At 46.9% G+C, this 144,179-nt stretch overlaps 2 protein-coding genes and 1 long non-coding RNA gene across 3 annotated transcripts; all 3 read left to right on the top strand.

The window, feature by feature from the left end:
• The first annotated feature begins 7,746 nt into the window (after positions 1-7,746).
• On the top strand, positions 7,747-41,127 carry plpp4 (phospholipid phosphatase 4). The gene is made up of 7 exons (XM_084709838.1): positions 7,747-7,909; positions 25,551-25,659; positions 29,362-29,452; positions 31,391-31,454; positions 31,910-32,034; positions 35,281-35,451; positions 37,293-41,127. Exons 1-7 carry the CDS (start codon positions 7,821-7,823, stop codon positions 37,496-37,498), a joined length of 855 nt encoding a protein of 284 aa, XP_084565964.1. The 5' UTR covers positions 7,747-7,820; the 3' UTR covers positions 37,499-41,127.
• A 2,927-nt stretch (positions 41,128-44,054) lies between these two features.
• LOC146268694 (uncharacterized) lies at positions 44,055-47,383 on the top strand. Its single transcript, XR_014724657.1, has 2 exons — positions 44,055-44,287; positions 46,568-47,383. It is a non-coding gene; the product is annotated as an uncharacterized LOC146268694 (long non-coding RNA).
• A 9,853-nt stretch (positions 47,384-57,236) lies between these two features.
• wdr11 (WD repeat domain 11) lies at positions 57,237-102,723 on the top strand. The gene is made up of 29 exons (XM_084709061.1): positions 57,237-57,439; positions 58,249-58,360; positions 61,739-61,892; positions 64,118-64,291; positions 67,070-67,271; positions 68,189-68,354; positions 68,988-69,090; positions 69,455-69,653; positions 70,147-70,247; positions 71,271-71,444; positions 74,216-74,300; positions 75,945-76,051; positions 79,088-79,163; positions 79,705-79,813; positions 80,307-80,425; positions 80,522-80,669; positions 82,634-82,740; positions 84,888-85,002; positions 85,547-85,718; positions 90,548-90,656; positions 91,186-91,248; positions 92,218-92,283; positions 94,190-94,370; positions 97,614-97,709; positions 99,110-99,275; positions 99,742-99,839; positions 100,041-100,186; positions 100,603-100,685; positions 100,837-102,723. Exons 1-29 carry the CDS (start codon positions 57,354-57,356, stop codon positions 101,034-101,036), a joined length of 3,717 nt encoding a protein of 1,238 aa, XP_084565187.1. The 5' UTR covers positions 57,237-57,353; the 3' UTR covers positions 101,037-102,723.
• Positions 102,724-144,179: the final 41,456 nt, after the last annotated feature.

The raw sequence follows: 144,179 nt of genomic DNA, 5'->3' as shown, positions 1-144,179 counted from the left end.
TTTTTTTGACCATATTCACCCTCCCCTTTTGTCGGGCTCATAACTCTGCCTAGGAAGGCCCCAGATGCCCCAAACTTGGCCTGCCCTGTTCATCAGAGTCCCCTCTACGGGCATGTTTTGGACTTTATTTTGAGATTTTTTGGACCATATTCACCCTCCCCTTTTGTCGGGCTCATAACTCTGCCTAGGAAGGCCTCAGAGGCCCCAAACTTGGCCTGGCCTGTTCATCAAGGTCCCCTATAAGAGAATGTTTTGGATTGGATTTTGAGATTTTGGGGACCAAATTCGCCCTCCCCTTTTGTCGGGCTCATAACTCTGCCTAGGAAGGCCCCAGAGGCCCCAAACTTGGCCTGGCCTGTTCATCAAGGTCCCCTATAAGAGAATGTTTTGGATTGGATTTTGAGATTTTGGGGACCAAATTCGCCCTCCCCTTTTGTCGGGCTCATAACTCTGCCTAGGAAGGCCCCAGAGGCCCCAAACTTGGCCTGCCCTGTTCATCAGAGTCCCCTCTAAGAGCATGTTTTGGATTGGATTTGGAGATTTTTGGGACCAAATTCGCCCTGCCCTTTTGTCGGGCCCATAACTCTGCTTAGGAAGCCCCCAGAGGCCCCAAACTTGGCCTGGCCTGTTCACCAGAGTCCCCTCTACAGGCGTGTTTTGGACTGGATTTTGAGATTTTTTGGACCATATTCACCCTCCCCTTTTGTCGGGCTCATAACTCTGCCTAGGAAGGCCCCAGATGCCCCAAACTTGGCCTGGCCTGTTCATCAAGGTCCCCTCTACGGGCGTGTTTTGGATTGGATTTTGAGATTTTTTGGACCATATTCCCTCTCCCCTTTTGTCGGGCCCATAACTCTGCCTAGGAAGGCCCCAGAGGCCCCAAACTTGGCCTGCCCTGTTCATCAGAGTCCCCTCTAAGAGCATGTTTTGGATTGGATTTGGAGATTTTTGGGACCAAATTCGCCCTGCCCTTTTGTCGGGCCCATAACTCTGCTTAGGAAGCCCCCAGAGGCCCCAAACTTGGCCTGGCCTGTTCATCAGAGTCCCCTTTACGGGCATGTTTTGGACTGGATTTTGAGATTTTTTGGACCATATTCGCCCTCCCCTTTTGTCGGGCTCATAACTCTGCCTAGGAAGGCCTCAGAGGCCCCAAACTTGGCCTGGCCTGTTCATCAAGGTCCCCTATAAGAGCATGTTTTGGATTGGATTTTGAGATTTTGGGGACCAAATTCGCCCTCCCCTTTTGTCGGGCTCATAACTCTGCCTAGGAAGGCCCCAGATGCCCCAAACTTGGCCTGGCCTGTTCATCAAGGTCCCCTCTACGGGCGTGTTTTGGACTGGATTTTGAGATTTTTTGGACCATATTCACCCTCCCCTTTTGTCGGGCCCATAACTCTGCCTAGGAAGGCCCCAGATGCCCCAAACTTGGCCTGCCCTGTTCACCAGAGTCCCCTCTACGGGCATGTTTTGGATTGGATTTTGAGATTTTTTGGACCATATTCCCTCTCCCCTTTTGTCGGGCCCATAACTCTGCCTAGGAAGGCCCCAGAGGCCCCAAACTTGGCCTGCCCTGTTCATCAGAGTCCCCTCTAAGAGCATGTTTTGGATTGGATTTGGAGATTTTTGGGACCAAATTCGCCCTGCCCTTTTGTCGGGCCCATAACTCTGCTTAGGAAGCCCCCAGAGGCCCCAAACTTGGCCTGGCCTGTTCATCAGAGTCCCCTTTACGGGCATGTTTTGGATTGGATTTTGAGATTTTTGGGACCAAATTCGCCCTGCCCTTTTGTCGGGCCCATAACTCTGCTTAGGAAGCCCCCAGAGGCCCCAAACTTGGCCTGGCCTGTTCATCAGAGTCCCCTTTACGGGCATGTTTTGGACTGGATTTTGAGATTTTTTGGACCATATTCGCCCTCCCCTTTTGTCGGGCTCATAACTCTGCCTAGGAAGGCCTCAGAGGCCCCAAACTTGGCCTGGCCTATTCATCAAGGTCCCCTATAAGAGCATGTTTTGGATTGGATTTTGAGATTTTGGGGACCAAATTCGCCCTCCCCTTTTGTCGGGCTCATAACTCTGCCTAGGAAGGCCCCAGAGGCCCCAAACTTGGCCTGCCCTGTTCATCAGAGTCCCCTCTAAGAGCATGTTTTGGATTGGATTTGGAGATTTTTGGGACCAAATTCGCCCTGCCCTTTTGTCGGGCCCATAACTCTGCTTGGGAAGCCTCCAGAGGCCCCAAACTTGGCCTGGCCTGTTCACCAGAGTCCCCTCTACGGGCATGTTTTGGATTGGATTTCGAGATTTTTGGACGAATTTGGTCCCAAAAATTATTATTTTGAGGTTTTTTGACCATATTCGCCCTCCCCTTTTGTCGGGCTCATAACTCTGCCTAGGAAGGCCTCAGAGGCCCCAAACTTGGCCTGGCCTGTTCATCAAGGTCCCCTATAAGAGCATGTTTTGGATTGGATTTTGAGATTTTGAGGACCAAATTCGCCCTCCCCTTTTGTCGGGCTCATAACTCTGCCTAGGAAGGCCCCAGAGGCCCCAAACTTGGCCTGCCCTGTTCATCAGAGTCCCCTCTAAGAGCATGTTTTGGATTGGATTTGGAGATTTTTGGGACCAAATTCGCCCTGCCCTTTTGTCGGGCCCATAACTCTGCTTGGGAAGCCCCCAGAGGCCCCAAACTTGGCCTGGCCTGTTCACCAGAGTCCCCTCTACGGGCATGTTTTGGATTGGATTTCGAGATTTTTGGACGAATTTGGTCCCAAAAATTATTATTTTGAGGTTTTTTGACCATATTCGCCCTCCCCTTTTGTCGGGCTCATAACTCTGCCTAGGAAGGCCTCAGAGGCCCCAAACTTGGCCTGGCCTGTTCATCAAGGTCCCCTCTACGGGCGTGTTGTGGACTGGAATTTGAGATTTTTTGGACCATATTCACCCTCCCCTTTTGTCGGGCCCATAACTCTGCCTAGGAAGGCCCCAGATGCCCCAAACTTGGCCTGCCCTGTTCATCAGAGTCCCCTCTACGGGCATGTTTTGACTTTATTTTGAGATTTTTTGGACCATATTCGCCCTCCCCTTTTGTCGGGCTCATAACTCTGCCTAGGAAGGCCTCAGAGGCCCCAAACTTGGCCTGGCCTGTTCATCAAGGTCCCCTATAAGAGCATGTTTTGGATTGGATTTTGAGATTTTGGGGACCAAATTCGCCCTCCCCTTTTGTCGGGCTCATAACTCTGCCTAGGAAGGCCTCAGAGGCCCCAAACTTGGCCTGGCCTGTTCATCAAGGTCCCCTCTACGGGCGTGTTTTGGACTGGATTTTGAGATTTTTTGGACCATATTCACCCTCCCCTTTTGTCGGGCTCATAACTCTGCCTAGGAAGGCCTCAGAGGCCCCAAACTTGGCCTGGCCTGTTCATCAAGGTCCCCTCTACGGGCGTGTTTTGGACTGGATTTTGAGATTTTTTGGACCATATTCACCCTCCCCTTTTGTCGGGCCCATAACTCTGCCTAGGAAGCCCCCAGAGGCCCCAAACTTGGCCTGGTCTGATCATCAGTGTCCCCTCTACGGGCGTGTTTTGGACTGGATTTTGAGATTTTTTGGACCAAATTCGCCCTCCCCTTTTGTCGGGCCCATAACTCTGCTATCCTGCTTCCTATGTGTCAACCAAAAATGATTTGTTTGTCTGTTGGATGATTAGTAAATATCTGCAAAATAACTGTTAAAATGGCTAGTTTTGATAAAGTGAACGTTTTAACAGAACATTTTCGTGAAAATTATTTTATAATTTTTTATTAAAAAACTTGGATTTTAATGTATTTTGAAGTAACAACACTTGGCTGTAATTATTATGAAAATTATACACTTACATCTTGCCATTGTCCTTCTATCTGTATTTTCTGTAATTCAGAAATACAGAAAAAACACCTATAATTTACAGAAAAAGTTCAGTAATTATTAGTTTATATTACATTCCTGATAGGGCGTGAAGTCAATTTCATTCATTCTTACTAGGCTCATTTTACAGAAATTGATTCATGGATTCAGCTACTACAGGAAAAACTGAAGATAGTTTTCTTTCTCCTCATGTACATGTGATTGTGCAGTACTGTGTCTACAGAATTGTCACACAAGTGCAAAAGCATACAAAGTAGCCCTCTTTAAACACAGCTTTCTCTTCATGTTCCTTCACCATACTGGTTTATGCTTGGCTATATATAATACTGGGAGAGTTTGTTAGAGGTATTGTATCCTCCTCCATAAGATAATGAGTCACCCAGTCTCTAAGGATGAATCAGGGTGTTCGTGCTGGACGTACAGATAATTGGGACCATTGTTCAGATTGTCCACATTGATTTATTTTTGTACAAAACCTATTTTAGAGCATGTTGTGCTACCTGTCATGGAAGAAAAAAACCTGGAGGATCTTGAATCCCAGTTTTACAATGTGGAGGGGGAAGTCAGGGAACTGACTGATAGTTGTATAAAAGAGAAAAAGCAAATGTGGAGTTTAGCTATGATTACAGAAATATTAACTTTGTCAGCGTGATGGACACCCATGAACAGGTTCACAGGCAATCAAAAACTACCACACCTTTTTAGGATCATCAAAGACTGTGTCAAAATGTCACTCAAATATCTTTAGTATGCATTGGTGAATGCATGGTATGTATTGCACATGGCTGCCTTTGTTTTACTGCAGTTATTGCTATTCCATGGTGTCAATCATTTTGCTTGGGAGAGTGAGAGCTCCAAACAGGGCTGCCTGAGAGCTTTGAAGTATAGCTCTTTTCCTGCAAAACCATTTGATGTTTATTTTCTGTTTTGTTCTTATTAGTGGGCTGGCAGAGATAACTGGCAGATCAGACACTGTCTCTGAAACAAGGTGATGGATCAAAACCCTACACAGTATGAGTGTGCCTGTTTGTTTGTGTGTGCATATGTGTGCACTCAGTTTAGAGAACTCACTTTTATCTAGCTTGACATCTTGTCAAGCCAAACATCAGCTAATACAATAACAATAAAACAAAATGGAAAACATGTAGCTTGAATTTACAAATTAATGTATCTCTCTTCTCCTACAAGCAAAAAGGCTGCACACAAAAAAGTAATTTCGTTTTTCTTCCCCCACTCCCCTCCTGGGCTAGATTGGATTGGTAGTGCATGTGTAGCCGGTGTAAATCGGTGAAACTCACTCCTCAGGTATGTAATGGGCCACCCGCGTCAACGAATAGCTAGCTTTTCTTTGGCGTAGCTGGTAGTGATGGCGCTTGGGAAGTCAGAGATGGCGTGTTCGACCCTCGGTGAAGGGTGGACACGGTCCGGAAAAGCGTGACGGAACTCGCAAGACCACGTCCGTTACATACCCGTCACATGGGTGCCGTGACCCGGATCTCGCTAGGTTAGCCTTAGCTAGCTGCCGGAGTGAGTTTCAGAGGGGTGAATGTAGCCGGTGTGAATCGGTGAAACTCACTCCTCAGGTATGTAATGGGCCACCCGCGTCAACGAATAGCTAGCTTTTCTTTGCCATAGCTGGTAGTGGTGGCGCTTGGGAAGTCAGAGATGGCGTGTACGACCCTCGGTGAAGGGTGGACACGGTCCGGAAAATCCTGACGGAACTCGCAAGACCACGTCCGTTACATACCTGTCACACATGGAAAGCCGCTTTAGAGGTCATCAAATATGAATGTGCTTCTTTTAAGTTGTAGGCAGCCTTGTCTATTGACTGAAAGTTCCCTCCAGACCGGCATCTCTGTCACTCCCTGAAATGAGCGTGACAGCCACTGGAGATTGGGCCTATTAGTTGAAAGAATGTGTCTGTGTTCTGCCATTTTCTGCTACCTTATCAGATTGTGCTACCATGATCCAAAAATATAGTAACTTGAACCTTGCTGTGCACAAGCACAATGCCTGCTGGTTGCACATTATAATAGGTAGAAAAAAAAGTGATAAGACTCCGGTCAGAAGGTTACCCCTGCAGGCGTTGTTGACATGCTGCCTCCTGCTTTGGTGTCATCTGGCCAGTAGAGAGCTCTAGGGCACACCCCACCACTCCCAACATCTTACAGTTTTTTACAATCGTTATGACAGTTTTTTCAACACCTTAAACAAGTTTCCAAAACTCTTAACACAGTTAGCACAACATCCGTCTGTGTTGGCTATACAATTAACACATTTCTTGTTGCTTGGACACAAAATGCATAGAGTGAACATACATTTTAAATGCTTGAACTTCTTTTACACACAAGCTCAACCAAGATCAAAACAATCGATTTTTACGGACCATTTACCAATGCTTTAACACTGTATGTCAAAAAAGATAACACTATGTTCAAAACCTAATTTATTGGCTAAAGTCAAAGTGAACAGCTGTTCATATTGTGAATTGAAACACAAATATATCCCCTGTATTTTTATTCCATTGCTACTGAGAAAAAGCTGGTTGAAGTTATGCAAATACTATAAATTACAGTTGATTCCCAACTAAGAAACACTATGGTGTTGAGGTTCTTTCAATCGCATGACTATATGGTATATATACTGCAAAGTGGAGCTCTTTGTGCTGATTTTGTGTGGAAAAAAAACATGGAGCAACACAAAGAAAGTAAGAATACAGTAATACCTGCACGAAGGAGAGGAAGACAAGTACCAGGACAAGGGAGAGGAGTGGAACAAAGGCAAGGAAAAGGAGTTAGAATGTGTGGTGGCGCTCAGAGAAGTGCCAGAGCTACCATAATAATGTAAATGGCAGCTAAATTGCATATTTCTTGCAGTAATGTCCTGTTGCAAATGAAGCCTTTACCGCAGCAATTATGTTTCTGTCTTCTTTTTTTCAATACAGTAACCGTACATTCTATTAAGCTACTCTGAGATGGGTCATTCATTTTTTGTTCTGAATTTCTGCAGCAAAAGAAACAAAATGGATGCATTTAACAAACCCAACAAAATAAAAATGTAGAGGCTTCAAAAGAAACTGCATTGCAAACACAATCTATAATCTATAAAATGTGAGACCGGACACATAAGAGAATGCAGTTTCTGTAATTCCATCTGATGTTTGTGTTTTTTATGACATTGTGCTATTATTGATTAAATGTTCCTGTTGAAAGAGTGTTTTGGTAGATATGGTGTATTGTTTAGCGTAATTTTGTGTTATGAAAATGAGTGTTTGAGTTTAGTTTACAATGTGGGATTTTGAGCATGAAATTAACTGTTTTGCCAATTGTGTGTGGTAGGTGTGTTGGTGTGTTAAGAGTTTAGAAAACGTGTTACGTAAAGGTATTGAAAAAACTGTCATAGTGATTGTAATATTATTTTTCCATCTCGAGTCAGCTGTGCAGAGAGATCAATTTGGCGGGTTCTCTCAACTTCAAACACTCGCGCTGCTTTCTCTGCTGACAATCTACAAGCTTTTTGCTTTTCTGGTCTCAGTCGCATCCCATCTCACAACCGTCTCCTGGGTGCTTCCGTAGATGTAACCCTCTTAAAAGGTCTCGCCTATGAGTAATTGATGAAAAGAAGAGGGGGAGACCTTCTTGCAATAGAAAAGGAGCCGCCTGTTGAGAGCATTACGGAAACCCCTAGCAAGGGTTCTGTGGAGTTACAGCAGAGTGGACAGGAGGAGGCGGAGAGGGAAGAACCATTTTCGGATGACAGAATAGCGATAGATGCGCACGGGATGTGTTAGTGATAGGGGCACCGCTTCTTGGGGCACCACTTCTTGTGGTACCTGACGCACTGGTGTTTAAGCCCAGTAAACCTAGATTATAAAGGGGACGTCAGTCAGAATTGTCGAGTTTATTCTACTTGTCAGATTGTCCCAAGAACCATGAACATGTCGCCTCCAGACCGTAGGAAAAACGTGCGAGATTTGGCGTTGGAAATTGGCATTCGATTTTTGCTTTTTGGAGTTTTTGTGTAAGTATAACCTACTGTGCTTGATTCTTGCATTTAGCAACTATGACATATTTTGTTGTAGTCTGTGCTGCATTCCCAAAATGTAAAGTACATATCAGGACTTGATATAATTCTGTAGATATAAATATGCAGACTTGCCCTCCTTGCAATGTATTTGTGATGTCTCCATTTGGTGACGTTATAGTGAGCTACCATTAAGGGCTCCGCGGTGTCTATATTTCACAAGCAGTCCATAGTATTTATGAATACATTTATACTTAATTCCTTTCTCGAGGTCCTCCTAGTTTACATTAGGCAAGTGATGGAACAACAATTACGTATCTTTAGCACATTTTACCTATTTATAACAGAATCTGTACATTTTCATGGATTATCCGTCGTTCATATCATAAGTCTTTAACGTCTCCGTTCATAAGCAGCCTAAAGATTTTACACATGGGTCGACTGGAGCCCGCGAGGTAACCAAACAGGTTGTTTGAGATGTAACCGTTTTTCGTAGTTTTGCAAGGCAATTGGAGGCCATGCTTCTAAATGTCGTGTAGGCAGGTATGTTTTTGCGTGCACTAGAGACAAAGAGATAGAATCCAAATATATTTACGTTACCTCTTCTCTCAGGGTAACATTAACACTAGTTCTCTAAAGCCATTAATGCATCAAATTGCATTACCAGAAATAATATGAAGCGTATTTATATAACAGAAGGTGCATTCAACCACACAATCATTGTTCACTATTTTCTAGATACAATTCATGGAGAGAAATAACCATACTCCAAGGTCTCCTGCTACAATATAACCTGAATGATGATGACTTGCAACTTTGCTTCGTTTTATTTGGTGATTTGACTCATAGGCATTTTTTTTCCAGCAACTAATGCAACCATCTCACCTCTGGCTTAGTCAGCATTACCATGTCTGTCAGTGTTTACCCATGCATCACTGTCCATATCCCAGCTTGGCTCCATGCATAATGACATCCTTCAAGTTCAACCTGGAGGAACGCTCCAGTCAGCCTAAGTCCAGGGTAGGAGATATGACATCTAGAGATATGATGATATGAGCAGTATAGTGGAGGGTGTGTTGGCCATTATAAAGTGCACCAAGGGGGAACAACTGATTAATATTGATGGGTTCTTAAGATAATCTGTGACATGAAATTGTATGATTATGTTGCAATGCAGATTAAGTATTGAATAGGATGTGAATGTGTGTTAGTGTAAAAAACAATATTGTGTGTGCAGGCATGAGCTTTGTCCGTGTTTTTTTCTTGGTACATTAGTGAATGATGGCAGCTTGTCAGTGCAGGCGCCATCACAGTCACAGGTGACTTGTTGATCCAAATAATTTGATTGCCGGTTTACAAAAATCTAGGCCTAATACAGGACCCTCTGGGACCAGTTGTAGTATGTTTCTCTGCTTTACTATCGTCTTCCACAGTTTCAAGTAAATAACATTGGATTTCAGTAACCAAAGCATCTCATCTTTGGCATTTTAATTGAGAATAACTGTGTGTTTCAAATATACGTCAGTTACAGTACCCCCCCCCCCACACACACACACACACACATACACACACACACAGACAGACAAACCAATGATTGATTATCTCATTTATCAGCTCCCAGCAATTAAGCATTGTAGGTCTAATGCCCTCTGTCTGATGCATGGTTATGGTTCAGGAAGTCACAGAAAAGCCCCCCACACACACACTAATATGCCAGGGGGATGGATTGCACTCTCAATGAGTCAACAGGCACAAAAATGGAACAATTTAGTTGATCATTTATTTACCAGAGACGAGCGGAAAGTTGACAAGAGCATCGCTTGCATTACATTTCACAAATAGTTGAAAAGATGGAAAGAGACACTCCTGGCTTAGTTGGAGCAGTCAGATTGAAAGCTGTAGCATTGACATAATCTGAAAAAGAAACAAATTAGACCAGGCAGGTGTTTATCTGTGGTGGCAGGATGGAGTGTGATTTGTATCTCCCTTAAGCTGTGGTCTAATGCAATTTCTTGAAGCTGGCTGTAATTGCTGTATATAAAAATCTATAGACAGCCATCAGATTAGGGCTTGAACACCCTGGCTTGTGGTGCAGCACTGTCTGGCTGCTGAGGAACTATGAACTGCAGGGTTAAGTCAACATAATTGGGGTCAAGAGATCCTGATTACCTTGTGGAAAGGGTAAGGGGGGTACATGTTCTTCAGGGCTGTGAAGAGCTCTCCCTGGTCTTTGTATCCAGCAATGGTGATTATGGATCCAATTAGGGGCGGATCTAAAGAAATATTCATGGGGTGGCAAGAGGGTGGCAGGAGATTTTGAGGGGTGGCACCCTGTGGCAGAAGTGTGTGATATCAAATGAAAAAACTAAAGGCTGTGCAACAACTTTGTAATTCCACACCCACATTCCAATTTTGGGACCCAGAGTTTCTGTGTTTGAATTACAAATAAATGTCTCATCTTTGATTTGATACGCCTTTGATCTGAATAAGAGTGATTCATTACAACATGGTACTTAAATATTTGTCAGATTTTGTTTTATCGATGATTCATGATTTGTTTTATTGATAATATTTGCTTCCCCAACACTAAACAGAGTTAGCACTTCTTTTCTTCACTTTTCTAGTTAGAAAAGTGAAGCAGCTCAGCCTTTCTGCTGTAGCAACTTTTCAAAACCAGTTTAGAGGTGTATGCATTATTCATGTGTAGTGCACCCAAAAACAGTTGTCAAATTGTCAAACACGAACCATTGTGTCTGTACTGTTAATGTGAGTGTGTTTATTGTGCTGCCTGTGGGACAGTTAGGGAGTCTAACTTGACCAGTGTGTGTGAGGTTAGGGAGGCAGGCTCGGTCCAGAGCTTTCTCTGACACTGGTACAGCTGGAAGAGCTGCTACAATGACATACCTGCTACAGATGACAGAGCTGCTACAAATGACAGACCTGCTACAATGACAGACCTGCTACAAATGACAGACCTGCTACAATGACAGACCTGCTACAAATGACAGACCTGCTACAGATGACAGACCTGCTACAAATCCAGTCCAGTGGTGCTCTGAAGAGATAACAAGAACTGAATCAGACTCAACCCAGAGAGCAACACTTCTCCACCTCTCTTTGACCTTCCCTTCTCTCACAGTTTGCCTCCTTTGTTCTCTATTTTGTCTCTTGGACTAACCCACCCTTCATTGAAAGAAAGAGAGAGAGAATGAGCAAGAGAGAGAGATGCTGTTTCCTTCTCCTGTCCCATCATTCCAAACTACTATTTCTGATAGTGCAACCAGTAGCTGAAAGTGACAGTGTGTAAAGTAACTAGTAAGAAGTGAATCCATGACCATGTCAATGTCCATTCAGGTGCCTGATGGCCCTTGCATAGAAACTAGTGTCCAGTCTGCGTGTGCATGACCGAATGCTGCGGTAATGCCTGCCATTAGGCAACGGGGTGAATAGACTGAAGGATGGGTGGTAACAGTCTCTTAGAATCCTGCCAGTGTAACAGACGTAGTCTTGCAAGCTCCATCAGAGGCATACGAGCCACTGTTCGCTCCGACCAGGAGTTGAACCTACCACCTCTGACTTACCAAGCGCCACCACTACCAACTACGCCAACAAAAAGCTAGCAATTAGTTGACGCGGGTGGCATTTTACATACTTTAGCAGTGAGTACCACCACACAGCGGCTACACCATCTTTCCTGAGTCAACGTGTGTGGTAGGTGTCCTGTCTGGGAGCTTCCTGCCGATGATGAACTCAGGGTTCTGTCTCTCCTGTAATTGTGATTGTTGTGTAGTCTTTCATCTAGAATGACTGTAATCAGAAGAATTTACAACAATATGCCGGATCAACCCACATGTTTACTGTTCTTGTAGGGAATCCCAGTTCTGCTATGTTTGTTTGTCAATGGCCATATGATAATGCATCTGTTTGACTATGTACTGCAGTGGGCTCAGCGAAAGAGTAAGAAGGTGTGTATGTCGGAGCTTGTGTGGGTGTGCATGCGTATGTGCGTGTGTTTGCGTGTGAGAGGATGCGCGTGTGTGAGCTCAGATGCCAGTGAGGGTTTGCTAATGACCTCGTCCAACTCTCTGTAGGTTTGCCCAGCGGAGACGTGTGATCTGTGTCTGGAACCACGCAGTACTGCACACTCTCATTCCACGTTTTATGCTGTCATTTCTGACATTTGGCATGGTGAATAATGAATGTGCCAACAGTGATAAATGTCAGTTTGGGTGCCTGCGCCCCAAGATCTTATCAGAGTGAGTGATGGTGTCTGATTCTTCAGTGGTGCTCTCTGCATGTTTACCTTGCTTCTCAAAGGAGATGGCCTCTTACATCTACCTTCACCCCAGCTGTCACCACCGCCGCACATACCTGGAGTACACACTTTGAAGATGACTGCAGATGCCAGATGTTAGGTCTGAAGCCTGAATATCTTTGTGTTAACAAAAGATTTAATAGTTATTTGCCCTCTAAAGGGAAGGTTTTTGTAGAAGTGTTCTACAGTTGTCAACATCTGTGTAAAATACCTATTGACTTGGTCTGAATTCATTGATGAGACAGGAAGTTCCAGGGCAGGTAAAAGACACTAGTGTGTATTGAGGATGATGGCATGATGGAACCAATGGTGCAGTGGATAGTTACCCAGCCTCTGTGGCATCAGCTGGGGTTTATGGAGCGTGAACTCAGCCAGCTGGGAAAGCATCTGAGCACAGCGGTGTGCCTCTGTCTCTGAGGTTCTCTAACATTCCCTCTAAAACTGGACCCTCCACCAGCTCTTCTGCATCCCAATCCTACCCTTGGTGGTGGCTGAATGGTCTCAGCCCAGCGCTGATGTCTGTCCCCGAGGTGGGGCCCCCTCCGGCTTCTCAGAATGCTTGTTTCAACTCTATTCACCTCAAATTTGCCCCCGTTGCTGTTCTCATTCTGTTGTCTAAGTACTCCTGGTAATATTGAAATATGATGGAAATTGATATTGCATTTTATCTTCCTCTTCTTTGGCAATTTGAGTGACAGGCGGAGGGTGCCAGGTTTTTTCTCTTTTTCTCCCCACATCTGTCTTAGGACAGGCGTTCTCTGGGGACGCCGCTGAGCCAAAAAGTCACTCAGTGTCAGATCCAGCCTCCCGATGTGACAAGCCTGCTGCTGAGCATCATGGATGCTTGGGCTCACTGTACCTCTTGCAAAGGAAGAGGGAGAGAGAAACTGAGACCAAAATATACGAGGAAGACATGCAGACACAGTAGAAACAGACAGAGAGGGGTAAAGAGAGAGTGGAAGAAGGCTACTTGTCTGTGAAGCTCCTTCAGGACTGGCTAGAACATGCTGTTGCCATTGGGAACCCTTTTAATGAGCCAATCAATAAAGCCTTGAGAGAGAATTACTGGGCAGGCTGGTGTTCCTTCTTCATTCAATGGCTTTAATTAACTAAGGTAGTTAATAGTGTCCGGCAGGGGGTGGATCCTCTGAGAGCAGAAGAGAAGGACAGTGTTAACTGTAAATCACTCCCATGACCATTAAGGAAGGGGGAAACTAAAGGTACCAAAGCAAAAAGTAATACTTACAAGAAGTTTAGTCAGGACACTCACGTGATTGATTTCACCATTTATTCTTACACATGACAAATGGTTTTACATTGGCGGAATGGATGTACATGGGGAAGCGCTCCCCGCCTTCACTACATATGCAAGACATGAGGCAGGGAGCAACGAGTCAAATCCCCCACGGGGAGGACAGACAGACCACACGGGGGTGAAGGGGATGGTGGTGGGTGGCAGCAACGCAGACAGCAGGTTCGACAATGCGTGTGCATGCATGGAGCGACTTTATAGCGCCGCCTATCGAGCTACGCCTATGGCCTGAGGGCACGGCGATGGGTGATATGACGCGTGCTGCCCGAATGCCTTGCCTGAACCTGCTTCGCTCATTACAAACATGATCAGAATCATAAAGGTTTTAATCGCCATGAAAGTTCGCACAGACAAGGAATTGACTTTGGCAGGAAGGTGTATACATTCAACATATAGTAATATTATCTTTTGAATGTATACAGCTTCCTGCCAAAGTCAATTCCTTGTCTGTTATATACTGTTATGTATATACTGTTTGTATTTTGTATTAGTTGTCAATAAGCAGAGACAAAATCTGTATACTGTAAGTACACTTCCAATTGTGTAGAAAAAGACAAATATAACTAAAATGTATAAGTTCTCCTTTAATACATTTAAATGAGATAAAAAGTCTTGTGTAAGTATACTCCACCCTAGATTCAAGTCTTTTATAGGTATACTTCACCCCAGGCCCCACCTACTGGACCAGTTAGTAGGCCCAGCTCTGGCACCAGGTCCAGGCCAACAGTCCCCAAGCCCTCCAATCCTCCTGTCATCCAGTCCTCAAGACCCCCAGCCCTCCGGTCAACCAGTCCTCAAGACCCCCAGTCCTCAAGACCCCCAGCCCTCTGGTCAACCAGTCCTCAAGACCCCCAGCCCTCCAGTCCCACAGTCCTCAAGTCCCCCAGCCCTCTGGTCAGCCAGTCCTCCAGTCCCCAGTCCTCCAGTCCCCAGTCCTCCTCAAGTCTCCTAGCCCTCCGGTCCTCAAGTCCCCCAGCCCTCTGGTCAGCCAGTCTTCCAGTCCACAGTCCTCCTCAAGTCCCCCTAGCCCTCCGGTCGTCCAGTCCCCCAGTCCTCCAGTCCTACAATCCTACAATCCTCGTCCCCCAGCCCTCCAGTCATCCAGTCCTCCAGTCCCCCAGTCATCTAGTCTAGGCCCTCTACTGTCAGGCTCTTCGCTGGTGCTACTCACATGTCTATTAATTGGCTCTGGTTGCGCCAAGAAGGCCCCTGGGAGGCCCCAGGCAGCCTGTAAAGCTGGAGACATCTTACTTGCTCCAGCCCTCACAGCCCTGGTCTCCCCTGCCCTTCAAAATCAACAGCTCTCATATAAATACACACTGATCTCCCTCAGGACAGCCCAGACGCTCTGGGATGCAGGTTAAATATAAGAGGAAATAAAACAATCCAATTAAAACAGGCACCTCTTGGCCTGCATCAGGCCCTCTCCCCCCTGACCCCATCGGATCCCTAATCTCATTGTAGCATCTTGCATAATTGAATCAATGACACATGGCAGTCTTTATTGTGTTTCAGACACACCAGGGAGTCGTGGAGCTGACCTGACTTTTACTGTTAAGGTAGAAATAGCAATAGCAAAGCAGAAGCGTTTTAGCTGCCTTATATGGTCTTATCTTCATGGTAATGAAACTCATGTTTGTTGTTATGGGTGCATGCTCTTGTGTTTATTTGTGTATCTGTAGACACCACCGTGAAGGCATCACTGTCAAAGATAAGATCCCAATGCAAGTTTTTTCTGTTTCTCCCACCATACTTCTTTTGATTTGTTTCCTCTTGCCCATCACTCTCACTCACTTGACAGGGTTTAGTTTCCGGTCGTCTAACTCATACGTGCTCCTCTTGAGGTGTCTCCATTCTCAGTTTGTCTCAACAAGGTTAAAATCAGACTACAGTGCCATGAATAGACATCGTGGGCCCTATCTTTCACCCAGCACAAATGAATTAACCGACACATGTATCATTCCTATTTTTCACTCAACGCACAGTGGACTTTTGCCTCCACAGACGCACGTCGGTAAATTAGGGAATGAACTTGCGCTCCCGGGGGTGGTTCAAAGAAAAGAGGAGGCGTGTTCCAGCGCAAACGTTCCCTGGTCCTATTTTACAATTTCAGAAAACAATTCCGCCAAAGACCAGGAATAACGCATTATTTAGATGCTATTTTAACCCGTTAAGGAGTAGCGTCGCACATATGTGATTGTTCAAAAGCGGGCCCCACAGCGTAGTGTTGCACATGTGGGATTCTGGACATTCCAACCAACTATTTCTCGATAGACAAAAACTATATGACAAACGCTATACTGCCGTGCAAAGGCAAAAGACCGTAACTAACCCAATTTTGTCGAAAATGAATTTTTTTCGTTTTCGGAACAGTTAAGGTCTGCTTTATCATGTGGCCAAATATCTTAAATGAACTTAAATGAAAATAAGGTTGTTGTCTTCACCGCACCTTCCAAAAGCCTGCTTTGGCTTTAGAAATCCAATGCAGAATGCCGTAACATCAATTACGGTTCTTTGCCTTTGTTTTGCAGCACTCAAAAACGTTCAAATGAGTTACGGTTTCAATTGAACTAATACGTAACCTAGCAACAATAAACACATCTAGCATTAGCTTAGCCTACTCGCTGGCATTCAACACCAAACATCCCAAACATGAGTCGTTTGTAAGTATCTTGGTACCCTGGCAGTTAAATCAAAAACACTCTTGTCTTGTGAGTCTTGTGACAGGTATCCACGTGTATGTTACATTGGCTTATAAAATACAGAGTTTATATCGTGATGAGCAACTAAGTGAGCGAAGAAACAGAAGTTACTGTATTTTGCCTTGGCATGACCACTTACGATAGACTATGGTATACTACTGTAACTTCAAAATATGGGTCAAAAGTGCAGTTTAAGATCAACAATTTCTAAAATGTCTAGTTTAGATAATTTGTAATCACTAAAACATCAAACTGCTAGATTTCCAGTGTCCTACCTAAAATGCATTTGGCAGGACAACTACTTTGAAAGTGCAAAAACTTTGAAGTTGTTTTTCTCAGTTCTACACTTCGGCGAGTTATGGTCTTTTGGCTTTGAAGGGCAGTATAGTATGGCTCCAAAATGTACAATTAGGAGGCTAACAAGGAACACTAGCAGGTAGTTGCATTGCTACGAGTATTATGCTAGGTTGCTTGGTAATGGAAGCTAACTAAAGCTAGCTAGCTTCCGTTTTGGAAAAATAACTCACTCTGGTGGAAGCGTCAGAAATATTTAGAACTCAACGCATCTAAAGGTTAAGGTCACATGCTTGGCCCGTGCGCACTGCTGGTGAGGCCAGGGTCTTCTTCCGGCGAAGCTGCGTTACATTGTTTAGATTTATTGTATGGCTGTGTTACATCTCTTTTCATGTCAATGATGGCGTAGGATGCTGGGGAGTCCAGGTGCTGTAGGGTGAAGTGAAGGGCCATGTTAACAGCGTCATCCACCGACCTGTTGGCTCTGTAGGCAAACTGCAGGGGGACCAGGAAAGGGTCTCTGTGATGGCTCTGAGGTGTGCCAGCACAAGGTGCTCAAAATACTTAATTACCACAGAGGTCAGGGCAACGGGTCTGTAGTCATTAACTCCTGTTGGCCTTGGCTTTTTGGGCACAGGGATGATGGTGGAGGACTTGAGACAGGCTAGCACATGGCATGTCTCTAGGGAGGTGTTAAAGATGTTGGTAAACACCGGAGACAGCTGGTCAGCGCAGTGCTTGAGGGTGGCAAGAGAGACAGACTCCGGCCCAGTTGCTTTGCGGGGGTTCTGCCTCTTGAGAAGTCTGTTAACTTCACCCTCCTGAATGGAAAAGTCGTCCCTGTAGAGGGGGGGGGGTGGACATGGGTGGGAGGGGGTAGATCAGGACAGTCCAATTGTCTTTCAAATCTACAGTAGAACTTGTTCAGGGCTTGTAGTTGGTGATCTGCCTTAGCCCTCTCCAGACAGAAGCCGAGTCGTTAGCAGAGAACTGGCGCTTCAAGCTCTCTGAGTACTGTCGTTTAGCCTCTCTCACCGCCTTGCTAAACCTGTTCTTTGACCCTGTTTTTCAACTGCTAAACCTGTTCTTCGACCCTGAGATTCAGGGCTTGTCATTGTTGAAGTTCACCCTGGTGCATGTTGGAATACAGCAGTCCTCACAGAAGCTGATGTATGATGGGGAGTCAGGCGGCTGAGGTAGAGCATCGGGCTAGTAATCTGAAGGTTGCCAGTTTTATTCCTGGCCGGTGCACATGATGTTGTGTCCTTGGGCAAGACTCTTCACCCTACTTGCCTCGGGAAAATGTCCCTGTACTTACTGTAAGTTGCTCTGGATAAGCGAGTCTGCTAAATGACTAAAATGTAAATGTTACAGCCTCTGTGAGTTCATCCAGACTATTGGTAGCAGTCGTGAACATATCCCAGTCAGTACAGTCCAAGCATGCCCGCAGATCCTCTATGGCCTCACTGGTCCACTGTTGGTCGATGTCCTCACAGCAGGTTTACAGAGCTTTAATTTCTTTCTGTATGCAGGAATCAGGTGGACCATGGTGTGGTCAGAGTGATCCAGTGCTGCACGAGGGACGGCGTGGTAGGCTCTACTGACTATAGTGTAACAGTGATCCAGAGTGTTCTCTTCTCTGGTTGGGCATTTGATGAATTGTCTGTATTTAGGGAGTTTGTGGCTGAGATTACCTTTGTTAAAATCGCCAAATACGATAACAATCTCCACACTCAGAATCTGGTCTGCAAGCGTGCGTTCAGCATCTTTAACCTGTGGACCCGGCGCCATGTAAACTCCGACTAAAATGAGGGACGCAAATTCCCGTGGCGAGTAAAAAGGTTTACAGTTTATAAAAAATTAGAACAATGTTGCAGAATCACTGTCACCTCTACACACCAGCCACTGTTGATGGAGAAACAAATACCACCGCCTTTGGTTTTGCCGGAGAGTGCACTGTCCCGGTCAGCTCTCACAAGTTGGAAGCCTGCCAGATGTAATGCAGCGTCCGGGATCAAATAGCACAGCCATGTCTCCGTGAAGCACAAAACCGAAGATGAAAGAAAGTCTCTGTTTTTCATCATCCGTAGCTGAAGTTCGTCCATTTTATTGCACAGTGAACCTACGTTGGAGAGGAAAAACTTGGAAGCACTGTTCGGATTCCACGTCTGCGAAGCTGAACTAGCGCTCACGCTCGCTTTCCTCTTCTTCGGCATTTCACTGCATAGGCAAAGCCTAGCACGGCACTGGCTAGAATTCCCACTCAATCTGCCGCTGGAAGCAGAAAAGTGGGAAATAAATCCACAGGAGTTGTAGTCCTGATACTTAGAAGCACTTCTCTTGTTAGAGAACCCTGGAAATCTTGGTAGAACACTGAATTAACAGACAAACCCTAACCCTAAGCCAAGACAAAACAGAGCGTACCTAGCAACTGAGGCAGCCATAATCGGCGCCATCTATGTATGTGAACTTGATTTGTAACAATTGTGGCAATTTCCTCCCACCCCTGTTTAACCAAGCTAATTTGGGTGGGTTTCTTCTCCCATTCCCATACAATATCACTTCTCTATCTTTTACGACCCTGACGAGAAAGTCAATCTCCTCGGCTGTGAACCGCTCCTGGCGTGCGCCTGGCAAATCCGCCATTATAATAGCAATACACCATGGACCAAGTGCACCTGCTCTTAAAGGAAATGTGAGATAACGCTCTGATTGGTTTATTGCACGTTTATTTTTTATTTATTTATTTATTCATTTAGCAGACACTTTTATCCAAAGCGACTTCCAAGAGAGAGCTTTACAAAGTGCATAGGTCACTGATAATAACAAAAAGATAGCCCCAAAGCATTGCAGGTAGCCAAAACAAGAAGCACACATTGTGAACAACCAAAAAATGAGTGCCAAAGGGAAGAACCATGAGCATGTCGTTAAGCAAGTTACAATTAAACAACATGAATCTATAAGTGCAAGTGTACCTGTAGAAAAAGAGTAAAGAGTAAAATAAAAATAAGATGAACTAAAATAGAATATTTCGCAGCGAATAAATCAGTTACCACTAACCAACAAGAGCAACAAGTCTAAGCAAGAGTCATTGTGATCCTTGAGGAAAATTGTATTGGGTTCAGCAAACCATTCCTAAGTACTGTTGTACTCCCGGAACAAGTGTGTCTTGACGTTACGTCCAGACCACACCTATGAGTAATGTAGCTGCTTTAAACCAACCCATTTTAGATTTGCATTGGGCGCAAGAGACAATTATCCCGCCGGTATAATAGCAACAGCGCCGGATTCCCGCCCACAAAGTGACTTGCGTTTCGCGTTTGATACTTACGTTTCAGATCGTTAAAATAGGGCCCCATAGCTGCTTTAGACCATTCACAGGGTGCTGTTAGAGACTGAGGAAGCAAGGGATTGGCTCAAGAGAACAGGAAGTGTGATTTAACTTCAAGCCTGAACACCTCTGCTCCACATAATATATACGTAATATCCCAATAAGAACCCAGACATTATACTGGTCCACACTGGGTGGAGATGAATATCCGACACTTTTTGCTGCACTGGTTATTTCCTGGCTGCAACTATGACATTTTAAAGCTATCTCAATCTATGTAAAGGTCAAGGTTGTATGACACTCTGAGGAGTGAGTGAAGTGTGATTTCTGACGGATGGTCATCATGCAGCTACTGTGGTAGATACTCCTGTCTGGTTTAACAAGGGCCCTCCTACCTAGCCCACCCTGTCACACAGCAATCAATACTTATGAAATATGGTTGCCCCTGTGTGGATCTGTCTGCTTTAGCCCTGGGATCCAGTTACAATATTACTTTTGGTCTGGGTTTGGGAAGATAGAGACTAGCTTACAAGATAATACATTCATACCAACAGAGCACTGGAGCCTTCATGGCCCGTGTCTCAGGGATACGAGGAGGTGTGTGTTCCATGGTGTAGGGAAAAATGATGGGGCTGAAGACGAATAACTCTAGTAAATCCAGCGGTTTGTAAACACTTACATTACATTGACCATGGTTAGTACATTTATTTTCCGCACGTGTGGCATCCGTGAGGATAGGAGTTGTTGAGGGATAATGTGGTCCTCATACTGCTCTGTAAGATGTTGACTTCAGACTCAAATGTTGAAATATATCAGAAATTGTAGATTTACAATCTAATTATATATTTAGTTTTGCATTGGAAGAGTCTACCCTGAGAGTTTTATGGGACAATGAGTCTGATTCAGATAAGCAGCCTGATGTGATTATTATTTATTTGCATTTAAACTCTGAAGCAACTCACCAAACCTTTAAATAGATTAGAACTGGGCGATAAAATAACTTTACTTTTCAAAGTATCAGAACCCGGATTCGTTTAACTATTCAAAACACTTTATAGTCTACAATTCTTCTCACTTTCTGCACTGGAAAGCACTTCCCGATGCCCTGTGGCCCTTGACCATGTTCCCTGTGGCCATTGACCAAGTTCTGGCCACTTTAGCAAAAGGTTGCTGTGAGAAACAGGGACACAGAGAGAAAATGAAGACAAATCAAACTGCACACCGTCCACCTGTGTTGCTGGGGCCTGTGGCTTGAATTCCCAGCTGACTGCTACACTCATCTATCTGGACGAAGTCTGTGTCAGAGGGCCTGGGGTCCTTCTCTAGCTTTGATGAAAGACTGTAACCATGGCTGTTTGCTGGAAAATCAATTAGCTGTCTGTGGTCTGTGTATAGAGAGGCTCAAGTCTCCCTGCTTTCTCCTCCTTTGTTCTCTCTTCCCTTCACAATGCTTCTGTCTGATCCAGCTTGGCATACAATACAGGCATTTACTTTCAGATGTTTCCATTCCTCAGGTTTTGTTGGCCTGCTCTCTCTCTCTCTCAGCACAACCTCTTGTTGATGGATGTGCTAAACATGCTTTCCAGGGCTCCGGTGTTCACCAACATCTTCAACACCTCCCTGGAGACATGCCATGTGCCAGCCTGTCTCAAGTCCTCCACCATCATCACTGTGCCCAAAAAAAAGGCCAACAGGACATAATGACTACAGACCCGTCGCCCTGACCTCTGTGGTAATGAAGTCTTTCGACTACCTGGTGCTGGCACACCTCAAATCCATCACAGACTCTTTCCTGGACCCCCTGCAGTTTGTCTACAGAGCCAACAGGTCTGTGGATGACACAGGTAACATGGCCCTCCACTTCACCCTACAGCACCTGGACTCCCCAGCATCCTACACCAGGATCCTGTTTGTGGAATTCAACTCTGCCTTCAACACCATCATCCCCGCCCTGCTTCAGGACAAGCTCTCCCAGCTGAACTTGCCCGACTCCACCTGCAGATGGATAACAGACTTTCTGTCTGACAGAAAGCAGTACTTTAAGCTGGGAACACTAGTCTCTGACTCCCGGTCCATCAGCACTGGATCTCCTGAAGTTTGCGGATGACACCACCCTCATTGGGCTCATCTCTGGTGGGCATGAGTCTGACTATAGGTGGGAATCTGACAACCTGGTGCCTGGTGCTGCCAGAACAACTTAGAGCTCAATGCTCTCAAGACAGTGGAGTTGGTTGTGGACTTTAGAGAGAACACAGCCCCACTCACCCCCATCCCCCCACTCACTCCCCAGTCAACACTGTGGGGTCCTTCCGCTTCCTGGGTACTATCCTCTCCTAGGACCTCAAGTGGGAACTGAACATCAGCTCCCTCACCAAGAAAGCACAACAGAGGATGTACTTCCCAAGGCAGCTGAAGAAATTCAACCTACCAAGGACAATGATGGTGCACTTCTACACAGCCATCATTGAGTCCATCCTCACCTCCTCCATCACCAACTGGTACGCTGCTGCCACTGCCAAGGACAAGAGCAGACTGCAGCCAATCATCTGCACTGCTGTGAAAGTGATCTGCAATCTGCCTACTGTCAAGGACCTGCACACCTCGAAGACCCTGAGGCGAGCAAGGAAGATTGTGGCCGACTCCTCCCACCCTGGACACACTCTGTTTCAGCCACTCCCTTCTGGCAGAAGGCTGCAGTCCATAAGGACCAAAACCTCACTTCATAAGAACAGTTTTTTTCCTTCCGCAACCAGCCTTATCAACAAGGCCCCAAACTGACACTGTTACTTTACCTCATACACTCTGTCACTTGACCACATTCAGTATTATTTTTATTCTATATTATTTAATTCTCTATTATATTATGTTATCGTATTTTATATTATATTGTATAGCTCTGTCAGTATTTTGCTGTACATTTTCTACATTTTATTTTGTTCATTATGTTTACCTGCCCACCAAAGTAAATTCCTTGTTTGTGACCACTTACTTGGCGATTAAACAGTATTCTGATTCAGATTTATTTCTCTGTCTTTCTTCCATCACACACACAACCTATGAGCATCCCCTCCTCAAGGGTCTGAGTTGGGCACCATGTTGCGAGTCTCAGCTTCAGCTGAGCTCCTCTAATATGATTAGTGAGGAGCATCAGTGACAAACAGCCCCCCTGCACTGACCTCTAATGAACGTGCTCATGATTGCTCTTGTATTGGCCTGTGAATTAAAATGGAGTAATGTAATTTGTTTTACAGCCTTTGGATCCTGAGTGAGTGGATGGAATCTCTGCTTCCTGTTGAATTGGTTGAAGGACTGCCTCAGCTGGAGCGGTACTCTGATCCTGTGTTATAATATTATGACAATTTAATATGCAAGGGAAAAAGATGTGGTAGAAACTCAATAGAGACGCCAAGCGTAGGGAAATATGTTAGAGAACTGTTTCCCTTGCCAGAGGAAAAAATATGACCCTATGCGTTGATTAGAGATCAAAACTGTAATAATTTTCATCTCATGAAAAAGGTAAAGGTTTTCACATTGTCCTATACAGTGCTGACTTTGACTGACATGTCAAAGGAGAGATTACTGCCACAGTGCATACTGGGATTTGAGTTTAGGAATGCAAGAGTAACATGAACTATGTTTGTGACTGCTGTCAGGGTGACTGAGCCTTTACGATTCCAAATCAATTATCCTGATTTATCTTCTCAATCTGTATGTTTATGTTTTGGGGTGTGTGTACGTTTATGCTTTTGTATGCTGTATGCAAAATGTGTGCATATTTATTGAAAAAGCTTTTTTTGTAAGTAGTAAGTACAGCAGATAATTAAGGACTAGAGGTGCACAGTTGAAACACAATTACAGTGGTGGTTGCCAATTAATATTTATGTGTGTGAAAATATGATTTTTAAATGTAATGAGAGTGAGTATGGCGGTTATCTGTATGTGAGTGTATGTTCCTGCAGGAGCTCATTAAGGTCCTTGGTTAGTGTGTGTAGATAAGCCCTGCAGAGAGCAGGTATAGATCCTACTGGGTTAATGAGTGAGATGACAGAAGGATGCTGACTGATGTTATCTGTGTATGATGGGGCTCATGGTCTCTCCCTGGGAAAACTTTAATAACATTCTCTCTGCACTGTGTGTGTGTGTGACTGTGTGTGAGGGGTAAGGATGCAACGATTATAGATCTTGTAGATCAAATAGATGTAGAATACAGGAGAAACAGATCGGGATTTCAGATAGACAAGAGCAGGGACAAGGTGCGATGTACGTAGGATTCTACGTTTCTGCCCTTCAAGCAAGAGCGAAAAGGGGTTCAAATTGTAAGTTTCGAACTACATCAACAATTAAGATGGTAAGATTTATCAAACTCTCAGGCTCTCATGTACGTACATTTGCAAACTTAGCGTTATCAGCACCATGGCCAACCCGCGGAAAGCGCACGCTGCGATACTTCAGTTTACGTCATGACTTGCTTAGACTGTTGCTCTTATTGGTTAGTGGTAGCTGATTTAAACTGTTGTATTCTATTTTAGTTAATCCTATTTTTATTGCTTTCCTACAGGTACACTTGCACTTAGAGATTCATGTTGTTTAATTGTAACTTGCTTAACTACATGCTCTTATGGTTTCTTCCCTTTAGCATTTATTTTTTGGTTGCTCACAATATGTACTTCTTGTTTTTGGCTACCCGCAATGCTATGGGGCTTGTTGTTATTATCAGTGACCTATGCACTTTGTAAAGCTCTCTCTTGGGAGTCGCTTTGGATAAAAGCGTCTGCTAAATGAATAAATGTAAATGTAATGTCATATTTACCATACCCGCAGTTCATCGGGTAATCAGCACCTTTCTCCGTCCACTATACCGTAAAACTACATTATAATGTACTCAATTATCTGATTGTCAGCGTGCTTGCTAGTCGTTAATGTTAACAATCATATTAACTGTCATGTATGTTCCCTATGGATAACGTAATGTAAAATGTTTTTCTCAATTTCTAACAAAAATCTGAAACAGGAGAGATCTCGTGAGGGCGACCTGTTTTTGGTCGATGAAAAAAAGCAAGAAGCCGCACACTCAATAGCTAACTGTTAACATAACCTGTTCTGGTTATTAAAAGTCATGTTTCTAACTTCACTGGAAGTTCTAGACCTTGTCTATTTCCCCCGGAAATTCGTATCACTGTCATGTACATATAGCCAATTGGGATACATTTGAGAACAAGGTCGGATTTGACAGATCTACAGGTGTCCTGGGATAGCTGAAGGTGCAGGGGCATGCTAATTTGGAGCCTCTCAATATGAATCTCTGGAAGTAGGCAGAGGGTTGTATTGAAGCTAGTCTGGGGCAAAGCCAAGCTAAAGCTGTCTGGGTCAGACTTGTTTCCTGCATATCACTGGTCAGTCAAGAAGACTTTTCCTTTAAGGACTAAAATATGGCAAGTGTCCACTGTCAACAAACCTTTACGAAATTACCATCCGGAACTACACTCATCCATCTTCCATCCAGTGCTGGGTGTTAATTACAATGAAATATGGTGTGATGTTTGGTCATGGAGGGTAGACTATGGATAACTCAGTCCTTTGTGTCTAATTTCCCCTGAGGGGATTGAAACAGAGACTGGGATGTAAAACAAGCTGGTTTATGTACATTTTGCACCAATCCTGACACACTCTGCCTCTCTGCTCAGGTTCACAGAGTTCCTGGAGCCATTCGAGAGGGTGATCCATCCGGAAGAGCTGTGGCTTTACAAGAACCCTCTGGTTGAGTCTGACCACATCCCCAAGAGAGTCATGTTTGTAAGTTGAAAAAAAAGATCCAGATGTCCACGCTCTCTCAATCTCTGTATATCTTCTCTCACTCTCTCTTCTTTTTTCATGCTCTCATCTCTTTTTCTCCCTCCAAATACGTTAACACTGCATCAGTAGCTTAACTGGCTTTTAAGGAATGTGCATAATATAATCTCATTTAGATGAATGGTTTTAACCCTCAAATTCTTCCATTGAGGACTAAATAATTTCTTGATAAAAATTATCCTTGGGATCAATAGTCCTTGGATAAATATATTGTCTCTATGGAGATTATTTCTAAGGTAGGCAAAGGGCATTGGAGGGGGATGAAGGTTATTAATAAACACACACACTTAGGTTCCCTACAGGCAAACACACAAACCATACAGTAAGGAATCTAACTCTCAATTGCAATCTGTATATTTATAACAGGCACTAAAGGCAGATTTAACAACAGAGATTAAAGTTTGAAGAGGCATTAACAACTAGTTACTAGTGGTTTAGTAAAACCCATAATAATAATCTGTTAAACAGGAATTATCTGTGCCTGTTTCCTAGGGAAGAGAATAGGTCTTGATTTTGATGTCAATTACCCTCACTGTTGCTATCCCTGAATTAATTTACATACATAATTCCAATGTAATTGTAGTACATTTCCTCAGAATTGTTTGTATAAAACATGCCTGTTGCCAATTAAGTTAGGGTTAGGGTGGGGGGTGCCCACCCCGGCACTGGCCCCACCCCGGCACTGGCCTCAATAGGTCCAATTACTTTCTTTTGTCAATCAGTTGTAGTGCGAGGAGGCAATACATTTAAATGTATTCATTTAGCAGACGCTTTTGTCCAAAGCGACTTCCAAGAGAGAGCTTTACAAAGTGCATAGGTCACTGATAATAACAACAAGATAGCCCCAAAGCATTGCGGGTAGCCAAAACAAGAAGCATACATTGTGAACAACCAAAAAATAAGTGCCAAAGGGAAGTACCATAAGAGCATGTAGTTAAGCAAGTTACAATTAATCAACATGAATCTCTAAGTGCAAGTGTACCTGTAGAAAAAGCAGCAACAGTAAAAATTAAAATAAGATGAAATAAAATAGAATATTTTGCAGCGAATACAACAGTTTAAATCAGTTGCCACTAACCAACAACAGCAAACCATTCCTAAGTACCGTTGTACTCCCGGAACAAGTGCGTCTTGAGCCTTTTCACACCTGCAATGGCACGCTGCGGCTGTTACGGACGCATGCGTACACGTGTTCAGACTAGCATGTGTACATGTGTTCAGACTAGCGTGTGTACACATGTTCAGACTAGCATGTGTACACGTGTTCAGACACGGAAGCTCCACGCACGGCATTGTTTACATACTCCACTGTGTTCGTTAGGGTTAGCGTTCACTCCCTGACCCATCCACTGCGTTCTTTAGGGTTAGCGTTCACTCCCTGACCCATCCACTGCGTTCTTTAGGGTTAGCGTTCACTCCCTTACCCATCCACTGCGTTCTTTAGGGTTAGCGTTCACTCCCTTACCCATCCACTGTGTTCTTTATGTTCAACATTGATTTTTAAAAGCTATGTCCACTCGAAAGCGGTTCAGCAACAAAACATTTTGTGATGAAATACTTCTGAATTTGTACAACAGCAGTAACCAAGGCAACATAAGAGGAGGTATTGCTAATGTATGTCTTTATGTCTAATTACGAGCCACCTCACATATTTACGATATTTGTATATTCTACTTCTTCACTGTTTCCTATTTTAATCGCACAGCATGTCAGAGTATCTATTATATACTGCTTCACAATTTGCTGTTGGTATTGCACCTTGCGTATGTGTTAAGGGACAGGGAGATGTGCACAAAGTATGCACCACTACATTTACTGTGAAGTATATTCGGCCTTTAGGCCATTAAACTAACATCCCCAGCCTCTATGTCCCAATAACTGTAACCCTAAACCTCTATGTCCCAATAAAGGGACAGCTGTCAGAAACTGCGTTCCTTTCAGTCAATAACAGGATAGTAAAACCAGATAGAGACCCTTCAGAGCAGACTAGAGCACCAGTAGAAGCTTGCAGTCACAGTAAAGGTTTCAGCATCAGTGTCTCGATCTGAAAACATCCTTGAGGGTAGAATTTATCTGTAAATGAAAAAAAGACGGAAATGACTTTCTCTGCTTGGATTACGTTTTGGTGCCTTTTGCCAAAGTGTAACACGAGACTCAGCTTGTATCTAGAGTACACACACAATCACAAACAAACACATACTGTCAATACACACACCCACACATACCCTCACACTAATACAGTACTGACCCAAAATATTGGAAAACTGGAAATTGTATTTATGTACAAAACCTGATATCAAAGTCACACTGAATGATGACCTTATATTCAGATCCAGCCTTTGGCTGGAATCCCTTTGGGATGGCAATGTCTCCCATATCCTTTGAGGTACTCATTATTAGTTCATACAAATAATAGTATTTTAATTTATACTTTATTGTATTGATAGACCTGGTGATGGTCGGAGGGGCCGTAGGCGCTGATTGGCAGCCACGCTCCTGTCAGTCTACCCCAGGGCAGCTGTCGCTACAGGTGTAGCTTACCATCACCGGTTTGACTGTGTCTGAATGAATACTGGACTCTGTAAAGCAACCTTGAATACTTTGAGTAGTAGAAAGCGCTATATAAGATCAATGATAATAGACCTAATAATTGACCATCCTTCCTCTGGGCAAAAGTGAGGTAATTTCTCCCTGGATCACCAGATTCCAGAAGATGTTATCTACACCTTTTGTGCTTCTTCCTTGAAGACTGTAGTGTGTTTCTATGACAACTCAAATTGAATTGAGGATGTTAGCGGGGAAAGCTCCAGCATGATCAAGAGAACAGAATCCATCCACCAGTTATCTGTAAAACTCCAGACTTCCACACCTGCAATTATGTTTCAGCCAAAGGGATGTTATTATTCACTGATTATGAATCATGTTGTTCTCATCTCCATGGATTACAAAGACACTCTTAAAAGTGTCCTGTTTGAACTGTGACAGTTCCTATTTCTCACAGTGTGGTGATGTATGCACTTTGGTGGAGAAAGAGAACCAACTTAGAAAGGATGACAGAGAGCAGAGAAACTCTGTAACCTAAGCAGCTGTAACCTATCTGGCACATCTGAATGGTACAGAAACAGCTACAGTCAGGTCAAAAGTCAATCAATTCACAATTTATTTCACCAGGGATGACATATGCATGTGTAGATATATTTCATTTAAGCAACAGAAACAAACATTCAGAAACTATTCTCCCCATCAACCCAGAGCCCCAGCATATATGCCCCCCCCCCCCCCCCCGCCTGAATATATACACTGCTATAGCACTCCTTTAATTTTAACTACGAAGGATGAAAACGTTCCTAAACTTGTTGTTAATTGATAGACTTCCTCCTGTAGTTATTCGGTAATGAGTTTTTCAGAGTTAGGGTAAATGATCCAAGGATCTCTATCTCATAAGAATTTAATGACAGAGCGTATTGTTTCAAGGGGTTTGCTCACTTCAAATCAGCACAGATAAGGAAAACATTTTACTGTAGATTTCATGTGCATATTTCCCATCAACAAGGAATAGTGACAAACCAGGCAACCCTTCATGTCAAGCCTTGAATACAAAGATCGACTCAACCTTTGTCTTTTTCTCTCTTCTTTTCCTCACAGGCAATTTCATTCCTAACTCCCCTGGCGGTGATTTTTGTTGTGAAGATCATCAGAAGGACAGACAAGACAGAAATTAAGGAGGCGTGTCTAGGTGTGTACAGGTCTGACTATGTACAGAGAAATGTACTGGGTAGGTCTGGCTGTTTACAGAAGTCTAGGTGTGTACAGGTGTGGATGTGTACAGGTGTGGATGTGTACAGGTCTAGGTGTGTACAGGTGTGGATGTGAACAGGTCTAGGTGTGTACAGGTCTAGGTGTGTACAGGTCTAGGTGTGTACAGGTGTGGATGTGAACAGGTCTAGGTGTGTACAGGTCTAGGTGTGTACAGGTCTAGGTGTGTACAGGTGTGGATGTGTACAGGTGTAGGTGAGTACAGAAGTGCTTGTCACAGGCATTGGATTAACTTTTTGATAATATTTCTTTCAATTTGATGTGATCTTAATTACATCTGTCGCAGTCTTGTTCTACTATAAACCTGAACTATTTTACACCTCACATTATATGCATAATGTTACACCCAGCAGTTCTACACATCTGCAAGCACTTTCTATAGTTAAATAAATGTGTTTTATTTCACAGATTTTAATATGTCTGCTCTGCTCCATGTCTAGTAGCTGCTTTGCTGAAGGAGCGGGACGAATCCTGGCAGAGCAGACATGAACGCTTGCATCCATTTAAATGTCATGCTATTAGTTTAACTCTGCACAAGCTGTCTGGGTGTTGTGTTGGTTCTCTCTGTTCCTTCTGAGTGTGGGGTTAGGGTTAGAGCCTGCAGGGATGGAGGCTACAGAGCATTAAGCATTAAGAGTTGAACACAAACAAACACAAACCCAATCAAACAGACACACAGAAAGAATGAAGAAAAAAGACACTTCTGATTATATAATTAAATTAGAGTCTTCTATCCAGTGCAGTACTTCATCAGATGCATTACACACTACAGAGGAGCAGCAGCCAGGATTAACACCACACATCAAAGGAAAGACGACCCTCCACAGTAGAGACAGGGTCATTATTAATGTAAGACATAATTTAGCCAAGAGCGGGAGTTGGAAAATGATAGCAAGTAGCAGCGAGTGTTAGGGTTCAGAAAGTCTTTCCATCTGCCCTTCATGCAGGACTACTTAATACTTCATCAAAGCCTCAAATGTCTCACAGGAAACTGTAATGATCATATAAATGTACGAATGATTACAGCCTGTTAACATGCATTTCTCCGATAAATCAGCGCCACGTGCTTGGAGAAAATCATGTAATCCAGTATTACAGAGTCACATTAGTCAGAGACATTTACCGTCTTGAGTTCAGTTCTGTTGTTGGCCAGAGGAGACCACTCTGAGGCTGAGCTGAACAATCTGTCCTGCATAATCATCTCATCTCAACCTCGCTCACTAAAACAATATGTACAAATGAATAACAATATGAAACACACAATGTCAACACATTTTGACTGTATATACAGTTCTCTACAATATAATATACTGTATTATTGAACGATCATTACGAACATAGCTGATTTTGCAGGATTTATTTATGGTTGTAAATTAGCCTCAGGGCACTCATTTTCAAAGTAGAGAGAGAGAGAGAGAGAAGCACCAGTAAAGACATCTCAAATGTACCTTCCAAACTATGGCTAAAACATATGCAAAAGAAAAAGTTAAGAGGAAAAAACCTGAATCATATCTCGCCCCCTACTCCTTGTTTGAGTCCTCACTCTTGGTACAATCCCATTTTTGAAGGAACTCACAAGCCTAAGAACCATAGTACAGGCGATTAAGATTAGATCACAGCACCTATCAGGCGATTAAGATGAGATAATTTGCACCTATCCAGCAGCTTCACCAAGCCTCTTGAAACTGTTGTTAAACACACATGGACACCTCACAGCTCTCACTGTAAAAACATCAACTTTTATCTACACAGGACATGCTACACTGACTACATGTTTGGTCTCCAAGAGAAATATCAGTGCTTCCTGTTGCTCACCCTGACAAAAATGTGGTGATATTGATGCTTTTCTATTCTACAGCGGTGTCCCTGGCTTTGGCTTTGAATGGAGTCTTCACAAACACCATCAAGCTGATAGTGGGCAGGTAACGAGCGATTCAGAGGATGCAGAATGTTCAAATGTCTGATTATGTTTGCAGGCACAACATTTGTCTTCTTTGTGAGGCTTGTGATATTTAATTAGACAAACAGCCCTAGAACCGTATTGCTCCTTGCAGCCAGTTAATTAATGTGTGTGTAGCCAGTGTTGATCGGTTAAACTCATTCCTCAGGTATGTAACAGGCCACCCGCGCCAGAAAAGAGCTAGCTTTTCGTTGGCGTAGCTGGTAGTGGTCACGCTTGGGATGTCAGAGGTGGTGGGTTAGATCCCAGTGATCTCAGCCAAGTGTACCTCTGATGGAGCAAGGCCACGTCTATTACATGTGCAATGTTTTTGTTGTAGTTTGTGTTTGTGAGGTTTCTTTTCTTGGCACATACAGAGTGTTATATTGTTGGTGTTAGGGATTAGTTGTCTGTATAACTGTAGTTACCCCCACCCAGACCGAGGCCGGACTATTTCCAGCGCTGCTTCCCAGACGGGCAGTTAAACACTAAGATGCTGTGTACTGGGGAGCCAGACCTGGTGTCAGAGGGCCGCAAGAGCTTCCCTAGCAGTCACTCCTCCTGTGAGTCACAGCCATCAGCTACACGTACACACACACACACACACTTCCTCACACACACACACACACACACACACACACAGACTTCCTCACACACAACTCCTCACACACACACACACTGTATCCTCCTGTGAGGTACACCTAGAGCCAAACTCCTAACACACACAGACACACACACTTCCTCACACACACACACACAAATCCTCCTGAGAGTCACAGCCGGCATCCACACACACTCACATAAAAGCGCACACACACACGGACACTCACACACGTGAACGCGTGCATGCACATACGAACACTCATCTACACTTGTGAATGCATGCATTCACGTACACACATGCATCATTGCTATGAAGACATCTGTGAAAACAATTTAATAAGATAAAGGCTTCCTCTCTATTTAGAGCACTTTATCTTCCTGTAAAAACATCTCTTCAAACAAAACTTTCTCTTCTTCTTCACTGTGTCTGGCTACATTCTGTCTGTGGAATCAAGGAAGTGAAAGGTCTGTTATAGGCCATACTGCTCTGCAAGTAATTGTATTTACAGTAGTAGGTTAAAAAATTCAAAACTTTTACTGTAGTGGTCAACAACTACTGCATGTTGTTTGTTAAGGTGTGGCTGCAAAGACCCAGTTATACCTGTAAACTAAACTAAAGCTTTTTGCTTTAAAGGCCATGTACTGTAGTAGTACATGCTTGCTTGTTTTTGTCTCCATCAAAATGACTGTGACCTATTTAGCATAATTACTCTGCACAGCAGTAAACAAGACAATTATGAAGAAATAATGAAGTGAGGTTATGTTACAAAAATTATTTAATCAAGAATATTATGTCCTATTAATATTATATAATATTAAGTCATTTTCCTTCTTCCAACTAGTCTGATAATTTCTGAGAACTACTAAATATGACTTACTTTTACTTTTAATAATACATCCAATCAGCTATTAGTATGTCTGTGCATCTGAACTCCTATGAGCACTGATATGGGAGTGGGTGCAGAATTGAATTCCACCTCATTGACAGTTTTGTGACTTTTGTGTAAACACAGAATTACTGTGAGCAAGTAGGTGATACTATCAAGGAACTTCTCCATCGTCAAGAGAAAGATGTACCTTTTATTGATGTTCAAGGAGGATGCAATTTCATACTTGCATCCCAAGTCGAATTGATGTGGGAGCATGTAAAGTTACGCTACATTCTTAATAACCCAGCTGGTTGATGTGCAGGGCTGGTCTCATTAGACGAGACAGGGAGGGAGATGGATTTCCCGTCCTGACACACACGCCATGCATTGATCTGAACTCCGGTGCAAATAGCTGCCTGGTGCATGCCTTCTGCATGGCAGGATGTGAGGCAGAGAGAGGGGACAAAGGAGGCCCCCATATCCCAGCAGCTTCAGAGTGGAGAGGAAATTACGTTTCCTGTGTGTGTGTCCCCACTCTGGCCTTAGCAGCCCTGGAGCTGAGAGTGTCACTGTGGCTCCGTTCATAAGAACCGCTTTAGGAAGGAGAGATGAGGTGGACAGATGGCCGTGGCCAGTGGAGAGGACAGATGGAGGCTCCAGTTATGCTGATGTTAGATGAAGACAGTCTTCACGGATAGTGAACAGTACCGCTGGGATTGCTGACACTTTTATCTCTCTGAGAATGATAAATGCTGATTGGGATAATAATCTTGTTTCGTTGCCAAGCATGCAAGACCAGTGGAGCACAAGGCACTCCTCTATGAACACACTATGAAATGATGTTAACTAACCTAACCCCCTGACCTGATCCCTAACCCTAGCCCTGACTGATCATGTAAACTAACTCTCTGGACTGATGAATTTGTTGAGGAGTTTTCTCTCCACTTTATCTTCTGTAACACACTCTACCCTAAAGTACTAAATTGTTTTCTACCAGTTCTGAAGTTAAGACTTTGACAGGCATTAGATATGGGACTTAAACCATATTAAAATCAGGAATAGTTGTGTCAGAACCATTACTGTAGTATCAGTGTCTTGAGAGTATGCTGCTATAATCACAAGCCAGATGTTCCTGCCTGTAATAAATCCTGAAAGACACCTTTCCATGTTATTCTCCTTCTTCATCAACACCCAACAAGGTGTCTGCTAATGTCGATGCAACATGCAGAACCTTGATGTTGTAACATGCAGAACTGATGTTTTATTTTTTGTGGTCTTGTGCTGGCTTTTTAAAATCTGCCTAGTCTTACCTTATCCCTCATCATTGAAGGCAATATAGTTTTTAATATATTTTAAACATAACTTATATGAACATGAAACCCTTAATTCAGAGCCAAGCCTTTTCCTGTTCTTTTCATTGTCTTCTGTTCCCATGTTTCCGTAATTGCTTAGGGTTAGGGTCTCATTGGCGTGGCGCATTCAATAGAAAACTATGGAATCTGCGCAAACGCTCCTAAGGTAGCGTGTAAAATATAATACCTTAGACACCTTAGATTAGAATAGCGGGAGGGTGGGAGCAAAATATAACCAAATAAAACTGAAAAGCTTTACATTTACATTTTTTACATTAAACTGCTGAGTGGAGAGATGACTGACATGTTTGACGCATAAATGAGCCAACTCTGCCTACCCTACCTTCCCTGGAGCCTCCCTCCCTCCCTCCCTCCCTCCCTCCCTCCCTCCCTCCCTCCCTCCCTCCCTCCCTCCCTCCCTCCCTCCCTCCCTCCCTCCCTCCCTCCCTCCCTCCCTCCCTCCCTCCCTCCCTCCCTCCCTCCCTCCCTCCCTCCCTCCCTCCCTCCCTCCCTCCCCTGAGGGCTGCATGTGTATGCTTAGTATTCTCCTGTGGTTTTTGGGCCTGGTGACAAATGGGCAGCTAAAGGAGGCTATTTGGCCAGAGCGCTCAACTAATGACCCTGTCCTTCCGTAGCGTCTTGCAACTCCATCATACGCCTTTAATTCACACAATCAGGTGGCGGTCGTTCTCGTCCTCATGGCCATCAAGCTCACGGCAACCTCCACTGGGCTGCTGGAAGGGAACAAGGGAGTGCAGACAGGGTATCTCACATCTCACCATCACAGACGTATCAGACATATGGTAGGCCCATGCTAACATGTTGAAGTAGTTAATAATTGTAAGAGAGTGCAGGTAAAGGAATAGGTGTGTAGACAGATATGAGTCACCTGTTTTTGCCAACTGTAACATGTGCTTGTAAGACGTCCTTCACATATTCTTTGTCTCTCTATCTGTCTCTCTTTCTGTCTCTCCATATCTATCAGTTGCGTTCTCTGGCCTCGGCTTCACCTCCTTCTACCTGGCAGGGAAGCTGCAGTGCTTCACGGTGGCGGGTCGCGGGCGCAGCTGGCGTCTGTGTGCCATGGTGCTGCCCCTCTACAGCGCCATGATGATAGCCCTGTCCCGCACCTGCGACTACAAACACCACTGGCAAGGTCCGTCTCCTGTCTCCTTAGTCCAGACAGTGCACCCTGCAAAGCTCAGATGGTGTGTGTGTGATTCACTAGATACTTCCCTACTCACAACCATTTATCAACTTCGCAGGTTTGTGAATGGTTCCACTTGTGCTCAATTCTAACATGGTGTAAGTGTATAATCACCACCTAGACTCAATACAAAGGATGTGAAGACCACCCAGCAGCCAGGCGATACAGGCCTCATAGTGTTCCAGTGAGAGTCTGTCATGTTTTCCTCCTGTTGATGAGCATCCCTGAATCTGCATAAGCGGGAGTCAGATGGCTGAGCGGTGAGGGAGTCGGGCTAGTAATCAGAAGGTTACTGGATCGATTCCCCACGTGCCAAATGACGTTGTGTCCTTGGGCAAGGCACTTCACCCTACTTGCCTCGGGGGGAATGTCCCTGTACTTGATGTAAGTCGCTCTGGATAAGAGCGTCTGCTAAATGACTCATTGTAAATAAGATAGACATTGAGTCTCCTCGAACAACGCTTCTGGTAACAGGGCTTCACTTAGCATGGATCTAAAAACTGGGAGAAACAATGCAATGAAACTCTCCAGCTCCACTGTAACATCAGCATGAACAGGAAGAGGGACAAATACAGACAGGGTTCGGGTTAGACAGAGAGACAGACAGAGAGACAGACAGAATGTGACAGGCGACAGTACAGTTTGATGACACTGCTGTCACAAGCGTTAATTACTTTTACAGGACACCATATGTCCCTGGGATTTTTCTTCATTAACTCAAGTATTAGTAAACCTAATTAACATCACATTTTATTCATAATGGCCGGGTTTCCCAGATTCGTTAAGAAGCTCTTAGCGTTAAGTAGCTTCTTAACGAATCTGGGAAACCTGGCCAATGTCTGAAGGCCTATAAGAACTTCTGGACTGTGAAGAAACACAGATGACCTTAACAAACACAAGGCTGTTTACATATTCCTGGTGTCCAGCCTTTGTAATAGACCTCCTCCATCCCCCTAAATCCTAGCTGGGGGAGACAGTGAAGCAACAGAGGTGAGCTGTGCTCCATTAAACTTGTGGGCCTCAATTTGGAGCTATGGTAAACGGTGTCTGTAGATATTAGCTGAACTGGGGGATGGGAGGATACCAGGAGGCTATCACTACTCCATCACGTTGGAGGAAATTAGTCTATGGTCCTGAGGTGAAGGTATGGGGTCAGTCTCAGGTACAATCAGTGGAACTGGAGCAACTGAACTTTTTTACCAATCAAACTAAGCTTGTCAGAGGTGCAGCCTGTGGTGCAGATGGTGATTTTAAGTCTCACAGATGGTGGTTTGTTGTGAAGCGTAGAATGCTTGCTCATAATTCAATGTCTCTGCCAGGTACCTTGACAGCACCATATTTTATACATTCACAGTGACTAGGAAATGTTTCAGGCTGTTGCTAATAGTTGAGAGGTTAATGATCATCTCTCTTGACAGAGCGACCACTCCTGGGGCTTTAGTGATTCAGGGAATGTACAGGTCGTAAATTGGTCATTATTTTTCACTGACTTCCCTGTATCAATATATGTGGATGATTATGGACATATGGTATAGCTCTCCATCAGTCCCAAGATCCACCAGAGCCCAAAAAACTGTCTCCATAAAGATATGTTACATTTCATACTATACAACCACAGAGCCTTACACCCCCTTACCCCTAGCAGCCAGGCAGAAAGAATGATTCACACTTTCTTATACCAGAATAAGTGTTATGCATGTAGATATTACATTTAAATGTAATCCACAAGGATGAATCTGCTTGTACATTGTAAATTCCCAATACCAGTGATTGTCTTGTGCCTGTTGCAGATGCGTTTGTTGGGGGAGTGATTGGTATCGTCTTCGCTTACATCTGCTACCGGCAGCACTACCCTTCTTTCCTGCACACAGACTGCCACCTGCCATACGCCAGTCTCACCAGCTCCACCCAGATGCCCTCTGCCCAGGACGATGCCCAGCCCAGCGACAACGCCACCTCGCTGCCCCTGGAGGGGATGACTGAGGGGCCTGTATGACTTACGGCTAGCCGGACCCCCATCGCCACCCTCACCCGGTCCCATGCCCCACTCACTCACACAGACAGACTGATTTAACACTTCCAGTGGACAGTACTGGACTCTCTCAGTGACGCCCCATCCCCCCTTTCTCTCTTTATTTAAGTTGTTTCTGAATCAGCACAGGAGCCTGGTTGTGTACACGTGTGTGTGCCTGTGTGTGCGTCTGTGTTCCTATGGGACAACGCTGTAGAGCAAAGACCGGTGAAAAGTATTTGAAGAACATTTTGATTAAGGCCGTGTTCACACTTGACTCGTTTTTCAGAAAAAAGCGCTCCCTTCAGCGTCTTTTTACATGCAACCCTATGGGAAAAGCGGGCGCCTTTTAAAAAACTTCTAAAATAGCGCAGCACCCGACGCCTTTTTTAGTCACATTTTCTAAACTTTTTAGAAAAGCGCTGGGTGACGTCAAGCGCCTTTCTGACAGCTGACCAATCAGGACGAGGAGAGTAGGTACGCGTGTACTTTCTCTAGTAACCTTCTACCTTAGTTACCAGGCTATGGGTCCTCAACCGCCAAAGCTAAAGCAAGTAATTGCATTTTATTCACCATAGCAGCTTGCTGTCAATAAGTAACCAACGGATAATAATGTATCGCTAGAATGTATGATTTCATACATTACAGAATTCTCGTCAGAAAGGCGTTTCTTTCTACGTCACCCAGCGCTTTTCTGAAAAGGCAAAAGGCTCTCAAAAGACTCTCAAAAGGCTCTCAAAAGGTTCTCAAAAGGCGTTGAAGGCAGCTGAAGGCAGCACTTTTTTCTAAAAAAAGAAGTCAAGTGTGAACACGGCCTAATACGATGTGAATAATGTCCTTCAAATCACCAGGGATGAATACATGATCACTCCTGATATCCAGTGTTCATGTAGGATAGCACACTGGAAGCAGCAAGTGAAACATTAAGGAAAGACCTGCACACTGAAATAATGCTTCTCCTATTATAAAACTTCAACCATGAACTGTACTGCACTGTATGCCTGAGAAACAGCAGCTCTTGCAGAGCAGAATGGGACCATCAACCACAGCCTGATTCCAGTGGGCTTCTCAATTGTTCTGACTGGCTTCACATTAGCTGCTGTAGTTGGTCTGATTTCATCACTAGTGTAGTTGGTGTTCAGACTGCACAGCTGTCTGAAATGTCACCGCAAAAGGCAAGCTGACGTGAGATGTCACAACTCTGAATGATTCATTAGACACAAGTCACCACATCAATAAATATGGAGGGAGCTCAGACAACCATATCTAAATTGAATACAAGAACGTATCAGAAACCATTTTAATTCAGAAACGCATCTATGATCCTTTCGGACAGTGGCCCTTCAATTTTCCCCACCACTCTTCTTGAGAGCTGCTGGTTGTCCATGGCAACATAACTATAAATGAAACCCATTATTTGGTAGAAGCAGAAAAGAGAACCCCCATCTGTCTTTTCATCCATTCCTCTAGTTATTTACCTCTGTCTCCATACTAGCTGTGTATCTCTGTCTCCATACTAGTTCTTTATCTCTGTCTCTGTACTACTTCACCCCCTAACCCTAACCCCCTAACCATGGCTCTCCTGCACTGTGACTGAAACACCTTCTGCTCCTGACTTCATCCCCCAATTTGGATTCAGATTAAAGCTCAATGTGGGCAATCATCAGCGGCAAGTGTAACAAACGCAGAGGAAGACGATCATAAGTCCAATCTTATTCAGCATTAATCATCATTATGGGAGTGAGGCGGCATTGGGTTAGGGTTAGGACTTTAAAGCCTAAATAATATGAATCTTCCCAATAATCGGCCTTGCATCTCCACCACACCTCAGCCCACACTGGCCTTCCAGACTAACTAGCAGTCTAGAAGCTGGGCTAACGAGGGTAACTATGGGGTAACTATGGGGTGCCATCAGTCGTACTTGGGGCTGAATTGGAACACACTCAATTTGAGAAACAATTTTGCGAGTTGCAGATTGCCAAAGATTTTTTAAGATGTTTTGCAGCAACAAAGAATGCACGGTATGTAATTCTTCATTCTGATAGCGAGAGAAGCACACAAGGTCATAATAAAACATCGTCTTTCTGAAGCACAGATTGTTGTGCCCTGTGGTGGCTGAACCTTGCGGTTGCTGTAACATTAGATGGATATGCACTTTGACCTCTGTCCTCAACCATCCAAAACACAGGGAGGAATGTTCATGTGTATGTAGTAAAAATCTGGCATGTGTTGCCTTGGCTCTGCAAACTCAGTAAATGCACCCAAGACGTTCATATATTTATAAAAGCTACAGTATACTCCTGTATAGGTTGTTGGACAAGACTGTGTGCCTGTATGTTTGGGTGTGTGTGTCTATGGGTCTGTTAGTCCCCAAGCCTTTACGGACTGTGCAATAACACAACAAACACATTAGAAATTAGCTCTTCCTGTCTTGGGTGGTCTGTGCATTGGTGCTAAACATCATATACTATACACTGGGGTAGCTAACCCTAAACCTGACCCTAACCATGACCCTAACCCTACTTTCTGGGGTCTGGAGGCTGTCCCACAGACACAGAGAGCTACCCAGTTGATGCACAAAGATCTACAAATACCTTTTTGAAATATCAATAGCAATCCTGCTTGCTATGGAAGCAGAGTGCCAAGGCTGAAACCTGTACTACAGGATTCAAGGCATCCTTGCCCAATTGTACAGTACAATACCTTAGAACAACAGATGTCTTGCAAAAAAAGTACAAGAAATTGAACTTTCTTGTTGTTTATTTTCCCATGTAATATACTGTTGTTGATCAGTTATTTTTGTCTGCAAAAGCCTATTTTTCTCATGCAACATACTATTGTTGATCAGTTATTGTTGTCTGCAAAAATCTTACCGTGTTTAAAAGTATAAAGTGAAAAAATATACCAGTATCTTCCTAGAAGAGATAGTGGATGCAATTTTATTCATCTGATATTCAAAAGCAAAAATTGCTTTTAGTCTTGAACATATACAATACATCCTTGTATTGCATCATCTTATCAGTATTCTGTCAGTATATACGATTTATATTGCACAAAATCAAACTCTCTTCAGTGTTGCTCTCAAACAAACATGTTTTCATATTGAAAAAGGTAAACAAGCTTATGTTTAGTGTGTGACCTTAAAGGAGGCAAGAAGAAAGTATAGCAGCTTGTAACCATGGCATGCCAACACCATTTGTGAAAAGAGACTTTTGTATGGATACGCATGTCTGGCCTTGAAAACTCTTTTGGACTGTAATTTGCTATTTATTCACTTAATGTGCAACAATGAACTGCAGCTGTAATAAAAAGCTCTGTGTAGACAGCATCGTGCCCTGGGGATTACTGGGAAATTGAGATTTCATCTGTGGCCAGAAAGATATTATTTTACCAAACACTAGAAAATACCTTTGAAGAAAGGATGTTCATTACAATAACTATTACTGTGGGATTTGAAGAGAAATGTTATAGTATTCTACCTGATTCTTTTATGTTTCATGAGGTCCTGGGTTAGTTAGCAGTTTTGTGTTTTCATGGTTGGTGTCCCAGAGGAGACAGTGTCTGTGCTCTGTGTTTCCAGTGAAGATGTACTACTTTGATCCAGCTGTTTCCAATAAACATGTTATGAGTAAGATAGCAGCCTCAGTGCAGAAATGTGACTTTGATCAGGTGCTTGGTCTCATGTGGGTGTGCATTACATTTACATTTAGTCATTTAGAAGACGCTCTTATCCAGAGCGACTTACAGTAAGTACAGGGACATTCTCCCTGAGGCAAGTAGGGTGAAGTGCCTTGCCGAAGGACACAACGTCATGTTCCCCGGCCTGGAATCGAACTGGCAACCTTTCAGATTACTAGCCCGATGCCCTAACCGCTCAGCCACCTGACTCCCGCATTAGTGTTAGTAAGGTTGGTGTGTTGGTGTGGCCCGGCCCTCCTTCCCCGGGGCTGCTGGATTGTGATGACTAACCCGTTAAGGAGTAGCGTTGCACGTATGTGATCGTTCGTAACGTATCTGCGATTTTGAACATTCCAATTGAATATTTTTCGATAAACAAATCTATACGACCAACGCTTTAGTATGGCTTCCAAATGTAGGTAACAGCCTGGAAGCTAACTAAAGCTAGCTAGCTACCGTTTCGGAAAAATAACTTACGCTGAAATATTTAGAGCTCACGCATCTAAAGGCTAAGGAAGTAGTAGATGATAAACCATTTGTATTAATATAATGACCCTCTGAAATAGGTACTAGAATAAACAGTACATTTCCAGATAAGTTATTTTAATCTCCATGAGGATGTTGAATCATGGTTTCTGACCTGAAGAGTTATATATTCTGGTATTAATCATTATCACAGAAGTGTATACCTCAGTGTTATATATCAAGTAATTGCATTTTTACAAATTATTTGCATATTGAATTGGCATAAACATATTGTACTGTGCACAGAAAAACGATAGGCTACGTAGGCTAAGGTTCTTTTTTAGACCTTTACTTCGTCGATTAAAAAAATAGACACCTTATATCACATCTAAATGTACTTTTTTGACCTTGTTTTAAATAAATAGACTACTATGAATCATACATTATCCAGTAGGCTAACTTTTTAACATGGTTTTTGTGTCTGACTGCAATCAACAGTACTGTTCCAGCTCAAAGGGACCTATCTCTGACCTAGATTGTACCAAATCAGTAGGATTCAACAGAGTGCTTTCAAGTCATCAGAGAGTCATGTGGAGATTCAGCGTTTGGTGTTTCATCAAAATGACTTCCACTGGAAGGCACAGACAGTTGTAGATTCATACATTCAAAAGTCGTTATCCATATGGTTTTTAATACATTCCTATCTATGATGTTTTATGAGATCATATTTCTTGTTTGTACATGAATTTCTGCAGGCTACAGTATCTTGCTGAATTGGTAAAGTCGGCCGGGGAAGATTTTGCATGTCACTTCTTTTTCACCCATAAAGCTTGCCTCGGGTTTGAGAGTAGAGACACAAAGACTCAAGCAGAGTTTAAGAACCCTTGAACAAAGTTGATAAAAGTATAATTCAACCGGCATAGTCTTATGTCTTTTTCCTTTCTTTCTATAGCCTCACATTGGCCATTGAGGTCTGAAATCATCTCAAGTCATGTTTTTCATTTTTTTTTTAAAGTAAAGGGTTTACTGGAACAAATTGTTATTGTGTTTGTGTTCTCCTTTAACATCTAGTTTGTTGGACCAGGCTGACAGGTGCGGATGCAGGATAAGGTACAGGATACTTTGGAGAGTTGGACAGTTTCCAGGTGGCAGGAATGCATCAAGTTTATTTGTGTCTGCCCTCTTTCTTGAAACGTAGATATATAATTCATGTAGAAACTAATTGCCTGAGTAGACTAATTGTAATGCAGTGACACACTAAAAAACACACACAAACTTATTAAAAACTCTTTGATGTGGGTATGATGTTGGAATCTGGGCCACTTAGTGACTGGATAGTTCCTACAGTCTGATGAGGGGTACTGGTGGGTATTGGCACAGCCACCCTGCTTGGATTCTGGGAGAGCTACAGCTGGCACACCCTGCCTGGGCTGCCCCCTCCTGGAAGAGATGCCCCCTCCCTCGAGACAGGAGCATGGCAGTGGGTCCTGCTGGATGCAGGAGGAGCTACGAATAGCCTCCTTGGGGATCCGGGTGGAGATCAAGCACAGAGTGGCATCTCTGACAGACACAGGCTGTTCCGTACTCAGTCCCTGCCCACTTGGTAGCCTAAGGAGCTAGTGAAGCTGGATGGGGGGGTTCATGCCACATGAAACAGTCTAAATTTTAGGGTGACTAATTAATTAATTTGCTCCTCGTATTCACAAGGATAGAATTTCATACATCTTTTGATACTGTGCGCGTGTTTAGCAGACACAGGAATCCCATTTTTATAAGGTAATACCTATCAGAACCTCCCATAGCTGGGAGCCCCTAGCCGTCTTGACGTGTGATGAGATACAAGGGTGCAGCTATCAGTTTGTGGAATGTCTGGTGCAGGGGCGTAATTGTAGGGGGTGCAGCAGCTGTGGCTACACCTGGGCCCGTGGAGTCTCAGAGCCCGCACCCAAAGACGTACGCGTGTCACTCAAGGGTGTTCGTCTCTACGTATCGTCACTCAACAGGTCCTCCCTTAGTATAGCGCTGTACTCTCTCTTGTATATGCTTATGTTTGAATACACGCTGCTAACGATGAAGTTGGAGTATCAAATGTAAATTATACACGTAAAAAGGCAAACTTATCTCAGTCATGGTTGTTATTATTTTTTGGGGAAAAGTAGCAATTTAAACCAAAATCATATGTTTATCCTATATATACTATAGAAACTATCAAAAAACTATTCAATTAAATGAATAAATTCTTATATTCTTTGGTATTTTTGTGATTAGCAATGATGATTGCTGGGTAATATGAATGTTGTTGTCCAATGTCCAAAGTCTCTATTTGATCATGTGACGATACAATACGCTATATTACACCGACGAAGGTCATGACAACGCAGTTCATTGAGCACAGCACAACTGAAGGTGTAGCAATGCCTTTTAAGCATAAGAGTGGAAGCAGAAAAGGCAAGATAAAAAATACCAAGACGAGAAGGCGGCAAAGCTGCCGAAATTAGATTATTTTTTTACTAGCCCATCAACTAGTCACCAGCCCACAAAGTCCGCCACGGACGACCCCGACACGGACGTCCCCCCTGCTAGCAGCAGTGCAGCAGTTCAGATGGGATTAGTATCGCTGCCCTCAGACAGGTAACCTACGGCTATTGTGATAGATATACATTTCAAGCCAAGTTATTGCCTACATACATTATGGTCGGGCAGGATAACTAGGATACAAGTTGGGTAAATAGTAGTCACTACTAGGTGGATAGCAAATGATTATGTTAAGATAACCAGCAGGGTGCTAGGGAGGTTATTCCTAGGAGGGGGAGGGGAGCCAAATGTAATGAAGTGTTTCCTCATTTATTACAATGTCAATATTTTTTCTTGCGGCCACTAGGGGGGGGGGGGGGGGGGTGTCATAATATCTTGCACCTGGGCCCATCGTTACGCTACTGGTCTGGTGAAACACCTTAAGGGCCCTATTTTTCATATTATTATTATTAATTATCTGAAAGCAAGTTTCAAAACGCAAACCGCAAGTAACTTTGTGGGCGTGACTGTGGCACGGTTGCTATTTTGCGGCAGGATAAATGACCTTGCGCCTGGCGCAAATCTAAAAAAGGTTGGTCTCAAGTAACTACATTCCTAATGGGTGTGGTTTGTGTGTAACGTGCAATAGACCAATCAGAGCGTCATCTCACATTGCCTTTAAGAGCAGCGCTTGTTTCATGGCGGATTGCTATTATAACGGCGGATTTGCCAGGCGCACGCCAGGAGCGGTTCACAGCCGAGGAGACCGACGTTCTCGTCAGGGCCATAATAGATAGAGAAGTGACATTGTATGGGAAAGGCAGAGCAGTTTTCTCACTGCACTAAATTGCCCGCTCATGCTGCTCATTCAAATTCTTATTCTTATATATATATATATTTTTTAATTGTTGTGTTTTTAAATAGTTTAGTTCTTAAAATTAGTATGACTATTGTACTTGTTTACTTAATTTACATAGATTTCTCATGAAAATATTTTAATAATCATTGAAGAAATGTAACACGCCATAAATCAAAACAATGTAACATAACTTTGCAGAAAGAATACCCTGGCCTCTCCAGCAGTGCGCACGCACCAAGCTTGCGCCCTTAAAATAGCATCTAAATAACGCGCCATTGACTTTAGACTACGTTTTTCCTGTTCAGTGGCGGAATTGTTTTTCTGAACTGCAAAATAGCACCAGGGAACGTTTGCGCCGGAACACGCCTCCTTTTCGCTGAACCGCCCACAGGAGCGCAAAGTCATTCCCTAATTAACCAACGTGCGTCTGTGGAGGGAAAAGTCCGCTTTGCGTCGAGTGCAAACTAGCAATGATACTTGCGTCGTTGACAAACTCAATTGCACTGGGTGCAAGATAGGGCCCTAAGTCTTATTATCATTCAAAGCGACGAGTATTTGGTATCTGTTCATTTCCCTGGCAGAACCTTGGTTTTACTGCTTAGGGTGCCTCTTTAAATATGCATGAATCATAACAGTGATTTACAGATGGTTTCCTGACAATTAATATTGAATGATTCCCTTGTTGCCGTCTGCCTGGTGAAATACCTTTGCAGGTTTCAGATGCCCACAGCACAGACCATGCACTTCCTACTACGAGATCAATCAGAATCACTCAAATACATGATCTCTGCTGTCCACATGCACTCACAGTAGTGATATGTTCATTCTCACTCAGAGCTCAAACACTACTCCTGTTGGCTGAGTTAATAATACCTATAGTAGCAACACAGTAGGTACATTGGAACTGCTGTTTACTGAAATTGTATTAAGTTTTAGCAGTATCTGTTATTAAAAAAGTGTAAAAAGACAGTGTAGGGGAGGGGTGTGAGGGGTAACTGGATGTTGTAAATGGGCAGTTGAAGGTTGTGTCACCAAAACAAGATCAGGACATCCACTTACCCCTGGACAGCCCATCCTCAATCATACCAAGTTTCACTTATGGAATAACTGCTAAACTGTAATGAAGTGTAACGAAGTAGCAATTCCAATGTGAATACAATGTAGGTGGTAGGATTAGTACAATGTAATAGTCAATAAATATTTCTATTTAGTTACATGGTAGTTCATGTAACCTTCATGAAAAGTGTTGCTATGTTGATATATGGTAGTTACTGTAACCTTAGTGTAAAGTGTTGCTGTGTAGATACATGGTAGTGTATCTAGTGTGTATCAGGAATGCCATGCAGTAGAGGGGCCCTCCCCCACTAACGGGGAGTGGAGGCCTTCCCTGTAAGAAATACTGGTCAAGATCACTACGTCAAATCAGAACAGGCAGGGGGCATCCCTAGGAGAGCCTTCTGGATACTCATCATGGCTGATTCTTCTTCTCTCCCCTCCCTCCTCTTCCTTCTCCTCCTTTCACACTCACTGTCCAACAGGCTCACGGCCCCCTGTAGTATCTCTGATGGATTTCCAGAGCTTACAACAGTCCAGGTGCAGAAGGAAGCAAAAATCAATTTCCCTGCTGCACTCATGTCCCAGGCCTCACTATGGAACACTAATCTCCTTATTCTCCATTGGATTACCTAACTGTTGATATGTTAAATGAATCTACATGTTTCCTCTCTCTGTGTCTCTTCCTCTCCAACTCTCTTTCTCTCTCCATCTCCTTGAGTGCTTCAGTGGAAGTGTGTCCACCCGGCGTTCAGGAATTCTATCTCATCCCCACTCTGAATATTATCAGAAGACCTTCTCTGACACATGCAGTTCTCTCTACTGAGCTTTGCTTGCCTAACCATTGAGAGAAACACCCTCTGCAAAAACCGATAATATTTTGAGGATTTTACAATTAAGCTTGGTTGGCATAATCTTTTGAATCAAACACACTGTTCATTTTTCTTTTAACTTGAACAGGCATTCATAGTTGAGGGGTGTGAAGTAAAATATTTAAATAAGGATTTAACCTTGCAATGTAGATTGTCTGTAATAGGATTGATTTAGGCCTTCCTCCTCACTGTGGCTGAGGTTCTCATGCTGCTCTGTCCTGGCTTGATCCGAAAACAGTAGAACTAGCTTGCTCAGAACAAACAAACAGCCACGTACAGGGTCAATGTACTATCATGGAATGTCGGAATCAACTGTATAAAATGTGTACTGAATCTCATGTCAAGTCAGATTGTCTCTGGGAGCTCAGAGAAATCTCAGCAAAATTTTTCTTGTCTGCTGCAATAAAGAGCCTTTGCATTTGAACTGAACCGAACCTCCCCTGAGCCTTTTCTTCTTAAGAAGCAACCTGTGGGAGCCCCAAACCAGCCTCCAACAACCCGAAGATAACACAAGGGTTAAGAAAGTTATCATTCATCCATTTATTTTTCGCCTTTTGTTGCCGAGTGGTAACATATAAAGAGAAAACAGTAATGGACCTAAGCAGCTTCCTTGAGCAACCCCGAAGCAGTTCTCATGTTTCCCTAGACATATGGTCTTCTAAACTAACATAAAACTTCCTTCCTCTGACATATTTTCATCCAGTTCAATACACTATCTGAGAACCCAATAAGCTTTTCCAGTCTATTGATTAGGATGTCGTGATCAATCGTATCAAATGCTGCACTGAGATCTAACAGGATAAGGATAGAGACTTTATTTGCATTTATTTGCATTAGTGAGTGCAGTATTTTTATTTTTTTTATTAGTAGATTAGTAAGTGTGGATATTATTATGTATGGATGTGTGGAGTTGTGGATGTGTGGCATAATAGATGTGTGGCGTAATGGATGTGTGGCATTGTAGATGTAAGCCTGATGGTTAAATATTTCTGAACCTCCATGTGTGGTTATCTATTACTGTGACATTATGTATGTTCTGTGTTTATGTAAATTCATTTCATGGGGTCCCCAAACTACGACCCACGGGCCAAATACTGCGCGCCCACACATTTGGACCGGCCCTCTGAACAATGCCAGACAATTTTTATTAATTTAATTTAAATATAAAAAATTAAAAATTAAAAAACAGTTTACACTGATTAATACAGGGCTCCCAACTCTCAAGCATTAGCCGTGAGACACACACATTTCAACCAGTTCACACACTCTAACGCCGCACCTTGTATTTCTCACGCTGAGAAGACAACACCAACCAAGTAGTCCTGCTAACGTTGTAAACAGTAATGGATGAGGCGCAGGCACAGGGTGTGAAGCAACATAGACACGCAAACACCCATGAAAGGTTGTCATTGTTGCTTTGTACTCAGCAAGATTTTGGCACCAAGTCTCACTCCTAGGTTCTTTGTTGGCAGCCCTGTCAATATGCATAAGTAAGTAAATGGGGAGTCAGGTGGCTGAGCGGTTAGGCAATTGGGCTAGTAATCTGAAGGTTGCCAGTTTGATTCCCGGCCGAGCCAAATAGCGTTGTGTCCTTGGGCAAGGCACTTCACCCTACTTGTCTTGAGGGAATGTCCATGTACTTACTGTAAGTTGCTCTGGATAAGAGCGTCTGCTAAATGTTTTGATTTCAGTAGCAATAAATATAAAAAAAGGCCATTACGATAGTAATAATGCTCTTTTAATAGGCTACATATCCCTTGATATGTACTGATATACGGTGCAAAACAAAATAATAAACTAATCTAGCATAATAAATATTATAAATCATGATAAAATCTCCACAATAATACTGGTAGTCACTCCAGCCCATGTAATTTTCTGTTACAGACCGACCCAGCCCCACATTAAAGAAAGGAAAAATGATCTGGCCCTTGGGACCCCTGCACTAGGCCATGTCCTCCACCAGTCCTCGTCATGGTGGCAGTGACCTCAGGGGAGGCAAGGTCATATTCCAGTGCCTTTTGACACTCAGCACTGACACCAGCAATACTTAGCTGCTTCCGCTAGCAACACTTAGCTGCATCCGCTAGCAACACTTAGCTGCATCCGCTAGCAACACTTAGCTGCATCAGCTGGCTGCAGGTGAGGGGTGGGTGGGGGGGTTGGGAAAATATTAAATTTTTCTGTCTCTCACTGTCCTAATACATTGCATGGCTCAACAGAAGAAATTGGACGCCTTGTATAGGCACTTAATGTGGCTGTACAGCAGAACTGATAATTAGTTTTAAATTCATCACACCACATAAGAATGTGTTGTTAACTGCCCATCCAAGTTCAAATGAAAAAACATGTTCAATTAGGCTTTGAAATCGTAAGAAAATCAGCAGTCTTCTCTGCTTGATACTGGGGGGGTGTGTCGCCTGAAGGTGCTGAAGCCCTGCCCCCTCGAATTTATTGAATTTAGCGACAGAAAAAACTAGCTAAATCAATTGCAGATATCGGAACAGACCTACCTGCAGTCTCTGTGTTTTAGCAGTGTTTTATGTGTTCATTACTTTGTCTTTGCATCGTACCAGCTGAGTAACAGCATATAGGTTATATAAACCGTCTGTGGTCTGACGTAGATAGGTGGCTGTGATGTTGATTTGTTGGGTTTTGCCGTGCCTAAACAAAACCTGAACTGAAAACGTGAGAAACTGTTCAACGGTCTAACTCCACATTTCAGTGCGACAAAGTTTAAGAGCTTTGCACATGCTTTCAGCAACTCGTTTCACACATATATAATGTACTGAGAAGCAAATCATGGAATTTGCTTTACAGCATCTTTAATAGAAATGGAAAATTGGATTCAAAATGTGTTTTTCTGTCTCTTCAGGGACAAATTTGGATGCATCTGACAGATGGCACAGTTACACACACACTTAAACACACACACACAAAAGCCCCTAATTGGCAAGGGGCCGAGGTTACAGAAGGGAGAAGTTTAGAGGGAAGCACAGGGTTCCTGTTTCCAAGGTCCATTACTCATTCTTGGTAATCACCTCATCTCCCTGGCCTCCAGGGCTCCACAGCCTGGGTAGGCAGGATCAAGACTTCTCTCTGTCTGTTCTGCTCTGAAGCTTTGCCAGTCTATGCAGTCCCTCGCTCCTTCCTACCTCCTTAATAACCCTGTCTCCTCCTTTTCACTCCCGCTCTCAGGATCACTGCAGTGGAACCTGTTCTACCCTGCCACCGCAGTGTGGGTGATTGATTACCCATCAACCCCCTGACAGGTACTCATAACACTGCTCCTGCACTACCTTTTACAGCCACGGTCTTACATCTCTCATTGGTTGTTTCTCAGATGAGGTCATAGCTGGAATGGCAACCCATGACTCCTACCAATAATGGGTTTTTGGATCTTGCCCGTGTTGACCACCTACTTTATGTTGGCTCCACTGAAACACACATACTGGAACACTGAGGGGTACTGAATGTTTCAGGAGCTACAGACTGGCTTCTCTCTGTGTCTTCAAGTCACAGTTGACAGCATCTTAGATCCACAGGGAACTCACACACTAGATGAGATGAAGTAGAGTGGAAATAAAAAACGTGTGTGAGGAAAACAAAATATATAATATTAAGAGTAATTGTTCTTCCGACATTGACTTTCTGCAGTCTGACTACACTACGGTCATCTGCGTCGCCAATTCCAACTGTTTCCAAAACGTGCGTAGGCCACGGGAGGGTCAGAGTTTGCGCGGAGGACTGCACATTCTCCCGTCAAGTTAGTTTTTTATAAATCACAACCTTTGCGTGGAAAGTGGCGTACGCATATTTTCAGCCCCGTTTTGTGCGTACGCAAGCTTTATAAATGAGACCCCAGAACACTCCTGCCAAGCTTTTAATAATCTTTACAGCATCATGTGTGGTAATGTATGACTTCCAATGTTTATCCTCTGCTCTCTACTTAGTTCAACACCTACACATAACACCTTAGGTACTTAGGTTTCAACGTATTGTTTATCTGGAGATGCCATTAATTAAAAGTGTTAGTAACCTATACAGTAAGGTTAAGGCTAGGCTACAATAACCATAGTAAACTGTAGGGTTAGGGCTAGGCTACTATAACCATAGTAGACTGTAGGGTTAGGGCTAGGCTACGATAACCATAGTAAACTGTAGGCCCACCCTGTCTTTCCTAATCCATCACTTGCTCCGGCAGCAGACCAGTGAGTTTCTCCTGAAGATGGAGTGTGTCTGCAGTCAAGAAGAGACTGAGGCTTAGAGTGGCCTAATAACAGACATTAAGGGGCTAAGAAGGTGATTAAGCCCACCCATGTGTCTGTACACACACACACACCCACATGCAATCACATACCCTTGCAGCACAGACACAAATGACCACTGGTTAATTACTATTGAACTGTCATGCATCCTTGCATCTGAAAAGAGGTATCCTATGGTCCATTATAGAACTAAATAGCACATAGCTTGTACCTGGCTATTTTCTCCGCACTATACATATTACATACATGCGTACACACACACGCACACTGAAAGCTGTAAATTTTCAATGGACAAAGAACACAAACAAGGTTTAAAAAGGATTTATGAGCTGTGGTGCCATAATGACGCTTCCCTTGAATATTTATAAATTATTTACTAATATTTAAATTAATCTTAAATTGTATTTTTGTCTATCATATTGGCAGAGTTTATCAAAATGTCTTTCTAAGCAGGGAAAAGATAAACATCCCAACTCAATTTTCAACAAGCAATATAGGATCTGCAAAGGGTTAGGGTTAGTTAGGGTTAGGGTCTGCAAAGCAATCTTAATAAATGAACCAGATACTTCTTATGCAGTATATAGCTGTATGATATAGCTGTTGGAAAATTCAATTGAACTATTTGCATTAATATGTCAATTCTGCAACACTTAGCTTGAGATTGCCTTTCAATTGAGTCATCTGTATCCTAGATGCACACCTGTCTGTCAAAGTAATTCATTGGGTATTCACACTGTGTCTCACATTCACCTATATGAAGGTGTCTGCCATCTCGTTCATCATAATACAGGACTGTCTTTCAAGGGGCTGCTGACATTGTAACACTTTCAGTCTTTACTACCAGCAGGCAAAACTACAGAGTCAAAATATTAAATTACCACGTCATGGATAATAGTCCCATGCCAATGAGTGAAGATTTTGGACGGACTGCAATTAAAGATGGGTTTGCTAGCATACATGGCTCTTCCTTCTGCAAAAGACTAACTTGAGGGTTGTTTGTTTTTGGTACGTAAAAAAAAATAATCTACCTTCAACTATGTGTGAAAGGCACTTGGGTTTTGGCTTCTCTGTCTATGTGACCTCCCATCTTAGAACTTTGCACAGTTACACCACAGCATTAAAGTTCTGAAGCACTCTTCAGTGAGAGCTGATGTTTGCAGGAGTGTCACACAATAAGAGGGGATCACCATTGCAATAAGTTGATTTATTCAAATTGTCATGGCAATTGAACATCTATGGTATGAATATTAATGAGGGTAGACCGGTAATGAGTCGCATAGTAAATTCAGGCATTGTTGTTTGTTTAATTGGTTGCTCTGCCTAGATGAAATGAAAAATTGTAAATAATTTTTTAAGCCATGCATAGGCTGTGTAATTCATACTGGAAACAAAAACGTGTTTCATGTCCTTTAAGTGCCAGATTATTGAACAACTGCAATGTAAATTCCTGAACTCAGTTGAGTAGAGAGATGTTACTAGTGAGTGTGAGAGAAGCACACATGGAAAGTGCAAATACACGTGACTGTCAGATGTCATGCATAACTCAAATTATTACTTGCAATCTCAGAAACCCCCAACCGTAACTCTAACCCAACAATTAAAAGTGTTGGAGTGTTCTGTTACTCTCAGATGGCAATAATGTGATTCAAATAATGAATTGTTTTTATTCTCATTCTGACTTCTGGACCTATGAAACTGTTTTATTATTATGCCCCAATAAGGATAAATTATGATCTCAATCTTCCATCTCCACTACTTTCGTCTGTTCTTCAAGAGATTCTGTTTTGCTTTTTAAATCAAACATTTACTCACAATACCAAATCATGATGTTCTGTCATGAAGTTCTGAAATGTTCTTAATGTTTGTTTTCTGAGGGGGAAATGTCTACTTTGTGAGGAGAAACAATTTTCAAGTGCATTGCCCAAGAACATACTCAGTAGTGTTTGATGCCAATGCGGTGCTTGTTAACAAGCTGACCATTACAGACCGTGGCTTGGTCTTGTGTAGTGTCTAGTGTAGACTGTGCACAAATGTATCGTACTTACTGTGGACAAGCCCATTGCAGTATAGTTAATTTAGGCACACACTGTTCATCTCTCTTGTCACCCACGCATGTGTATCTTCAACCTCCATATGGTCGACAGGGTAGAGAGAACATTATCATCATAAAATGAAGAGTTCCCAAAGGCCACTTACTCACCTCTACCATGTTTCCATGGAGCAATGAAACATGGCAAAGGCCAATGGAGGGTATGTGTTATCATAAGTGCTCTAAATTAACCACATTTTAAAAAAAAATGTGCATGTGCTAGAAATGTCGATCTCTTAAAATAGTTTTTTTACATCTGAAACTGGGGTTCAGACTTTCTGTTTCTTCAGTTAACCTACGACCTAACAACATGTGCTCATAGGACCAGAAATACATGTATTACTTAGTGAGAGGAAATGGGCAATGTGAATGATGTCATATAAAGAATAAGTAGAGCTGTCATGTTATATGCCAACAGTACCTTTACTATTTTGTAAATAGTTACATGATTGCTCATAAAGCCTATGCAGAATCCTTCTATGCACCACAAGGCTTTCCATAGTTGAGACTGCATGAGCCCTTAATACTCACAGGGGAGTCTTGTGGAAAAAAAACATACATTTTACAATATAGTAACTCCATGCAAATATAGGAAACAAGAGTGTGATATCTGAACCACAAACAACTACACAAGACGGCAATCAAGGCAACTCAAGCCCAGCTTTGTTGTTCCTGTAATAAACAACCCTGTCAGTATGCATGAGGTGTTACTTCAGAAGGCACGCAGAATTAAATAACAACTATGAGGAAGAAACAGATTATTACTTGCTATGGAGTCTACTATGTATTTCAAATAAGGCACACAGATAGTATAGTAGCTTAGTTAGCATTGTCATCATAAGCAAATGTATTTATCATATGGATGCCAACTGATTTATCAAAAGGCTGCGAAAATGTTAGTGGACATCCATGGTGATGATGATGATAATGGTAATGATGATGGTGATGATGATGATGTCCCTGGAGCCTGCAGACAGTCTTTACATATTTGTAATAATTATGATTATATGCTGTTTGTTCATAACAATATATAATGAAGCCTCAGATCTGCCAGTTTCCGATTCACTCTCTGCCTTCATTTCCAGGTATAACAGACAACACATTCTTATGTGAGAGTCCATCGGATCAATCCCACCCCCCAGCAATGCTGTCACAGGTGATGTTTCACTAATAAATGACCAATTGAACTGACAGACAGTAGGACATGATGCGGAACCCCCCCCCCCCCCCCTCACACACACACACACAATGACACATAGAGAATAAATACACTTGTTTTAACCTTAAATACTTGATGCTTCACTGACAATAAGATCAATCATCATCCATGGGATATCTGCACACTTGGTTGGTGAGAGGCACAACTTATCTACTAGACCGAGAGTTAGACCTGGGTTTGTTACATTCCGTTGGGTTAGGGTTGGTTACAGGATTGGAGGAGGAGGGGCAGTAGGAGGAAAGAGGAGGAGGAAGGAGGAGGAGGGAGGAGGAAGAAGAAAGAGCAGGATACCTGATGTTTAAAGTGATGTCTTTATAGGAGACAATAATGACTAGAATGTGTCCTTACATATTTGACTTTTCAGTTCACGCCTTAGTTCCTGACTTCCATATATACACATTAGGCCCTGGATTATGTCCATGGTGCTACAACCCTGTATGTTCATTATGCTACAACACTGTGTATTACCGGTGTGCTGCAACACCGTGAGATTGTGAGTCTGAACCTGTATTATTAATCACCGTCAACGTGTGCACCACTAGCCTGGCTCTATTCTCTAGAATCAATACTCCAACCCAAACACAATATATCTTACTGAAGGTGATAGAATAAAGGAAAATATATATAATTTCAACCTCACAATCCTTTGTAAGACAGCAAAGAAAACTGAGAGGGCTTGCACTTATTATATGTATGTCAATGTAATTTATTACAAGTCAACATAACACACATCTAATAAATCTAAGTAGTAAACTGGAACACGCCTGCTTGTGTGTGAAGGAGATGTGAACTGTTGTCACAACCAATAGGACAGAAACCAAAACATCTTGCTGAGAGATGTTGAGTGTTCCATATAATGTTATGTTAAATTATTGCCCAGTTCATTGCAAATAACTTTGACTGGAAAAGAGGTTGAGTTCATGCCACGCGCATGTAGCTTATTTGTCTCCACAAAAATCTTTGCACCTTGTACAGGTGTAACCGGTGTGAAACAGTGAAACTCACTCCTCAGGTATGTAACAGGCCACCCGCATCAACAGATAGCTAGCTTTTCTTTGGTGTAGGTGGTAGTGGTTGCGCTTGGCAGTCAGAGGTGGCGTGTTCGAGACCACTCAGGGACGAACAAATGGTCCATAAAGCCTTCAGGACAGAGGAAGATCACGTCTGTCACACCCCCGTTCCACAGGCAGCTTGGACTGCTATTATATTGCTATGCATCATTCTTCATAACCCTTCATGTGAGAGGGCCTATATTACCAGGAACAAAGAACAATTTTGATATGACACATTGGAATGAGTATATTTACATTTAGCAGACACTCTTATCCAGAGCGACTTACAAGAGGTACAGGGGAAGCTTTGCCCAAACACACAGCGTCAAACTGCACGGCCTGGAATCGAACCGGCAACTTTCTGACTGTAACCCCGATTCCATAACAACTCAGCCATCTAACTTTGACTGTATCTGGTATATGATTCATTCAAATTGCTGACGATAAAGACACGTTTCTGCAATTAAAACATTTAGTCATAAACACTTCGTGATAATGATGTCGGGGTTCCTGAATTTTTGGGGTGTGCTTGCCTTCGGCGAGCACAAACCATTGTTATCTCGCATGTATATTTGTGAGAATGCTGTTAAGCTACACTACCTCTAGCAGAACATTACTTTAGCAGCTTGTTCCTCTGGGAGATAGCTCGGCTAACTGCTTACTGCAAGGGAGCTGCAGAAACGCCACAAGCAAAGAGGCCAGGGTGATAACTATTTACCCATTTTACTTTGTGATATGAAACACAATTGTGAAGTGTAATGTACAATATAAGCTGATATAAGGAAGTAGTTACATCTACTTTCCGAAACAGTAGTCTACTATTTCACTGAAGCATTAGCATCATGTAATTTGCCTCTGTTGCTCGGGCAACACATACTACAGCAGTCTATGATGCATCTGTTTTCAATCGTTAAAATAAACATTCCTCCTATGTAGCCTATGTAGGAAGTTAAACGGCGGCACATGTTAGTGACTACTAACCTGAACTCCATTGCCACTGCCTAAACTTCAATCTGTTCATGAAAATAATTCATTTCAGCCTAGACCGTACAACGGAAGTAACGTTAAATCGAATTCAACCAACGCAATCGCTACCAAGACAGTCTAGTAGTAGTTGTAGCCTACAATTTACAGGGGCAGCTTCTCCACACAGCAGGGCTATATCGCATTTTGCCTTGTTACTGACAATGATCGCTACCGCTGACATTCTTATGAATGAGTGATTTTCCCCTAAATAAATGTCAAGCTTATTTACGTTTTTGGGGGCATATTTTCAGTTAGCAGATGATACTATTTGAACACCGGTCTGCCAAATGTATACGTTTTGATTCAACTATGAGGTTGCTGATCATTATTCCCTCTTGCAGGGGAAATGAGAAGACAACTATTTCATTCTACTCTTCACTCTTAGTATTTTGAGTTGTAAATGAGCAGAAAAAATATGCTTTTAAATCTATGTAATCTTTATAAACAATAAGTAGGCTATGCATTTTAATATAAAATATACAAAAATTTAATTTAAATACGGACCCCTGCAACCAACGCAAGTAAGCAAGCACACCCTACAATTTCCCCAGAAATTGTACCCTCTCTAGTTGGAACTGTTTTCCATGGGAAGGAACTATTCGAACCTCGGAACTAACATTTCATTCTCATACTACTTTTTACACTTCCTGTTTGCCCATGTCAACAATATCCAGCAACCTGAACACCGTATTCTGTGCAAAATCTGGGGATTATATTAATTTATATTGTATAATTTACAGTAATTATGATTCCTTATACTGTCAATATCAAACTCGCCGCTCGGACTTTGACTGGCACGCTCAATTTGCAGAATAAAACCGCTGTAGACTGGTGAGTAGAGGACAAGCCTGCTAGCAAGCTAAGCTCCGCTGTAGAATGGTGAGTAGAGGACTAGCCTGCTAGCAAGCTAAGCTCCGCTGTAGAATGGTGAGTAGAGGACTAGCCTGCTAACAAGCTAAGCTCGGCTGTAGACTGGTGAGTAGGGGACTAGCCTGCTAGCAAGCTAACGCTAACTAATGCGACATGACAGCTATGACCCAGCCAGACAGTCAGTAGCCTATCAGGGACAGTACATTTATCACATGAAGCATTCAGCTACGTACCGATCTTTTATGTTCCTACATTTATTACTGTCATCGATTTAAGTGATTATGCTGCAAATGTTCGACTGTGTTTATAGCTAGCTGCCTAAGCTGGCCTAGTATGTTCATTATACGTGTGACTGTTTGATTATCAGCTGAGGTTTTCTTAGTAATGTGACTAATGTAGGGTGACCAGACGTCCTCTTTTACCCGGACATGTACTCTTTTCGAGACCTAAAAAATGTGTCCTGCAGGAATTCTAAAATTTTCCGGGATTTCGTAAAGGGTATCTCCTTTACGTTTCACCTTCTTGCGCAAGCATTGACTGTAGAGAGACTGTCATTTTTATCAGAGACTAAGTTCGGGATACAATACATGTCCAGTATATTGCATATTGGATAACAGCTCCTTCATGAAGCTTGTTCTGTGCCTCATAACAGCTGGTCTCCCTCGTCCTTCAACTTTATATTTTATTTGCGATGCTGTCTCATGCACACTGTACCATCTAGAGATCAGTCAGCCCATCCCTGTGTTCATGTCTCCTCCTGTCCTCTGCAGGGGCTGGCAGGGGCTGATCGCTCAGGGGTGCCACTCCAGCATCCTCATCATCGACCCCAACACCTCCCAGACCATCCAGGTCCTGGAGAGGCACAAAGCCAATGTTGTGAAGGTAAATGTTGTACATGTCCTCCCACAAGCTTGCCATACCTGGGATGTCAAAGACTTTTACTAGAATAATAGTACAGGCCTGCACAGAGCAAAAACAGGTTCACCAAGTGATATTAATACTGTGTGCCTTGGACCAAGGAGGAACTGCTTCTCTACCCTGTTTCACTGTGTAGGCCAAAGACTCACAACAATAAAAGCCTCCTTCTACCTCTGGTAGAAAACCTCTCCGATAAAAAGCCTTGCCCTGTCCCTATATAGCCTCCCCACAGAGCGCCCTCGCAAGCGCCCTCGCAAGCGCCCTCGCAAGCGCCCTCGCAAGCGCCCTCGCAAGCGCCCTCGCAAGCGCCCTCGCAAGCGTGTGTTTCTTTGGGTTTGTGTGTGTTCAAGGGTGATTTACAGCCAATAAAGTCCTCAGCCATTATCAGTGTTGGGGCCCACTCACAGCCTCCCATTCCTCACACCCGAGCACACGTTCATCTTGTAAATCTTGACCCTGCTCATTCCTCACAAGCCTGCCTGACCCAAACAAGCAGAGCAAGGGATCTGACGGCCACAGCAAAGAGCATGCCAATGCAGTAACAGAGATATAAGCCCTGTTCAATCATTTAAACACCCACTTGCCATTAGATTCAACCATCTTGCCACAGGGGTAGCATCATGCAAATGTCTTGGTTTCAGGGTTTGTACTCAGAGTCTCTTCTAGTATTGACCCCTGTCAGTTTCAGTAAGTCCTTTTCAAAACTCAAATAACAGTCTAGGCTAATGTAATGACTGGATGCTGTAGTGTGCCATGGCTGGGTGCTGTGTGTCAGGGCTGGATGCTGTGTGTCAGGGCTGGGTGCTGTGTGTCAGGGCTGGGTGCTGTGTGTCAGGGCTGGGTGCTGTGTGTCAGGGCTGGGTGCTGTGTGTCAGGGCTGGGTGCTGTGTGTCAGGGCTGGGTGCTGTGTGTCAGGGCTGGATGCTGTGTGTCAGGGCTGGGTGCTGTGTGTCAGGGCTGGGTGCTGTGTGTCAGGGCTGGGTGCTGTGTGTCAGGGCTGGATGCTGTGTGTCAGGGCTGGGTGCTGTGTGTCAGGGCTGGGTGCTGTGTGTCAGGGCTGGGTGCTGTGTGTCAGGGCTGGATGCTGTGTGTCAGGGCTGGGTGCTGTGTGTCAGGGCTGGGTGCTGTGTGTCAGGGCTGGGTGCTGTGTGTGTAATGACTGGATGCTGTAGTGTGTCAGGGCTGGATGCTGTGTGTCAGGGCTGGGTGCTGTGTGTCAGGGCTGGGTGCTGTGTGTCAGGGCTGGGTGCTGTGTGTCAGGGCTGGATGCTGTGTGTCAGGGCTGGATGCTGTGTGTCAGGGCTGGGTGCTGTGTGTCAGGGCTGGATGCTGTGTGTCAGGGCTGGGTGCTGTGTGTCAGGGCTGGGTGCTGTGTGTCAGGGCTGGGTGCTGTGTGTCAGGGCTGGATGCTGTGTGTCAGGGCTGGGTGCTGTGTGTCAGGGCTGGGTGCTGTGTGTCAGGGCTGGGTGCTGTGTGTGTAATGACTGGATGCTGTAGTGTGTCAGGGCTGGATGCTGTGTGTCAGGGCTGGGTGCTGTGTGTCAGGGCTGGGTGCTGTGTGTCAGGGCTGGGTGCTGTGTGTCAGGGCTGGATGCTGTGTGTCAGGGCTGGATGCTGTGTGTCAGGGCTGGATGCTGTGTGTCAGGGCTGGGTGCTGTGTGTCAGGGCTGGGTGCTGTGTGTCAGGGCTGGATGCTGTGTGTCAGGGCTGGGTGCTGTGTGTCAGGGCTGGGTGCTGTGTGTCAGGGCTGGGTGCTGTGTGTCAGGGCTGGATGCTGTGTGTCAGGGCTGGGTGCTGTGTGTCAGGGCTGGGTGCTGTGTGTCAGGGCTGGGTGCTGTGTGTGTAATGACTGGATGCTGTAGTGTGTCAGGGCTGGATGCTGTGTGTCAGGGCTGGGTGCTGTGTGTCAGGGCTGGGTGCTGTGTGTCAGGGCTGGGTGCTGTGTGTCAGGGCTGGATGCTGTGTGTCAGGGCTGGATGCTGTGTGTCAGGGCTGGATGCTGTGTGTCAGGGCTGGGTGCTGTGTGTCAGGGCTGGATGCTGTGTGTCAGGGCTGGGTGCTGTGTGTCAGGGCTGGGTGCTGTGTGTCAGGGCTGGGTGCTGTGTGTCAGGGCTGGATGCTGTGTGTCAGGGCTGGGTGCTGTGTGTCAGGGCTGGGTGCTGTGTGTCAGGGCTGGGTGCTGTGTGTCAGGGCTGGATGCTGTGTGTCAGGGCTGGATGCTGTGTGTCAGGGCTGGATGCTGTGTGTGTCAGGGCTGGATGCTGTGTGTCAGGGCTGGGTGCTGTGTGTCAGGGCTGGGTGCTGTGTGTCAGGGCTGGGTGCTGTGTGTGTAATGACTGGATGCTGTAGTGTGTCAGGGCTGGATGCTGTGTGTCAGGGCTGGGTGCTGTGTGTCAGGGCTGGATGCTGTGTGTCAGGGCTGGGTGCTGTGTGTCAGGGCTGGATGCTGTGTGTCAGGGCTGGATGCTGTGTGTCAGGGCTGGATGCTGTGTGTCAGGGCTGGGTGCTGTGTGTCAGGGCTGGATGCTGTGTGTCAGGGCTGGGTGCTGTGTGTCAGGGCTGGGTGCTGTGTGTCAGGGCTGGGTGCTGTGTGTCAGGGCTGGATGCTGTGTGTCAGGGCTGGGTGCTGTGTGTCAGGGCTGGGTGCTGTGTGTCAGGGCTGGGTGCTGTGTGTCAGGGCTGGGTGCTGTGTGTCAGGGCTGGGTGCTGTGTGTGTAATGACTGGATGCTGTAGTGTGTCAGGGCTGGATGCTGTGTGTCAGGGCTGGGTGCTGTGTGTCAGGGCTGGGTGCTGTGTGTCAGGGCTGGGTGCTGTGTGTCAGGGCTGGATGCTGTGTGTCAGGGCTGGATGCTGTGTGTCAGGGCTGGATGCTGTGTGTCAGGGCTGGGTGCTGTGTGTCAGGGCTGGATGCTGTGTGTCAGGGCTGGGTGCTGTGTGTCAGGGCTGGGTGCTGTGTGTCAGGGCTGGGTGCTGTGTGTCAGGGCTGGATGCTGTGTGTCAGGGCTGGGTGCTGTGTGTCAGGGCTGGGTGCTGTGTGTCAGGGCTGGGTGCTGTGTGTCAGGGCTGGATGCTGTGTGTCAGGGCTGGATGCTGTGTGTCAGGGCTGGATGCTGTGTGTGTCAGGGCTGGATGCTGTGTGTCAGGGCTGGGTGCTGTGTGTCAGGGCTGGGTGCTGTGTGTCAGGGCTGGATGCTGTGTGTCAGGGCTGGGTGCTGTGTGTCAGGGCTGGATGCTGTGTGTCAGGGCTGGATGCTGTGTGTCAGGGCTGGGTGCTGTGTGTCAGGGCTGGGTGCTGTGTGTCAGGGCTGGGTGCTGTGTGTGTAATCGCTGTGTGTGTGCAGGTGAAGTGGTCCAGGGAGAACTACCACCACAGCCTGAGCTCTCCCTACTCTCTGCGCCTGGCGTCCGGAGACGCGTCGGGGAAGATCATCGTGTGGGATGTGGTGAGTGGGACAGCCCACTGTGAGATCCAGGAACACTCCAAACCCATCCAGGGTGAGTCCTGCTCTCTGGCAACTATGCTACAGCTTTAAGGAGTGTCCCCTTTTTGTGTCAAATATGTGTTTCTTCTATATCAGTCGTTCTCAAAGTGTGGTCCGCGGACCACTGGTGGTCTGGCCCTGCCCCCGTAGTGGTCCGCAACGGCCACAAGTAAATTATTGCAACATTTCTAACATACAACTCAGAACTAAAAAAACACAGTCAGTAGTAGCTTAATAAAATGGGCTACACACGTTCCGCATTCTGACATTGCAGCCTCTGCATGGGTTGTACCAGAGCCTCTCTGGTTGTACCATGTGAGGGAGTTCTCCCCTCCCAAATAGAGTTGGTTGGATCCATAGCCCGTCTTTTATAAAAAGTTTTCTCAGGCTACCTATACGCCGTAACGATACGCGTCAGGGAGGATGGATGGGAGCAGGGCCGGAGTGATGGCATCACTAGACAAGGTTTTACCAATTGAAAAACGGCTGTTTATTTTACATAAATCTCCAAAAACTATTTTGCGCTCAAATAATGGCCAAACATTTTGTCTGGAAATCCCTATCTGCATCACATCAAACCCATATGTCCTAGGTTTGGGCTAGAATATTTACAACGTCTGGCTCCGTGCTTGATTAACACTCGGATCGTTAAGCAGATCCGGGGATCTCAGCTAGGATTGAGGCCTGCCTCGCAGACCTCTCCGCCTGGATGACCGAGCACCACCTCCAGCTGAACCTCGCCAAAACAGAACTTCTCATCATTCCGGCCAAACCTTCCACCTCCTACGACCTCTCAATCACCCTGGGATCTGCGACGGTGACCCCCTCATCCTCTGCCAGGAACCTTGGGGTTACCATGGATGACAAGCTCTCCCACACGGCCCTCATTGCTGCGGTCTCCCGGTCGTGCAGATTCACCCTCTACAACATCCGGAAGATCAGGAGATACCTGTCTGAGCACTCCACCCAGCTGCTTGTCCAAGCACTTGTCCTCTCCAAGTTGGACTACTGCAACTCGCTGCTCGCCGGTCTCCCAGCATGCGCAACCCGCCCTCTTCAGAGGATTCAGAACGCAGCGGCCCGCCTGGTCTACAATCTACCCAAACGCTCCCACGTTACCCCGCTCCTCATCTCCCTCCACTGGCTACCCATCACGGCCCGCATCAGATTCAAGACCCTGGTACTGACCTTCCGAGCAGTGAACGGGACTGCACCCGACCACATCAAGTCTCTCCTGCAGCCTTACACCCCCACCCACCACCTACGATCTTTTTCAAACAACCGCCTGGTGGTCCCACCGCTCAAGACCGCCCGGTCCCAACATAAGCTCTTCTCTTGCCTGGCCCCCCAGTGGTGGAATCAACTCCCCACCTCCATCAGAGACACAGACTGTCTCTCCACCTTCAAGAGAAGGATCAAGACGCACTTGTTCCGAGAGTACAACGGTACTTAGGAATGGTTTGCTGAACCCAATGCTAGTTTCCTCAAGGAACACAATGACTCTTGCTTAGAGACTTGTTGCTCTTGTTGGTTAGTGGCAACTGATTTAAACAGTTGTATTCGCTGCAAAATATTCTATTTTAGTTCATCTTATTTATTTTTTTACTGTTGCTGCTTTTACTATAGGTACACTTGCACTTAGAGATTCATGTTGTTTAATTGTAACTTGCTTAACTACATGCTCTTATGGTTCTTCCCTTTGGCACTTATTTTTTGGTTGTTCACAATGTATGCTTCTTGTTTTGGCTACCCGCAATGCTTTGGGGCTATCTTGTTGTTATTATCAGTGACCTATGCACTTTGTAAAGCTCTCTCTTGGAAGTCGCTTTGGATAAAATCAGAATCAGAAATTGATTTATTCGCCATGAATGTTTGCACAGACAAGGAATTTGCTTTGGCAGGGAGGTGCATACAATAAACATACAGGAATCTTAAAAGCGTCTGCTAAATGAATACATGTAAATGTTAATGTAAGCAGTCTCAAAACTTTTTTTCTGAGCGGAAATTATAAAAAGCGAAATAGCCTACATTATCCGTTAGAAAATCATGTGCCGCTAACAATTGTATGGCGCCAGGTCTGGAGACCTGTTGTTCCGGGGATATAGCCTACTATTTAGCTAGATGGTCCGCAAGTTTTTATTTATTGGCCAAGTGGTCCTTGGTCTGAAAAAGTTTGAGAAACACTGTTCTATATTGTTCTCTCTCCCTGCACCCCTTCCTCTCCTTGCCCCCCGTCAGACCTGGAGTGGCTGTGGAACCAGGATGCATCTCGTGACCTCCTGTTGGCCATCCACCCCCCTAACTATATCGTCCTCTGGAACGGAGACACAGGGACCAAACTGTGGAGGCGGAGCTACGCTGAGAACATCCTCTCCTTCTCCTTCGACCCCTTTGACCCCTCCAACATGGCTTGTAAGTAGGGATGCAACAATTATAGATTTTGATGGTACGATTATAGCATGAGAAATAATCACCGTTTCACAATTATTATGCATTAATAACGGGATGTATAAAATCACATGAAATCACATGTGGGAGCATTTCACACTAAATACATCGAAACAGTGTGTTAATTAATCGAGGTTGAGTCAGTTTCATATTCAATATATGTGTCACATTCGGAAGACGCTACTTTGCAGCATCGCGTTAGGGACCGGGTGAAAACAACCCATACCATTTTGAAAAATGTAGACTTTTATAATATTTGTATGAATATAAAACCTCAAACAGACACTAGAGTATCTTAACAATGTCTGGTATACTTCCACAGCCTTTACTTTTTCAATGAAGTTTCAAATAAAATGATAGAAAATCACTAATCTTTGAAAATAGCTTAATCCTTGCAAATCTTAACTTTTTCAAAATTTTTGTCAAAAAATCTTAAATATACACCAGATTATTCTAATAAAGTCTGCCTATTTCCACACACTTTCAATTTTCAATAACGTTTTAACTAAAACTTAACGAAAATAGCATTAAATCCATGCTAATATTGTTAACTTTTTCAAAATTGTGTGCCTGTTTGCGCACATTCTGAAGATTTTTTGTACTGTGAATTTGCGCTGTCAGTTCTGTTTTTGAATAAAGGGTTGGAAATTAATGCTTTTTTGTTTTTGTATCCTATTCATCGATTGATCGAAAAAGAATCAACAGATTAATCGATTATTAAAATAATCGTTAGCTGCAGCCCCAAATAAATTAAACATTATGATAACCGTAAATGTATGAACGAAACTACACACGCACCGCGGGGTCCAACTGCAGAGCTCCCTCCTCAGGCCCCTGAAACCGGAACTCTCTACTCAGGCCCCTGAAACAGGAACTCTCTCCTCAGGCCCCTGAAACAGGAACTCTCTACTCAGGCCTCTGAAACAGGAACTCTCTACTCAGGCCCCTGAAACAGGAACTCCCTCCTCAGGCCTCTGAAACAGGAACTCTCTCCTCAGGCCCCTGAAACAGGAACTCTCTCCTCAGGCCTCTGAAACAGGAACTCTCTACTCAGGCCCCTGAAACAGGAACTCCCTCCTCAGACTCCTCAAACAGGAACTCTCTACTCAGGCTCCTCAAACAGGAACTCTCTCCTCAGGCCCCTGAAACAGGAACTCTCTACTCAGGCCTCTGAAACAGGAACTCCCTCCTCAGACTCCTCAAACAGGAACTCTCTACTCAGGCTCCTCAAACAGGAACTCTCTACTCAGGCTCCTCAAACAGGAACGCCCTCCTCAGACTCCTCCTCGGGCCCCTCTTTCAGGTGTAGCCAAGGTGTTACCACCATCGCTGGTTGGCGGATGTATTGTATTTATATGTATAATTTACGTTGAACTTTGGTTTTAGCTTAAGTCAATAGTGTTTAACATTGTGAGAATTAGCACCGTGGCTATAGTGTAAGTTATGGTCACCATACGTTATGCTAAGAAGATTTGTGCCTGCAACAAAACTTAAGGTTGTGTCAAAAAAGACAAAAAATAGTAATATTAATAACAATAAACTAAAATATAAATGACCGCCCGAACAAGAGAATGTTCCTGAAGAACCAGGCATTTTCAGACCTTAGTGTAATTCACTATATGAACGCATCAATGACTTCCGGTAGCTAGCTCTAGCAGTTACCTTAGTTCTTTCACACAAAATGCTGTTTTTATGGAGGAGTTTGGGTGATCTTGCCAAAATAACAATCAACGACTTACATAGGATTCTATGTTGCTGCCCTTCCAGCAAGAGGGAAAAGGGGATCCAATTGTAAGTTTTGAGCTACATCAACAATTACCAAAGTATAGTTTACCTAACTCACACAGTAAAAGTAGCTATCACTAGCTAGCTAATGTATTTGAGCAGTAACCCCTAGCTATAATGTGATGTAACGCGTCTTCAGTTTCTAACTAAAATCTGTAAACGGGAGGGATCTCTGTGAGTCCTCTTATCGGCCAATGGAAAAAAAGGGAGAAGATGCACAATCTGAGTGTAGGGTTAAGGGAGCAATAGCTAAGGGTTAACAACCTGTTCTGGTTATGAAAAGTCATGCTTCTAACTTCATCGCAAGTTCTAGACCTGGCCTATTTTTCCCGGAAACACTTTGTGTATATAGCCAATTGGGATGCATTAGTAAATTAGACAACACTACACGGATTAGCTGTGTTACACAGTACTTCTCATGAACATCTAACGATGAGCAATAAAACCTCTGAAAACAAGATATTCTTTACTTTAAAGCCCGTATTAGTAAATTAACGAACAAACAAGAAATGTACCTCATGAAAATAGGTAGCCTACACTGTAAACTAACACACGCGATGATAAATTACATACTGTCAGCTCAAGATAGCAACAGGAGAAAACATCGTGATTTTTGTGCAACTGCCCTGGAGGGGAAATGGGAACTGAATTCTCTAGAACTGTTTGCAAACTCCGGCAATGTTTGTTTAATTTTCGTCACTGTGCAACCGTTGTTCTTAGAAAAATAATGTAACATAATGTCCCTTCATTGAGTGAGAACAGAAACACTGGGTGTAGCTGAGCCTCTACGGATAGAAAACTGAGACGTTATAAATCGTGGTTAATAGTCAAATCGGTTAATGGCTTCATCCCTACTTGTAATACACCTCTGTACGAAACTAACAGGCTGATACTGAGAGTCATGGTTATGTATCATTAGTTCCATATCCTCATGAAGCCTCTCTCTGTCCCTGGAAGTGCTGACCAGCGAGGGGATCGTCTTCATCACAGACTTCTCCCATTCCAAGCCTCCGGCCAGCGGGGGCAAGAAGGTGTACATAGCGAGCCCCCACGCCAGCCCCGCACACACCAAGCCCCCACCCGCCACATTGCCCGCCCCCACGGGTGCCAAGAAGGCCCTGAACAAGGTCAAGGTGCTCATCACCAACGAGAAACCCACGTAAGACCCCTCCACTGTGGTGAACAGGGACTGTTGGCTGCTGGGGTGGGGGAGAGGAGCGGGTTGGTGGGAGGGGGAGAGGAGCGGGGTTGGTCTCTCTCTCAGTATCTCTCTTTCTCTCTCTCTCTGTCTCTCTCCCAGTATCTCTCTTTGTCTCTCTCTCTCTCTCTCTCTCTCAGTATCTCTCTATGTCTCTCTGTCTCTGATGATCTCCCTGCAGCCCCCCAACCCTCCCTGCAGCCCCCCTAACCCTCCCTGCAGCCCCCTAACCCTCCCTGCAGCCCCCTAACCCTCCCTGCAGCCCCCTAACCCTCCCTGCAGCCCCCTAACCCTCCCTGCAGCCCCCCCAACCCTCCCTGCAGCCCCCTAACCCTCCCTGCAGCCCCCTAACCCTCCCTGCAGCCCCCCAACCCTCCCTGCAGCCCCCTAACCCTCCCTGCAGCCCCCTAACCCTCCCTGCAGCCCCCCTAACCCTCCCTGCAGCCCCCCCAACCCTCCCTGCAGCCCCCTAACCCTCCCTGCAGCCCCCCTAACCCTCCCTGCAGCCCCCCAACCCTCCCTGCAGCCCCCTAACCCTCCTAGCAGCCCCCTAACCCTCCCTGCAGCCCCCTAACCCTCCCTGCAGCCCCCTAACCCTCCCTGCAGCCCCCCAACCCTCCCTGCAGCCCCCCTAACCATCCCTGCAGCCCCCCTAACCCTCCCTGCAGCCCCCCTAACCCTCCCTACAGCCCCCCAACCCTCCCTGCAGCCCCCTAACCCTCCCTGCAGCCCCCTAACCCTCCCTGCAGCCCCCCTTACCCTCCCTGCAGCCCCCCCAACCCTCCCTGCAGCCCCCTAACCCTCCCTACAGCCCCCCCAACCCTCCCTGCAGCCCCTTAACCATCCCTGCAGCTCCCTAACCCTCTCCCCCTCTGCAGGGCGGAGGCTGTAACGCTGAATGACTGCCTGCAGCTGTCCTACCTGCCCTCCAAGAGGAGCCACATGCTGCTGCTGTACCCGCGGGAGATCCTTATCTTGGACCTGGAGCTCAGCCAGACCGTGGGCGTGGTGGCCATCGAACGCTCCGGAGTCCCCTTCATCCAGGTATACTCACACACACTCTTTATCAAGGCACACATGCAGCACACACACCTTTCATCCAGGTACGCACACACCTACACACACCCTTCATCCAGATGTGCTCACTCACGTACCCTTCATCCAGATGTGCACACTCACGTACCCTTCATCCAGATGTGCACACTCACGTACCCTTCATCCAGATGTGCACACTCACGTACCCTTCATCCAGATGTGCACACTCACGTACCCTTCATCCAGATGTGCACACTCACGTACCCTTCATCCAGATGTGCACACTCACGTACCCTTCATCCAGATGTGCACACTCACGTACCCTTCATCCAGATGTGCACACTCACGTACCCTTCATCCAGATGTGCACACTCACGTACCCTTCATCCAGATGTGCACACTCACGTACCCTTCATCCAGATGTGCACACTCACGTACCCTTCATCCAGATGTGCACACTCACGTACCCTTCATCCAGATGTGCACACTCACGTACCCTTCATCCAGATGTGCACACTCACGTACCCTTCATCCAGATGTGCACACTCACGTACCCTTCATCCAGATGTGCACACTCACGTACCCTTCATCCAGATGTGCACACTCACGTACCCTTCATTCATGTGTGTTCCTGTGTGTCAGGTGATCCCATGTGCCCAGAGAGATGCCCTCTACTGTCTCCATGAGAATGGCTGCATCACCTTGAGAGTGTGTCGCTCCACGACCGCTGCCCCTGACGAAACAGGCAAGCAGCACACACACACACAGTCCTCCCACCTAGCCAGTCAGCAGAAAATCCCTAAACACCCTAACCCTAACACTTCCTGCCTGTTTTTTCCCTGGTTGATTGTCAGGAGCTGATGACCCTGAAATCTAATCAACCTCCCTCCCTCCCTCCCTCCCTCCCTCCCTCCCTCCCTCCCTCCCTCCCTCCCTCCCTCCCTCCCTCCCTCCCTCCCTCCCTCCCTCCCTCCCTCCCTCCCTCCCTCCCTCCCTCCCTCCCTCCCTCCCTCCCTCCCTCCCTCCCTCCCTCCCTCCCTCCCTCCCTCCCTCCCTCCCTCCCTCCCTCCCTCCCTCCGTCTCTCCGTCTCTCCGTCTCTCTGTCTCAGACCCAGAGCAGGCTGTGCAGGAGTTGGTGTATGATCTGAGGTCTCAGTGTGATGCTATCCGGGTCACTAAGACAGTGCGTCCGTACCGCATGGTCATCTGTCCGGTCAACGAGAACAACGCTGCCCTCACAGTGAGCGATGGCAGGGTTATGCTCTGGGAGCTGAAGACCCACACTGGCAAGGCCCTGTCCAACCCCAGGTAGCCACACACTCATTAACGCTTTCAGACACGTACATACATACAGGAAACAACACAAACTTTAACAATAGAAGCATTACTACACTGTTGCTATTATAGTTTGCTGTGTGATCAGAATCAGAAGGGATTTTATTTGCCATGAATGTTTGCACAGACAAGGAATTTACTTTGGCAGGAAGGTGCATACATTAAACATATAGGAATCTTGAAACTTTAATATGTGGTCTAACTATATAAAAGGAGCAAAGTCTAGCTAATACTAAGGGGATTTAGAATAAAGAACATAATTTAAAATATAAGTAGCCATCATTTACAATGTAACCTAAAAATACAGTGCAAAGAGAAGGATACAATAGTGCAAATTGCAATGTGCAGGGTGTCATTGTGCAGATTGTGATTTTAAAGTCAGTGAGAGTCCTTGGCCTTGTTAAAGTGGCCAACAGCAGATGGGAAGAAAATGACCCTGCTCCTTCCCTCTCTCCATCTGTCTTAGCACAGGCCTGTCCCCCCTCTACTCCCCCATATCCTTCTGTGGAACGCCCCTGGGACAGAACCAGAAGAGGATCCTGGATCTCTCTCTCAACACCATGATCGGTATTTACCCTAACTCTCTATCTCTTTCTCTCTCTCTCATACTATTTATGTGTCTTGCGTCTCTTTCTTTCTGTCTCTCTCTCTGTGTCTCTCTCTCTGAGCCTCTCCAATCCTTTTGTAACAGTACAAGGAGCCAGGTGATAGAGTGTAGCAGAGTGTTGATCAGTGAGACGTGGAGAAGAGGGAAGACTCAGACACAGCAGCTTTCTGTAGGTCCAGTAGAGTCCCTACACAACCACTGCTAAATGCGTCCAGTGGAGTCCAGTGGAGTCCAGAGTCCAGACCGTATAGCAGTATATGGACTACTATGCAGCTTTTGGGTGAAGAAAAGTCAGACAGGATTTTCAAGCTCAGCTCCAGAACAGAGCAGGTTTGCAGAAACAGAGGTGTGATGGTCTGGTGAAGCACTTACTCATTATCTGTCCGAGATAACTTTGAAATGAGCCACAGTATATAATTGCTTTAAAACACTCTCAAACATCATTACCTTGAGGGAGGAGAAAGAAAACTGATAAGTGATCTGGAGTCTAATAAAACCAGCAGTAATATTGCCTCCTTCACCCCCCCTCCCCCCCCCACTGCTGCATAGCTGAGCTATTGGCCTCCCCAGTTTAATCAGGGAGACAAACCTCACATTGTGGAGGCCAAATGCTTAACATGCGGCTAACATAGCTCCCTGATTGGGGGCGGGGTCCCTCCCTCCCTCCCTCCCTCCCTCCCTCCCTCCCTCCCTCCCTCCCTCCCTCCCTCCCTCCCTCCCTCCCTCCCTCCCTCCCTCCCTCCCTCCCTCCCTCCCTCCCTCCCTCCCTCCCTCCCTCCCTCCCTCCCTCCCTCCCTCCCTCCCTCCCTCCCTCCCTCCCTCCCTCCCTCCCTCCCTCCCTCCCTCCCTCCCTCCCTCCCTCCCGTAGCCTGATGTCTGTCTATAATCTGTCTGTTCAGCTCTCTGTTTCTCAGCAGAAGAATGTTTGTATGATTCTGTCAACTCTGCTAACCCCGCCCCATTAACCCTGGCATATCCTACAGGTCAGGGTTTGCTCGCAGGGGAGGCCCCCTCCCCGTCCCCCCAGCAGGAGGTGCAGCTGAAGTTCTTGCTGACGGGGCTGTTGTCCGGTTTGCCCCTGCCCCCCTTCTGCCTCCGCATGTGTCCTCCGCTCACCACCAAGAACATCAGCCACTACCAGCCCCTGCTGGCTGTGGGTGAGTGCTGCAGCATCGCCCTCAGCTCCATGACAAGGATTAGTGGAAGAGTTACTGTACACAAACACACTGGCAATACATGAAAGTATTCGAGAACACTTGGTGGCTTTACAAAGATTGCTGAGTGTTGCGTATCCAATACCACAAAGTAAAAAGGTCTGCTGTTGGGTCTGTCTGCAGATGTGCCTGAGGTCCTGGAGCCTCATGTGGAGACATGAGTGAGACATACTAACATGTGTGCGATTCATGTGCAGGTGAATATCCATCAGTTTGAAGTCTGTCGAAGTAGAATCCAGTTTTTGATAGGATGATTAGTGAGGTGAGTTTGTAACTCTCTGGGGCTCTGTTCTGAAGGACTCTGCTCTGGGATGCAGCAGATGATGTCTCTGTGGCAGTCGAGCAGTCAAGTGGCTAATCACTCCCAGGATTGTTGAGATGTTTTGTTGCTCTTCAGCTGGTCGGCTAAGAAGCTAAAAGTCTTGAGAGAGATTGTGTCGCCATGACTAATGTTCCCATCCATTCGTGTTTTTTAGCCAGGATAAGAATTTTTTTCCCTCCAAGTGACCCCAATGACTTATGGAGTATAACACTTCCTGTTCAGGGGGCTGACTTTAACAGCCTTATGGGGAATTATTGGCAGCATCCCCTCCTTCCCTCCTCCTCCTCTTCCTCCACCCCTCCTCCTCCCCTCCTATTTCCCAGTTAGGGGGAAGAGATTTACGGCAGCACCGAATTGATCTGTGCAGACCGGTCAATATTGAACCCAGGCTAGACAGAGCTTACAGTCTCCTGGGGTCAGGTTTCACTTCTCACTCCCTAAGGATTCTTGGATCGTTATTTCACGGTGTAAAAGCAACCTGGGAAAGCCAGGCGGTTTTACACCTTCCTGTGAGGTTCAAATAAAGCCGATGAGTTTGATGTTTGAAGAACTGGGGGTTGAAATTGCCATTCTCAGACCCATTCAAGTTAGACTGAAGGCAGGGGTCTTCCTCCCCCTCACTAGTCCCCCTTCTCTTCATCAGACAGTCTTCCTCACCTGCCCTCCCCTGCCCCCTCCACTCCTACATCCTTCCTCTGGTCTCTCCACCCCATTACTCTCCTACCTCTCCCCTCCTCCCTCCCCCAGGACATGTGCCTGTTGTTGTCTGACAGGCTGGGTACACCTACAGCCATGCCTGTCTGAGCATTCTGTCTGAGAAGCTGTAATCTGGGGCCTGACAGCTCTATTAGAGGAAGGTACAGGGCTCTCTACACCCCATAACGCCCCCCCCCTCTCTCTCACACATACACACACACACACTCTCACACATCGAACACACACAGGTATGCAAACATAGACACAACACCACCTAGTCATTTGGCTGCAGCAGATCTGATTCTTCTGCCATAGTGGCCCTGGCGAGTTTTCATTGTTGAACTGTTTTTCACAGCAAATGAAGGCATCATTCTATAGTCTGAATCAAGCCAGTTCAGCTTGAGCACTTTAATGGATTTGGGAAGCAAAAAGAGCAGGTCCTGCCGAAAGGAAGATATTGAAGATATTGAATTGACCAGAAAACTTCCTGAGCCGTGAGAACTACATAGTAAGGCTCCAGCAAACATGAGGATCACTTCTAACCCTAACCGCTCAGCCATCTGACCCCCATATGTCCAGTTAGGATCACCTCTATCTCCATATGTCCAGTTAGGATCACCTCTATATCCATTTCAATCAGGGGAGACCTGGATAAGTGGAAGATATTTATTACAGAATAATAAATGTACTACAATGTTTGGAGCTTGGACCCCGCGGGGAATTATATAAATCAACGGGCGCCTGCCCAACGCCCGAAGAAGAATCCCCCGCGGAGTCCAGACACCGGTGGCGGTGGCACAGCCGACGACCAATCGAGCTGAAGATGGAGACAGGAACCAGGTGGCGACGGGGAGGTGGAGGGTTGCGCACTTGACAGCATGAACGAACTACACAGGGAGAGAATCATATTTAAAGGCACAGATCATATGACGCCATGTATTGTAGGCGGGAGTGCTAATCAACCTGAACCCCAGTGACCGCCCGACCCGGGAACGGGGGAAGGTAGGGCGTTCTTAGCGGGGGGAGTGAGTAGTGTACACTATGATTGAGCCCGAGTGCAGGGATCGGTCTTGCCTGACTGAACTTGCGCTATGCTTCATATGTCCAGTTAGAATCACTTCTACATCCTTATGTCCAGTTAGAATCACTTCTATCCCTGCCTTCGTCTCTCCCTTCTTTCATCCCTGCTTCCATTCCTTTCTCCAGTGCTGCTATCAGATTTCATTAAGTAGCTCCTGTAATAGCAGCTGGAGCTGGGTGCCTGGTTAGCAGTGTTGCAGAGGGCTGGCACATGGCACACCTGCTGGCTATATGAGCCACTCCGTTTGTAGGACTATGTTTTCCTCAGGTCATTACTTACAATCTCCTAGTTTGATTTTAATTTCCAACATTTAGTTCATTTCCAACAAGAATGTGAACTCTGAACCTTCTATTGTTGTGTTGATGAGTTGTGTGGTCAGGCCCATCAGGCTGGCTGTGAGTCCCTTGGAGGGTCTCACGGTAGCTAGGCTCTAACTCCTGCTTGTGTTTCTGGGGAGTAGAGCTGGCGTGAGGCTCATGGAGAGAGACGAGGCTCTGATTACAGAAGTGAGAGGGCTGTCACACTGCACCTCTCTACCTCTCAGCTTGATTACTAAAACTGTGGGTACTCGCCCCTCTGTCTGTCTCTCTCTGTCTGTCTGTCTCTCCTCCTCAGGCACCAGTAATGGATCAGTGCTGGTGTACAACCTGACCAGCGGCCTGCTGCACAAGGAGCTGAGCGTCCACTCCTGTGAAGTCAAGTGAGCCCCCCCCCCCCACACACACACACACACACACTAACACTCACACAGAATTTCCTCCCTGCACCTGCACCAGGACCACCCTGATGCTAACACCAGGACCACCCTGATGCTAACACCAGGACCACCCTGATGCTAACATGTGGTCCAGCAGGCAGGGGGCTCTGTAGCAGGTGGGGGGGTCTGTAGTTGGGGGGTCTACACCATGGGGGGGGTTTGTAGCAGGTGGGGGGTCTGTAGTTGGGGGGGGGGGGGGGTCTGTAGCAAGTGGGGGGGGTCTGTAGTTGGGGGGGAGGTCTGTAGCAGGGGGGTCTACACCATGGGGGGTCTGTAGCAGGTGGGGGGTCTGTAGCGAGGGGTCTACACCAGGGTGGTTAGGTTTGTGGTCTACACCAGGGTGGTTAGGGTTAGGTTTGTGGTCTACACCAGGGTGGTTAGGGTTAGGTTTGTGGTCTACACCAGGGTGGTTAGGGTTAGGTTTGTGGTCTACACCAGGGTGGTTAGGTTTGTGGTCTACATTAGGGTGGTTAGGGTTAGGTTTGTGGTCTACACCAGGGTGGTTAGGGTTAGGTTTGTGGTCTACATCAGGGAAGAACACCAACAGGGAGCATACCTTGCTTTGTTACCTTCCATTCTCCCACCAACACAGAGACTATTTCACTGTGATTAATTAAGTGCTGGATTGAATCAATTATGTCGGTAAGAGATTGATTGGGAGAAAACACCATCCATCCAAGCAGAGGCACAAAGTCTTCTTAATTGGAGAAGTTGCTCTCTATAACACATGCAAACAAACTTTCAGTTGTTTGTGACAGGCTAGCTGGATGAATGATGAATGGATGAATGACTTGATGGATGGATGAATGACTGGATGGATGAATGGCTGGATGGCTGGATGAATGACTGGATGGATGGATGGATGACTAGATGGATGGATGACTAGATGGATGAATGACTGGATGGATGGATGAATGGCTGGATGGATGAATGACTAGATGGATGGATGACTAGATGGATGGATGAATGACTAGATGGATGGATGACTAGATGGATGAATGACTGGATGGATGGATGAATGGCTGGATGGATGAATGGCTGGATGGTTGAAACTAGAGGGTTTGTGCTGTCTTCTTGCTCATCTTCAGTATCAGTAGAAAAATATGCCCTCCGGTTCCCCCTCCAACATCCTATAATGAATCTACCTGTCAGCTCTCACTTACATCACATTGACATCCCACTGAGGGCTCACACTTGTTTAATGTATATGTGTGTATATGCAAACACGCGCACACACACACACAGACAGACAATGGCGTCAGCTTTAATCCTCTCCTTACAAAATGATGTGTGTGTCTGCACTTCTTCTCCCTTCTCCCAGACCTGACAGGGCAGTGTGCTGTAGCATATTAAGAGGAGATATGAACTAAAATGTGATAGGTAGACAGGGATCAGTAGGGTAACCAGCCTGATTCAGCAGGGCAGGGCTACTTAGCATCTCATCTGCATGTGTGTTTACCATTGACTCCCAGCTGTCCCATGCTGTTCCTCCTCACTGTGCTGGTGTTGGTGAGAACTTCAACACAGTCATTCATAAGTCAAATTGTTCACAATGTGTGTGTGTACGTGTGTGTGTTCCTTCCACAGGGGAATTGAATGGGTGAGTCTCACCAGCTTCCTGTCTGTGGCCACCTCTGCCCCCAACAACATGGGCATGGTGAGGAATGAGCTCCAGCATGTGGACCTGCCCACAGGTGAGAGTCACACTCACACACACGCATAGGGTTACATACACACACATAGGGTTATGCGCACGCACACACACACACAGCCACTCGGACTTCCCAGATCCAAACTCAGACCCCTCATCTCCTCTCTCCCAGAGTGTGTTTCTTTGACTTGAGTGTGTTTTGTTCAGACTGTGCTGCTCTGTCATTACCTGGGTCCGGTTGCACAAAATACCTTAAGTTTTTTAGGGTTAGGGTTACTTACTTCAAGTCGCTCTGGATAAGAGCGTCTGCTAAAAATGACTAAATGTAAACTACAAATAACTAACGTTGGGGAAATCAGTTTGTTTTGTCATGCGTTTCTGGATAAAAAAATAAAAAAAAATCAGAGTGTAAAAAAAATAAATATATATATATATACATATATCGGAAATATCAGATTTTTAAAACACCAAATATTTGTATTGGTATCGGCCTTAAAAATCCTTTATCGGTCGGGCTCTAGGATTTACTACATTGAACGTGATTTCACAGCAGTAAAATTCCAAGGTTTCCACGGAGACCTTGTTTGTTCAGTTGTATCGCTAGTGCATCACCTTACAAAAGCTAGAGATAGTTAGCTCTAGCTTAGCTCTAGCTAGTGCATCACCTTACAAAGGCTAGAGATAGTTAGATCTAACTTAGCTCTAGCTAGTGCATCACCTTACAAAAGCTAGAGATAGTTAGATCTAACTTAGCTCTAGCTAGTGCATCACCTTACAAAGGCTAGAGATAGTTAGCTCTAGCTTAGCTCTAGCTAGTGCATCACCTTACAAAGGCTAGAGATAGTTAGCTCTAACTTAGCTCTAGGTAGAACTACGAAAAAATTTGAAGAAAAGAAGGCAAGAAAAACAAATTGGCCAGAGGAGGATATTGTGCTTCTACAGGGTAACGGTTCAACAGGAATACAACAAAAGAAAGCACATACTGAAAAGTTTATTTGATCCACAAATAACTGCAAACAAAAAACAACAAATGTAGGATGAAATTGCAAAAAAAATAAACTCAAGAAGTTTGGTGAAATGGTTAAAATATATAGGCTATGATAACTTGACTTATGTCTAAAAAAGAGATAACCAATTACAGGAGGGAGTCCAATAAAACTGGTGATATCAACTTTACTTGTAGGTCTTTTTGTTACACAGTAATGTTTGAGAAATAGTTTACTTCTTCTAACTATGTAGATCAAAATTAGATCAACACCTACTCTGCATTTACTGGCGTGAGTCTAGCTACTTACAGCGGATAAATAGCCTTCATGTTTAGACTGCAGCACCGGAGCCTAACAGAGTGCTAGGTGTGGGATGGGTTAATTTAACCCCATACATTCGGCCATGTTGCGGTACAGAACAAGTCAGAGGTACCTTAAAGATCCTGTAAAGCAAATTCCATTATTAGCTTCTCAATACATTCTATTCGTGTGAAATGAGTTCCTGAAAGCATTGGAAAAGTGCGAAAACTTTGTTGCACTGAAATGTGGAGTTAGCCAGTTGAACAGTTTCTCTTCCCTTTTCAGCTCAGGTTTTGTATAGGCGGAGCCAAAACCCGATCGATCTACGTCACAGTGACCTATCTATGTCAGATCACAGACGGTTTAATTCTGTTACTCAGCTGGTACGATGCAAAGACAAAGTAATTAACACATAAAACACTCAGAGACTGCAGGTAGGCCTGTTCTGATATAAACAATGGATTTAGCTGGTGTTGCTGTTGTTGCAAAATTCAATACATTTGAGGGGGCGGAGATTCAGCTCCTTCAGACTACACGCCCCCCAGTCTCAAGCAGAGAAGACTGCTGATTTTCTCACGATTTCAAATCCTAATTTAAAATACTTGTCAGTTTTTTTTTCCATTCGAATTTGGATGGGTAGTTAACAACACATTCTTATGTGGTGTGATGAACTTAAAACTCATTTTCAATTCCACTTTACAGGATCTTTAAGTTTTCTTCCTTACTTTGTTTGCTAAGGGCTTTACTACAACACTTAAAAAAACTTTAAGGGAATCCTCAAGTATAAGACCAAGATAAGGAAAAAACCTTAAATACTTTAGGGAACATTTAAGGAAACCGTGAGAAAAAGACTCAAGGGTGCTTTGTGCAACCGATTATATTTTAAGGAAACCTTCATTTGACTTAACTCTTAACTTAAGGTTGTTTGTGCAACTGGCCCCTGAGGCTTGTGAGGAATGTGGACACACACCCACACCTCTTCAGCTGTAAGAGACTTCCTGAGGCTGTACATAGGATGGCTCTCTTACATCTAGACGGGTCAGGGTTAAGATCTTTGCACACTGAGTCTGAAATCCGTGTCCGAAATGTTCGGCCGTAAAAAAATAAGTAAAACCTCACGTTATGTCAATCATGCTTACACACTGCCTCCGAAACTTTCGTCCGTCAAAAAAAAGTTTGGATTAGGTTCGATTTTCGTTGTTTTTCGCATCCATAGCCAGCATTGTTAGAGTTTTTTTTTTACAATTCAGAGCCACCACAGTTTTAGGCTGACAATTACAAAAAAACGTAACATTTTGCACTCCTTTAGGGTCAAGGTTAGGGTTAGGACCAGGACTCAGGAGTTAGAGTTTGGAGTTCAAGGCATCCCCCCCATCCTTCCGGAGAGACTCTCCCCTTCCCCGCTCAGAGACTCTCCTCCTCCCCACTCAGAGACTCTCCTCCTCCTCCCAGTGACTCTCCTCCTCCTCCCAGAGACTCTCCTCCTCCTCCCAGAGACTCTCCTCCTCCCCCCAGAGACTCTCCTCCTCCTCCCAGAGACTCTCCTCCTCCTCCTCCTCCTCCCAGAGACTCTCCTCCTCCTCACCCCAGAGACTCTCCTCCTCCTCCTCCTCCTCCCAGAGACTCTCCTCCTCCTCACCCCAGAGACTCTCCTCCTCCTCCTCCTCCCAGAGACTCTCCTCATCACCCCAGAGGGCTGATGACTGTTGCTTTGGTGATCCAGTCATGACTTTTCCAGAGCTCAAGTTTGTTGATTGACCTCTCTTTCCCTCCATGTCTTTCTCTCTCCCCAGGCAGGTGCTTTGCATTCCGAGGTGAGCGGGGGAATGACGAGCCGGCTATTGAGATGATTAAAGTGTCGCATCTGAAGTAAGTCACCCCCCTGCATACATACACATTTTCCCAAACCTGCCCGAAGCTGTTCCTGCCCCTGTCTCTGTTCCTGCCCCTGTCTCTGTACCTGCCCCTGTCTCTGTTCCTGCCCCTGTCTCTGTTCCTGCCCCTGTCTCTGTTCTTGCCCCTGTCTCTGTACCTGCCCCTGTCTCTGTACCTGCCCCTGTCTCTGTACCTGCCCCTGTCTCTGTTCCTGCCCCTGTCTCTGTTCCTGCCCCTGTCTCTGTTCCTGCCCCTGTCTCTGTACCTGCCCCTGTCTCTGTTCCTGCCCCTGTCTCTGTTCCTGCCCCTATCTCTGTTCCTGCCCCTATCTCTGTTCCTGCCCCTGTCTCTGTACCTGCCCCTGTCTCTGTTCCTGTCTCTGTTCCTGTTCCTGTCCCTGTTCCTGCCCCTGTCTCTGTTCCTGCCCCTGTCTCTGTTCCTGCCCCTGTCTCTGTACCTGCCCCTGTCTCTGTTCCTGCCCCTGTACTTGCCAGGCAGTACCTGGGGGTGTTGATGTGTGTGTCGCCCCCTCTAGGCAGTACCTGGTGGTGGTGTTCAGAGACAAGCCTCTGGAGCTGTGGGACGTGAGAACTGGCACCCTGCTGAGGGAGATGGCTAAGAACTTCCCTACTGTCACCGCACTGGTACAGCGCACACTCATACACACACACACACACACACTCACACACGCATGCACACACATACACACACACACACGCCACCATATATATCCTGGGGTTGTTTGTGCTGGTTGAGCTAGTTGAAGGGACCAGGATATTCCCTTCAGCTAGGAAGCAGCTTCATCAGCTAAAAGGCTCCTAAAGAAGAGTGCAGGTTGCAGCAGTGAGACTGTGAGAACAGCCACCTTAATAATACATGCTCTCTAAGCCCTTATTGCTTCTGCATTCCAATATTGATGCTGGCCAGGCCTGCCACATCTACAGTGATGCTGCTGGGGACCAGCGTCCAGCCTGGATTCATTTGTTTCTGGCTGGGTGTGTTGGTTGTGTGTGTGTGTTGGTGTGTGTAGAGACGGTGTGTGTGTAGGCTGGGTGTGACTTGCATTAGTTTGTTTTCCCCTGTTACCGTGTTGATAAGAATCCTTAATAGAGTGATCATCAAGGTGTGTGTGCACAGGAGTGGTCCCCCTCCCACAACTTGAAGAGTCTTAAGAAGAAGCAGATGGCTGCTCGGGAGGCCATGGTCCGACAGACGGTGTCGGACGCGGAGCAGAGTGTGGAGTCCTCGGTCATCAGGTCAGGGGTCATCAGGTCAAGGGTCATCATACATGCTCCTCTGTTGGCTGTTATCAAGTTCTCAGTGTGTGTGTGTGTGTGGGTGTGTGTGTGCAGCCTTCTCCAGGATGCTGAGAGCAAGTCAGAGACGAGCCAGGCCATCTCAGCCCGGGAACACTTTGTGTTCACAGACACAGACGGCCAGGTGTACCACATCACCGTGGAGGGAAACACAGTGAAGGATGGAGCACGCATCCCCCCGGACGTACGCACTGCCTCCTCCCGACCTCCCCCGCTCTTCTTTCTCTCTCCTCCTCCCTACCTCCCCCCCTCTCCAAGTCTGACTCCACACATGTTCATCTCCCACCAGCCCTAACAGCCAGAACATCATGGGAGAAACTCCTGTAATTTTAGGCCCACATCCTCCCACTTTTCCACAGCCAAACTCACTGTGTGTGGGGATATTTTGTTTCACATTACGGGGCAAGAAAACTGTTCAACGGAGGCAGGCATATGGGAACATTCCTCCTCCATGAAGTGAACAGGGCATATGGGAACATTCCTCCTCCATGAAGTGAACAGGGCACCACTATCCACATCTTGTTTTCTCTCTGGCTTTTGTGTGTGTGTGTTTGGAAGAGGTTGTGTGTGTGTTTGGAAGAGGTTGTGTGTGTGTTTGGAAGAGGTTGTGTGTGTGTTTGGAGGGGTGGGGGTGTGTGTGTATTCTCGTGTTTGTGTAGGCCTGTTAACACTAGCTGTTGGCACCGCTGCCTTAACTTAAAAGCCTCTAGAACGACCAACCAGCCTCTTTATCCTGCTTTAATATGACAGCAGACATGCTGTAGGATCTCTCTGGCATCACCCCTCCCTCCCTCCCTCCCTCCCTCCCTCCCTCCCTCCCTCCCTCCCTCCCTCCCTCCCTCCCTCCCTCCCTCCCTCCCTCCCTCCCTCCCTCCCTCCCTCCCTCCCTCCCTCCCTCCCTCCCTCCCTCCCTCCCTCTCTCCCTCCCTCCCTCCCTCCCTCCCTCCCCCTTATTCAGACTTGGGGATTTAAAGTTCTATTCAGGCATATATAGGCATATTTAGGAATTAGCATATTTCAAAACTTCTTATCAGCTTCCTATCTTGGAAAAGAAACTTGGATTGAAAACTCTTAAACACTTGAGCTTCCTACACAAATTTCACACATGCTGACTGTACCGTGAGTTTATAAAGCTGTGCTATAAATGTAATCTGGTTGGCATTTGCTGGCACTGCTCTCTCTTAATGCTGTCTTAGTGTGAGTCCTCCGCACTGCTCTCTCCTAATGCTCTCTTAGTCTGAGTCAGCACCCGCTGAGTGAGTGTAAACCTGCCTCTCTGTCTAAACACCCTGGTTGATATGAAGTGTGTGTGGCTGAAGCTTGGCTCCTCCACAGATACATCTCTCTCTTGGTTGCACTTATCACTTGTCTCTTCAGCTCCACCCTGAGCAGTCTCTCTGGCCAGGCTGTTTGTCCATGTGTCTGCAGTCAGGTGCAGACTGTGGACACCTGCCAGGCTGTTTGTCCGTGTCTGCAGTCAGGTGCAGACTTGCTTGTCATGCTATTAACAGATACATACAGATATACAGAAGGGTAGATACAGTAGGGTAGATACCAATAATCCCTCTAATTTTCTTCCGCACTGAGCAAATAGAAATCTGTCTGAGCGCTAACCTCAGCACTGTGAGCAAACTTCTGTACTGTGAGCAAACTTCTGTACTGTGAGCAAACCTCAGTACTCTGAGCAAAGTTTGCAGCGAAACCCACTAACTTCTTCGTAGCTAAATATATCAGAAAGCTTCACCAGCCTACCTGGACCATTGCTTGTGTCCGTTTGAACGATTTCATCAAGCCATTTGTGTTTAAATGTAAAATTTGTCCCTTTTTTTGGACTCCTGTAAAGGTAACGTTCCTGATTTTTGTTGCTACTCAAAGCTTGAGCTGAGTGCTAGGGTCGTTGTTTTGTTAAAACCTTGCGTGTAGCCTAGAGTGACATTGAAACGTATGAGGCTGGCTTCGCCGCATTTGGCCGATTCATTGAACAATTATAGTTTTTCAAAAATAATAATAAAAAATAATACAGATTTTATTTTGTGCAAGGTCTGAAAAATCGAGTGCACGGTCCTTCAACTGATCTATGGGTGGGGAGGGTTGGAAGGGTTCAGAGGGTGGTTAAGCTGCTCAGGCCTGCTGCTATGTGTGTTGCAGGGCAGCATGGGGAGTATCGCCTGCATTGCATGGAAGGGAGACACCCTCGTCCTGGGTGACGTGGACGGAAACCTCAACTTCTGGGACCTGAAGGCCCGACTGTCCAGGTGACTCACCTGTACTCTCCTTCCGTCTGCGGGTCTGTCTGTGTGTGTACAGTATGTGCGTGTGTGTGTACAGTATGTGTGTGTGCACAGTGTGTGTGTGTGTGTGTGTGTGTGTGTGTGTGTGTGTGTGTACAGTATGTGCGTGTGTGTACAGTATGTGCGTGTGTGTGTGTGTACAGTATGTGTGTGTACAGCAGTGTAGTTACTCAAAAAAGTAATGTATTACTTATTACTGTTCAGTAAGAGTAGTGTGATTAAGTTACATTATTACTTTCTGTACAAAGTAATATTATTACTTATTATATAACTTTTACTATTACTTTTAATAGTAGCAAGTTTTACGTTGTAAAAAACATTTTTGACACAGTACAGACGCAAAATAGTGTTTCTTTAAGGTTGATTCGTTAATACAATGAACAGTCACCCCCATGAAACTTTTATTGTTAGCTGTCCATACATCTGCTAAAGTGGCTACATATTCAATGCCATCTATGGTTTTTCTGAGCTCTCTTTTCATTTTGTCGTAAGCTTTATCCAAGTCAGCCGTAAATGTCTGTCAATCGGGTAGTGAATGCTTATCCTTGTCGAGATGATTGGTATTTTGCTGATAAGTTTCCTAACTGCAGGCGACTCTACTGTTGACAATGGCCTCATGTCTTCCACAACATATCCAGCAGTTTGTTTAACTCTGCTGGTGTCACCCTAAGGCCTACATTATCAAACTTTGTCTGCTTGGCTGATGATGAACCAGCAGCCACTTTAAAGTTTTGCTAGCTCCCAGCGTAGTTTCTTTGTATACAGTTTCAAGGTGTTTTTTCAAGTTCGAGGTACTGTTTTTACATTTACATTTATGCATTTAGCAGACGCCTTTATCCAAAGCGACTTCCAAGAGAGAATTTTACAAAAGTGCATAGGTGACTGATCATAACAACGAGATATCCACGAACATTGGTAGCCAAACATGAAGCATACATTGTGAAACCAAATAAGTCCCAAAAGGAAGAACAATAAGAGAATGTAGTTAAACAAGTTACAATTAAACAGCAAGAACCTCAAAAGTGCAAGAGTGTACCTGTGGAAAAAGCAAGCAACAATAATATATTTCAAAGCGAGTATAATAATTTTAAGACAGTTACAACAAACCAACAAGAGCAAGAGTTTTTGGCAGTAGTAGTATTTTGTAGGGGCACAGTTTGCATTTGACGTTCATGTTTTTACCTATATATTCAATTAAAGCGAAATAGTGTGCATATTTACACCCCGAAAACGTAACATGTTCTGCCGCCATCATTGCTGTTGTGTTTGCCTGCCGCGTGAATCAAAGGCAAACAGTTGCCTAGGCTACTGCGCCCATGTGTCAGTAACAATCGTTATTATATGGCAACGACGGTACGAGATTTCTGATTGGCTAATGGGTAATCATGCCAGACGCGTATTGCCCTCCTCAGCGGTCAATACGGCTCCGTATTGCCCTCTGACGTCATCTTCAAAATGAGCGACGAGTCAGCTGGTGAGTTTTACTATCCAGATGATGCTGAAAAGATTTGTCATCGAAAGTGAGGATGAAGACTAGAGTCTTTTAATCACTTGTGTCGTTATTTTGTGTTGAAATTAAAGCCATTTTAGCAGAACCATGTTGTCCGCTTTCTATCAAAAGTAATGAGTTGCTAGGCAACACAAGAAACACAGCGTGAGAAGACTTGAGAGCTAGCTACAATTAGCCTAGAGGTACCATTTATTTTCATTTACAAAATGAAAAGAAGCTAAAAATGCCATATAATAAACTACTTACTAACCTCGACCGATCGACAAGTAGCCTAACACAAGTTACTTAAATAAGTAACTGTTATAATATTACTCAATGTCAAAAACCCGTTATATCACTTTGTTACTTGCATCAGTAATAATAATACGTAATACGTTATATTACATAACGCGTTACCACACTGTTGTACCAACACTGGTGTACAGTATGAGTGTACAGTATGAATATGGGTCTGTGTGTACAGTATGAGTGTGTGTACAGTGTGTGTGTGTGTGTACAGTGTTTGTGTGTAGTATGAGTTTGTGTGTGTTTGTACAGTATGTGTGTGTGTACAGTGAGAGTGTGAGTGTCCATTAGGAACCTCTTGGTGTTGCTCCTCCAGGGGCATCCCGACCCACCGGGGCTGGGTAAAGAAGATTCGCTTCGCCCCGGGGAAGGGCAACCAGAAGCTGCTGGTCATGTACACAGACGGAGCTGAGGTCTGGGACACAAAGGAGGTGAGACCGTCCTTAAACCTGCCCACACCCTGACCCACCTGCCCACACCCCGACCCACCTGCCCACACCCCGACCCACCTGCCCACACCCCGACCCACCTGCCCACACCCCGACCCACCTGCCCACACCCCGACCCACCTGCCCAGACCCCGACCCACCTGCCCAGACCCCGACCCACCTGCCCAGACCCCGAACCACCTGCCCAGACCCCGAACCACCTGCCCACACCCCGACCCACCTGCCCAGACCCCGAACCACCTGCCCAGACCCCGAACCACCTGCCCAGACCCCGACCCACCTGCCCACACCCCGACCCACCTGCCCAGACCCCGAACCACCTGCCCAGACCCCGACCCATATGACCCACCTGCCCAGACCCTGACCCACCTGCCACACCCTGGCATCCTTGTAGGAGATAACTGAGGAAGGACTCTGGGGTTACGGTTAGGGTTAGCACCTCCACCAAAGATTAAGGAGCGCCACAACTACTATTCTTATGTTGTAGTCCCGTCCTGAGTTTACTAATGACCTCTAACCCCCACAGGTGCAGATGGTGAGCAGCCTGCGGATTGGTCGGAACGTGAACTACCGTATCCTGGACATTGATTGGTGCACGTCAGACAAGGTGACCCTGGCCTCGGATGACGGCTGCATCCGTGTGCTGGAGATGGCCATGAAGTCTGCCAGCTACCGCATGGACGAACAAGACCTGACTGGTGAGGGGGGAGAGAGAGAACAGGGGAGGGGAGAGAGAGAGGACAGGGGAGGGGAGAGAGAGAGAGAGGACAGGGGAGGGGAGAGAGAGAGAGAGAGAGAGGGGAGGGGAGGGGAGAGAGAGAGAGAGGACAGGGGAGGGGAGAGAGAGAGGACAGGGGAGGGGAGAGAGAGAGAGAGGGGAGGGGAGGGGAGAGAGAGAGAGGACAGGGGAGGGGAGGGGAGAGAGAGGACAGGGGAGGGAGAGAGAGAGAGGACAGGGGAGGGGAGAGAGAGAGAGGACAGGGGAGGGGAGAGAGAGAGAGACAGAGGACAGGGGAGGGGAGGGGAGAGAGAGAGGACAGGGGAGGGAGAGAGAGAGGACAGGGGAGGGAGAGAGAGAGGACAGGGGAGGGAGAGAGAGAGAGAGGACAGGGGAGGGAGAGAGAGAGAGAGAGGACAGGGGAGGGGAGAGAGAGAGAGAGGGGAGGGGAGAGAGGGGAGAGAGAGAGGACAGGGGAGGGAGAGAGAGAGAGAGGACAGGGGAGGGGAGAGAGAGGACAGGGGAGGGGAGAGAGAGGACAGGGGAGGGGAGAGAGAGAGGACAGGGGAGAGAGGGGAGAGAGAGAGAGGACAGGGGAGGGGGGGAGAGAGAGAGGACAGCTTTTCAACAAAGCTACTGGTCCTACGTAGGACCGGTGATCGCCCTCTTATTGGCTCTGGTCTGTATCTTTGTCACGCCCCAGAATTTACATCCAGACCAGCCCGAGGTAGCGTCTATCTCCGATATTAGTTTAGCTGCGCGCTGCTCTGTGTAAGCTACTTATAAGGAATTACAAAGAAGAACGTTTTGAATTATAACAAGGATATTGAAAATGGACCACGGTCGTAAATGCTGTGTTCCAGGCTGTAGCCTACAGGGAAGGCTAACACTCACAGTCTTCCCAAGGAGCCAAACATTCAACAGGCATGGCTGCTGTTGTCTTATGAGAAGATCCCGGCGAATTTTGACACTCAATCATTCATTTGCTCTGAACATTTCACCCAAGACAGTTTTGACAACCTTGGACAATTGCAAGCAGGATTTGCTAGGAATCTGAACCTTGAAAGAGGTGCTGTTCCGACCTTATGGTCATTGCAAGCGCGTATAAGGACAGTATGATGTTGTGCTAACAGTTATTAGCAATGCTAACGTTTCCTGTATAATATAGCATACCAGGTAGAATGCTAAATAAGTTTCTACACACATCAAATGACTCTAGCTAGACTAGCTGTAGTCGTCATTAGAAGGGAAGCTTCCGAAAAAAAGTCAGAAAACGAACAGCAGTCTGGCTTATTGCTAACGCCTGTCTAGATAATCTATTTGAAAGAACTGGAGAAAGGCAGGTGCTTGATACAGGATACGGTAGCATTGCTAGTAACTGTTACTAGTAACACCTAGACTGTAGGCATGTAAACAAGTTTAGCTTGCTAACGCAAGAACATAGGTAGAATGTGTGATAATTTAGCCTAGTTTATTGGCAATGGGGCTAACGTGTTGCGTTTTTGCTCCCCAGCTTCACTCGTTGAAAACCAACCCATCAGCGCGCAGCTCATCTAAATATTAATGAGCATACCATAAAAGGAGAAAAGCTAGTGTTTTTTCCCGGGAACATTTCAGAGTATCTGTCAGTGGGCATAGAACAGCACCTGGGCCATTTTCAACCCAACCAATGTTACATACCCTATTTGGAGACCTTAAGGAACAGTGTAAAATACAAAAAAAAACTTGTCAATTGCCCATTTAAGACAAAGGCATGCAAATGTCCCATGGCTCTTCTTCATTGGCTCCTTGCATAGACCTGACACGCGCGTGTGTGCGTACGTGGTATAGTGTGTGCGTGTTTAGGACATCAACCCTGATTGAAACACAACAACAGGATCTCTCGATGTCATAAAAGCTCCTTCACATAAGTGTCAACAAATGGTCACCAGACATTGCGTCTTCACCTATAGTCTTTGTCACACAGTATATCCTTAAAACAACCAAAAACCCCCTCTTCTTAGTCCTCAGCCCCAAGATAAGGGTCTTCAATGTTTACTCAGAGTTCAGATTTTTGGGTTAGGCCTTCCTTTACCCAAGTAATACTTAACACAGAATCATTCTTATACAGGATAACAGTTACATATTCAATTTTTCCAACAGAGGGAGAGAAGGGGGGACAGAGGGAGAGAAGGGGGGACAGAGGGAGAGAAGGGGGGACAGAGGGAGAGAAGGGGGGACAGAGGGAGAGAAGGGGGGACAGAGGGAGAGAAGGGGGGACAGAGGGAGAGAAGGGGGGACAGAGGGAGAGAAGGGGGGACAGAGGGAGAGAAGGGGGAGAGAGAAGGGAGGAGTGCAAGAGAAGGGGGAGAGAGAGAAGAGAAGGGGGGTGAGAGAGAAGGGAGGGGAGTGAGAGAGCAGGTGGGAGAGGAGACGATTATCAGTGTAACCGCAAGTCTATTTCAATGTGGCCGAAAGTCTGTTCATTGGAAAGGGCAGAGCTAATTTTTCCCAAATTCTTTAGCACGTTTGCTCCATCAGACAAATTAAATCAAATTTATTTGTATAGCCCTTTTTACACGCAAGCATGTCACAGAGGGCTTCACATACGCCCATAGAACTGCCCCTCAACCAACCTAAACCCTCAAGGAAGACAAGGAAAAACTCCCAGAAAAACTCCCAACGGGAGAAAAAATGGAAGAAACCTTGGGAGGAGCAATTCAGAGAGGGATCCCCTCCTCCAGAGACGGTTGATAAGAGAGAGGAGCAGAACACAAGCTAAACATAGTCATACAATGTCAATGGGTTTTGAAACACCAAAAATCCATTGTTCGGCTTTATAGACATTGGATGGGACCGGGAAACTCGCTGTTGGCCGTCATGGAGACGGTTGACGACCTGGTCCAGCGTTGGTAGACCGACGACCAGGCAGGTCCTGACAGCTCAGACCCCCCACACCACAGGGGATGTGTGGGGGGGACAGAGAGGAGAACAGGGATTAGAGAATGCCAGGAGCAGCAAACAGTTACAGTCGTAATAGAATGAGATCCCCACCGGTCAAGTGTGGACTAGTGCAGCAATTTAACAAAGCTAAGAGGGTATTTGATGCAGCCCCACACACCAAGACAGCGACAGCCCCCCTTGGTTGGAACACGAAATCTGTTCCTGGGGAAACAACTCTAAAATAGGTTATATTTATACGAATAAGGAAATCAAATCAAAACGCAGAGTCTGAATGGTTTCAACTCATAAGCCTGGTGATTATTCAAGCTGGTAGGGCCCACGTGAAGACATGCATAAATGCGTTTTACGCTAGGCTATATATGAAACGAAAATGCACAATAGAATTATTGTTGTAATCTTCACAGTGATCAAATGAAGGCGTTGCTAATGTTAAAAGAACCTGTCCTATATATATTTTCAAATCTGAACCAGCAAACTTGTTGAGGTATTTGGCAAAAAGTTGGCTGTACCTCCCTTTTGCAATGAACTTTCGGCCGCATTGAAACTGACTCCCGGGTGCACTGAAACAAACTTCAGTGCACACTGAAAATCGTCTCTCCCTTCTCTGTCTCTCCCCCTTCTCTCTCCCCCTTCTCGCTCTCTCTCCCCCTTCTCTCTCTCTCCTCCCTTCTCTCTCCTCCCTTCTTTATCTCTTCTAAATTAATGAATTACTAATTCAAATGACTTATTTTGAATGTGTTAATTCAAGATGTATTGTATGTATTCATGTGTATAACGTATTCATGAGTTCATGTGTATGAGAGTTTCATGGGGTAGCGAGGAGAGTGAGGAGAACATGTGTATGAGCAAGTTATTCAGTAGTTTCTCCCTCGACGGCCTCATACATTTTGAAACCAATCAAATGTTCACATAAGTGGCTGATTGATATGTGATTTTGCTTTTCTCCTCCTCTCTCCCTCCTCCTCTCCCTCATATCCCTCCTTTCTCCCTCCTCTCTCCCTCTCTCCCTCATATCCCTCCTTTCCCTCCTCTCCCTCATATCCCTCCTTTCTCCCTCCTCTCTCCCTCTTCTCCCTCATATCCCTCCTCTCTCCCTCTCTCCCTCATATCCCTCCTCTCTCCCCTCATCCCTCTCTCCCTCTTCTCCCTCATATCCCTCCTCTCTCCCTCTCTCCCTCATATCCCTCTTCTCTCCCTCTCTCCCCTCATCCCTCTCTCCCTCTCTCCCTCATATCCCTCCTCTCTCCCCTCATCCCTCTCTCCCTCTTCTCCCTCATATCCCTCCTCTCTCCCCTCATCCCTCTCTCCCTCTCTCCCTCATATCCCTCCTCTCTCCCTCTTCTCCCTCATATCCCTCCTCTCTCCCTCTCTCCCTCATATCCCTCCTCTCTCCCCTCATCCCTCTCTCCCTCTTCTCCCTCATATCCCTCCTCTCTCCCTCTCTCCCTCATATCCCTCCTCTCTCCCTCTCTCCCTCATATCCCTCCTCTCTCCCTCTCTCCCTCATATCCCTCTTCTCTCCCTCTCTCCCTCATATCCCTCCTTTCCCTCTCTCCCTCATATCCCTCTTCTCTCCCTCTCTCCCTCATATCCCTCCTCTCTCCCTCTCTCCCTCATATCCCTCTTCTCTCCCTCTCTCCCTCTCTCCCTCATATCCCTCCTCTCTCCCTCTCTCCCTCATATCCCTCTTCTCTCCCTCTCTCCCTCTCTCCCTCATATCCCTCCTCTCTCCCTCTCTCCCTCATATCCCTCTTCTCTCCCTCTCTCCCTCTCTCCCTCATATCCCTCCTCTCTCCCTCTCTCCCTCATATCCCTCCTCTCTCCCTCTCTCCCTCATATCCCTCTTCTCTCCCTCCTTCTCTCCAGACCCAGTGTGGTGCCCCTACCTGCTGCTGCCCCGAGCTGCCCTAACCCTGAAGGCCTTCCTTCAGCTCCAGCCCTGGTCGGGCTCTTTCACCATGGACATCTCACAAGTGTACGTGCCCCTCCTCCTCTCATTCATTCTCTAGCACCCTCTACCTCCTCTCATTCTCTCTACCTGCCTCCTCCTCTCATTCTCTCTACCTGCCTCGTCCTCCCATTCATTCTCTAGTTCCCTCTTCTTCCTCTCATTCTCTCTACCTGCCTCCTCCTCTCATTCATTCTCTAGCTCCCTCTGCCTCCTCTCTTCTTGTAATGATCTTATTCTGTCCTCCCCACTGCCGTTCTCTGCCTCTCCTTATCTGTCCGGCTCTCTAACACTGTGTCCTAACTGGATGTCGGGCTGAGTTTGGCTGTTCATAGGGTTACCCTAACCTTCCAGCAGAGGGCTTCTCTCTGTCTGACCCATGTATCTGTAGTGGCCGTCCACTTCACTTCCTGTTCATTATATGTGCAGATTACTACAAAGCTCCACATTAACTAACCCCAGGTCAGGTTTAATATCTCTCCTCTCTCTCCTGTCTCGCTATCCTCTCTCCTTTCTCTCTATGCTCTCTCTCCCCTCTGCCCTCTCTGGTCTCTAGTGATTACAGTGAAAAAGAGGAGATTAAAGGACTCATACAGGAGCAGCTCAACTCCATGTCCAAGTGAGTGAACATGAGACCTGTCCTGTCCTGAACAGAGAGACAGCCTCAGATGTGTGTGTGCAGTGTGTTTGTCTGTGTATGAAGGCATGGGTGTGTGTGTGTGTGCAGTGTGTTTGTCTGTGTATGAAGGCATGGGGGTGTGTGTGTGTGCAGTGGGTTTGTCATTGTGTGTGTGATCCTGGCCTGGGTTATTTACATTACATTTAGTCATTTAGCAGACGCTCTTATCCAGAGCGACTTACAGTAAGTACAGGGACATTCCCCCTGAGGCAAGTAGGGTGAAGTGCCTTGCCCAAGGACACAACGTCATTTAGCAAGGCCAGGAATCGATCTGGCAACCTTCAGATTACTAGCCCGATCACTCCCTATTTACTCCCACCTACTTCCTATTTAGGCTAGACAGCAGGGTTAAGGTTAGATTCAGCTCATCTTCTTTTGTCTCTTCCTGCTGTTTGTACGGGAGTACAACGGCACTTAAGAATGCTTGGCTGGATTTGTTAGTCTCCTCCAGGATCACTACGACTCTTATTGAGTGACTTGTTGCTATTGTAGGTTAGATATAACGAAGTTAAGTCTTGTACTTGCTGTGTAATATTTTACTGTTGATTGTTCTTTTACAGGTACAGTCCTGCACTTTTGTGGTTCATGTTGTTTTATTTGTAACTTGTATAACTACATGCTCTTATGGGTCTTCCCTTTTGGCACTTGTTTAGCTTTTTCACAATGTATGCTTCATGTTTTGGCTGCTTGCAATGTTTGGGACTATCTCGTTGTTATGTTCAGTGACCTATGCTCTTTTGTAAAGCTCTCTCTTGGAAGTCGCTTTGGATAAAAGCGTCTGCTAAATGAATAAATGTAAATGTAATGTAAATGTTTGTAAGGTCCCTAAACTGCCTTTGTGTATGTGTGTGTGTGTCCATGCGTGCTTGTGTATGTATGTCCGACTGTGTGTGTCTGATTGGCTCCTAGTGACATGAAGAGCGTTCTCCAGGATCCAGAGCTCAACCTGCTACAGCGATGCCTCCTGGTGTCACGGTGAGTCCCAGTAACCATTCAGCCACCCTGCATCCTCTCCTGTCCTCCTCTCCTCCCCTCCTGTCCTCCTCCTCTCCTGTCCTCCTCCTCTCCTGTCCTCCTCCTCTCCTGTCCTCCTCTCCTCCTCCTGTCCTCCTCATCTCCTGTCCTCCTCTCCTCCTCCTGTCCTCCTCATCTCCTGTCCTCCTCATCTCCTGTCCTCCTCATCTCCTGTCCTCCTCATCTCCTGTCCTCCTCATCTCCTGTCCTCCTCATCTCCTGTCCTCCTCCTCTCCTGTCCTCCTCCCCTCCTGTCCTCCTCCTCTCCTGTCCTCCTCCTCTCCTCTCCTCCTCCTGTCCTCCTCATCTCCTGTCTTCCCCTCCTGTCCTCCTCTCCTCTCCTCCTGTCCTCCTCCTCTCCTGTCCTCCTCCTCTCCTCTCCTCCTGTCCTCCTCCTCTCCTCTCCTCCTGTCCTCCTCCTCTCCTCTCCTCCTGTCCTCCTCCCCTCCTGTCCTCCTCCTCTCCTCCCCTCCTGTCCTCCTCCTCTCCTGTCCTCCTCCTCTCCTCTCCTCCTGTCCTCCTCCTCTCCTGTCCTCCTCCTGTCCTCCTCCTCTCCTGTCCTCCTCCTCTCCTCTCCTCCTGTCCTCCTCCTCTCCTCTCCTCCTGTCCTCCTCCTCTCCTGTCCTCCTCCTGTCCTCCTCCTCTCCTCTCCTCCTGTCCTGCTCTCCTCCTGTCCTCCTCCTCTCCTGTCCTCCTCCTCTCCTGTCCTCCTCCTCTCCTCCTCCTCTCCTCTCCTCCTGTCCTGCTCTCCTCCTGTCCTCCTCCTCTCCTGTCCTCCTCCTCTCCTGTCCTCCTCCTGTCCTCCTCCTCTCCTCTCCTCCTGTCCTCCTCCTCTCCTGTCCTCCTCCTCTCCTCTCCTCCTGTCCTCCTCCTCTCCTGTCCTCCTCTCCTCTCCTCCTGTCCTCCTCCTCTCCTTTCCTCCTGTCCTGCTCTCCTCCTGTCCTCCTCTCCTGTCCTCCTGCTTTCCTGGCCACACACACCCTCCCTCACACACACACTCACAGACACACACACACCTCTGATGGGTTCCATTGTTTCCCTGTATTCTGAACGCTTTGTCACTGCTTCTGGGACCTGGGTAAGTGTCGTGAGAGGATTTGCAAGGTCCCTCTTTGTGGAACTGTATAAAACCTCACAATCACAAAGCGTCCAGGTCAGAGTCCCTCTCTTGTTACTTTTCAAGTCTCAAAGCTTTTCAATTTTTTATGGCCTTCGTTAACCAAAAAAAGGGTAACCTAGCAACAGTTCAACATACAAGATATATCTTGCTGCTGTGCAAATATGTTGATGGTGTTAAGAAAGGAAGATAAGGGTGTGTGTGTGTGGGCATGAATTTACATGTAGTCATTTAGCAGATGCTTTTATCCAAAGCGACTTACAAAACCACTTTACAAAAGGTGCATATGTCAATGATCATAAACAACATGATAGCCCCAAAAACAATGTGGGTAGCCAAAACATGAAGCATACATTGTGAAAAGCAAATAAGTGCCAGTGGGTAGAACCAGAAGAGCATTTAGTTAAACAAATTTTAATTAAACAACATGATCCTTGAAAGTGCAAGTCCAGTGTACCTGGAGGAAAGCAAGTCACAATAATATAATTCACAGTGAGTACAAGTAGTTAAATCAGTTACAACTAACCAACAAGTGCAATAATTCCCTCAATAAGTGTCATTGTGTTTCTGGAGGAAATAAACTAACATCTGATCCAACAAATCTTTCTTAAGTACCGTTGCATGCTCAGTGGTTGTTAGTGGTCAACTGCAGGGCAGGGCAGTTGACCACAGAGCCTGACCTCTCAGATGTTGACTGCTGTGGTCGAGATTGTCTGGCCAGCTAGCGACTCATGCTGTGGTCTTGTCCAGGTTGTTTGGAGATGAGTCGGACCTGCACTTTTGGACCGTGGCGGCCCACTACATCCAGGCCTTTTCCCAAGCTCGCCAACTCAGCGTGCCTCCTGCAGGGGGCCCTCAGGGGGCCCCTGGAACCCCCCAGGGCCACCTAGACATCTGCCATGACACCCTGTGTGAGAGCAACTACTTCCAGGTCAGTGACAGAGGTTTGGTATTGGGTAAGTAGTAGTAACACATTTTATTTAACTAAAATTCACTACTCAAATTCAGACACAGTCAAACCACGCTTCCGTACCACCACTCAGACTGTGTCTGAATTTGAGCGCCATCAGCGCCTACATTCACATTCATACGATGCATGTCTTTATGATGGTGGGGGAAACCGGAGTACCCGGAGGAAACCCACGCAGGCACGGGGACATGTAAGCTCCACACAAAAAGGACCAGGAAGCGACCAGGGTTTGAACCAGGGACCTTCTTGCTGTGAGGCGACAGTGCTAACCACTGAGCCACCGTGCCGCCCAGTATGTCTGTGATACTGTGACGCTAACCAGACCACCTCAGACATGGTCATCTGGCTCAGGGCTTTTGGAGAAGACAAGACATCCAGTCTCCATTAGGGAGACGAGAGAAGCTCTTCATACGCACACACACACACATACACATATGCACACACATACACACACACAAACACACACACTCAAACATACTATATGGATAGATGTGTTCACTGTGTGTGTGTGTGTCTCTTAAATCAACCTGTTGGAGAATGCAAGATGATCAGTGGACTTAGATCATGATGAACGTAGATAGTGATGAGCATATATATTGATGAATGTAGATAGTGATGAGCATATATATTGATGAATGTAGATAGTGATGAGCATATATATTGATGAATGTAGATAGTGATGAGCATATATATTGATGAATGTAGATAGTGATGAGCATATATATTGATGAATGTAGATAGTGATGAGCGTATATATTGATGAACGTAGATAGTGATGAGCGTATATAGTGATGAATGTAGATAGTGATGAGCGTATATAGTGATGAGCGTATATACTTTCAACTTTATTTATCCTTCAAAAGGAAATTAGTGTGTTGCAGGGGTCAGAAACACGTACACATACAGATAGGGATGAGCGTATATAGTGATGAATGTAGATAGTGATGAGCATATATATTGATGAATGTAGATAGTGATGAGCATATATATTGATGAATGTAGATAGTGATGAGCATATATATTGATGAATGTAGATAGTGATGAGCATATATATTGATGAATGTAGATAGTGATGAGCATATATATTGATGAATGTAGATAGTGATGAGCATATATATTGATGAATGTAGATAGTGATGAGCATATATATTGATGAATGTAGATAGTGATGAGCGTATATATTGATGAATGTAGATAGTGATGAGCATATATATTGATGAATGTAGATAGTGATGAGCATATATATTGATGAATGTAGATAGTGATGAGCATATATATTGATGAACGTAGATAGTGATGAGCATATATATTGATGAATGTAGATAGTGATGAGCGTATATAGTGATGAGCGTATATACTTTCAACTTTATTTATCCTTCAAAAGGAAATTAGTGTGTTGCAGGGGTCAGAAACACGTACACATACAGATAGGGATGAGCGTATATAGTGATGAGCGTATATAGTGATGAACGTAGATAGTGATGAATGTAGATAGTGATGAATGTAGATAGTGATGAGTGTAGATAGTGATGAGTGTAGATAGTGATGAGTGTAGATAGTGATGAACGTAGATAGTGATGAATGTAGATAGTGATGAATGTAGATAGTGATGAACGTAGTTCTGATGTCCACACAGCAGTCCAATTTCAGGCCCGTCATCGACCAACCCTCCTGTTTCTCTTCTTCTTAAAAGCAGATAATTGATTGGACAGTCTGTGCGTACTCCGCCTGGTTGGCATGGCAGCCACTCAACCAGCGAGAGATGGCCTGTCAGTTGCCAAGGAAACACCAGAAAGTTTCTTTATGAGATGAGCTTTTGATCTGCTTTTGTGAAACTATGTTGCTTTCTACCTCAAATAGTGGACCTAACTAAATTTTAAAAATTATTATCTATTGTACACTACAAAAGCGTCTGCTAAATGCATAAATGTATACTTTGTGCTCAATCCTGAAGTTTTCATCAAGTCTTCCAGGAGTTCCTGCCAGAATAACTCGGACACTGAACGTAGTAAATGTCATATAGCTAATTTCCCTATGAACCAATTATAGTACTTGCAAATACGATTGAATTCACAGTGATTTAAATTCATTTACAGGAAGTGGCTTGGTTAAATGATGTTAATTTGTCTGCAGAACATTTGCAGAGATTACAGATTCGGTTGTGAACAGAAATGTTCTTGTCTGAGTGCAGTGATATCGCTGGCCAGGATCTCTTCTGTGATCTCAAGATCTCTATTACAGTCTAGCGCCTCCAGCATCAGTCAGGACTTCCATATGTCTCTTGTCTCAGCTCAGACCTCCTCCTGTCCTCCTCTCCTGTCTTCCTCTCCTCCTCTCCTGTCTTCCTCTCCTGTCTTCCTCTCCTCCTCTCCTGTCTTCCTCTCCTGTCTTCCTCTCCTCCTCTCCTGTCTTCCTCTCCTCCTCTCCTGTCTTCCTCTCCTGTCTTCCTCTCCTGTCTTCCTCTCCTGTCTTCCTCTCCTCCTCACCTCTCCTCCTCTCCTCCTTTCCTCTCCTCCTTTCCTCTCCTCCTCACCTCTCCTCTCCTGTCCTCCTCTCCTGTCTTCCTCTCCTGTCTTCCTCTCCTGTCTTCCTCTCCTGTCTTCCTCTCCTCCTCACCTCTCCTCCTCTCCTGTCTTCCTCTCCTCCTCTCCTGTCTTCCTCTCCTGTCTTCCTCTCCTCCTCTCCTGTCTTCCTCTCCTGTCTTCCTCTCCTGTCTTCCTCTCCTCCTCTCCTGTCTTCCTCTCCTCCTCTCCTGTCTTCCTCTCCTGTCTTCCTCTCCTGTCTTCCTCTCCTCCTCTCCTGTCTTCCTCTCCTGTCCTCCTCTCCCGTTACATGGTCCCTCTCTTCTCATACGCTGTCCGTTAGTACATGTTCTACCCAAAACACACTAACACACACAGAAGCACACACACACACACTGACACTTACAATCGTCTCCCTGAGTCCCTTATTAAAACTGATGAGCTCTTACAATGTAGAAAATATATGGTGTAGATGATCCTGGTTTTGTTGTGGTCTAAAATCCCTATGCTCACATTAGTTTGAATTCCATCAAGGTTTTCTGCAGCACTCTACATGCAATCCTGGTAAGAGGGACATCAAATCTAAATGTGGCTTGAATATTTAAAGAAGTAATAGATGTCTCTCTTCCTCTCCCCATCTCTCTCCTTGAATCACTCCCTCCCTCCTCCCCTCCTCAAACAGAAGTTCCAGCTTGAGAGAGTCCATTTGCAGGAAGTGAAGAGGTCCAGTTATGAACACACCAAGAAGTGTGCTGATCAGCTCCTCCTGCTGGGCCAGGTCAGTACTACCTAAATCTGTCATCTACCTCATCTACCATTGACCTGAACACCTCATCTAACATCTACCATCTACCTCCTTTACCATCTACCTGAACACCTCAACTACCATCTACCTCATCTACCATCTACCTGAACACCTCTTCTAACATCTACCATCTACCTGAACACCTCATCTACCATCTACCTCATCTACCATCTACCTCCTTTACCATCTACCTGAACACCTCAACTACCATCTACCTCATCGACCATCTACCTCATCTACCATCTACCTCCTCTACCATCTACCTGAACACCTCATCTACCATCTACCTCCTCTACCATCTACCTGAACACCTCATCTACCATCTACCTCCTCTACCATCTACCTGAACACCTCATCTAACATCTACCTCATCGACCATCTACCTCCTCTCACACACAATCACATCCTCCCTCTGTCTCAGCCTTACTGTGTTCTCTGATGACAGCAGAATGATCACATCTGCTTGATAGAGGGACAGAAGGGATGAGTGAAGCTCTGTTCTCCTCTGTAATCCAGTCATCTCTCCGTTTTCCTCCTTCCATCATAAAAAATCTCACTCCATCCATCTCTCTCTCCACCTCTCCTGCTTTCTCACACAGACCATTCCTGTCTCTATCACTCTAAATCTTGATCATCATCTCCTTTTGACTATCTCTGTCCATCTTTCAATTTCCACATCATCATTGTATCTCCAATCATTTGCTGCAATTACCAGCCTCTCTCCAGGTCCAGTCCTGCAGGAGGGAGGGAGTAGGACAGGGAGGGAGGTGGGCAGGGAGGGAGGGAGGAGGGCAGGGAGGGAGGCAGGGAGGTGGGCAGGGAGGTGGGCAGGGAGGGAGGGAGGAGGGCAGGGAGGTGGGCAGGGAGGGAGGGAGAGAGGGAGGGAGGAAGGCAGGAAGAGAGGGAGGAGGGCAGGGAGGGAGGGAGGAGGGCAAGGAGGGCAGGGAGAGAGAGAGGGAGGGAGGAAGGGAGAGGGAGGCAGGGAGGGAGGAGGCCAGGGAGAGAGAGAGGAGGGCAGGGAGGGAGCAAAGGCTGGGAGCTAATGATGAGTAGAATTACAGTGAACTACAGCTGTGATGGGGTGTGAGTTAGGCCAGCCATCGTGGATCCCAGCAGGCCTTCTCTCTGGGCTGCAGGGTTAGGGTTAGGCTGCAGGGCCCCCCCACGCTCTACGCCCCCACACTCTACCTCCCCACGCTCCCCCCACGCTCTACCCCCCCACGCTCTACCCCCCCACGCTCTACCCCCCCCACGCTCTACCCCCCCCACGCTCTACCCCCCCACGCTCTACCCCATGGGAAGTAGCATAATGGCTATAATATAGGTGTTTGTCTTCTTTCCATTATTATCTGCTTTATCCCTCTACCTCTCAGACGGACAGGGCCGTGCAGTTGCTATTGGAGACGAGCGCCGACAACCCCAGCTACTACTGTGACTCTCTGAAGGCATGTCTGGTCACCACCATCACCTCCTCCGGCCCCTCCCAGTCTACCATCAAACTGGTGGCCACCAACATGATCGCCAATGGGAAGCTGGCAGGTAGGATATTAGAGTAGAGCAGCTGGCAGGTAGGATATTACAGTAGAGCAGCTGGCAGGTAGGATATTACAGTAGAGCAGCTGGAAGGTAGGATATTACAGTAGAGCAGCTGGCGGGTAGGATATTACAGTAGAGCAGCTGGCGGGTAGGATATTACAGTAGAGCAGCTGGCGGGTAGGATATTACAGTAGAGCAGCTGGCGGGTAGGATATTACAGTAGAGCAGCTGGCGTGTAGGATATTACAGTAGAGCAGCTGGCAGGTAGGATATTACAGTACAGCAGCTGGCAGGTAGGATATTACAGTACAGCAGTTGGCAGGTAGGATATTAAAGTAGAGCAGCATCAAACTTTCCATCTAACATCCTTCCCTTTTTCCATCTCTCTCTCTTTCTCTTCTGTCTCTCTCATTCTCTCAATATCTTCTTCTCTTCCTCCTCTCTCTCCATCCCTCCCACTCTCTCTCAGAGGGTGTGCAGCTGTTGTGTTTGATTGACAAGGCTGTGGATGCATGTCGTTACCTGCAGACCTATGGAGAGTGGAACCGTGCTGCATGGCTGGCTAAGGTAGCTCGCACAAACACACTCACACAAACACACACGTACTTACACATACACGCATACATTCACGCATACACACACACATACTTACACTCTCTACTCATGCATACACACATTCCCAGCAATGTCCATCAGAACACACTGGCGTTTATAATACAACCAAAACAACAATGCTTACTTATTGACTTCTCTCCGTGTGTGTCCCAGGTGCGTCTGAACCCTGCAGAGAGCTCTGACGTGCTGAAGCGCTGGGCTGAGCACCTGTGCTCCCCACAGGTCAACCACAAGTCCAAGGCTGTGCTGGTACTGCTCTCTCTGGGATGCTTCCACAAAGTGGGGGAGATGCTGCACAGGTAACCTCTCACCTACCCTAACCCTACCCTCTCACTAGCATAGGTTGTCCAGCAGAGTGCTAGCAGTATTTAGTTGATCAGAGTGCTACAATAAGATCTCAGCTACAAATAATAACAGTTACATGGTACTAGATCTGAGAGATGGATTCTAGATTTTAGGGATGAGGCCAGGGAGGTATGAGGCCAGGGAGGGATGAGGTCAGGGAGGTATGAGGCCAAGGAGGGATGAGGCCAGGGAGGTATGAGGCCAAGGAGGGATGAGGCCAGGGAGGTATGAGGCCAGGGAGGTATGAGGCCAAGGAGGGATGAGGCCAGGGAGGGATGAGGCCAGGGAGGGATGAGGCCAGGGAGGGATGAGGCCAGGGAGGGATGAGGCCAGGTGTATGATGGTCTCTGATGGTGCATCTCTCTCCTAGTATGAGATACTTCGACCGCGCTGCTCTCTTCATAGAAGCCTGTCTGAAGTATGGCGTGATGGAGGCCAACGACTCAACCAATATCCTTCACACAGGTGTCATTCTAGTCTGGTCTGTGTCTGTCTCTCTCTGTCTCTCTTTCTCTCTCTGAGTTTCTCTCTCTGAATCTCTCTGTCTCTGTGCTCTGTGTGACTGTAGCATCCAGAGTTTGTCCTTGACCTGTGTGTATACATAAGCTGATTGGTGCTGCGTTTGTGGACTACGCCAAGCTGCTGCGCTCCTGGGGCTTGCGGGAGGGCGCTGCGCTGTGGGCCTCACGGGCAGGGGGCGCTGGAGAGCAGTTGCTGGAGGAGCTGTTCCAGGGTGAGGGAGCAGGGCCAGAGCCCAGCCCGGGGGAGGAAGAGGCGGAGCTGGACCTGGAGACCAGCGAGTAGCCCCCCCTCACCCTGGAGCAGAGCAGAGGACAGGACAGTGGAGCTGGCCGGGGGTATAGATCTGGGACCAGCCAGGCCCTCGCCATCCTTGAGGGAGGAAGGCCCTGGGTCAGTACGGAGGATTAGGGTTAGAACACAGAGGAAAGATCATCCGCTACTCTGTCAATCACTGGAGTTGGCATGTGTGTTTGATTTGGTGTGGAGACCAGCAGTCTGTTTCTGGTCTCTATGCTCCAGCAGGTTAGCATTCAAGGTTCCTTGTTGGTTGATTTGAACTATTGACATTTTAAATGGATTATTATCAAGCTGTATTTGGTGTGGCCCTTACCACCTCTAACTCTTTGTGGTGTGGCCAGTGGTGAAACCTGATTGTTGTATGTACTCCTGCAGTATGCACATTAGCGTTGGTTCTGTGTATTCTGGACCTGCACTCTTGTTGGGTTTGTGTGTTGTCTCATGACTGAATTGCATTCCAAAAGATTTAATCAGTAGATGTTTGCACTATTTTTATTTTTTTTCTTACATTTTTTTTTGTACACATTTTATGTATCCAAATAATTCCCCCTATTAGAACCCAAATCGTGTTGAGCTCTGACTGGAAGGCTGTCTGAGAGAAGAGGGAGAGAAGCTGTGCATATCCAGAGAGAATAGAAAGGACAGTGTAAACAGAGTTAGGTTTCCAACCCTGACCTCTAAACAAAGCAGAGCGCCTGTCTGGCTGTCCCGGGCAGAGGTGTTGATCAAGCCTCTGGGCACGAGTTGAAACACACAGATCTCACGCAGTAACCAGTATACAACTTGTGTCATGGGTTTGTTAATAGCTAATATTCAACCTTGTTAAAGATCTGACTTGAAAATTATCTTTGCCTTTTTATGTGACATAGAAAGTGAATCTTTGTTCATCATTTTGTGAGTCACATAAGGCTATATCAACTTTCCCAACACAAACGTTTCCTTTTGATCCTGTAAGTGTTGAGAGCTACAGTAGGCAATTAAGATCCTGTATTGTACAATGAGGTTGTTTGGATGTAAACAGTTATGCGTTAACATAAGGGTATTGTTGTTTGTGTAGTCCACATGAGGGGCCTCAGTTGTGTTCCAGGCTCCTGTCAGACCAGCAGCTGAAAGCTGCTTTGCATGCTGGGATCAGAGCATCCAGTCCCAGCCCTCGTACCTGCCCTCGGAGCATCCAGTCCCCACCTGCCCATCTGTCCACCAGCCCACCTGTCCGGGGACCACTGGGAGTGGTGTGAACAGTTGTTTAGTAACTGTATGATGCAATATTTTATCTAAATCTATGGATTGTCCTTTAGTTCTTGTGTCTCTCCCCCCCCCTTCCAGCACTTCTCCAGTTCAGTGTGTAAACCTGTATCCTTGTCCTCCAGTCAAACCAGGCTGTATTGTAGAGCAGTGTGTTCACACCTCCATTCTGCACACGTCTGAATAGAGGAATTAAGAAACATTGCTTTGTGCTTTTTTGTTGTCAATCTCAGAACTGTTGTTGTGAAGAGGTTAGAAAATGTAGCAGTTAGAGAAACAAAGTTAAACATGCCTTTGTTTCATCATGAGACTTTTTTTATTGTTCCATCCTCCCTCGTAACCCTCACATCTGCTTTAACCTTTACAAATCTATGACAAGAAGATGTATGTGTAAGTGGATAGCAATAAAAGTTCAAATATGTATTAAGTGTTGTCTCAAATGTCATTATTTGTTTGCAAAACATTTCTAACCACATGAGGGTGCTGTTGTATTTGAGCTGAATTGAACTGTTGTATTTGAGCAGAATTGAACTGTTGTATAGGGTTAGGGTTAGGATGTATTTGTATGTACGAATGTGCTGCAGACAGGTGCAGAAAGATTTCTATTCTAGTCATGAACTGTGTGCCAAAAGTGCAGACTATTGAAAGATTTTTAACAAGCCTTTTAGAATGATGGCGTTTGATTTCAGGCCAGGTATAATCAATCAAAGCAGGATACATTAATCAAACTGTCGTATGGTGAATTAGGTCCTAAAGCAGTATTAGAACAGAGTTGGACCACTGGCAAAGCCCAACTTCTTTTTTTATCTTTTGTTTTTTCACTCTTTTCTTGTTCTTTTCTTTCCTCGGTTTCTTCTTCTTGTGAAGGAGAACAAAGAGGAGGAGGCTCACCAGCTCCTAACCCTGGTGACTGCTGAGTCCACCTGCCTCTGTACGCATGGCCTTCCTGAAACAGTCATCCTGAACTAGCCAGCATCCTTGAACCAGTTATCCTGAAACAGCCAGCCAACCATCCTGAACCAGTCATCCTGAACCAGTGATCTTGAACCAGCTAGCCAGCTTCTGTATTCACACCATCTGTCTTCTATAGCCATTCTGTCACTGGTGAGTCCTGTCTTCCTTATTGGCTTGAACAGCCTCTCCCTCCCAGCCTGAGGGCAACTGGCACACAGCTGGTCAAGACCCACTCCCTGTTCACTAACCCTAACCAACTAGCATTAGGAAGACCAAGAAACCCTCAAACAGACCAGTTTAGGTTTTTTCTGTCAGTTCTTTTCATCCTTAGTTTTTCTTCTGCCTTCCTTAATCCTGATTCCCTCCAGGAGATCCCTGCCGGGGGCAGCGAGTCTCAGATTTTTCTGAAACATCTTCCAAATTGTTGTCTTCTACTTCATAAATCTTCCTTCCCAGCACGGACATCATCCCCCAGATGTTATTTAGAAACCCTCATACTCTCTCAGGTCTCTCTCATGCATCACTGTTCCTTTTTGGCCTCCTCGTGTATCCTACAGACGTCACCATGGCCCACTCTGTGTGCCCCTCCACAGGGAACCTCATAGTGTAAAGGTCACATCCGTTTCTCCCTCGCTCTCACCCTCTTTTTCTCCAAAAGAGTGGGGAGGGGAGGAGGAGCAGGGGAGGAGGAGAGGTGAGGAATGAGGGAGAGGAGAGGAGGGCATAGGGGAACAACAAGATCTCTGGAACATTACCATGTGATGACAAACTGTTATTGACTCCCTGTAATGACTTGTGGACAGGATCATCTGTCAGAAAGCTGCTGTCGTCTTTTAAACAGCGGCATTGTGGCCACCACGTCTGCATGCTGTGGTGGGATCCTTCATTTACTGAAGCCCACAGAATCAATGAGGACATTGTAATGTGAGAGTGGAGCTGCCTGCCTGGATCCACACAGCTCCACTGGGCTCATCCTCAGGGAAGTGTGTGTGTGTGTGTTTGTGCAAGAATGGCAGGACGGAATAGGAAACCTTGCTCCAAAGGTTATACTACAGGTAGATACTCATAAAAGATGTCCTTAGTTGGTGACTGACTAGTCAGAGTTCCTGAACATTAGGCACCAGGGACACCTTAGTGGCCTCTTGTGAGACAGGACATGAGAGAGAGAGAGAGAGAGGGAGAGAGGGAGAGAGAGATGGAGAGTGAGTGTGACAGAGAACAAGGAGGATAGAGTGAGAGAGAGGCCCCTCACAAATTGCTGTTGTCTGTAGTGAGATGAGAGCAGGGAGACATGGACGTTGTGGGTCTGGTGTGGTGAGATGAGTGATGTCCTGAGACGGAGGGATGGCTGGAGGGACGGCTGGAGGGACGGCTGGAGGGACGGCTGGAGGGACGGCTGGAGGGACGGCTGGAGGGACGGCTGGAGGGATACCCATGCTAGAGTACATCTGTTTCCTATGTTGTTAGTAGACACTGTGTACGTGTGTGTGTGTGCGTAACACAAGCACACTCGTGTTATGGCCTCTTTCCTGCAGGGAGTTAGTGCAGAGAGACTGTCCTGCAGGGTGTTAGTGCAGAGAGACTGTCCTGCAGGGAGTTAGTGCAGAGAGACTGTCCTGCAGGGTGTTAGTGCAGAGAGACTGTCCTGCAGGGAGTTAGTGCAGAGAGACTGTCCTGCAGGGTGTTAGTGCAGAGAGACTGTCCTGCAGGGTGTTAGTGCAGAGAGACTGTCCTGCAGGGTGTTAGTGCAGAGAGACTGTCCTGCAGGGTGTTAGTGCAGAGAGACTGTCCTGCAGGGTGTTAGTGCAGAGAGACTGTCCTGCAGGGTGTTAGTGCAGAGAGACTGTCCTGCAGGGAGTTAGTGCAGAGAGACTGTCCTGCAGGTTGGGGGCGTCTGTGTTTTCCTTTCTGCTCATGCAGAGTGTGTTTCCTACGGGCAGCAGCCGGCCAGACACACCAGCATGGTGCAGAAAGGAGGTGCAGGGGGACTGGGGGCTGGAGGGGGGGTCAGCGTGTGCTGCTCTGCCTCGTTGTGTTGCTTTTGAAAAGATAACATCCAAACTACTATAAAAGTTAAGATCCCTTACACCTGCTGTTGTATCCCTGGGCGTTAAGAGGAAGAGTTGTGTAGGGCAGCAGGATGGTGGGCTGACTCCACTAGAGGGCAGCAGACACTAGGCAGGGGGAGCCGTGAGAGTGCCTGCTGGATTCACTTAGTATTGTACAGTCTGTTAGGAACACACATGCTATATCTTATTCCTCTTAGGTGTTTCCTGATGTTTATACTGTCATAGGTTCAAGATGACCTGGTTTAAATGAAATTAACTTTTTGTTGATTTGTCACAGTGAGGACAAAAACAAAGGGAACCCCTCAACAGTAGTCTAGGTTTCCCCAGAAACCAAACCCAACACCCAGCGTAAAAACCTTTGACATTGACACGGTAAATAGCAACTTTCCAGGCTGGCTGGCTGACTGTGTGTCTGTGTGTGTCGGAGGTGTGTTAGTGGGTCAGCTGCAGAGCGTATGGAGGTTCGTGTCATAACAGTGTTAGGGTTAGGGTGAGTGTTTGTGCTTCACGGCGCCGAGTTCCTCTATCAGTGAGACAATCTGACACAAGCTACTGGTGCACACTTATCTGGAAATCAGTGTGAAGTACACAGCCCAACTCCTGCATGCTTCACAGACACAGACACACACACACACACACACACTGCCTTTGCCCCCAAAACATTGCTATAATGTTACCCTGCCCTCCCTACCCTGCCCTCCCTACCCTGCGCTACCCTGCCCTCCCTACCCTGCCCTCCCTACCCTGCGCTTCCCTGCCCTCCCTACCCTGCGCTACACTGCCCTCCCTACCCTGCCCTACCCTACCCTGCGCTACCCTCCCTACCCTGCGCTACCCTGCCTACCCTGCCTACCCTACCCTGCCCTCCCTACCCTGCGCTACCCTGCCTACCCTACCCTGCCTACCCTACCCTGCGCTACCCTTCGCTACCCTGCGCTACCCTGCCCTCCCTACCCTGCCCTCCCTACCCTGCCCTCCCTACCCTGCGCTACCCTGCCCTCCCTACCCTGCCCTCCCTACCCTGCCCTCCCTACCCTGCGCTACCCTGCCCTCCCTACCCTGCCCTCCCTACCCTGCCCTCCCTACCTTGCGCTACCCTGCCCTCCCTACCCTGCGCTACCCTGCCCTCCCTACCCTGCCCTCCCTACCCTGCCTACCCTACCCTGCCCTCCCTACCCTAAGCTACCCTGCCTACCCTTCCCTAACCCTACCCTGCCCTCCCTACCCTGCGCTACCCTGCCTACCCTACCCTGCGCTACCCTGCCTACCCTACCCTGCCTACCCTACCCTGCCCTCCCTACCCTGCGCTACCCTGCCTACCCTACCCTGCCTACCCTACCCTGCGCTACCCTGCCCTCCCTACCCTGCGCTACCCTACCCTACCTTGCTCCACCTACCCAACCCTGCTCCACCTACCCAACTCTACCCTGCCCTCCCTACCCTGCGCTACCCTGCCCTCCCTACCCTGCGCTACCCTGCCTACCCTTCCCTAACCCTACCCTGCCCTGCCCTACCCTACCCTACCCTACCTTGCTCCACCTACCCAACCCTGCTCCACCTACCCAACCCTACCCTGCCCTACCCTACCCTACATTGCTCCACCTACCCAACCCTACCCTACCCTACCCTACCCTACCTTGCTCCACCTACCCAACCCTACTCCACCTACCCAACCCTGCTCCACCTACCCTACCTTATCCTGTCCTACTCTGGCCACCAGCCCTAAGCCACTGGCCTGGGAAACTAACAACTAGCAAAATTACAGTCTGGCTCCCTGCATTAGATGCTATGAATTACACTTAAGGCAAATGTAAGGTAAAACATGACAACTGGCAAATTCAGCAGTGATAAATCTGAAATAATGAAACTGGGCTCTAAGTGGAAGCAGGAGGAGAGTTTTGACCCAGAATGGTGGTAACCTGATAGGCCGGCAGGCATAGTGGAACATGGGCTAGACAAGCCTGGGTGAGGCTGGGGCGGGGGGCTGGGGTTTGGGGCTGAGGCTGGGGCGGAGGGCTGAAGGCTTGGGCTAGGGGTTGGGGCTGGGGCTGGGGCTGGAGGCTGGGGCTAGGGGCCGGGGCTGGAGGATGGAGGCTGGGGCTGGGGCTGGGGCCGGGGCTGAGGCTGGATGCTGGAGGCTGGGGCTGGGGCTGGGGAACAGGGTTGGGAGAGTGCCGTGAGTGGAGGGCCTCGGTCTGAGGGGCCTTACTACTGTTCAGTCATAAAGAGACCTCTGCAATGGAGCGATGGAGCCTTGCCCCAGAATGAGGCCTAGTTGCTATTTCACTCAAAAGGCAGTATAAATTCCCAGCCGGTAATATAAAATGTTTGGGTTGGGTGTGTGTGTGTGTCAGAGGGGAAAGGGTAGAGCAGGGAATGAATAGTCCTGTCACATGCAGACTAGCTAATAAAGAAGGTAGGGAGGGAGGGAGGAAAGAATGCTTCTCGTCTTTCCCCTTGTCATCAAGGGTGAATTAGTTTTATTCCGAAGTGAAATCATCCAATAAAGACCCATGGATCGGTCAGGCCCTCTCCCCCCTCCACTCCAACTGCTCGTGGAGATTACATTGGCCATGGTTTAGAAGACGCATGCGGGTCAAATTTCAGACCTTTTGAAGTTTTCATCGTCAATAAATTGCTAGATCAAGCAGATTAGTTAAGTGTATTTTGGAAACTTTGAGCACTCACACAAGCACAGAGCTTCTTTTCACAGCTGGCTGACCCTAGTGTGTGTGTGTGTGTGTGTGTGTGTTTAAGGGTGGGTTTGCAAAGGGTGGTTTATCTTGGATACTAGTTCACTTTTTAAGAGTACAGTAAATTGGCAATGTTATTGCACAAAACACGAAAGCTCAACAGAAAAATTGTTTCATTTGTTGAGGCAGCTGAATAAAAGGAGAATAGCCCTTCACCATTTTTTTTACAACCTTGCCTTTTTGGTACACATTTGAGTTTGTCAGATTTGTCCAGGTCAGTGTGGTCTACACAGCTGTGTGCTATTCTGTGTTTGTATGTCTGGTCTTCTGTAACTGAGCTGTTGGCTCCTTGGAGGACACTTGGTGAGAAACTATTTTGACAAAGATTACATGGACATTACGATGAAAGAAGCACATGGCCTGGTGTGTTGTGGTGTGGTGTGGTGTGGCCTGGTGTGGTGTGGTCAGTGTTGTGGTGTGTCGTGGCGTGTTGTGGTGATGGTGTGGTGTGGTGTGGTGTGGCGTGGTGTGGTATGGTGTGGTGTGGTGTGTTGTGGTGTGGTGTGGTGTGGTGTGTTGTGGTCAGTGTTGTGGTCAGTGTTGTGGTGTGTTGTGGTCAGTGTTGTGGTCAGTGTTGTGGTGTGTTGTGGTCAGTGTTGTGGTGTGTTGTGGTCAGTGTTGTGGTCAGTGTTGTGGTGTGGCGTGTTTTGGTGTGTTGTGGAGTGGCGTGGCGTGGTGTGGCGTGGTCAGTGTCGGGGGTAACGAGTTACAAAGTAACGAATTACAGTAACAATATTACTATTATGGGTAACAAAGTAAAGTAACGCATTACACTTAAAATAGTGATTTGAGTGATTTGAGTGACGCAGCTGCTAGTGCGTAGACATTAGGCGCGTTCGACATGGGCTGACTTCATGCAGCGCCGACAGTCGGCTGCAGTCGGCTGCCTTGAAGCTGAGAATGCCATTGGCTGCTTCAAGTCAGCCGGGCTGCCGGCGGCTCCAGACAACGCCGGCGCTGCATGAAGTCGAACGCACCTATTGACAACCCAGTATCACATGATACTAGGTTGGCGTAGAAGGAGGGAAGCGGGAAAATGGATGAGACAGAGACATGAGGGTTCAGCCAGTGGCAATATTCTCATTATTTTAACTTTGATGCTCGAAAGGACAAAAATATTACAGTAAAATGCACTCTATGTCCAGGCGAGAGGTGTCTTTCAACTGCTGTCAACTCAATGAGATTTTAAAGTGAGGCATATTTCTTTGGTCAGATAGTGTGGACAGGCTTAATATTCGTTCAAGTGAATGGCTGAGTTTTATATTCCATTTTGTTTTACAAGTTTACATTTACAATACACTATGTGGAAAGGCTAAGAGATGCCCTTTATTGAAAAGTGAAAAATAAAGTGATGAAAGGGCCATGGTGTTTGTCCATGTATCTTTGCGATCAATTTGGACATTTGCTCAAAATAATTGAAAGTAAAGTAACTAATAGTGAAGTTACTTTTCAAATGCAGTAACTAGTAAAGTAATCTAGTTAAAATTTTCATAAGTAACTAGTAACTTGTAACTACTTATTTTTTCTGAGTAACTACCCCAACACTGGGTGTGTTGTGGTACCACCTCAGTAGCACTCTGAAGAGGCCATGAGCAGGAACAATACAGTACAGTAACTCCTTAATGTACAGGAAAAAATATTTTATGCTGGGATATACAGCTCCAGTTCCTTCACACCAGCATGACAGCTTCACCCTTCCCGCCTCCACCCACAGGAGGGCAGGGAGGGGTCAGCCAGACTAGGGGCCTGTTTGGAGAGAGAGCCAGCCAGGAGGTCTAGCTCTCATGGGGGGGTGCTCTGGGAGGAAACAGAACGAAGGGAACCGGAGAGGGTGAGAAAAAGAGAGGGTGAGAGAGGGAGAGAGAAAATGAGAGAGAGAGAGGAGAGATAGAAAATGAGAAAGAGAGGGTGAAGGAGAGGGGCAGAGAGAAAGAGAGGGAGATGGGGAGACAGAAAGAGAGGGAGAGAGAAAGAAAGAAAATGAGAAAGAGAGGGGGGGGAGAGGGAAAGAGACTTACTATTAGGGTGTGGAGAAGGGATGATCAGAGTGAGTGATGGGGTAAAGGAGGAGGTGAAGTGATCTGTTTCTCCAGAGGTTGTTTGACAGTCACTCTCTCTCTCTGCCTCGCTCTGTCATGTGACGTCAACGTGGCATGCAGAGCACCCCGTTAGAGTGATCCTCCTACTTACTCCCCCCGTCTGACCCCCCCATTCGACCCCCCACTACCCCCCCCTGTTATCCCACCCGCCCCACACCCACACACCCCCACATCCGCCCACCTCTCAGAGCGAGGGAGGGAGGCAGAGATGGGAGGGGGAGTGAGCCATAATGGAAGCCAGGCAGTCACATGATACATAGCAGATTTCAGTGTGGGGAATGAGGGAATACCCTAATGAGGAGCAGCCATGCAGGGACCCCTGTGTTCACACAGCTGCACCCAGCACCATAGGCCCCTCACTGCTCCACCAGCCACTGTTCCCACGGCTGGCTCTAAAGTACCACAGGGTAGGAACGCTGAGAGATGACATGGCGGGGTGGAGAGGCAGTATGACAGATGCAGCCTGACTGCTTGTCTCTGCATGTCCCAGCCTGACTGCTTGTCTCTGCATGTCCCAGCCTGACTGCTTGTCTCTGCATGTCCCAGCTTGACTGCTTGTCTCTGCATGTCCCAGCCTGACTGCTTGTCTCTGCTTGTCCCAGCCTGACTGCTTGTCTCTGCTTGTCCCAGCCTGACTGCTTGTCTCTGCTTGTCCCAGCCTGACTGCTTGTCTCTGCTTGTCCCAGCCTGACTGCTTGTCTCTGCTTGTCCCAGCTTGACTGGCCTCTTCCAGTACTGCCTGTTTTTGCTGAATGTTTTCCAAACATTCCATCTCTACAGTATTTAGAGCAACCCTGGAGCCAATCAAAGTGCCACAACCTAGCATTATCTGCTGTCCTCATCACTATTCAAGACAAGTTTAAAACATCCCATCCATCTCAGTGAAATGTATCGGTTTAAAAGTTACAAAGTTTACACAAGGAGTTGAGCAAGGCCTGTGGAAAGGAAGGCTAAAGTGATAAATCGTCTTGGAGAGAGGAGATAACTGATGTCACATTGTTTTATGATGCCTCTTTAATCCCTCTCCTATAGACATATCTGCTCTGTAATCCCTCTCCTATAGATTTATCTGCTCTGTAATCCCTCTCCTATAGACGTATCTGCTTTGTAATCCCTCTATGCTCTTTAATCCCTCTCCTATAGACCTTTTTTCCTACTTTTTTTGCTACCTTTATTTCAATTTTTTTTCCACATTTGTTTTTCCTACCTTTTTTGTCTTCCTTTTTTCCCTACCTTTTGTTCCTACCTTTTTTGAAACTTTTTTTTTGAAACTTTTCTTTTCCTACTTCTTGTTCCAACCTTTTTTTCCTACTTTTTTCGACTTTTTTTCCACAAAAAATATCCAAACATCTTTTTCAACCTTTCAATGTATTTATTTTTCAAAACTTTTAAGGAACACCTTTTTCCCCTAACAACCTTGAAAAAAACAACTAAAAAAACAACGTTTCAACCATTCCAAACCTTTTTTTTTAGTTGTCGAGTTAAGCCATTGTTGGCATTCATAGGATTGTACTTTTCTTTATGCTTTTAAGTACTTTGTTTTGGTCTGATGGATCACTTTTGGGCAGGGGAGTGGGTTTGTTTTCAAATATGGGTGGGACAGCTTTTCCCCAATAATACGGACGTTAAATATAATTTTCTTAATAAAAAGTGTGAGTTTGTGTATAGGTTCTACATGATGAGGTGGTCCAACACTGAGGTAACAGTTAATGGAAACCGGTTCTCACATTTAGCCGGGAGATGGTAGTCGCAGATGATCTTGGCGTTGCCGGTATCACAGCCTGCATGGAGTGCGGCACTCGTTGAACAGCAAGTTTAGCCAGAGTGGGTGGATTCCAAACATTCATCCCAGGGGGTAGTCCCTTGGGCCCTACCTGACACACACACACCCATTCAACTATACATTAACACTGTGACACACACACAGATACTAGCAGGATCATCCAGATGTTGACACACACTCATGCACACACATACACACACACATACACACACCCACAACAGGTCTATTGCTCTAAAAGAAAGCTGAGACCATGTCAACAAGTCTCCTGCTCTAAGAGAATGCTGAGACCATGTCAAAAAGTCTACTGCTCTAAGAGAAAGCTGAGACCATGGCAACAAGTCTACTGCTCTAAGAGAAAGCTGAGACCATGGCAACAAGTCTACTGCTCTAAGAGAAAGCTGAGACCGTGTCAACAGGTCTACTGCTCTAAGAGAAAGCTGAGACCAAGTCAACAGGTCTACTGCTCTAAGAGAAAGCTGAGACCAAGTCAACAGGTCTGCTGCTCTAAGAGAAAGCTGAGACCAAGTGAACAGGTCTACTGCTCTAAGAGAAAGCTGAGACCGTGTCAACAGGTCTACTGCTCTAAGAGAAAGCTGAGACCATGTCAACAAGTCTACTGCTCTAAGGGAAAGCTGAGACCGTGTCAACAGGTCTGCTGCTCTAAGAGAAAGCTGAGACCATGTCAACAGGTCTACTGCTCTAAGAGAAAGCTGAGACCATGTCAACAAGTCTACTGCTCTAAGAGAAAGCTGAGCAAAGCAAACAGGGAAACGATTCTTCTGTCAGGATAATAAGTGCTTTGCTAGCTAAAGTAAGCAAGTAGCAGCATGTTTCTTTTGCCCTAAGTGCTTTTGTTAAATACAGGAAGATCCTGAGATTAACTGTGTTTCTTGGAAAGTTTCCTTGACAATGAAGAGTTTGGTTTCTGTCCTCTCCTAAACCTTCTCAGCATTGTCAGTCTATATTATATTCTATTTTATAGTCTGTACTATATTTTATACTATATTCTATACTATATGGCCTGGATTCATTTGTTCTGCAATCACTTTTGACCCTAAAGGTTTGTGAATAATGTCGGTAAACCAGGGCAGTTTGCAGGGAAAGTGCAAGAGAAATTAGAGTAACCAGAGCACATATGATTCTGTGCCATTAAGTAGTTAAATTAAGTGGCTAAATGGATGCCAGCTTGCTTCTCATATTCTGAACACATTGTATCCTGGTCACAGGGCACAGTGAGTGAGACGGCAGACAGAGAGGCAGAGAGAGAGACAGAGAGAGACAGAGAGACAGACAGAAAGAGTAAGAGGGGCAGGGAGAGAGACAGAGAGAGAGACAGAAAGAGAGACAGAGACAGACAGAGAGACAGACAGAGAGAAACAGAGGGACACAGAGAGAGGGTGGAGGTGAAGAGTTGGCAGGTGGTGTGATGGATCTTTACAGTGTAATATTTCACTTGTTCTAAGTAGCTGAAACTGCTCACAAGACTGACAGTCCAGCATACATTACTGAGTGTTTTGTGTGAAAACAGAGGGTTATTCCCTGAGAAGGTTTCAGCACCTATACCGCTTGCTGCTCCTTCTGTGGGGGAAGGGTGCAGCCTGGAACTCTTGTTGAAACAAGCCCGCGCCAGAGAAATATCTCTTAATTAAGGAAATGTGGCTTCACTGGAAATTAAGGCTGCCGAAAGTATGTAAGAGCACTCAGATAAAAACCGTGTGAGTGTTAGTGTGTGTGTGTGTGTTAGTGTGCACGTGTGTGTTAGTGTGTGTGTTAGTGTTTGCGTGTTTTGGAATAAGTCCCGAGCCAGGGGTGCCCCCTCCTTGGTCCCTTTGGGGCGAGGTCATAGCAAGCCAGGCTGGTCGGCTTCCCAGCAGAGTGGTACAAGGCATTTATTAGGATATAATACCTATGCTTTTTGATTGCTTTAACTATACACGGTGAACAACCAGGCACACGGAGGGAGGCAATCATTTCAGTTATTCCTAAAGAGGGGAAGGACAGAAAAGAATGTAGCACGTATAGGCTAATCTCTGTACTCAATATAGACTACAAGCTATATGCGTCAATATTAGTAAAAGGTTAGAACATATAATAGTAGAACTAGTGGTCGAGACCAAACTGGTTTTGTGCGTGAAAGACAGGCACAAGATAACATTAGACGGGTGCTACACATTATCGATCATGTCATTAGGAGGAATATTGAAGCCACAGTGATGCGGTGTTAGATGCGGAAAAGGTGTTCGATTCGGTTCCCCGGGAATATCTGTACTTGACGTTGGGAAGATTTTGCTTTAAGGATGATTTTATTAACTGTATCAGAACTCCTACACTCCTCACCAAACACCAGTATACAGATTAATGGACACCTCTCTCAGGTTGTCAGCTAAGAGAGAGGCTGCTCTTCATTACGACACCAGAGGTCAGCATTCCTAGACTGATGTCCTCACTTAAAGATTTTGGAACTTACTCTGGATATAAATTAATCGTGCAAAAAACACAAACTCTAAGTGATAACTACACCCCTCAGTAAGACATGCTAAATATATTTAATTTCAAATGGACCTCATCAGACATTAAGTATCTAGGAATTAAAATACCTAAATACATTTTCAAAATATATGATAGCAATTATGGCCCCATAAGTAAAAACATCAAGGCAGATATTGACAGGTGGTCCCAACTTCCCTTAGATATGCATAATAGGATAGAAACCATAAAAATTAATGTACTCCCCCTGTACTCCTTGTATTTTTGTCAATCCTTACCAGCTGTAGTACCACTGCAACAATTTAATGAATGGGATAAGTGGATATCAAGATTCAGATAAGGGGGTAGAAGACCAAGAATTCAATTCTAAACACTGCAACTTCCTAAAGACAGAGGGGGTAGAGCATTACCATGTTTAACAGACTACTACAAGGCGGCACAATTAACAGTTGCTGTTGATTACAGCAACACTAGCATGTTGCTGTAATCCAGTGTATATAGCAAAATGGAAAGATTTGGAAATTTCACAGCTAAATATACCATTACAATCCATATTAGGTAGCAAAATCTTGTATGTGCAGCATGTAAAAAGTTTAAATCGATGGACTTCATCTTAGAATCTGGTTTAAGGAATGTAGATCACCACTATTTGAATGACGGTCTAGGCTGCTGCAATGGGTCGCTTTTGATCCGGACCTTAAGCTGGCGAGGATTGATGGGAGGTTTAAATATTGGCATAGGATTGGCATCACTTCTAATTGTTAAATTTCATCAAAGGGAGAACTGGATAGTTTTCAGAAAACTTCAGAGAAGTATAGTTAGAGAAGTATTGAGAAAGACTCGATTTTTTTAGGTATTTACAAACCAGGAGATACTTTCATAAAGAGATTAAATCCAAGGAGAAATTGACATATTTATTGACATAAAAATATGGACGACAGGACACTTGTTTCAAAATTATGCTCAAGTAATCAATCCAAGTCAAGTACATTTTATTGATCCCACAAGGGGAAATGTGTTTGTAGACAGGTATTAAAACACATTAAATCCATAATAAAATACTAGATAAACAGCATACCTGACACCACACAAGACAACACTCAATACAGTACAATACAGTACAAGGATCACTTAATATTGAAAACCCAGAATAAATTCCGTCCATAAAACTTAATGCAGTAGAAAACTCAACAGATAAGGTTAGATGAAAATGGGAGAAAGAATCTGGAATTGTCATATCAGAGGAGGACTGGTCAAATATGTGCTGTGCAGTCCACTTCCACCTGGTCGGGTCTTTGGAGGGAATTCTGTTTGATTAGATACTTCATGACCCCCAAATTTAAATGTGCACAAACAGGTGAGGCAGAATGGGGTCTATGTTGGAGGAAATGCGGAGAACAGCTGGCAAATCATTTCCACATATTTTGGAGCTGCCCAGCCATTCAACCATACTGGCAGGTGGTAAAACAAGTAATACAGACTGTTTTGGGAGATGGATTTGACAGTTCCTTTTCTACAGTTTATTTGGGCAATATCGCAGCTCACCTATTGGTGAAAGACAAATATGTGTTAAAAATATTACTAGCAGCCAGCAAAACTGTCAAAACCCTGTCAAACTCACCTTTCTACCTGACTGCTGTGATTTATATCTGAAGGATCATGATTTTAAAAGTTTTCAAAATCAAAAGGGAAATTGACACACACATACACAGAGACAAAAACTCTTACTCAACCATGTGTGGGAATGATCTCATGATATTTGCTCTGCTCTTACGTAGCTCCCACAATGCCTTGCTCCACAGGAACCAGAGCAGCTATGCTGTGGTTGTGCTGTTGGGCAGGATATCTCCAGAGGAAGGACAAGCTCTTAATTGGCCCGAATGAGGCAATAAGAGATAAGAGCTGGATCGCCCTCCAGTGCGATGTCATTGTGCGGAGTGAATGAAGTACGATTGCTCTGTTGACCAAACAGAGAGCAGGTGTGGAAGCTGCCTCCCACCTGCCTGGGCCCTCTCCACTCTGCTGCTGTGCCTCACACCTTCAGCAAACACTTACACCCTGGGAGGAGCTGAGAGGAGGAGCTGGGGAGCTAGGAAATGCAAGGAGGGCCTGGGAGGAGCAGGTAGGAGGAGTAGGTAGGGGCTGGGGTGCAAGGGGGAGCAGGGAGGAGTAGGTAGGAGGAGTAGGTAGGGGCTGGGGTGCAAGGGGGAGCAGGGAGGAGCAGGTAGGAGGAGTAGGTAGGGGCTGGGGTGCAAGGGGGAGCAGGGAGGAGCAGGTAGGAGGAGTAGGTAGGGGTCGGGGTGCTAGGAGGAGCAGGGAGGAGCTGGGAGGACCTGAGAGGAGTGGCTGGGACAGGCTGGGGAGCTAGAAGGAGCTGACAGGAGAGGTTGGGAGGAAGTCTATTCTGAGTTCTAGGTATGGGAGCTAACATGGTTGGGCTCCACATTCTCTCCTTGAGGAAGCAGCCTGTGTTCCTGCAACCTGTTTTCCTGCAGCCTGTGTTCCTGCAACCTGCTCTATTGTAGCAGTTGGATTATCTGAAGGGTGAATTAATTCATCTGTGGTTTAACAGTGGAAGCCAAGAGTTCCTAACCCTGCATGAATCAAGCAGCCAATAAGGCTCTATGAGTGATGGGAGGCTAGTCAGGCTATATCTGGGGGAACAGTAACCTGTACTCTACTAATGGACTTCTTGTTCTTGTGTAGATAAATCATACTTAAGTAACCCCCCATCTCTTACCCTCCACTGAATAACTAATTACTACTTCCCTGCAGCCAGCTTCACATCTGAGGCAATTATTTCTGTTTCACAAACAATATGTACTGTAAACTCTTGGCTCCGGATGGCCCTCTTGTTTTGATAAAGGTCCATAAGTGTATAAATATGCCCAAAACCCTCTTGCAAGCAGCCCCACTAATGTGTTTCAGGAGGGCGTGACCGATGGAAGAAAGTGAACAAATTCACGTTGTGCATCGTAAACAAAGATGGAGAGGGGAATGGAAAGGGTTCCTTGATCAAGGAGTGAGCTAGGAGTACTAGTTCAGCACAGACCTGCCATGCTTTAACCCTCTATACTGTACAGAATTTTGTTCAACCACAATGTATTTTCAGTCAGCCTTGTCCTGGGTACCTGGCTGCCTGGGTCTCAACATGGTGCCGTCACGATGGATTAGGAGAGAGCTGTTTTACAGTGAACACAGCCGCCACAACTCATAATAAAGTGTGGGAAAAGTACACACAATACTGACTGTAATCTCTACCAGGATGTGTGCGCACTCGTACCTTTACATCTGCATCTTTGTGTACATTTCTTTGCATGTGTTTCATGTTTACCCCATTTGGAGTGAGTGAGTGATAGTGAGTGAGTGATAGTGAGTGAGTGATAGTGAGTGAGTGATAATGAGTGAGTGAGTGAGTCTTTCAGTAACTGAGAGGGAAAAGGGGTCTGTGTGAATGGGGATGGTGGTGGTGTTCATATCCTCCTGCCAGAACCGTGCACACTGTTTCCAAACACAGGGGAGGAGAGGGGTAGGGGGAGGGGTAGGGGGAAGGGGATAATGAGGCGGGCTGAAGGCATTTGGGGAGAAGCCCTGGCTAATGATGAGGAAGTCAAACACTGCTTTGATCTGCCAGGGTTAGGGTTAGATCTGCCAGGGCCTTTGGCACGTCCCAGGAAAAGTAGTTTGCTGTATGGAAGAGATGCCTAATCTTCTTCGAGATATACTCAACATTCCTCCAGCTCTCTGGGACTAACACAGTTGGTCCGTCTGTCTGTGCCTCTGTCTGTGTCTGTTATGTCTGTATTTGTGTCTGTTGTTCTGTCTGTCTGTCTGTATCTATCTGTATCATAGGAATGTCGGCACTTAGGAATGTTTGTCTGGACCTGATGTTTCCTCCAGGATCACAATGACTCTTATTGAGAGACTTGTTGCTCTTGTTGGTTAGTTGTAACTGATTTAAAACTATTGCACTTGCTGTGTAATATATTTTTGTTGCTTGCTTTTTTCCGCAGGTAAAGGTAAATTGCAAGGTTTCCTTGCACTTTTTCGAGGTTCATGTTGTTTACTTGTATCCTGTTTAACTACATGCTTTTATGGTTCTTCCCTTTGGGCTTTGTTTTCACAAAGTATACTTCATGTTTTGGTTGCCTGCAATGTTTGGGGCTATCTCGTTGTTATGATCAATGACCTATGTACTTTTGTAAAGCTCTCTTTTGGAAGTTGCTTTGGATAAAAGTGTCTGCTAAATGAATACATGTAAATGTATCTGTGGCCGGAATTCATCTTCAATGAATGGATGCTCCATATCTTAAGCAGAGGTGTTTCACTGCCTTCCCCCTTCGTGCTGGTGGCCTCAGTTTAATAGATGTGATATCTACAATGAGTCTGAATAGGCCTCAGAGCACCAAGAGATTCAGGACAGCTCTCAGAGGTGGTTTGAGAAAAAACATGGCTGGAAATGACCATGTCAATGCCAGCTTGGTGCCAGGCTGCCAGTCTGAGGAGAAGCCTAGGGGGCGGCAGTGAGGAGTGGAAAATGTGGACCACTCCTCTCTTTCTTTGGCTAGACTGGAGCAGTGACTCACCAATAACTGCAACAAGTACAACTGGGTTACTTGAATCAGGACACAGCACACACACAAACTACATCTTAACTTCCCAATCAAAGACCTCCAGTCCTTCAGTCCTCCAGAGTTACTGCCAGCCCTGGCCTGCTTGTCTGCAGGGCACAGAGAGAAAGAGAGGAATGCACCCCTCTTCTTCTCCCTCCTCCTCATCCCTTCTTCCTCCACTCCCTCCTCTTTCTCCCTTATCCCTCCAGAGAAAGAAAGATGGAGGACCAAAGCAACCCTAACCCCAGGCCTCTTCAGCTTCTCTCATTTTCCTTCTCTCCTCTTTACTCTCACACCTTCACCTCCCTGTCCCTCCTTTGTGAGTAGTGTTTGCAGTGCTAGTGTACACAATGTGCTGTGTAGCCCAAGCAAGCAGCAGTAGCAACTCGGTGAGAGGCCAGGACAAGGCTGGGGTTGGGGCTGAGGTTGAGGAGTTGGGCTGGAGTTGTTGGCCCGGTATCCAGGCCAGGCAGGGCCTCAGATAAGGGGAGTGCTGTGCAGCTGTGAGGCCTGAGAGAACAAACATTACGCCACTGACTGAGCGCTCCCAAGGGCCTCTGGAGAGCTCCATTGTTGCTGCCTGGCTCCGCAGGGTCACAGAGCTGACAGGGAACGCAGTTCATATGGCTTATCCAGCCAAACCCGGATCTTGACTATTCATGGAATTGAATGCAAGGACCCAGGATCTGGCTGGATCTTTTTTTTTTATATCTCTGTTTGTCTTCCCCATATGCACGCTTCATATGAAATAGAACTTCAGAATGCTAGATGATTATCACAGTTCTGTGTATCTGATGTCTGTTTGGTCTTTTTATCACAAGCAAACAATCATTTATTTAGAATGTTTGACCACGGCATTAATATGTAATTAAAGAAAAAACCACTCTGGTAAAATCTCCCCTAATCTCTTAGATGCATAGGTTGCATTGTGCAAGTGTGGGAAAGGATCCCTATGTCATGGGGAAATACTCGTGCCCTTGGCTCATATCAAATACTAAGCGCACAGAGAGGAGCATTTCAGACTGTTGCCGGAAGATCTGTCAGACAACAATCATTCCCTGCTGCATCCAGTAAAGAGATTCTAAATGATGAAGACCCTGTTGAGAAGTGTTCCAGCACTGAGCTCCATCTAGTGACCCGATACTGTCTGTTCTGTCTGGTGGGTTTGTCCTCACACACGCAAACACATTTCTGGGGTTTGCCCTGGGCTTCCTCAGGACACATTGAGCTGCCTCGACTACCTCAGGAACCCTGCCCACAGCCAGGTGCCACCATCTTGTTTCCTGCTGGTGAAGGTGAGAGAGCTGTTCTGCTGGATCTGGGTTGGGGAGGACTCAGTGCAGTCTGAGTTGGGGAGAGAGAGAGGACTCAGTGCAGTCTGAGTTGGGGAGAGAGAGAGGACTCAGTGCAGTCTGAGTTGGGGAGAGAGAGAGGACTCAGTGCAGTCTGAGTTGGGGAGAGAGAGAGGACTCAGTGCAGTCTGAGTTGGGGAGAGAGAGAGGACTCAGTGCAGTCTGAGTTGGGGAGAGAGAGAGGACTCAGTGCAGTCTGAGTTGGGGAGAGAGAGAGGACTCAGTGCAGTCTGAGTTGGGGAGAGAGAGAGGACTCAGTGCAGTCTGAGTTGGGGAGAGAGAGAGGACTCAGTGCAGTCTGAGTTGGGGAGAGAGAGAGGACTCAGTGCAGTCTGAGTTGGGGAGAGAGAGAGGACTCAGTGCAGTCTGAGTTGGGGAGAGAGAGAGGACTCAGTGCAGTCTGAGTTGGGGAGAGAGAGAGGACTCAGTGCAGTCTGAGTTGGGGAGAGAGAGAGGACTCAGTGCAGTCTGAGTTGGGGAGAGAGAGAGGACTCAGTGCAGTCTGAGTTGGGGAGAGAGAGAGGACTCAGTGCAGTCTGAGTTGGGGAGAGAGAGAGGACTCAGTGCAGTCTGAGTTGGGGAGAGAGAGAGGACTCAGTGCAGTCTGAGTTGGGGAGAGAGAGAGGACTCAGTGCAGTCTGAGTTGGGGAGAGAGAGAGGACTCAGTGCAGTCTGAGTTGGGGAGAGAGAGAGGACTCAGTGCAGTCTGAGTTGGGGAGAGAGAGAGGACTCAGTGCAGTCTGAGTTGGGGAGAGAGAGAGGACTCAGGGCTCTTAATAAACCCTGCTGACAGACCAGCCATGTATACCCTTAACTCAGCCAGGGGTGACCTTCTCAATGAGCACTCAGTGTATTTGTGTGTGCTGGCCTGTGTGTGTGTGTTTACTTTTGCTTGTGTGCAAGTATATAAACGATGAGGGTGCTACGGTGAAGAGTGCGTACCACATAGGATAAAGCCTCACCACAAAGACCAGGGTTTGATTCCTGCCCGGGTCACTTCTTGCATGTCTACCCTCTTTCTCTCCCCTACATGTAGTGTCACTCTACACTGTTTCTATCCCCAAAAAAATCCATACAATAAATCAACAAAAAGTACATACTCAAGCTGTCTGCAAGAATGTACAAGGGAGGGAGTGCAGCTGATTGGTTTAATTTTCTGTAGGCCGGAAGGCTTGAGCAACTTGTCATGGTTCGTAAAAAAGCACTTTAACTGTTTGTTTTTAAAATAAATAAATACATCATAATAAATAATGTTCTGAAGTATAGAATTATTTTAATATACATACAGCAGGCATTGGAAACTTTGGGCTCAGTTTGCAGTGTCAACTAAACATGGAGGCAATCTCTTACTTCCTTATCAGAAACTCCTCTGGATTACTAAAGCCTTCTCAAACTTGCAAAACAATCACTCTGTTTCCTTGTTGCCATGGAAACTGCCCTCATTAGCATGATTGATGAAGAAACGAGGAGCTGGTTGAAACATTTCATTTGCATTAATGAAGCCAGCTGACCTCTCCAGTCCTCCAGCTGACCTCTCCAGTCCTCCAGGTGACCTCTCCAGTCCTCCAGCTGACCTCTCCAGTCCTCCAGGTGACCTCTCCAGTCCTCCAGCTGACCTCTCCAGTCCTCCAGGTGACCTCTCCAGTCCTCCAGCTGACCTCTCCAGTCCTCCAGGTGACCTCTCCAGTCCTCCAGGTGACCTCTCCAGTCCTCCAGGTGACCTCTCCAGTCCTCCAGCTGACCTCTCCAGTCCTATTGAAAACTCAAACTTTGTGAGGAATGTCAAAAATGACACCTGATTCCAGTGAAAAGACTCAAAAAGGAGATAGTGATGATCAATTGTGGAGAAAAGTTTTCCCAAGCTGTCCTAACAACAGCGCATCAATGCATGGGTGTCATAACTGGAGTGCATCATGGGTAATTAATCTGGTAATTGTCTGGAATAGGAGCAGTGGTGGCTGTTCTGCCTCAGGGAACACACTTAGCTCCTTTTTTATCATTGCTAATATCACCGCTTTTACCTATCTCCCAGTTGATGTACTTCATGGGGAACTTAACTTCATGGAAAGCCATTTGTTCTGTCTGCGTGTAAATGATGGATAATTATGCCATTTAGACATCCGACTGTGGGGTTTAGGCATCCACTGTGGGGTTTAGACATCCGACTGTGGGGTTTAGACATCCGACTGTGGGGTTTAGACATCCGACTGTGGGGTTTAGACATCCGACTGTGGGGTTTAGACATCCGACTGTGGGGTTTAGACATCCACTGTGGGGTTTAGACATCCGACTGTGGGGTTTAGACATCCGACTGTGGGGTTTAGACATCCGACTGTGGGGTTTAGACATCCGACTGTGGGGTTTAGACATCCGACTGTGGGGTTTAGACATCCGACTGTGGGGTTTAGACATCCGACTGTGGGGTTTAGACATCCGACTGTGGGGTTTAGACATCCACTGTGGGGTTTAGACATCTGACTGTGGGGTTGTCAGGCAGGCAGCCTGCTGGTGATGGACGCCTCATGGTTGACAAGCGTAAGGGGGAGGGTTTATGTGTGTGTCTGTGTGTTTGGGGGAGATCCTACCAACGTTGGCTCTCTTATTCACCTTTGCAACAACCTAACCCAACAACTCTCTTATTCACCTTACAACAACCTAACCCAACAACTCTCTGAGGAGGGAAAGAGTCATTACAACAGCACAGTCTGTAATTGTCCTGTCCAATAACAGGCACCCTGTTTGGCTTGGCTGTGAGTGGAGGCTGGCTGGCTGGCTGGCTGGCTGTGTGAGTGGAGGCTGGCTGGCTGGCTGGCTGTGTGAGTGGAGGCTGGCTGGCTGGCTGGCTGTGTGAGTGGAGGCTGGCTGGCTGTGTGTGTGAGTGGAGGCTGGCTGGCTGGCTGGCTGTGTGTGTGAGTGGAGGCTGGCTGGCTGTGTGAGTGGAGGCTGGCTGGCTGGCTGGCTGTGTGAGTGGAGGCTGGCTGGCTGGCTGTGTGAGTGGAGGCTGGCTGTGTGAGTGGTGGCTGGTCGGCTGGCTGTCTGTGTGACTCTGGACCCAAGAGCTACCAGTGTGCTGGGAGTGCATACAGATCACTGGGGCTCATTCTGCCGGTCTGTATGTCTCTGTATGTCTCTTGTCTTTCTAAAACAAATTATCTTTGTCTTTTTTATGTCCCCCTCCCTCCTCTTTCTTTCTTTCTTTCTTTCTTTCTTTCTTTCTTTCTTTCTTTCTTTCTTTCTTTCTTTCTTTCTTTCTCTCTCTCTCTCTCTCTCTCTCTCTCTCTCTCTCTCTCTCTCTCTCTCTGTCTCTCTATCTCTCTCTCTCTCTTTTCTCTCTCTCTCCCTCTCTCTCTCTTTCTCCCTCCCTCCCTCCCTCCCTCCCTCCCTCCCTCCCTCCCTCCCTCCCTCCCTCCCTCCCTCCCTCCCTCCCTCCCTCCCTCCCTCCCTCCCTCCCTCCCTCCCTCCCTCCCTCCCTCCCTCCTCTCACAGCTGCTGTCCATGTCAGGTATGTGAGGCAGGCTGTGTGAGGCAGGGTGTGTGAGGCTGTGTTTGTGAGCCTGAGAGGGGTGATGTTCAGTGCAAGCTCAGCCAGGTGGAGATGAGGGTGTAGAGAGAGGGAGAGAGAGAGAGGTGGGGAGAGGAGAGGGTTAAGTGTTGCCTCAAGCCAGTACACAAGAGCTTAAACAGGGCAGGTGTGACTGACAGCTCTTTAAGTCCCAGGGCCTGGAGCTGGCCCAGGTGCGAGTCAGAGAGGCTGGGCCCCCCACACACAGGCCCCAGATAGGATATTTTCCATTGGTGTGTGGAAAGACATGTTGATTTATCTGCTCATGATGTACAGCCCTCTGGCTTATGTACTTGTTTCTCCTTTCTTACACACAGTCCTTCCAGACACTGAAAATAAGAGAAAACTGTAGTATTTTGTCATGATAGTCCGTCCAGGTTCTCCTACTGAAGCCTACAAAGGTCAGCAGTTCTCCAGGTCTGTTCAAATTGCCCCCCCCCCCCCCCCCACTTCCTGTCGCCTGCTATATGAGCAGGAAGTAGATTGGGTCCAGAGGTGTGGCCCTGCGCCAGTGTCAGTTTAGCCACTATAGTTGAGTGTATTTCATGTTTTTTGCAGCTCAGAGAAACATTTCCTGAGAGGCAAACTACCCAGCATTCCTTCTGTCTCTTGCTCTCCTGTCAGCCAGGAAGCACACTGCAATGACTCATGGGTAAGGTAGTTCTCTTAGATGAGTTTGACACTACATCCAAGGGGAGATGTCATCCTCTGTTATCTTCACACTGTCGGTTTGACCTGGTTCAGTCACGCAACCCCTTCATCAGAGCCCTGTCGGAGGGAGCTGATTGATCCACATCTTGTTTTGAACAGACCTGTCACTCTGAGACCGGCACTCAAGCATTACATTTACATGTATTCATTTAGCAGACGCTTTTATCCAAAACGACTTCCAAGAGAGGGCTTTACAAAGTGCATAGGTCACTGATAATAACAACAAGATAGCCTCAAAAACATTGAGGGTAGCCAAAACATGAAGGACATATTGTGAACAACCAAAAATAAGTGCCAAAAAAGGGAAAAACCAAAAGAGCATGTAGTTATGCAAGTTACAAATAAACAACATGAGTGCAAGTGTACCTGTAGAAAAGCAAGCAACAGTAAAAAATATTTCACAGCGAGTACAACAATTAAAATCAGTTACCACTAACCAACAACAGCAACAAGTCTCTAAGCAAGAGTCATTGTGATCCTTGAGGAAACTAACATTGGGTCCAGCAAACCATTCCTAAGTACCGTTGTATTCCCGGAGCAAGTGCGTCTTGAGCCTTTTCTTGAAGGTGGGGAGACAGTCAGGGCCTCATGTACTAACGCTTTTGAGCCCACTTCAGGCGTATTTGTTTCGCAATTTGCGCGTAAAAGCATGGCGAGGTATGTACAAACATGGCTCACTGAGGTAAAAGCGCAGACTGCCTGTCGCAGAAACTGAAAATGGCAAATTGCGCTTTTTGTGTCATGCATATGCATTCACGGGAGGGTCAAGGGGAAAGTGGGAGTTTCCCATAAAGAGATGGGAGGGGATGCGTTCGGTGGCCTAATTATGTATTCCGCGGTATCTACAAAAAACGCCTGTGAAAGCGAACCTCTATTTTGCGTTGAAAATTCTACGCTTTTTAAAAGCAGGCGTAAACCAGGATGCGCAAATGCCTCCTGGTGTAATGGCAGCTGTAACCAAGCAAGACGAAGACGAAGGCCAAAGGATTTTTGCCACGGGATCACACAATTTGAATTGAGTGAACATGAAATCATTACGCGTTACAGATTAAGCAGTCATGCAATATTACAGTTACTGGAAGAAATCAAAGATTACATCAAATCTCCTACCTCGCTACATTACAAATATTGGCATCAGGATCATTTCAAACAGTCATCGCTGTTTCGACTTTGGTGGCTGATCCATGATAGAAAGAGATAAGGAGGCCCATTCAATTGCGCATTTAAATGTTCGCAATGTGCGGTATAGTGGGAGGAGAAAGGCGCTGATTACCCGATGACTTGCATTTTGTGTAAATACAACGTAAACTGAAGTATCACAGTATGCGCAATCTGCGGGTTGGCCATGGCGCTAATAGCGCTATGTTTGCGAATGTACATACATGAGGCCCTCCGTGTCTCTGTTGGAGGTGGGGAGTTGATTCCACCACTGGGGGGCCAGACAAGAGAAGAGATTGTGTTGGGACCGGTGGTCTTGAGTGGTGGGACCGCCAGGCGGTTGTCTGAAGAAGACCATAGGTGACGGGTGGGGGTGTAAGGCTGCAGGAGAGACTTGAAGCAGTCAGGTGCAGTCCCGTTCACTGCTCGGAAGGTCAGCACCGGGGTCTTGAATCTGATGCGGGCCGTGATGGGTAGCCAGTGGAGGGAGATGAGAAGTGGGGTAACATGGGAGCGTCTGGGTAGATTGTAGACCAGGCGGGCCGCTGCGTTCTGAATCCTCTGAAGAGGGCGGGTTGCGCATGCTGGGAGACCGGCGAGCAGCGAGTTGCAGTAATCCAACTTGGAGAGGACAAGTGATTGGACTTGCAGCTGGGTGGAATGCTCAGACAGGTATCTCCTGATCTTCCGGATGTTGTAGAGGGTGAATCTACACGACCGGGAGACTGCAGCAATGTGGGCCGTGAGGGAGAGCTCGTCATCCATGGTAACCCCAAGGTTCCTGGCAGAGGATGAAGGGGTCACTGTCGCAGATCCCAGGGTGATTGAGAGGTTGTGGGAGATGGAGGGTTTGGCCGGAATGATGAGAAGTTCTGTTTTGGCGAGGTCAGCTGTAGGTGGTGCTTGGTCATCCAGACGGAGATGTCATCATCCAGAAAACAAACAGCTCAAGTCCAAGCAGAGATTCACCTGCAGAGTGGAGGAGACGAGCCAGGAAAGAGAGGAGAGGAGGGGTGGGGAGGAGGAAAGAGAGGAGAGGAGGGGTGGGGAGGAGGAAAGAGAGGAGAGGAGGGGTGGGGAGGAGGCTTTGATCCTGTGGTTTCAATCACTTTCTGTCAATCAAACGGTTTCATGACCGCCTATAATCTGTAGATTTAATTGTAAACAAAGCAAAAAAAAACTCAGTGGTGACTTTGAATGGTGGTTGTTCTCATTAATGCAGAAGAATGACTAGAGCAGTTGCTGGGATACTGGGGGGTGGGGCACTTGGGGGGTTAGGGCTACGGTACTGAGGGGGGAGGGCAGATGAATACACACACACACACAGCCTCGGTGCCTGTGTGTGAGGGGTCTGGTTGGACAGTGTGCTGCTTGCCAGAGTCTCTCCAGGATGAAGCTATCACTGCTGTATTTATGTATGTTAGCAGAACCAGGATTCAAATTAAGGGTAGGATTGGGGGGGTTTGACCCCCCTAATTAAGACTTGGTGCCCCCCCCCCCCCCCCGAAAGAGGTCAAAACAACAGGTTGGGGGGGTCGACACATTTATATATGGTTCTTAACTGTAGTCGTAAATATTACTTTACGCCCTGGAGAAGAAGTTCACCCCCCCGATCGTCATTGTTTAATTCGCACTCTGAACAGAACTATCATTACCGGGCATGTTTGGAGAACAGAGGAGAGAGGGTTGTGAATAGCACTCCTACATTCCACAAATCCAATGGTTTTCCCCTGTGAACAATGGAACATTGTCACTAAAGACTAAAGAGCTTATTCAGTGTCTTGCTGGCTTTTTCTTTCTTTCATTCCTCCTCTCATTCATTTTCTAGGCACTCAAATTTTCCATATTTGTCATGTTGTTTATACGATCTCATGCTGGGATCTTTCAGGTTGGAGAGGACGGGGGACGGCGACAAAGGTGTGTGTGTGTGGCATCTACAGCATCCTGGTGTGTGTGAGCGAGTGTGTGAGCGAGTGTGTGAGCGAGTGTGTGAGCGAGTGCGTGACTGTGGGCCACCCTGCACAGTGGGCTCTTTGTGTCGGCCAGCTTTATAACACCTCCTCTGTCCACTAGCAGCTCTCCTCTTACACCATCCCCTTTCCTCCCAGCCTCCACCTCCAGCCCCCACCTCCAGCCCTCACCTCCAGACCCCACCTCCAGCCCCACCTCCAGCCCCACCTCCAGCCCCCACCTCCAACTCCAGCCCCCAACTCCAGCCCCCACCTCCAGCCCTCACCTCCAGCCCTCACCTCCAGACCCCACCTCCACCTACAGCCCCCACCTCCAGCTGCCACCTCCACCTCCAGCCCTCACCTCCAGACCCCACCTCCAGCCCCCACCTCCAGCTGCCACCTCCACCTCCAGCCCTCACCTCCAGACCCCACCTCCAGCCCTCATCTCCAGCCCTCACCTCCAGACCCCACCTCCACCTCCAGCCCCCACCTCCAGCTGCCACCTCCACCTCCAGCCCTCACCTCCAGACCCCACCTCCAGCCCTCATCTCCAGCCCTCACCTCCAGACCCCACCTCCACCTCCAGCCCCCACCTCCAGCTGCCACCTCCACCTCCAGCCCTCACCTCCAGACCCCACCTCCAGCCCCCACCTCCAGCTGCCACCTCCACCTCCAGCCCTCACCTCCAGCCCCCACCTCCAGCCCTCACCTCCAGACCCCACTTCCAGCCCCCACCTCCAGCCCTCACCTCCAGCCCCCACCTCCAGCCCTCACCTCCAGACCCCACCTCCAGCCCCCACCTCCAGCCCCCACCTCCAGCCCCCACCTCCACCTCCAGCCCCCAACTCCAGCCCCCACGTCCAGACCCCACCTCCACCATGAGCCCTCACCTCCAGCCCCCACCACCAGCCCTCACCTGCAGCCCCCACCTCCAGCCCCCACCTCCAGCCCTCACCTCCAGACCCCACCTCCACCTCCAGCCCTCACCTCCAGCCCCCACCTCCACCTCCAGGCCCCACCTCCAGCCCCCACCTTCAGCAAACCAACACAGAGACAGCAAACTGATGCCTGGCTGTTACAATAGGCAGAGTGTCCTTGAATACCGCACACATGTTTGGGCAAACACAAAAGATAACAGTTGTAGGATAAGTGTTTGTCTGACATCTGAGCAGCGGTGTTGTCAGGTCTGGCGTAATCTTTCTGTTGCTGTACCAGCAGACAGGTCTCTGTACCAGCAGACAGGTCTCTGTACCAGCAGACAGGTCTCTGTACCAGCAGACAGGTCACTGTACCAGCAGACAGGTCTCTGTACCAGTAGATAGGTCACTGTACCAGCAGACAGGTCTCTGTACCAGCAGACAGGTCACTGTACCAGCAGAAAGGTCTCTGTACCAGCAGACAGGTCACTGTACCAGCAGACAGGTCTCTGTACCAGCAGACAGGTATCTGTACCAGCAGACAGGTCACTGTACCAGCAGACAGGTCTCTGTACCAGCAGACAGGTCTCTGTACCAGCAGACAGGTCACTGTACCAGCAGACAGGTCTCTGTACCAGTAGATAGGTCACTGTACCAGCAGACAGGTCTCTGTACCAGCAGACAGGTCACTGTACCAGCAGACAGGTCACTGTACCAGCAGACAGGTCTCTGTACCAGCAGACAGGTATCTGTACCAGCAGACAGGTCACTGTACCAGCAGACAGGTATCTGTACCAGCAGACAGGTCACTGTACCAGCAGACCTGTCTCTGTACCAGCAGACAGGTCACTGTATCCGGAGACAGGTCTCTGTACCAGCAGACAGGTCTCTGTATCCGGAGACAGGTCTCTGTACCAGGAGACAGGTTTGTCTGCTGGTAGACTGGTGGGTCTGCTCTGATATTACTGGTATTGTGGGATTGATGGAGCTGGTATTGTGGGGCTGGTATTGCTGGTTTTGTGGGGCTTCTCTTGCTGGTATTGTGGGGCTGCTCTGGCTGGTATTGTGGGGCTGGGTTATGGGTGGGTTAGGGCTGGTATTGTGGGGCTGGGTTATGGGTGGGTTAGGGCTGGTATTGTGGGGCTGCTCTGGCTGGTATTGTGGGGATGGGTTATGGGTGGGTTAGGGCTGGTATTGTGGGGCTGGGTTATGAGTGGGTTAGGGCTGGTATTGTGGGGCTGCTCTGGCTGGTATTGTGGGGCTAGGTTATGGGTGGGTTAGGGTTAGGGCTGGTATTGTGTGTGGTGTAAAACGGCACAAGTGTCTCATTCAACAGACACACGCTGCAGGGCTGGCTTCCTCCGGAGCACAATCACCCACAATCCCCTTGGTGGTTCTCAGGTGGATCAACTTTCTCACAATGCCCCAGTCTCTCACCTGAAGACCAGACCAGCTGCATTAACCTGATCCACAGAGAAAGACACAGGTTTACAGTTACACAAACACACACACATGCTAATATACACATGCACATGCAATCAGACATTACAGTGATTTACACACACGTACAAAAACACACACTCATATTTATTATTTATTACAACTTAGAGAGTGCATGTGTTTGTTTGTTTGATACAGCTGAATACAACAGCAAGGTGTTCGACAGCCATGTTGCAGTGATCGCTCTGGTCTGGGTCCACCTACAGACGCCTGGGAGAGAAACTGCTCCCACTCACAGCCAATCAGAGGCCTTCGCTTCTGGCCATCTCTGCACGTGCTCAGAAAGCACGCTCTCAGGTTGCCAGGCCAGATTGTAAACTGAGTTTTTCCCAGCACAACAGGGCAACCTAACACCACACACAGATCTGATACACAGGCTGTCTGGTATCACTGTGCCCCTGACCCAGGCCTGCACACACAGTCTATCCCAGTCTGTCTCCTGGTCCGTACCCCTGTCTGTCTGCTGGTCCGTACCCCAGTCTGTCTCCTGGTCCGTACCCCAGTCTGTCTCCTGGTCCGTACCCCAGTCTGTCTCCTGGTCCGTACCCCTGTCTGTCAGCTGGTCCGTACCCCAGTCTGTCTCCTGGTCCGTACCCCAGCCTGTCTCCTGGTCCGTACCCCAGTCTGTCTCCTGGTCCGTACCCCAGTCTGTCTCCTGGTCCGTACCCCAGTCTGTCTCCTGGTCCGTACCCCAGTCTGTCTCCTGGTCCGTACCCCTGTCTGTCAGCTGGTCCGTACCCCAGTCTGTCTCCTGGTCCGTACCCCAGTCTGTCTCCTGGTCCGTACCCCTGTCTGTCTGCTGGTCCGTACCCCAGTCTGTCTCCTGGTCCGTACCCCAGTCTGTCTCCTGGTCCGTACCCCAGTCTGTCTCCTGGTCCGTACCCCAGTCTGTCTCCTGGTCCGTACCCTAGTCTGTCGGCTGGACTCCCTGTGGCAAAACTTTAGAATTCATATTTCCAAAAGTAGCTTTTCATTATGTCAGAAGAGTGCATGTTTGGTGTAATTACTTTTTACACTTGAAGTCAAAATACCTCTTCTTACTACACTACATTGACTTCATCAGAAAATACAGACACTTATACACACAAGTACACACACACTAATACTATCGACGTCAATATAATGTAACATAGGTTAATTTCCATTCACAGTTCATCCTTGTTGGGGAGAGAGAGACTCAGAGAGATAAGATTTGATGGAGGAGAGAGAGGGTAGAGAGAAGAAAGGAGCAGAGAGGAGGATGAGAACAAAATAGGGTATAGTTAAAAAAGCAGAAGAGGAAAGGGGAAGAGAGGAGAGGGTATGTATGTGTGAATGTGCATCTGTGTGTGTGTGAGTGTCAAGGCACACTTGCCCGTTCCACTGTTGTGTCCTGCTGTCATCACTGAGTCATAAAAGAGACGCCTGTTAGTGACCCCCCAGTGACCCCCTAGTGACCCCAGAGGACCAACTTAGGTGAATAACACAAACTCACACGTAACACACTAGGACACACACACAGATAGATTGTTCTTTCCTCATTAAGCCAGTGTATCAGCTAACAGCAACAACATTCCTGCTTTGTGCTTGCTGGGGGCCATATGGATCTTTCTTACATATTTTGTTGTGTTTCGACCGGCACGCATCAGTTAAGTGGTGAAACTTCCTTCTACGATCTTCCTTCTAAGATCTTCTACGATATTCCTTCTACGATCCGTCTTGGTGGTTTATGTTTCCTTGGGAATGGTTCCCTCCCCCTGCTCACCTCCCACCCACCAGGGCAAGCAAGCCTTGAGGAAACCCTCGTCTGTTAGAGGCTGTGCTGGCAGAGCTGCAGCCAGCCTGGGCCTAGGGTTAGGGTTACACCCTACTCTGGGTTAGGGTTAAGGTAACACCCTACTCTGAGCTGAAGTGACATTGGGAGGGGCAGTAAAACGAAGCAACTCCCTACTCTGAGCTGAACTCATTTTTATCACCTGTTACCTGAGATGAAGGTGTTTCCAAACAGCAGGATTTATTTGATACTGTAAAAATGTGCCTCCGAGACAAAAAGTGCACTCACACTTTGTTACTGTACCCTCTGTCTCTCTCTCCCCCTCTCTCTCTATATCTGTGTCTCTCTCCGCCTGTGTCTGCTCTACCACAGCGCTGCCAGCCTGGGCCTGAGCTGTAGATGTCCCAGCTTGTTGGAAAACAGAGGAGATTAAACACATTCACATCCAAGGGGAACAATAACCAAGTTGGGGCAACGCTAAAAAAAGACTAACATCTTGACTGAAGTGCTTCCAAGCATTTGATTTATGAAGCTGAATTCTGCCCTGGAGCAAATGTGTTCCTGGGAGCTCAGTGTCGCTGAGCTGATCCGGACCTGCCATCCAAGAGGGGAGGAGAGGGGGAGGAGAGGGGAGAAGGAGAGGGGGAGGAAGGAGAGGGGAGAAGGAGAGGGGAGGAAGGAGAGGGGAGAAGGAGAGGGGGAGGAAGGAGAGGGGGAGGAGAGGGGAGTAGGAGGAGGGGAGTAGGAGGAGGGGAGGAAGGAGAGGGGGAGGAGAGGGGAGTAGGAGGAGGGGAGGAAGGAGAGGGGAGAAGGAGAGGGGGAGGAGAGGGGAGTAGGAGAGGGGAGTAGGAGGAGGGGAGGAAGGAGAGGGGAGTAGGAGAGGGGAGAAGGAGAGGGGGAGGAGAGGGGTAGGAGAGGGGAGTAGGAGAGGGGGAGGAAGGAGAGGGGAGTAGGAGAGGGGAGTAGGAGAGGGGGAGGAAGGAGAGGGGGAGGAAGGAGAGGGGAGAAGGAGAGGGGAGGAAGGAGAAGGGAGAAGGAGAGGGGGAGGAAGGAGAGGGGAGAAGGAGAGGGGAGGAAGGAGAGGGGAGAAGGAGAGGGGGAGGAAGGAGAGGGGGAGGAGAGGGGAGTAGGAGGAGGGGAGTAGGAGGAGGGGAGGAAGGAGAGGGGGAGGAGAGGGGAGTAGGAGGAGGGGAGGGAAGGGAGAGGGGAGAAGGGAGAGGGGGAGGAGAGGGGAGTAGGAGAGGGGAGTAGGAGGAGGGGAGGAAGGAGAGGGGAGTAGGAGAGGATAGGGGAATAGGGAGGAGAGGGAGGAGAGGGGAGTACCAGGGAGAGGGGAGTAGGAGAGGGGGAGGAAGGAGAGGGGGAGGAGAGGGGAGTAGGAGAGGGGAGTAGGAGAGGGGAGTAGGAGGAGGGGAGGAAGGAGAGGGGGAGGAGAGGGGAGTAGGAGAGGGGAGTAGGAGAGGGGAGTAGGAGGAGGGGAGGAAGGAGAGGGGGAGGAGAGGGGAGAAGGAGAGGGGAGTAGGAGAGGGGGAGGAGAGGGGAGAAGGAGAGGGGAGTAGGAGAGGGGAGTAGGAGGAGGGGAGGAAGGGGAGAGGGCCAGAGGAGAGGGGAGTAGGAGAGGGGAGTAGGAGAGGGGAGTAGGAGGAGGGGAGGGAGGAGAGGGGGAGGAGGGGGAGAGAAGGAGAGGCCTGAGTAGCAGAAGGGAGGGAGGAGGGGAGGAAGGAGAGGGGGAGGAGAGGGGAGTAGGAGAGGGGAGTAGGAGAGGGGAGTAGGAGTGAGGGGAGGAAGGAGAGGGGGAGGAGAGGGGAGTAGGAGATGGGAGGTACGGAGAGGGGAGTAGGTTAGGAGGGGAGGAAGGAAGGAGGGAGGACCAGAGGGGAGAAGGAGAGGGGAGTAAGAGATAGGTAGGAGGATGGATGGGAGGAAGGGAGAGGGGGAGGACTAGAGGGGAGTAGGAGGAGGATGGAGGAACTCAGAGGGGGAGGAGAGGGGAGTACCAGGACTGGGAGGCAGAGGAGAGGGGAGTAGGATGGACCAGGAGGAAGGAGAGGGGGAGGAGAGGGGAGTAGGAGGAGGGGAGGGAAGGAGACCTGAGTAGGAGGAGGGGAGGAAGGAGAGGGGGAGGAGAGGAGAGTAGGAGGAGGGGAGGAAGGAGAGGGGAGGAACCAGGAGGGGAGTAGGAGAGGTGAGTAGGAGGATGGGATGAAGGAGACCGGAACCACAGGGTAGAATGAATACCTAGAGTAGGAAGTACCTAAGGAACTGATGGGAGGGGAACCGAGACCCTACCAGACTACCTAGGAATGAGGGGGACGAACTCATAGATGGAGGAAGTATAGGGCAGATGGAGACCTGGGAGGAGAGCCGACGTGTACCCTAGGAGGGAACTCATGGAGGACGTAGGACGTGGAGGGATGAGGAGAGGGGACGTAGGACTACTGGAGGAATGGAGAGCCTAGAACTAGATGGGGACTATGACATGGGAATCCTACGTATATGGGAGCTACCCATGGAGGGGACCATGAAGGACAGGGGAGTACGAGACTGGAGGAGAACCAAGAACCTGAGGCAGAAGCTGAGAGGAGATGGGAGTATACTGAGAGGGGGAGGGAAGGAGAGGAGGAGGAGACGAGACTCAGTAGGATGAGGATAGTAGGACCAAGGACCACAGAGCTAGGAGATGGGAATGAAGGAGATGGGGAGGAAGTGAGATCCTAGGCTACAGGGAGATGGGGATCAATGAGAGACAGTAAGATGGAAATGGAGATGATGAAGACCGTGAGGAGAGAAAGGACGGTACTATGTATAGGGTACAATGGAATACGGAGATGGAATGAGACCTACCTACCATGAGAGATGGAAGTACCATAGAGGGGTCTACCATGACACTGGAGGCAATGGATATGGGGATGATTAGGGGAGTAGGATCTATGGGCCATGGAAGCAAAGGGTACAATAGTATAGGGGGATGAATAGGGGAGTAGGTGACCGGAATAGGAGGATGGAATGGAATGGAATACGGGAATACGGAGTACGGAATGAATACGAGAGGGAGGATGCTGAAGGGACTCAGGAGAGTGGAGTACGGAATACTGGGGATGAAACGAGGACGGGGGATGAGATGGAGGGGATAGGAGAGGAGGAGTCAGGAGATACCTAGGATGAACCTGACCTGGAATGAAGGATGATGATACCTCAGAACTCAGATACCTGCAGGATACTGGAGTACCACAGAGGACTACCTATGAGTATGTATACCTAGGATACCAGGGACTGGAGAGGGGTACCGAGGACTGGGTACCTATGATAGGGGATGTACCATGAGTGGTGTACCAGTAGGGGATAATATACCTAGGCGGGAGGTCACCATGGGATTATACTAGACGTACCAGGATACCTGAGTAGCAGGACCTGGAGGACGGATACCTGGGAGGACCATATGGAGTAGAACTAGGGGAATACTAGATGGGGAGTACCTAGGACGTATACGGATACCAGATGGAGGAGAGGGGAGTAGGATGAATGGAGTAGGAGACGGAGAGGTAGAAGGAGAGGGGAGGAAGGAGAGGGGGAGGTACTAGGGGAGTAGAAGGAGAGGGGAGTAGGAGAGAGGAGTAGGAGGAGGGGATGAACGGAGGAGGGGAGAAGAGGGGAGTAGGAGGAGGGGAGGAAGGAGAGGAGGAGGAGAGGGGAGTAGGACAGGAGTGGGAGGAATGGAGACTCAGGACTAGGAGGAGGGAGGAAGGAGAGGGGAAGGAGAGGGGAGTAGGAGGAGGGGAGGAAGGAGAGGAGAGTAGGAGGAGGGGGAGGAAGGAGAGGGGGAGGAGAGGGGAGTGGGAGGAGGGAAGGAAGGAGTAGGGAGTAGGAGGAGGGGGAGTAGGAGAGGGGAGTAGGAGGAGGGGAGGAAGGAGAGGGGGAGGAGAGGGGAGAAGGAGAGGAGTAGGAGGAGGGGAGGAAGGAGAGGGGAGTAGGAGGAGGGGAGTAGGAGGAGGGGAGTAGGAGAGGGGAGTAGGAGGAGGGGAGGAAGGAGAGGGGGAGGAGAGGGGAGAAGGAGAGGGGAGTAGGAGGAGGGGAGGAAGGAGAGGGGGAGGAGAGGGGAGTAGGAGAGGGGAGTAGGAGGAGGGGAGGAAGGAGAGGGGAGTAGGAGGAGGGGAGTAGGAGGAGGGGAGTAGGAGAGGGGAGTAGGAGGAGGGGAGGAAGGAGAGGGGGAGGAGAGGGGAGAAGGAGAGGGGAGTAGGAGGAGGGGAGGAAGGAGAGGGGGAGGAGAGGGGAGTAGGAGAGGGGAGTAGGAGGAGGGGAGGAAGGAGAGGGGGAGGAGAGGGGAGTAGGAGAGGGGGAGGAGAGGGGAGAAGGAGGAGGGGAGGAAGGACAGGGGGAGGAGAGAGGGGAGTAGGAGAGGGGAGTAGGAGGAGGGGAGGAAGGAGAGGGGGAGGAGAGGGGAGTAGGAGAGGGGGAGGAGAGGGGAGAAGGAGGAGGGGAGGAAGGGGTGGAGTGGGGGCCTGCAGGCTGCTCAAGGGCATAATGGGAAAACACTGAGGTGGTATGAAGTCATCCTGCAGGACTCAACTCGTCCTTAGAGAGAGAGGGCGAAGAGAGAAGAGGAGAAGAGAGAGAGAGGGGGAGAGAGAAATACAGTAGAGAGAGAAGAGAGAAAGAGCAAGATCTAGAGCTAAAGAGAAAGGTCTAGAGAAAGAAAAGACAGGAGAAGTCACGACCTTGAGAAGGGTTGGGCACCTAAGTGAAATGGAACAGTCATAGGATCCAGCTGTAGTGAAAAGTGAATTTGTTTAGGGAAAGTGCATCCTTGCACCATATTGAAACTCACATCACACTGGCCCCAGTCCCAGCCTCTATCCCTATCTATATCCCTAGTTCAGCTCAGAGTAGGTTGTAACCCGTAACCATAACCCTCCCAATTTGAAAGTGGAAAAAAGTGAGCCTTGTTGCTACATTGTCTGTTGCTGCACTTTTCATTAAAAGGCTGTTCCGGACCTGCGGTCGCAGGGTTCTGTTTCATCCTGCTCAGCCAGGAGAGCGGTGAGGACATGCACAGAGACAAGTTATAAAAGGAACAAGCCTACCTGAATTACTGTAGCAATCACACAGGTAACCTTCTCTAGCAATCCCTTCCAAACACACTCAAGGATTTAAGTCAAAAGCCTAAATTACTCAATGTAAAAGCAATGTATGCTATGTGCTTGAGTAACACCATTTCTAGAGCAGATAGTGTTGTCACAAAAACCAGTACTCTGGTACCAAGTCAGTACTCAATCAAAAAAAGTGGTATGATACCAGAATTTCTGAAGTTACGGTAGTACAGAGTGCAGAGTCAGACGCTGACTAGCACAGTGTTGTCCAAAAAATCTCAACAGAAGTCGATATTGGCTCTTTTGAAATTCACTAGATTAGATTTTCTGTCACCATGAAAGGCGAAAAGTCGCTAAATCTAGCGACAAAGTTGTTAAATTGGTAACACTGGACAAGCAGCTAATGCTGCAGGGGCTCCACTAAAAGTTGTTGACAGGAGAAGTGGAAGAGCCACGTATGGAAATACTTAAGGTGTGAGACAGATGAGAACATCATCAATCAGTAGAAACCAATTTGCAAACATCACCGTTCATGTCCTTTATGGTTTGCAGCATACTGCAAATGTAATACCTGGGTTAGGGTCAGGGTTAGGAATGTAATACCTAATACTGGGGCATACAAAAACAGGGTGCAAAACAAAGTTAACAAGGTTAATTTTTACTGAGGTTTTTAGATGACATTGTCTGCAGCCTCACCCAGACTCTACCTCCAGTGGCCCCCAGGTAAGTTGAGTTTGAGACCCCTGGTCTACACACACATTTTGCCTTTATATAGCACATTTAGCACGGATATACATTTTCTTTCCCAGCCCTAGCCCCAGTCCCAGCCCCATCAAGGTGATATGACTGCTCATTTGAGCTTGACCAAGAGTTTCACCTGCCAAACGTCTCTTTATGTAAGAATTCAACCAGGAGTGAAAATCTTCTCCAGTCATAACTCATGTGGTTGATATTTCAACTGACAGGACCTGTGGCTCCACTTGGGTGAACTCCCACCCCTACCTCTCTCCTCCCCTACTTCTCTCCACCCCTCCCTCTCTCCACCACTCCCTCTCCTCCCTCTCTCCACCCCTCCCTCTCCTCTCCTCCCTCCTCTCCACCCCTCCCTCTCCTCTCCTCCCTCTCCTCTCTACCCCTCCCTCTCCTCTCCACCCCTCCCTCTCCTCTCCTCCCTCTTCTCCAACCGCTTCCCTCCTCCCTCGCCACCCCTCCCTCTCCTCCCTCCTCTCCACCCGCCTCTCTCCTCCCTCTCCTCTCTACCCGTCCCTCTCCTCCCGATCTGAAACAGCAGCTCTCTGGGATGCAGAAAGACTCCCTGAATTGGGTTATGACTAAACAAATACAGATACGGGACTGGTTCTGTGGGTAACTGTATGGATACTCAACCAGCCTTGCATGGATACTGAACCAGAGCTGTATGGATACTGAACCAGCTCTGTATGGATACTCAACCAGCCCTGCATGTATACTGAACCAGCCCTGCATGTATACTCAACCAGCCCTGCATGTATACTGAACCAGCCCTGCATGTATACTGAACCAGCCCTGCATGGATACTAAACCAGCCCTGTATGGATACTGAACCAGCCCTGCATGTATACTGAACCAGCCCTGTATGGATACTAAACCAGCCCTGTATGGATACTGGGAGTTTGAGGAAAGTTGACGTCCATTGTTGATCCATCCTGTTTTGAGATGGAGCAGATCACATTCCTCTCCAGCGATCTGACCCTTGCTGTCTTTTCCCCCTGACCCCTGACCCCAACATGGCCAGTGTTAGCTCTCATATCAGAATCAGAATCAAAATGTGGTTTATTCGCCATGTATGTTATTACATTTACATTACATTTATTCATTTAGCAGACGCTTTTATCCAAAACGACTTCCAAGAGAGAGCTTTACAAAGTGCATAAGTCACTGATAATAACAAAAATATAGCCCCAAAGCATTGCGGGTAGCCAAAACAAAAAGCACACATTGTGAACCACCAAAAAATAAGTGCCAAAGGGAAGAACCATAAGAGCATGTAGTTTACATTTACATTTATTCATTTAGCAGACGCTTTTATCCAAAGCGACTTCCAAGAGAGAGCTTTACAAAAGAGCATAGGTCACTGAACATAACAACGAGATAGTCCCAAACATTGCAAGCAGCCAAAACATGAAGCATACATTGTGAAAAAGCTAAACAAGTGCCAAAAGGGAAGACCCATAAGAGCATGTAGTTATACAAGTTACAAATAAAACAACATGAACCACAAAAGTGCAGGACTGTACCTGTAAAAGAACAATCAACAGTAAAATATTACACAGCAAGTACAAGACTTAACTTCGTTATATCTAACCTACAATAGCAACAAGTCACTCAATAAGAGTCGTAGTGATCCTGGAGGAAACTAACAAATCCAGCCAAGCATTCTTAAGTGCCGTTGTACTCCCGGAACAAGTGCGTCTTGAGCCTTTTCTTGAAGGTGGGGAGACAGTCAGTGTCCCTGATGGAGGTGGGGAGCTGGTTCCACCATTGGGGCGCCAGGCAGGAGAAGAGCTTGTGTTGGGACCGGGCAGTCTTGAGCGGTGGGACCACCAGGCGGTTGTCTGAAGAAGACCGTAGGTGACGGGTGGGGGTGTAAGGTTGCAGGAGAGACTTGATGTAGATGGGTGCAGTCCCGTTCACTGCTCGGAAGGTCAGTACCAGGGTCTTGAATCTGATACGGGCGTGGATGGGTAGCCAGTGGAGGGAGATGAGGAGCGGGGTAACATGGGAGCGTCTGGGTAGATTGTAGACCAGGCGGGCCGCTGCATTCTGAATCCTCTGAAGAGGGCGGGTTGCACATGCTGGGAGACCAGCGAGCAGCGAGTTGCAGTAGTCCAACTTGGAGAGGACCAGTGCTTGGACTAGCAGCTGGGTGGAGTGCTCAGACAGGTATCTCCTGATCTTTCGGATGTTGTAGAGGGTGAATCTACAAGACCGGGAGACTGCGGCGATGTGGGCCGTGAAGGAGAGCTCGTCATCCATTGTAACCCCAAGGTTCCTGGCAGAGGATGAGGAGGTCACCGTCGCAGATCCCAGGGTGATTGACAGGTCGTGGGAGATGGAGGGTTTAGCCGGGATGATGAGAAGTTCTGTTTTGGCGAGGTTCAGCTGGAGGTTAAGCAAGTTACAATTAAACAACATGAATCTCTAAGTGCAAGTGTACCTGTAGAAAAGCAAGCAAGAGTAAAATAAAATTAAAATAAGATGAACTAAAATAGAATATTTTGCAGCGAATACAACAGTTTAAATCAGTTACCACTACCAACAAGAGCAACAAGTCTCTAAGAAAGAGTCATTGTGATCCTTGAGGAAACTAGCATTGGGTTCAGCAAACCATTCCTAAGTACCGTTGTACTCCCGGAACAGGTACAAAAGGAACCCACTTGATTCCACCACTGGGCGCCAGGCAGGAGAAGAGCTTGAGTTGGGACCGGGCGGTCTTCAGCGGTAGGACGAGCAGGCGGTTGTCTGAAAAAGACCATAGGTGGCGGGTGGGGGTGTAAGGCTGCAGGAGAGACTTGATGTAGTCGGGTGCAGTCCCGTTCACTGAAGGTCAGTACCAGGGTCTTGAATCTGATGCGGGCCGTGATGGGTAGCCAGTGGAGGGAGATGAGGAGCGAGGTAACGTGGGAGCATCTGGGTAGATTGTAGACCAGGCGGGCCGCTGCGTTCTGAATCCTCTGAAGAGGGCGGGTTGCGCATGCTGGGAGACCGGTGAGCAGCGAGTTGCAGTAATCCAACTTGGAGAGGACAAGTGATTGGACTTGCAGCTGGGTGGAGTGCTCAGACAGGTATTTCCTGATCTTCCGGATGTTGTAGAGGGTGAATCTACACGACCAGAAGACCGCAGCAATGTGGGCCGTGAGGGAGAGCTTGTCATCCATGGTAACCCCAAGGTTCCTGGCAGAGGATGAAGGGGTCACCGTCGCAGATCCCAGGGTGATTGAGAGGTCGTGGGAGATGGAGGGTTTGGCCGGGATGATAAGTTATGTTTTGGCGGGTTCAGCTGGGGTTCCGTGTTATTAAAACACAGAATTTTCTGGGAGGGAGGTGCAAACACTAAACATATACGAATCTTAAATTAAGTAAAGGTACAAAAGTTTAACTATTCTTAAGAACTAAACAATCTAAGAATAAAACAATTTAAATATAAAATATATATAAAAATATGTTGCAGTTATGTCTGGAGATAAGGATGTGTCCACCTGGAGATGAGGATGTGTCTGTACCTGGAGATGAGGATGTGTCTGCACCTGGAGGTGAGGATGTGTCCACACCAGGAGATGAGGATGTGTCTACACCTGGAGATGAGGATGTGTCTGCACCTAGAGATAAGGATGTGTCTGCACCTAGAGATAAGGATGTGTCTACACCGGGAGATGAGGATGTGTCTACACCTGGAGATGAGGATGTGTCTGTACCTGGAGATGAGGATGTGAGTGAGCTGCAGAGAAACACAGCCTCAGGGTGTCTCTGGGAACAGCAAACAGGAACACCTTTCACAAATGGTTTTCAGCCATACACACACCCCTGTCCCCACATCAACCTAGAGAACACGCCAACACACCCCTCACCTTGCCAAAGGTGACACACTCCAAACACAACAGAAACAGAGCTTGACTTCCAATTCTGAATACATAATTATCTTTTCTGAAAAGGAAAATACATTCAACGGTAGGGTGGGTGCAAAGGAGGAGGGGGATGGGGGAAAGAGGAGGGGGGAAGGCGGTATTGTTAGTTATTTCACACAGCAGTCTATGGGTGGCACTGGCTGGAGTGCAGGTGTTAGAATTTAAGTGGCTGACATAAAATGAAAGAAGTTTATGCTTGTGTGTGATCTCACAGTGTGAGGTAATGCTGGGGCAGGAAAATACACATCGAAATGAAAACAAAAAACTGGAACTAGTGAAATAAATATATAAATACTAAACATCAGTGAACCAGTGGAGGTGACTCTTCTGAAGGTTAAGCTTGACTCATTCACCATGACACACATACACTCACTCACACACTTCCAAACTCACACACATACATTGGCATAGTCAGCACAAGCTCGCTGTCTCTGCCTATAACATGTGTCCCTGAGTGTGATACCTTGGGCAGAAGGCTGCTGTTTCTCTGCCATACAAGCTCTCCATAGAACCAGCACTCAATACAAGCTTTCCATGATTTAATCACTTTTTGAGCTGATGACATCTCCATGCAACTCACAATTCCAACGGATGAAGCTCATTTGGATAGAAAACAATTCATCTCAAGTCTCTATAGTGTCTTCAAGACAGAATTGTCTTCAGCGCTGAAAATTTTAGGAAGCCAAAAGCCATTTCTGCTGACAATAGTGTTCCTGTTATATGGGGTTGGCATTTTGCCAAAGTAAAGAGACATTTCACTTGTTAACAGCCCTCTGACCAGGTGTTCTATCTCCTTCTATGAGGTCAGACTGGATGAGGGAGAAGTTACAGCAAGGAGAGCACCACTCCTCATCCCTTACATCATCCACTTCCTCCATCTCCCCAAGGCCCCTAAAGTCCACTTCCTCCACCTCCTCCATCAGCTGTGACCACAGAACACCCCCCGCTTTCCTCGCCGTTCAAACATGAAGCCCACTTCAGTCTCAGGGTTAGAGCTAGGGTTAGAGTAAGGGAGATTCAGGTGGACAATGCTAAAATAGTAACATTCACAAGCTCATCTAGCAGGTCTGGAAGACAGGGTCAGCCTCGGTGAGGCTAGGTTAGTGCCTGTTCCCTTCTGGTCCTATGGATCTGGAGATGAGAATGATCGAGAGATTAAAGCGACAATGGATGAGTGGAAGAAACCAAAACACACATAATGACATCACCTGGTCATAAATAAAACCAAATAAACAATAGTTATTTCCTTGAGTAACTTCTTGGACATCTAATTTCTGCTGCATACATTGTTTACGAAACCTCCAGCTGATATACATCGATGGCTACATGTCCAAAGATTGTCATAAGTGTTGATTTATTACTCTTCATTCTAGATGTAAACATTTATCCATTAAACAAATCCAAATTCCATTAGCGGAGTAAACAAATATTTCTTTTCTGAGCAACCACATGTGAAATTAAACAATGCAATGCTGACCAAGGGTTTGTCTGAGTACCAGCACATGGTCTCAGTCTGGTGTTGGTGAGCTACTGTGGCTGCTGGTCTCTCCCTCAGCCCTCATCAACACGCCTCAACACACACTGCTGTTTGTCATTTGTCTTCTGATGTCACAAGTGAACACGTGTTTGTGGTTGAAAGAGAGAGATAGAGGGTTGAGAGAGAGAGATGGAGGGTTGAGAGAGAGAGATGGAGGGTTGAGAGAGAGATGGAGGGTTGAGAGAGAGCAATGGAGGGTTGAGAGAGAAAGATGGAGGGTTGAGAGAGAGAGATGGAGGGTTGAGAGAGAAACATGGAAGGTTGAGAGAGAGATAGAGGGTGGAGAGAGAGAGATAGAGGGTTGAGAGAGAGAGATGGAGGGTTTAGAGAGAGCTAGAGGGTAGGGTGTGATGAGAGGTGTGAGCATAGCTCTGTGGTAGATCATGACTGCGATTGAACAACACTTTGGCTAAAAGCATTGCTAAACGAATACATATCACCACAGGGGGGGTTAGTGGTACCCCCTGTACCTTTGGGAAGTCCACTTAGTGATGTGGAAGGTGAATACAGACTGTCCTTGACTCACCAGCGTCGTCAGCGTAGCAGTGGTAGGAGAAGCCGTGGGAGGTGATGATTGGTCCAAGTGAGGTGGTGTACAGAGAGAAGAATAGGGGTCCAAGGACGGAGCCCTGTGGGACACCAGAGAAGAGCGGGCGGGGGCCAGACACTTTGCCTCCCCAGGAGACTTGGTAGGATCTTCCCGACAGGTACGATGAGATCCACTGAAGTGCAGTGCCAGTGATGCCCATCTCAGAGAGTCTGGCGAGCAGAATTTGATGGTTAACCGTATCAAATGCTGCAGAAAGGTCCAGCAGAATGATGACGGATGACCTTGAAGCCGCTCTGGCAGACTGGAGGACAGTGGTGACTGAAAGGGGGGCAGTCTCTGTGGAGTGGCCGGTCTTGAAGCCCGATTGGTTGGGGTCAAGCAG

Source organism: Hypomesus nipponensis, chromosome 11 (assembly GCF_054491055.1).
Source record: "Hypomesus nipponensis isolate SF chromosome 11, ASM5449105v1, whole genome shotgun sequence".
Classification (NCBI taxonomy): Eukaryota; Metazoa; Chordata; class Actinopteri; order Osmeriformes; family Osmeridae; genus Hypomesus; species Hypomesus nipponensis.
Note: the sequence above shows the minus strand (reverse complement) of the source record. Positions and strands in the feature narration are given on the sequence as shown.

What these genes read in the sequence shown, in the direction of transcription:
- wdr11 (XM_084709061.1), top strand. Translation starts at nt 57,354, where the DNA reads ATGATTCCTTATACTGTCAATATCAAACTCGCCGCTCGGACTTTGACT. An exon ending in GTCCACTCCTGTGAAGTCAA is followed by an intron (nt 74,301 to 75,944) that starts GTGAGCCCCCCC and finishes TTCCTTCCACAG; the next exon opens with GGGAATTGAATGGGTGAGTC. An exon ending in CGATGCCTCCTGGTGTCACG is followed by an intron (nt 92,284 to 94,189) that starts GTGAGTCCCAGT and finishes GGTCTTGTCCAG; the next exon opens with GTTGTTTGGAGATGAGTCGG.
- plpp4 (XM_084709838.1), top strand. Translation starts at nt 7,821, where the DNA reads ATGAACATGTCGCCTCCAGACCGTAGGAAAAACGTGCGAGATTTGGCG. An exon ending in TTGCTTTTTGGAGTTTTTGT is followed by an intron (nt 7,910 to 25,550) that starts GTAAGTATAACC and finishes CTCTCTGCTCAG; the next exon opens with GTTCACAGAGTTCCTGGAGC. An exon ending in CTACAAACACCACTGGCAAG is followed by an intron (nt 35,452 to 37,292) that starts GTCCGTCTCCTG and finishes TGCCTGTTGCAG; the next exon opens with ATGCGTTTGTTGGGGGAGTG.